Source organism: Heteronotia binoei, chromosome 14 (genome assembly GCF_032191835.1).
Source record: "Heteronotia binoei isolate CCM8104 ecotype False Entrance Well chromosome 14, APGP_CSIRO_Hbin_v1, whole genome shotgun sequence".
Lineage (NCBI taxonomy): Eukaryota > Metazoa > Chordata > Lepidosauria > Squamata > Gekkonidae > Heteronotia > Heteronotia binoei.
Window position 1 is genome coordinate 50,572,224 of NC_083236.1, and position 144,179 is coordinate 50,716,402.

At 47.3% G+C, this 144,179-nt stretch overlaps 1 protein-coding gene across 1 annotated transcript; it reads right to left on the bottom strand.

Annotated features, from left to right (window-relative positions):
- Positions 1 to 29,660: 29,660 nt before the first annotated feature.
- Positions 29,661 to 89,793, bottom strand: VSTM2B (V-set and transmembrane domain containing 2B). The gene is made up of 5 exons (XM_060254482.1): positions 89,690 to 89,793; positions 88,435 to 88,619; positions 80,341 to 80,370; positions 69,879 to 70,359; positions 29,661 to 30,440 (listed from the first exon to the last, which is right to left on the bottom strand). Exons 1-5 carry the CDS (start codon positions 89,760 to 89,762, stop codon positions 30,352 to 30,354), a joined length of 858 nt encoding a protein of 285 aa, XP_060110465.1. The 5' UTR covers positions 89,763 to 89,793; the 3' UTR covers positions 29,661 to 30,351.
- Between the last annotated feature and the right edge of the window lie 54,386 nt (positions 89,794 to 144,179).

Genomic DNA, 144,179 nt, shown 5'->3' on the forward strand with positions numbered 1-144,179 from the left:
CAGCCTAATTTTGATATTTCTTTTCTAAATAGTTCACATGCTTTCCCATTGAGAAAGAATGGAGGGCATGAGTACAGTGAAAAAGAGGAGGGGAACCCAGTTACACCCATAACAAGCCCAACAAAACTCTCTCTCTCTCTCTCTCTGTAGCAAGGCAAAAAGCTCATACCTTCACTAAAACATTGCTAGTCTTAAAAGCACTCTTTGTAGCTCTTCTGATGGTGGGGACTGGCGAAAGAAGCTCTGGCTCTTTCTTTCCTTCCCTGGGGCACGAGGAGGGGGAGGAGCCTCAGCTATTCATTAGAAGGAAAAGAGGATTGTCTCAGTAGCGCTGCAGGGTGATCACTCAGCAGAGCTATAGAGCCAAGTTCCCTAATTGGCTGAGGCTGCGCCTCCCTCCTCCTCCTTTTGGGAAAAGGGAGGGGAGAGAGGGAAAGACTGCTTTGCTGCTCTGGCTTATCCAGGGAGAAACACAAAATGGCGACAGAAAAAAGCAGGCAAGGGAAAATGAAGCAGACGACAGCCAGTTGCTGGAGGGCCTGATTGGAGCCCTCTGCGGGCCTGATCCAGCCCACGGGCTGTATGTTTGACACTCCTGTTCTTAGAGGATTGGCTCCATCAGGGTGTGTGGCCTAATATGCAAAGGAGCTGCTGCTAGAATTCTACTCGTGGTGGTTACATTAAGAGGGTTCTCAACTAGGCATTTTACTCATCTGACCAGTAAAATTGTGTCCTGTTAGGTAACCAGCACGGAAGTCTAAGAAAGCAGTAAACTTTAGTTCCATCAATGGCCTTTTCTGCATTTTCTGAAGAACCTGGTCAGAGGCTTTACTCAGGAGGCGACCACTTTAAAATTTCTCCCCGGTCACATTCCTTTCGTCCCTCTGTAACACTCCCAGAAATCCTGTCAGAACTATTAATAATTGGCACCAGACAGTTTTAAAGTTAAAACCAGAAAATATTTACTAGGTAACAAAAAGCAAGGAAGAGGGATGAAATAATATTGATTATAACTGTTCAATAGCACAGAATCAGTTAGCAGGCAGATGGATGGCAGAATAAATCAATTACAGAGAGTAGATACTAATCAGGCTGAGGTAAACTATCACACTACTTTGGCAGAATATCTTTAAAATAGACAATAAACCAGGCAGGTTTCGAAGTCGCACTAGATTCTACTTCACACAGGCTGCCTGTGCCTTCTGGGCACTCAGAACACTGTTTCTTCAGATGTTTCCCCTAACTTTGGCAGTGCCAAATCATAAAAATAACAAACCTCAATCACTCTTCCACACACACATAGAGAACTCCTGACTGGTGTCAGTATTCTCCTTCACAGACGCTCTCACACTAGCTATCTTCCAGGACTCGCACCCCTCAATACCGATGCGTCTCAGCCCCCACAGCTAGTCCTCTGGTCTGAGTCTTGGGTAACCCTGCTGACCACCTGACTTTAGTTCTCCCCTCCATGTGTATTTGTGTGATCTAGTTTGTACTTGGAGAATTGCCTGAGGTGTTGGCAAAATCTCCCTCAGAGAGTTTCAAACTGCTTGAAAACTCCCTCTTCCAGACAAAGTCCACTCAGCTGTGTCTCCCACAAGGAGCCCAGCCACTCTGGCTGCTCTCAGCCCTTCGTCCAGTTGATTTTACAACTGCCCAGCCTAAGCTCACTGTCTTCACTTTAAACTGGTGTACTGAAGACTTCTCTCGAAGACTCCCTGGCTCAGACTAAAATCCTGAGGTGATTTTCTGCTGAGCAAACCTCAAAAGGATACTTTTCTGTTGCTTGGGCAATGTGCCAGCCTGTTTCTCAGCTACTCATTCTGTTTCTCCACTACTCAGGCTAAGTGCCTGAGTCTGTCACACACCCCACTTGTAAGTTCCCATTTCCTCATTTCCCCCCTTGTTCTGTACAAGTTATGCATCCCCTACAGCGGATTTGATATCACACTGGGTAATGTCCAGCACGAAAACCTGCAGTTGAAATCTGCAGGGAGATATGCCCGACATAATCTGAGGTAATATCAAATTGACCACTAGAGGGAGCAAAACATACAAGGAACAGATCCTGCCCCCCCCCCCCCCCAAGCAGGAACATGCATGTTAGGAAAATGTCAGGCTGCACTTGTCTTTCTAGATGCCATTGTTTTCACTCCCTACTCCATAATTTTCCCAGTTCTTATCCCACTCCACCTCTGATCTTACTAGATTTGACCTCAGTTCTTCCCAGACCTGCTCCATCCTTATTACTATACTGATTCAAAAAATGCAGAAATTAGCAATTGTACTCTTTGGTGTAAAAGCTGAAGAACTTCTGTTTGGATTATCTGGTTATACACGGATCTGGAAAGATAAACTTAAGACATCTCATTTTTGGAGCTTTTGTTCAGACTACAATGACAATAGTATAGCAGAGAACGTGCTACACGGAAGGCCTTGTATTATAAAACAGGTAGATACTTTTTCTCTCTGTCTGTTTTTTAAACACTCTCAAGAGTAATGGTATTCAGGCAGCTGAGCAATTTCCCCTTCATCTTGGCTTCTTTATTTTTTCTCCCCCCCCCCTTCGAGGAAGAATATTCACTTGTCTTTCAACTTGATTACAGCCCATTTGCTAACACTTCTTTCAGAATGTCTGACCTAGATTTGCTACAGACGGAGCAAGAAGCAGTTCTTCTCCCTCCTCCTCATTCCATTCTTCTTTCTCTCATTTTCTCATGCCTGGTGGCTGAAGCAATCGTTCTTTCTTTCTTTCCTTTTTAAAAAAAGGTGGAAATTTATTTAATAAAACAATCAGTTCCAGTCGAATTCTTCTGGCGGAATTATGGTCCCATCTAAAACCAAAATGGGATCCTTGTGGTTGAAGGTCAAGAGAGAAGAATGTAATGTTGACTTCAAAGAGTTTCTAACAAAATGTTTTAAAATGTTAATGTTTCTATCAGGACACTTTCTTCTCTCTCTCTTGTCGATACATTTTCTCCGTCATGTTGCACAATGGAACAAGTGTTTGGGTCTGCAGTGAATAGACATTTTAAGTCTGTTCCAAAGAATCCTTCCAGTCTCAAATGAGGGGGAAAAGATGGGAGGTCAGTTCATACGTGCCAAAGTTTGGTTTAATTAAACTGACTATAATTGTCAAAATGTCACCTGTTCTGCTACGGAGTATTTGGGCTTGGGGTATATCAAACCAGGGTTTGAAGCCATGGTTTGAAGCTGGTTTTATTCACCACGGTTAAATGTGACTTACGAATATGGGCATCTTTGCTTTACAATGCCTTCCTCCTAGATGCAAGGGGGCATGCTATGGACCCCTATCCCAGATCTGTGGTGTATTTTTAGTGGGAAACAATCTGTGAACAGTCTTAAATTACGGTATTCAGATCATATGAATGGATGATAGTGGTATGCGGAGGGGGGTTGTAGAAAAAGGTCCAGCAGGAACTCATTTGCATATTAGGCCAAACCCCCTGACGTCACCATTGTTTTGTAGAGAAAGCCCAGCAGGAACTCATTTGCATATTAGGCCACACCCCTGCGTTCCTGTGTGTTTCTGCTAAAAAAAGGCCCTGTATGTATCTAATGAAAAGCAAACAGTTAATCTCCAGTTTTCAGTATTCCAAAAACACAAGGGCTGTTGCTTATGCATTAGCACTGGACATATCTCGTGCAGTTGTGAGCACCTACCATTTCCCACTTGGAAGTGCTATTCTTTAGCTATGCTACATTATTAATTTTTTTAAATGTAGGCCAACGTTCTAATCCTAGCACGATGCCTTGTGGAAGCAGAAATGGCTCTTTGGATACAATGGAGGGGATTCCCCCCCCCACAAGATCACACCACAGCTTTTTTAAAAAAAGGCACTTCTGTTAATATAATGACCAGTTCCTCACTAGCCTTTGTCCCGATTCTGTGCTTTTCTCCACAACTCTTCTGCCCGATTCTGCACACGCTGCCGCAGGACTGCGACTTACTCCACCTCTTCCCCAAGCTTCTTCCGTGGCTTTGGGGTTCTCTGAAAACCAGGATCCAGAAATGGCGGAGGGAATTTGGGAAAGAGGCGGGGCAAGTTGTGGCCCTGCAGCAGCGTGTGAAAAACTGGACAGAAGAGCTGCTGGAAAAAGGTGCATGAAACCAGACAAAGGCTAGTGAGGAATCAGTCAATGGCTTTAATGCTAGCAGAAGTGGAGTGTAGGATATATGCCATTCCCCAGTACAGGGTCTCCAGTATAGTACCCACCGGGAATGGAATTCTAGCAGGAGCTCCTTTGCATATTAGGCCACACCCCCTGATGTAGCCAATCCTCCAAGAGCTTACAAAAAAGAGCCTTGTAAGCTCTTGGAGGATTGGCTACATCAGAGGTGTGTGGCCTAATATGCAAAGGAGCTCCTGCTAGAATACCACCCCTGGTGCCCACTGACACCTTTCTTGGTGCCCACCAAATATGATTAGAAAGTGGGCAGAGCCAGGTGGAGCTTAGGCCTGCAAGGCTTCTGATTGGCTACTGAAGATTCGCTTGGCTGTACAGATTTTTAAAACATTGTGGAAAAACCTTCATGGTGTAACTGAAGAGAAGCTGAGGCAGCCATTTTGTGGCTGGCTCCACCTCCTGTGGCAGCCATTTTCTGGCAGCTGTTTTGTGACTTGTACTCTAACCCCCGTCCCCAGTTGGTTTTCCTTGGTGGAATATGAATGTGTGAGTAGACATAAGGGAATCCTCACTTTGAACACTCCTCAGAGAACCTTGGGAACTATAATTCCATGAAGGAAATACAGGATGCCTCATACTAGTAGGGTTGCCAGGTCCAGTTCAAGAAATATCTGGAGACTTTGGGGGTGGAGCCAGGAGACATTAGGGGTGGAGCTAGAAGCAAGGTTGTGACACGCTTCATTGACCTCCAAAGGGATTTCTAGCCATCAAAGTTAAAGGGACCACATACCTTTTAAATGTCTTCCCTCCATTAGAAATAATGGATAGTGGCACCTTCTTTTGGGGCTCATAGATTTTGACCGCCTGGTCCAATCTTTTTGAAACTTTTTTTTAAGGAGAGGCACCAGATGCTGTGCTGAAAATGTGGTGCCTCTACCTAAAAAAACAACAGCCCCCCGAACCCCAGATACCCACAGATCAATTCTCCATTATACCCTATGGGAATTGGTCTCCACATAGAGGATAATGGAGTGCCCAGCAGACATTTCCCTCCCCCCTCACTTTCTGATGACCCTGAAGTGGGGGGAGGGCCTCCAAACTGGGGAATCCCCTGCCCCCAACTGGGGATTGGCAATCCTACCTCATAGAGAATATTCAGCCTGTTCACCAAACTATGATTCCCAGGCTATTTGGGGGAAGACAAGGAAATTCAACTGGTATATAGCCAAAGTAAAGGTGGTGAGTCTACATGCTCTCTTTAACTGCATTGTGCAAAATATTTGTGGCAATAACCAGATTTTTAGCTGACGGCAAAGACTTATTTTGTTTTTTGCTTTTAATTTGTGCCAACAATAGAAACTTCATAGTACCAATATCACCAATGTCACCAACCATAATGCACCACAACATTTTGTTTTGCGTCTTCTCTTCCCGTTGCGGCATTTGTTTCCCCTGCTGTTCCTAAGTTATTGCAAATTGCTCATGACTTGGGTTGTCGGTTTGGCTTCGGTTCCGTGACGGCAGGCGAGTTCGAGAGCCGCTGAGCCTCTTCTCTTGCAAGATGATTGACTTAATCCCCTAAGTCATTGGGTTGACCTTATGAATCATTCTAATTATTCCAGCTAAATAGACTGCAGAAAGAGATCAGCTGGCATTACAGCATTTACAGCGCGATCGTAAACAGAGCTGCACCCTTCTAAATCCATGGACTTCAGTGGATTTAGAAGGGAGTAACCCTGTTTAGGATTGCAACGTTAGTCTCACAATACCGGACATTCATTACCAAACAGAATTATATTAACTCCAATGCTAATTGCAGCGGAAGAGGGTAGCAATTTAGTGGAATGTTTCTGGAGAGGAATTGCCCTTTGACATAATGTAGACAGTGGCTTCCATTGCACAGTTTTAGTCAAGAGAATGCGGAGGTCTTTGACCCTCTAGAAAAGTAGAGAAGATATTCAAGCTGAACTCTGTCAGCAGTCAATATGTTTCATGTAGAAGTTCTGTTCTCAAAGGTGCAAGAAATAATGTCTTATTAATCTAAAAAACAAAAACAAGCCACATCGATATAATGCTACTAGTTGATGACTCTTTGAAATGATCTTAGATTTTGTAAACCAGGGGTGGCCAAACTGGCTTAATGTAAGAGCCACATAGAATAAGTGTCAAAAGTTTGAGAGCTGGAAGAGAGGAAGGATGGGTGGTAAGAAAGGTGGAAAGAAAGTAAATAGGTGGGAGAGGGAGAGAGAGGTGGAAAGAAAGCAACTTTACATCCATTCTCCAAGACAGCAGCTAGCTTGGCTTGGATAAATGATTTAAAAGACAAATGCCTTCTCCAAGCCGGCTGATGGGGCAGTGGTGGCTTCAAAAGCCACACAATATGTGTGAAAGAGCCACATGTGGCTCCTGAGCCACAGTTTGGCCACTCCTGTTGTAAACACACATTCACTCAGGGCCGGCCCTAGACTGTCTGACACCCTAGGGAAGGCTGACTTCTGGTAGCTGCCTGCACTGATGATGTCACTAAGTCACATGGGGAGGCACCCAATTTGGTGTCCCAGAAGGTCGGTGCCCTAGGCAATTGCCTAGTTTGCTTAGTGGCAGGGCCGGCCCTGATTCACTAATTGTGTCTGTAAAGTTCTATCAAGTCATTTCCGACTTATGGCAACCCTGTGAATGAACGTTTCCCAAAAAACCCTACTGTTAACAACCTTGCTCAGGTCTTGCAAAGTGAAGGCGAGACAGCCAGTTTGGTATAGTGGTTAAGTGTGCAGACTCTTATCTGGGAGAACTGGGTTTGATTCCCCACTCCTCCACGTGCAACTGCTGGAGAGACCTTGGGTCAGCCATAACTCTCTTAGAGCTGTTCTGCTCAAGAGCAGTTCTTGGAGAGCTCTCTCAGCCCCACTTACCTCATCGTGTGTCTGTTGTGGAAAGGGGAAGGGAAAAGAGATTGTAAGCCACTCTGAGTGATGGGTGGGGTATAAATTCAATCTCTCCTCCTCCTCCTCCTCCTCTTCGTCTTTTCTCAAGCCAACTCATGTTGGGCCTTTGTCTTTTCTTTCTGTCTTCAACTTTTCCTAGCATTATTGTCTGTTCCAGCACTGCCCCCCCTCCAAATTCTAGCTACAGGACTGGCTACTGGTGGAAACTGGGCCATTGTTGAACTAGTTATCAAGACGCAGCTACAGCCACACATCTGATGGAGTGAGCTTTGACTCTCGAAAGCTTATCTCCTGGAACTCTCATTGGTCTCTAAGGCGCTACAGGACTTGAATCTTGCTGATCACATGTTGTAATCTTTAGCATCATATGTAGGAAAATACAATATTGCCAAAGTCAGGTTGTGGGCAGGATGCTTGGACATGACACCTGGGCTGAAGTTGGGCTGGATTGTTGTACATTTCCAATAAGGCTCACATTCACATTTCAAATGGCAGTATCCAGTGAGTTAGAAACAATAGAGCAGAAATAACAACAACAAAAGCAACAATAATCATATGGCAGTCTTTGTAGCATAGCCCAGAGATCCTAAGATTGTCTGGCAGCCATAAGTTCTAGCTCTTTTAGTGTTCTACACCGCTAGGAGGTGAGCTAGACAGGTTTTAAAGGCAAGTGGTGTTTCAGAGGTGGTTTGCCAATGCCTGCCTCTGTGTCACAACCAATGGTCATTTTGTAGAAAAATAGGTGGTGGAGCTCATCCAGGGATTGTTATGCAGCTGCACCTACTATTCAATGAACAAGGAGGTGGAACTCTCAGAAGGAGGAGGAGGAACTCTCAGAAAGGTTCAGGAGCTGTGCTCCTGTGAGCTCCCACTGAATCTGGGGCCTGATCACAACCTTGGTGTTTATTGGAAGTCGCCAAGGCCAACTCTGCTTAGCTTTTGAGATCTGATGAGATTGGGATAGCCTGGACTATCCAGGTCAGAGCAATACAGCAGAATAGCAAAATGCAAGTCTGAGATTTCATCAGTGAAGGAAGACACACATGAAGCTGCCTTCCACTAAATCAGACCCTTGGGCCATCCAAGTCAGTATTGTCTACTCAGACTGCCAGCAGCTCTCTAGGGTCTCTCAAGCAAAGGTCTTTCTCATCATCTACTGCCTGGATTTTTTTTTTTTTTACTGGAGATGCCAGGGATTGAACCTGAAAACTTCTGCATGCCAAGTAGGTGCTCTGCCATTGAGCTACGGCCCCTACTCAAGGGAGAAGATATTCCATAAGAAGATGTAACTTGGGCTTCTTTTGGGGAGGAGGAACCAATTTCGATTGTGGCAGGAAGACTGAGGGAAAGGGTCAATGAACCTGAGAGTCCTGAGCTCACTGGGTATATGTGTGAGTAATAAAAATGTACTGCGTGGATGGAGAAGTACACAGCAGGACAGGTAGGCATGAATGCAGTTCTGTCTCTATGTCGACTTGTGATTTATTTAGGTGTGCCACAAGGCCAGCCTATGGCATCTGTGGCACTCATGCCACAAGATGGCCACCCGTGGTCTATCCATCACAGGAGCATTTCCCACCGGTTCTCCCCCCCTTCCCTATTTTGCAAGGGTAGTTAAATCTGTCTCCGTTCTCTGCAGCGTTTGAATTACCCACTTCATTGAACCCCAATTAGGTGGGAATGAACAGTGTAAACGATTACCGTTGGGAATCGTTCACGGAAGTACCACATTTTATGTGGGGTTGAATGCCTCTCAAGAACAACCTAAACATTGCTTACATCCATGGCTGAATCGAGCTCTTTCAAGACGAGCAGAAAGCATCCCTTTCAAAACCATTATCTGGCATTTGGGTCTTCACAATACAAGGCACTTTTCAGAAGGGGGTGCGAGAGGATCATTTGAACTCTTTCCAGCTGCGCCTATTAGTATTAAGGGGGTTTGTCTGCAATCGGTTTGCAGATCCATTGTATTTTGTATGGCTGCAATCCTGTTTGCAATCATAAGGAGAAAGGGAAAGTGAGGGGAGGATAAGTTGAGCAGCTCTCTCCTCTTGGGGTCTCAGTTTTTGGAAAGGTGTAAGGGCTTCCAGAATGCAAAGGTGCAGTCCCCAGATGCAAAGGAGGATTCGGCTCTTACGCTTTTCATAGGAACATAGCCAGGTGCAGGGCATTGTTCTAGTCTGAATCTGTCCAATGACACAGAATAGCCTTTTATCTCAGTGCCTCCCCAGCTCCCCTGAGTCCCTCCTATTGCAGCAAAATCACCGTTTTCAGTGACATCCAAATGGTTTTCTGGGAGAGAGGCAGGGGTGGAATTCTAGCAGGAGCTCTTTTGCATATTAGGTCATACCCCTTGATGTAGTCAATCCTCCAAGAGCTTACAAAAAAGAGCCTTGAAAGCTCTTGGAGGATTGGCTACATCAGGGTGTGTGTGGCCTAATATGCAAAGGAGCTCCTGCTAGAATTCCACCCTTGGAGAGAGGAAAAGATGGAGGGAATTGTGGGAGGAAGGGACGGGGCTGTGGAGAGCCATGCCGGGCCCATGGACAAAGATGCTTTCTGAGTGTATCGTTCATTAATGTAAAGTAAACTGGTATGGGTCATGACAGAGTGTGTGTATGTAAAGTGCTGCAAGTGACAGCAGATTTATGGTGACCCCATAGGGTTTTCAAGGCAAGTGATTAAGGCAGAGGTGGTTGGCCATTACCTTCTTCTGCAAAGTTATTCTTGGTGGTCTCCCATCTAAGTGTTAACCAGGCTTAGCTTCCAACACCTGACAAGTTTGAGCTACACCAGGGCTGGTGAACTTGCTTAACACAAGAGCTGCGTAGAATAACTGTCCGATGTTTGAGAACCACAAAACATGAGTGTCAGATGTTTGAGAACTGCAAGACAGGAAGGAAGGAAGGAAGGAAGGAAGGAAGGAAGGAAGGAAGGAAGGAAGGAAGGAAGGAAGGAAGGAAGGAAGGAAGGAAGGAAGGAAATAGATGGGGAGGGAAGATGGAAGGAAAGGTGGAAATAAAGCAACTTTAATTTTAAATGTATTCTCCAAGCTGCCAGCTGGCTTGGCTTGAAGAAGTGAATTAAAGAGAAAAATTCCTTCTCTGAGCCAGCCGACAGGGTGAGGTGAGCCTTCAAGAGCTATACAATATGTGTGAAAGAGCCACAGTTTGGCCACCTCTCTGAGCTACAATATCTAGTATACCACCTCCCCAAGAAGTGGAGAAAGGGTGGGGCAGGCTTCTCCAGGGTTTAATGAGGGCTGCTGGGGTTGTGGCAAAGCTGCTGGTGGCTGCCCACTCTCCTAATCATGGCCGGATCTAGGGGGGAGCAGAGGGGGGTGTTTGCCCCGAATGCTGACCGAGGGGGTGTGTGCCAAATTGGGTATAGAGTCCATTGTATTCTATGGGACCATAAGACAGAATGACCCATAAGGGGGAGTAATTCTTTAATTTTGCCCCCCCTCAAAAAACATGTAGATCCAGTCCTGCTCCTAATCCAGGGATTGTTATGCAGCTGCAACTACTATTCAATGGACAAGGTAGGTGGGGAGGAGGAGGAGGGGGGCGTCAGATTCAGAAGCTGCGCTCCTGTGAGCTTCAGCTGAATTCAAGGGCCGCTAAGAACATAAGAACTTAAGAGAAGCCATGTTGGATCAGGCCAATGGCCCATCTAGTCAAACTCTCTTTCTCACAGTGGCCAAAGAAACCAGATGCTATACAGAGGTCCTCCAGTGGGGCCAAGACACTAGAAGCCCTCCCACTGTTGCTCTCCCCAAGCACCAAGAATACAGAGCATCGCTGCCCCAGACAGAGGGTTCCATCTGGACCTTGTGGCTAATAGCCACTGATGGACCGCTGCTCCATATGTTTAATGCAAAACCATAGTTTCGTAGTAGGCATGTGCCAGATGAGATCTTGTACTGCTAAACCACAGTTTGGTAGTATATACGTGCCAGACCAGAGAGCCAATACAGTGTAGCAGTTAAGAGTGGTGGATTCTAATCTGGAGAGCCAGGTTTGATTCCCTGCTCTTCCACATGAAGCCTGCTGGGTGACCTTGGGGCCAGTCACAGTTCTCTCAGAACTCTCTCAGCCTTGCCTACCTCACAAGATGCCTGTTGAGGGGAGAGGAAGGCAAGGTGAACGTAAGCTGCTTTGAGCCTCGTTAAGGTACAGAAAAGTGGGATACAAAAACCTACTTTTCTTGTGACGGACTAATCCGTTGTTTTTTCCCCAAGCTGATGCTTCACCACGAAGCGGTTTGCAAAAGATGTACCCTCCACAGGCCTATTTAAGGGAATGAACTAATTTCAAAGACCAGGTTTTATTGTCTCCTCTCTTCCCATCCGCAGCTGTCCAGCGCTGCAGCGTCCAGGTAAATGACTCCTGTGCTCCGAGTTCTCTCCTATTAATTGGCTTTTCCATTGCAAGCAACAAACCGGGCGGCTGTTTTCCTCTGCAGCCTGCAGACGCCGGCAGCAGATGATCGCCGAATGGAGCGAAACCTGCAGCGTGAAATGCGTGGCCCTTTCCATGGCAGAGAGCCTGGGCCGAGCTCTTCCTGGCACCACATTGTGGTGGCGAGGTTTAAATTATCCCTGGCTAATGATCCCGAAACTTGCTTGAATCGCCCATGCGCTTTTACGGCTGTGTTGACAAATCCATTCTGCACGAGTGTGGGGGGGGGGGGGGGCGAGAGAAACTTCTGGACGTTTTCTTTGTAAAAGTTTCCTTCTGTGATGGATGTGACTCAGACGTCTCATACGATTAAAAAAAAAAGTCATACCCAAAGGTGGTGAAGTTATGAGAAGTTAGGACTTGCAGTTAGGGCTCCCCTACCGGTAACAGGCAGGGCAAGGGGGAACTTACCGGGAGCAGCAGGAAGCCCATCCAACGTACAGCAACTTGTCTATGTAGCTGCCCACATGACCCGGAAGTGACGTCATCACATCCAGGATCAGCTAGAATGACTGATTCTTACATCGTTACAGAGCTGTGATCTTGGGAGAGTTCTGATTCCGAATTCATCTCAGCCAGAATCTCAGGAGGCAGGCTGAAGACAAGCCACGTTCTGCCTCAATCTGTAAAGCAAGAATGACAACAGTGGCCCACTTTGCAACACTTCTGAAAGGATTGCCGTATAATCTATATCAGGGGTCCTCAACGTGGTGCCCGCGGGCACTTTGTTGCCCACCAGCTCCTTTTTTCTGGCACCTGCCAAGTGTTTTTAGAAAGTGGGTAGGATCAGGTGGGATTTATGCCCTGCAAGGCAAACTGAAACAGCCACTTGGTGGCTGGCTCTGACTTCTGCAGCGGCTATTTTGTGGCAGCCATTTTATGGCTGTGTTAGGGTTCTCAGCATGCTGGGAGCAAGGGTCCCCCTAGTTTGGGAACCTCCAACCCACTGGCACAGAGCTGGCTGGTGGAGGGATCCCCACCCTCCCAAATGCTCCATCAGCACTCTAGCATTTGGGTAAAAATTCGATGGCACCATAGAGGGTTTTTTTTTTTTACCAAAATGCTAGAGCATCCCACATGCAATGTGCCTGGCATGATGACGTCACTTCCGGGTGACATCATCACGCTGGCAAGAGGCTTCCCCCACCAGCAGCAGGAAAGACCTGGCAACCTTAGGCTGTGTTCATCACACAATGTCAAAATCCCATAGGAGCCTGCAGCCTCAAAAAGGTTCGGGGCACCATATGAAGTACTTTGAGCTCTATCAAACAAGTTCTCTTGATTTCAGGGAGGCTATTCATGACACCATTAAACTATATGATCATCTGTTGTTGTTTTTTGGTTGGCAGTATTAAAGAAAAAGCCCATCAAACCTGCATTTCCAAGACAGCTCCAAAACCCAGCTAGCGAGAAGGAATACATTTGGTGAATGCAATCGAGTTTACCTTAATCTGAGATCAAGTTTTGTCCTTTGCGGTGTTCGTTTTACTGGCACTTTCCCAGAATCCTCTGTCACTCACCCCTCCGGAGCGCTTACAGGTTCCTGTCGTTCCAACAGGGTGATCAATACTCACAACAGGCGTCGCTTGTTCTGGATCGTTGCCCAGCGTAGTTATTACTCTGTCTGACTACAGATTGAGACAAACGCACCCAGGGCAGAGTCTAATAAGCACCATTCTTTTGCAATCCTCTTTAAACTGAATTGAGATGTCATAGCAAGAGAAGAAGGGAGTAGCAGCAGGCCAGCAGCCCTTGTGTGAGACTGGAGACCGCCAAACTGAGTAGAAGTGGAACTAGAAACCTTTCAGGGAGATAGTCGGATGCTGTGGAACTCATGGGGGCATTCACCATAGCAAGATAACAGAGATGCCAGTGCAAACTTAGATGGTTTGGAAGAGATGAGCAAACTCATGGCAGTGGCACATGAATCGCATTATACCCAGGGGTAGAATTCTAGCAGGAGCTCATTTGCATATTAGGCCACACACCCCTGATTTAGCCAATCCTCCAAGAGCTTACAAAAAAGAGCCTTGTAAGCTCTTGGAGGATTGGCTACATCAGTGGGGTGTGGCCTAATATGCAAAGGAGCTTCTGCCAGAATTCCACCCCTGCTTATACCAAATCAGACCACTGGTCCATCAAGGTCAACACTGTCTTCTTGGACAGGCAGCGATTCTCCAGTCATGAGTTAAGGTCTTTCACATTTTATTTATTTATTTAATTCCATTTGTATCCCGCCCTCCTCGCCTACTACTACCTGATTCTTTTAACTGGAGATGCCAGGGTTGGGATTTCCCACATGCCAAGCAGATACTTTGTCAACTAGGGTTGCCAGTCTCCAGGCATGACAACTCATCTCCAAGCTACAGAGGACAGTTTTCTTGTAGAAAATGACTGCTTTGGAAGGTGGACTCTATGGCATTATATCCTGCTAGGGGAGGATATTATTATTATTATTATTACATTGCCTCATCCCGGCCAATACTGGGATCTAGGCGATGTACAACAAAAAAAAGGTAAAGGTAGTCTCCTGTGCAAGCACTAGTCATTTTCGACTCTGGGGTGACGTTGCTTTTACAACGTTTTCACGGCAGACTTTTTACGCGGTGGTTTGCCATTGCATTCCCCAGTCGTCTACACTTTCCCCCCCCCCAGCAAGCTGGGCACTCATTTTACTGACCTCGGAAGGATGGAAGGCTGAGTCAACCTGGACCCAGCTACCTGAACCAGCTTCCACTGGGATCAAACTCAGGTTGTGAGCTGAGGGTTCCAACTGCAGTACTGCAGCTTTACTACTCTGCGCCACGGGGCTGGTACACATAAAATCAATAAAACCAGTTGTGTCCCAATGAACATTATAGTGTGCTATAATTCTGCTTTCCAGGCATTGGGAGCAGTTCCCTTTTTAAGTAGAGGGGGTGGGAGAGGGGGGTGCCAGCCCGGCAGCCATCGCTGTCCTCAGACAAAAGCCTGGCGGAACATCTCTGCTTTTCAGGCCCTGGGGAATTGTAAAAGATTCCGCAGGGCCCTGATGTCTTCTGGCAGAGAGTTCCACCAGGTCGGGGCCAGGACAGAAATAGTCCTGGCCCTTGTTGAGGACAGCTGGACCCCTTTAGGGCCGGGGATCATCAGTGGATTTTGACCAGTAGAGTGTAGTGCTCTTCCAGGGACATAGTGGAGGAGGCAGTCCTGTAGATACGTCGGTCCCAGACCGCTCAAGGCTTTAAAGGACATAACCAGAACCTTCGATCTAACTCGGTACTCAATCGGAAGCCCGTGTAGCTGACGCAGCACCGGTAGAATGTGTGCTGTCCGTGGCATACCTGTCAGCTTTCATGAGTCATTGCTCACTGCCATATCTGAAAAAGTGAGTGCTGGCCCTGCCACTAGGCGAACTAGGTGATTACCTAGGGTGCCGGCCTTCTGGGGGTGAAGAATTGGGCAACCCCCCATGGGGCTCGATGGCGTTTTCAGTGCAGGGGGAGGCACCAGAAGTAAGCCTTTCCTAGGGTGCCAGGCAATCTAGAGCCGGCCTTGCAGATGAAATACTCAGTTGAAGGAGCTACAGGAGACATTTTTGCCGCTACAGTATCTTTCTGATATGGTGAGAAAGTTGATTTGAAAAGCCAGAATGATGCCCTGGAACAGCTTGCTACAAGACAAAATCCAAAGAAAATGACCATGGAACACCTGTGGTGGGCACATTCAGCTCACAACTCAAGCCAATTCAACAGATTATTTATGATCTACAACCCGTGCTGGACGGTGAGATTTCCCTCACACGGGCCTGACTTTTTCTTGCTTACAGACAGCCTGCTGACCTAAAACAACTTCTCACCTGCAATGATAAACTACTTAACAGTGACATGGACTCTGGAACCAAGGCCCGCAACAAACTGAGATGCCAGCTTGGCCCTCATATAGACTTTAGCAACACCATCGCTGTAACCAGCAACATCAGCCATACCATCTCAGGTTCATACCCCTGCTCATCCTTTATCCCTATGACAAAGAGTCAATGGATATAAGTCTGACATTAGAATCCACAACACTCAAAAACAAGTGGGGGAACATTTTAACCTTCCAAGACATTCAGCTGCTGACCTTAGAGAAGCAGTCCACTTACAAAGGAATTTCAAAGATGCTCTCAAGCCCCATCAGCTGACTTGGAGAAGACATTTCTCTCTTTAAATCACTTCTCCAAGTCAAGCCATTCAGCAGCTTGGAGAATGCATTTGAAGTTAAAGTTGCTTTTTTCCACCTCTCCTCCCCTCTCCCATTTGCCTCCCTCCCTCCTTAATTCACAGCTCCCAAACATCTGATGAACATTTAAAGAGAGAAATGTCTTCTCCAAGTCAGCTGATGGGGCTGTGGGGGCTTCAAGAGCCACACAATATGTGTGAAAGAGTCACATGTGGCTCCCGAGCCACAGTTTGGCCACCCCTGCTCAAGACAGTGCATCCTCCTGGAATGAATCGAGACGTAGGTTTCCTGTCTCGTTACCAATGCTGATTTCGCCTACTCCTCCTCTGCATATCATACCTAAATCAGAATGCACCTGCTATCGCTATTTGCATACTATTGTCATTTGGCATCTTAAATTACTCCAGTCTCCAAGATACAAGGACAGATGGACTCACATGCCAGCTGTATCTGAAGAACTGAACTGAGACTCATGAAAGTTCCTGCCCTGCTACAAATTTTGTTAGTCTTTGACCCTTGCTCTTTGCTGCTGCTTCAGACAGAGCAACACAGCTATCCGTCGTGATCTAATATTCTCAGTTATTCTCCACCAATCTGTCTTGGCTAAGAGCATTAATTAAGACATTAACATTTTTGATCCCATCATTTTTTTCCCCGTTCCTTTTTTTAATTAATAAAAAATACTAAGGGACTTACCATCACAACCGTGTGGATTTCTGGGATAATGAAAAATGAACTTTGCCACCCTCAGACTCAGCCTGAAATGTATTCGGTAGTTAAGATGCTGTGGATACAGTATTTATATCTCTGTCTCCGTTTGACTTATACATTTCCTGCAGAGAGGTCTTCCCTGTTTACCAGTTTTGCATGCAATCAAATGCTGATTTTTTTTTATCTTAAAAAGGAGTGGGAAGAACAGGGAAATGTGTGATTCTTTTCCCTACCCTTTCAAATATGCAAACGTCTACTTAGACTTTTGTTGCTTATCATTGTGGGCGAAGGAAAAAGTATCAATTAAATAAAATACTGACTATTCTTTTTTTTTTAATCGAAACTTTTATTGAACCAAAAAATAAGGGGATTACATCACTTATGTCCATAGAATTAGCAAAATCCATAGAACGCAGAAGGGTTACAGAATATATGAAATTTACGAAATATGTATATATACTATAGATGACAAAGTTTATAAAATATGTGTAAAATATAAAAAAATATATGTTGGCACACAAAGTTAATATAGTAATCTCACATAAATCTTGATTACTAAGTTAAAAAAAATAGTTCTTTATAAAAGGCATATTTTGGGATAATGTCTTGTTCGCTTAAATAACCCACAACAGGGAACCAGATTGCCTGAAAAAAAGTAGGATTCTGTCTTGGAGTTGATACATTGTTTGCAATTTTACCTATTAAAAAGTATTCCCACATTTTGTTCTGCCATGTCTGGAGAAAAGGAGGGTTTTTGTCCGTCCATTTGGATGCTATAACTATTCTTGCTATTGCAAGTAAAATGGAAATTAAAATATAAGGTTTTTTATTACAGATGCAATCAGGCCATGAAAATAAAAGAGCATTTCTTGATGGGCTGGGACTGATACACCATAACAGGTGTATCTGGTGTAAGAAAGGTAAGAAAGGTAAAGGTAAAGCACCAGTTGTTTCTGACTCTGGGGTGACTTTGCTTTCACAACGTTTTCACGGCAGACTTTTTACGGGGTGGTTTGCCATTGCCTTCCCCAGTCATCTACACTTCCCCCCCAGCAAGCTGGGTGCTCATTTTACCGACCTCGGAAGGATGGAAGGCTGAGTCAACCTGGAGCTGGCTACCTGAACCAGCTTCCGCTGGAATCGAATTCAGGTTGTGAGCAGAGGGCTCCGATTGCAGTACTGCAGCTTTACCACTCTGCGCCACGGGGCTCTTATGGTGTAATACTTGTTGCCAAAAATGAGAGATCTGTGGGAAATATTGACCATTCTTCATGGGGGTAATATTTTTATATCTATCTAGGGACTGGGATTTTCACAGCACTTCTAGGAGGATCTGGTACAAGATCCCGAGAGACCTCAGGATGCATTTAGACATGCAGTCTGATGTGGGACAGCCTTGATGGATCTGTACCAAGGCTTGGCACCAGGGGGTGTGGTCTAATATGCAAATGAGTTCCCGTTGGTTTTTTCCTACAAAAAAGCCCTGTGTGAAACAATGGTGATGGGGGTGTGGCCTAATATGCAAATGAATTCCTGCTGAGCTTTTTCTACAAAAAAAAGCCCTGTGGGAAACGATGGTGACATCAGAGAGTGTGGCCTAATATGCAACGGAGTTCCTGCTGGGCTTTTTCTACCAAAAAAGCCCTGAATTCTGTACTATATTATTATTCTGAATGTGGAGTCTAATACAAGAAGGGGGATGTAGCTCACTGGTAGAGGTTCTGCTTGGCATGCAGAAGGTCCCAGGTTCAATCCTTGGCACCTCCAGTAGGATAGTGAAGTTTAAAGGATAGGGTAGTATGAAGGACCTCCTCTGCCTGAGACCCTGGAGAGCTGCTGCCAGTCAGAGTAGACAATACTGATCTTAATGGACTGATGGTCTGATTCATAGAAGGCAGCCTTATGTGGGAGATTAAAGTTCAAAAGAAACTTGAGCAAAGGAGTCGTTGGGCTAATGATCTTCGATCTTGGACAAAGACAGTTTGGTGAAAGAAATATGAATATTGAAGCACTTGGTGTAGCTTCAAAGCTTTGGCAGATATCTATCCCTGATCTTACCCCTGATGCTGGGAATGTTTGTGGCTGAGAAAACATTAGAACTGGGAGGTTTCTGGGTTAATAGAACCAGGACTTTTTTGTAGCAGGAACTCCCTTGCATATTAGGCCACCCACCCCTAATGTAGCCTATCCTCCTGGAGCTTACAGTAGGCCCTGTACTAAGAGCCCTGTAAGCTCCAGGAGGATTGGCTACATCAGGGGTGTGTGGCCTAATACGCATAGGAGTTCCTACTACAAAAAAAAACCCTGCATAGGATCTATTGAAGGCTTCTTTCCCACATCGAGAAGAGATGCATTTGACTCTGAGATGGCCCCCTATTGGGATCCTGGGAGTTGATTTTGTAACCTGAGAAATCAATAAATGATACCTAAGATGGCATGACAGGGTATAATTTCACACCGCTTGGTTTGTTATCTTCAGTTCTGCCAGTCCATGATGTCCTTGAAGAAAGTGGGAAATTGTAGAACTCTGTAAATAGAGAAAGAAAAACAACCTTGATGACTTAATCCAACTGGAGGAAATGTGTGTACAGAAACTGCGCCTCCATCTTTGGCTGTACTGCTGAGACCATCTATCCGTCTGCTTCAATCAGACTGCCATCCGCAGCACCAGTCATCTGTCAGGCTGAGCAGAAAAGGTAGACGAAGGTTGATATTCTAGAAGTCTTAAAACAGGAAAATAGAGAGGCTCGTCCAAGGGTGGAATTCTAGCAGGAGCTACTTTGCATATTAGGCCACACACCCCTGATGTAGCCAATCCTCCAAGAGTTCACAAAAAACAGCCTTGTAAGCTCTTGGATGATTGACTGGCTTGGCATCAGGGGGTGTGGCCTAATATGCAAATGAGTTCCTGCTGGGATTTTTCTACAACCCCCATGGGTGAAACAATGGTGATGTCAAGGGGTGTGGCCTAATATGCAAATGAGTTCTTGCTGGGCTTTTTCCTACCCCAAAAGCCCTGATGTTAATTTATTTGGCTGAAAGTGGGCTCAGTGGAACATACAAATTATTTCTGTGTCCAGATGAGTGGCAAAGGCATTGAGTGGATAGCAATGCAGAGTATAACTTCTTGGCTGGTTCCATCATAGGGTTGCCAAGTCCCCAGCTTTCCACAGCGGGGAACTCTCTCTCATGTGCGGAGTGTGCACGCGACACGATTAAGTCACCCGGAAGTGACGTCATAAAATGGTGGCACCCATATGGGGCCACTCTAGGCGTTTCTGGGAAAACTCGATGTTTTTCCCGAACGCTCTAGCCATTTGGGAGGTAAAAACTCTATGGTGCATATGCACTATAGAATTTTTACCTCCCAAATAGCTAGAGCGTCCTGGAAAACCATAGAGTTTTCCTGGAAACGCCTAGAGCAGCCCCGCATGGGCGCTGCCATTTTTATGACATCACTTCCAGGTGACGTCATTGCGCCAGCGACGTTGGGGGAGGTTCCCAAGTGGGAGAACCTCCGCCCGGACCTGAGGCTTGGCAGCCCTATTCCATCATAATTACAGAGACAAAGCCTTTTGAAATAAGATTAATCCTAACTGTTTGTAGAATATCTAGGAATTCTTGTTTAAGTGATGGTGCATCAGTCATACGTTCTCTAAATCTTTTACCCCAAAGTTTATTTACTGACAGGTTAATTGTAATATATGTGTAGTCCACGGGTGGCCAAACTCACTTAATGCAAGAGCCACATAGAAAAACGTCAGATGTTTGAGAACTGCAGGACAAGGAAGGAAGGAAGGAAGGAAGGAAGGAAGGAAGGAAGGAAGGAAGGAAGGAAGGCAAATAGATGGGACAGGGAGAGGTAGAAAGAAAGCAATTTTAACTTTAAATGCATACTCCAGTTACTGGCTGGCTTGGCTTGGAGGAGGAGGAGTGATTTAAATAGAGAAATGCCTTCTCTAAGCCAGCCAATGGGAGTGGTGAGGGCTTCAAGATCCACATAACGTGTGAAAGAGCCACATGTGGCTCCCAATCTGCAGTTTGGCCACCCCTGGTATAGTCTTTGGGGACTTTTTATATTTATTTACATTGAAATCTCTATTCTATATTTACTGACAAACTGCTATTTCTTTGTATTTGTACTGATTTTTGTGTAGTGATTATCCTTGTTATATTTTTGATACTTTTATAAACTCAATTAAAAAAAAATCACAGATAACATTTCAGTCCTGGAATCCTCATGCGAATTCTGTCCCTTGATTTCCTTTAGGTTTGACTTTTGGATTCGGACATTTCTCTCCAAATGGTTGTACCCAGTTTCCAGTCTCAGCTTCTTTCTAGTTTATCTTCTGACAGGGATAGAATCCTAGCAGGAACTCCTTTGCATATTAGGCCACACCCCCTGATGTAGCCAATCTTCCAAGAGCTTACAAGGCTGTTTTTTTGTAAGCTCTTAGAGGATTGGCTACATCAGGCATGTGTGACCTAATATGCAAAGGAGCTCCTGCTAAAAAAGTCCACCCCTGCCTTCTGATGCCTAAAAGAAAGTGCATTGTTTTCAGCACCAAATTCTAACTTTGTTGTTGTTGCTAGACTTCGGATTCTTTCTGCTTCCCCTTAGAAGATGCCGCAGAGGGAGGGGAAAACAACCCCCCCCTTCCCTTGATTATTACAAATGATTTCCCAGCACACACAATGCCTTTAATTGATGTCAAACCCTTGTGCTGATAATTGATTCTGTGACTAAAATATAGAAAGTTCAAATGTAGAGAGGGAAGCGGGCATCAAGGACAATGTATTCAACACAGGATCACGTGGCTCAATCAGCAGATGTGGGCTGAATTAGTGTTTATCCAGAGTTTGTAATTTGGGAGGACAGGATTAGATTAAGAAGGCCAGGGGTCTTGGGAGGCAGAGACTCTCCGCTTCAAAACAATCTTCGGAGAGCTCAAGGGCATCCTGGAAACGCGTCTCCTCTCACTTCCCTCGCAGAAGAGTGGAGGGTGCCTAGTCATACGGAATGAGGGAGAGCTAACCTTCTTTTTGAAAACCCAGAAGCGAGAGACTCAGAGATGCTGTATGCTTTACATGACAATTGTGTGAGCCATGATTGCACCACTGTTTGGAGCAGTACTCGTAGGTTCTTGATCTATACTCCATTTTTCTTCACAAAGCGGCTTGTAACAGGAGGCTTATGACACTCGCTGAAACCTTCCCTGGCACCCCTCGAGTATTTTTAGAAAGCGGGCAGGGCCAGGTCTGGCTTCTATTCAGGAAGGCTTCTGACTGACAATGTCAGATTTAATTGGATGTACAGATTTTTTTTTTTTTAAATGTTGCTTTTGGAGCAGCTGCCACCACAACACAAGGGCATTCCCTGTGAAAATGAACATATGAATATATGAAGCTGCCTTATACTGAATCAGACCCTTGGTCCATCAAAGTCAGTATTGTCTCCTCAGACTGGCAGATAAACTGTGGCAGCCATTTTGTGGCTGGCTTCATCTTAGGGTTGCTTGCTAGGTCTGTGTTGGAAAATTCCTGCAGACTTTGGGGGTGGATCCGGAAGAGGGTGGGGTTTGAAGAAGAAGATATTGGATGTGTATCCTACCCTTCACTCTGAATCTCAGAGTGGCTCATAATCTCCTTCACTTCCACCTCCACAACAAACACCCTGTGAGGTAGGTGGGGCTGAGAGAGCTCTCACAACAGCTGCCCTTTCAAGGACAGCTCTGCAAGAGCTATGGTTGACCCAAGGCCATTCCAGCAGTTGTAAGTGGAGGAGTGGGGAATCAAACCCTGTTCTCCCAGATAAGAGTCCACGCACTTAACTACTACACCAAATTGGAAGCAGAGGAGCCTCAGCATGGTATAATGCCGTAGACTCCACCATTCAAAGCAGCCATTTTCTCCAGGGTAGCTGATCTCCAGGGGAGTTGATCTCTGCCAACGGGAGATCAGCTGTAAAAGCAGGAGATCTCCAGGCCCCACCTGGAGGCTGGCAACTCTAGTTTACCTCCTTCGGCAGCCATTTTCTGACTGTGCCCACCATGCTATGTCAGAATTCCAAAGGTGCCCAGAGACTCAAAAAGGTTGAGGATCTCTGGTTTATAACACTGTTCTCCCCTCCTCCATTTCATCTTCACAAGTCTTAGCCATAGGGAATCTAGGGCTGCTCTGGGATGAGAAAGCCCCCATCCACCCACAGGCCCACCGCTCTCCTGACAGAGGATGTGATATGCAAATACATTCCTGCTGGGCTTTTTCTACTAAAAGAACCTCACTGTTCCACAGCCAGGAACAGCCAGCTGGCTTTGTGGTATCTGTGTTTGCCTCTTCCAGATTTGGGCAGTACCTTGCTGGCTCTGGACGTCTACCCCCAGGCCCCATGTTGTGCGGGGCAAGGGCTGTCCTGTATGGAGCCTGGAGAAGCTTGAGCTGGCATGGGCCCCAGGGTATTATTGACAGTAGGACTGCCAGGTTCGGTTGTCCTGGCAGTGTAGGATGGGAGGGAGATGTCTGGGAATTATGACTGACTTCCAGGCTAAGTTCCACTGGAGGTTATGGTAGCTTTAGAAGGCCGACTCTATGGCCTATTGCAGAATCTAGGAGGTCCTAGAGTGGCATCATATCCCTATTGAGAGCCAGTTTGGTGTAGTGGTTAAGTGTGCGGACTCTTATCTGGGAGAACCGGGTTTGATTCCCCACTCCTCCACTTGCACCTGCTAGCATGGCCTTGGGTCAGCCATAGCTCTGACAGAGGTTGTCCTTGAAAGGGCAGCTGCTGTGAGAGCCCTCTCCAGCCCCACCCACCTCACAGGGTGTCTGTTGTGGGGGAGGAAGGTAAAGGAGATTGTGAGCCGCTCTGAGACTCTTCGGAGTGGAGGGCGGGATATAAATCCAATATCATCATCTTCTTCTTCTTCTTCTTCTTCTTCTTCTTCTTCTTCTTCTTCTTCTTCTTCTTCTTCTTCTTCTTCTTCTTCTTCTTCTTCTTCTTCTTCTTCTTCTTCTTCTTCTTCTTCTTCTTCTTCTTCTTCTTCTTCTTCTTCTTCTTCTTCTTCTTCTTCTTCTTCTTTAGAGCTCCCTTTCCTCCCCAAACTCTGCCGTTCCCCAGGCTTTGCTCCCAAATCTTCAGGAATTTTTCATGCTAGAGTATAAATGCAGGAAGGAAGAGATACAATAGAAGACCCTATCACAGATAGGCCTAGGGCTTTTTTTTTTTTTAGCAGGAATGCAGTTCTGGCTGGCTTGGCATCAGAATGCAAATGCATTCCTGCAGGGCTTTTGCTTCCAAAAGAAGTCCTGGTGAGGCCAAATCCTGCCTTGTATTCTTGGCCCAAGCACACACTCTCAAGGGTCTGAAGACAGTGTGCCATTGTACCTCCGAGGTATCTTTATCCTATGCAGAACCTCACTGATTATATTTTACTGGTAAATAAATAAGACCACCACAAATTGCGGTCTCCATTTTCAATGGAAATACAACCCAAATGGTGAGGATGACCAATGAAGGAACGAACATCACACATCCTGCTCTTTTTAAGAAACTTCTGGAAGTTTCTTCCTGGGATGCTCTTTCAGGGGAGCATGCTGAGCTGAGTCTGAGCAGCTCCATCATTCCTTTGTATTTTTCTTGGAGAAAGCTTAACGCGCAGACCAGGGGTGGAATTCTAGCAGGAGCTCCTTTGCATATCAGGCCACGCACCCCTGATGTAGCCAATCCTCCAAGAGCTTACAAAACAAAAAAAGCCTTGTAAACTCTTGGAGGATTAGCTACATCGGGGTGTGTGGCCTTATATGCAAAGGAGCTCCTGCTAGAATTCCACCCCTGCCGCAGACCAAATCTATTGATGCTTTGATGGTGAGATGCCAACTGTCTTTTATAGGAGTCGGTCCCCGTCTTCATCAGATCACTTTGCAGAAACAGGTCCCCACTGTGTGGCAGCGACTAGAATGACTACTCAATTAAGAGCTTTGTCAGGGAATATTCTAGAAAGGGGTACTTTGGCAGATGACTTCCCATCCATTTTGAATGTGAGCTTTTTTCATGGCACATTGAGGAACGGCGAGTCTATGAATGCTTGATCCTCCCAGACACACTCAACAAAGGTACCAAAATCATGGACCCTGATATTCAAGTGTACTGTACCAGCGGGGCAGGAACTGTTCTTTCCATTTCATTAACACAGTGATCAAAGGCTGCTGAGGCAGGTTCCCTCTAGGAGGGCTGAAACTGCTGCCTTGACATTGAAACAAGCAGAGAGAGTCCAAGATAATTCGGAGCTGGAGGGTGAAGATAAAAAAAAAAAAAAGGAACCTCTCTAAATAGGGTTGCCAGGTCCAATTCAAGAAATATTTGGGGATGCAGCCAGGAGACTTTGGGGGTGGAACCAGGAGACATTGGGGGGGGGGGTGGAGTCAGGAACAAGGCATAATTGAACTTCAAAGGGAGTTCTGGCCATCACGTTTAAAGAGACAGCACACCTTTTAAATGTCTTCTCTTCACTGAAAATAATTAAGGATAGGGGCACCTTCTTTGGGGGCTCATAGAATTGGACCCCCTGGTTCAATCTTTTTGAAACCTGGAGAGTGTTTTGAGGAGAGGCACCAGATGCTATGCTGAAAATTTGGTGTCTCTAACCAAAATAACAGCCTCCTTCAAAGAAAACTATATTCATCCATCCAAAGATGCTACTTAAAGTAACAGTCCCAATAATGTTCTTGTGTGCGTTCTTTTCGCTCAACCAATGCAGACATTCCGCTGGAAATAAATATTTCTCAGTAGCGAACATGGCTGGCTTTACTTCATGCCCTTGCGAACTTTTCCATATTTGTTACTTTAAGTAGTGTCCTCGGACGGATGGGTATGGTTTCTTTGAAAATTGTTATATTCATTTATCTTCTGACTATTGAATGTTGATGTAAGCAATTGTCTATGTTAGTTTGATATAACTGAAGTAAATGTAAATCTGTGAAGTAATTATGTGCAGCTTTTTGTAAGTGTGTAGTAACCCACCTGGGGATTGCCAAGCCTATCTCTAAAAGCAGTAAAATCTATATTACACTAACAATTGATCGTCTGATGCCTTCATACCAGGGCTGAACTTCCCTAGTGTGGGAAAGCAAGGTAAGAGTACTTGGTCAGGGTGTTTATCTGATAAAAGCAGATTCCTAAAAGAATACCATCCTTTTTTTTTCTTTCTGTCAATTCACAGCTGGCTTGTGGTGACCCTGTGGGGTTTTCAAGGCAGGAGAGGTTCCGAGGTAGTTTGCCATTTCCTGCCTCTGAATAGCGACCCTGGACTTCCTTGGTGGTCTCCCATCCAAGTACTAACCAAATACTCCTATCTAAGTACTAATCTACTGAGCTTCCAAGATTCTACAAGACTGGGCTTGCCTAGGCCATTCAGATCAAGGCAAGAGATGAACAGAGGTGGGTTTGCCATTGCCTGCCTCTGCATAGCAACCTTGGGCTTCCTTGGTGGTCTCCTATCCAAGTACTAAGCAGGGCTGACCCTGCTTGGCAGCTGAGAGCTGATGAAATCGGGCTAGCCTGGGCTACTCAGGTTAGGCTACCAATATTCAGGAGTCAGAGAGTGATGACAACTGGAAGTCAATAGATTGGGCTTACTTGCAGCCCCTCCCCTTTTGGGACTACCCTATCAGGTGACCAACTTCAAGATGGGGGCTGAAGGACTCCTGGAATTAGAACTGGTCTCCAAACTTCAGAGGCCAGTTTCCCTGGATGAAAGTGGTTGCTTTAGAGGGCGGACTCCACAGCGGTCTCTCCCCTCCCTAGACCTCACCCTTCCCAGGTTCCCTCTGACCAGGGGTGGAATTCTAGCAGGAGTTCCTTTGCATATTAGGCCACACACCCCTGATGTAGCCAATCCCCCAAGAGCTTACAAAGCTCTTTTTTGTAAGCTCTTGGAGGATTGGCTACATCAGGGGTGTGTGGCCTAATATGCAAAGGAGCTCCTTCTAGAATTCCGCCCCTGCCTCTGACAACATAACCATCTGACCCTCCAGCTTCTCAGCAAGGTGGATTCACTAGAAGTCCTTCCAGCAGGGTGATGTCTGGGCAGTTCTAATGGATACAGAATACATGAACTCGAGACTGCTGTCGAACCCTCTAGGGTTGTCAATTGCCAGGTGGGGCCTGGAGGTCTCCCAGAATTAGGACTGATCTCCAGATTACAACGATCCATTCCCTTGGATAAAATGGGTGTGGAAGGAGGAGGAGGATTCAAATATCTCTGAATCAGAGAAAAAGACAATTTTATATCTTCCTAAACTAGGGAGGAGGAGATTGGATTTATACCCTTCTCTTTACTACCCGAAGGAGTCTCAGAGCAGCTGAAAATCTTATTTCCTTCCGTAGGTGGAGCTGAGAGAGCTTTGAAAGAAACTGCTCTTGAGCGGAACAGCACTGCGTGAGCTTGTGACTGACTTAAGGTCACATCAGCACATGCATGTGAAGGAATGCAGAATCAAACCTGGTTCTCCCAGATAGGAGTCCGTGCACTTAACCGCTACACCAAACTGGCTCTCTTGAGGGGTGGGCTCTTTGGCATTCTATCTTACTGAGGTTCCTCCCTATCCAAACCCTGATCCCTCAGGCTCCACTCCCTAATCTCCAGGAATTCCCCAACCTGAAGCTGTCAATCCTACTCCTACAAAGACGGCGTATGACCAGCATGTTCACTGATCAAAGGCAGTTGGCCACTGTTCTCTGGACTCTGAGCTCTCCTTTCAGAATCACTTAATTAGCAAAAGTGGCAAGTATTTTTGGCTAGAGATTGTGGTTTAGTTTAGTTTATTTGATTTATATCCCACCGAAGCAGACTCAGGGCGGCTCACAATCCATAATAGAGTAACAATAAAAACAGTTAAATTAAACATTAAATTAAAACAATTTGGTGCTAATTTCCATATAGTTTAAGAATGGCATTCAGTGTTCTTGGACATCCAATTAGATCTAATATCTCAGCAGTGGTTGTCATTCAGTTAAAAGCTAACTGAAATACTATCATCTTGCAGATCTTGCGGAACTCCTCAGGTAGTCGGTTCAACATGGAAAACTGTTGATAACAAAGCAAAAAATTGTGTGCCCCAGTCCCATAATCCCTTGCAAACACAGGGTTTTATTATTCAAAGTGAAAGCCCCTTGCCTGAAAATGGCCCATGCATTTCTTTTGAATGAACCACTCTGTGGACAGAGCCTAAGGCATGCCTAGGGCTGGGGAAGCTGATGACAATGGGGTGGGAAAGAATGCAAATGCACAAACGCTGCTTTAGAATGCAGGGATGTGCTGCTGTAGACTCCATTTTTCCGCAGCTGCCGTTTTCTCCAGGTGAACCGATCTCTGTAGTCTGGGAATTAATTGTAGTTCTAGGACAACATCAACCCTCCCCCCCCCCCCGGAGATTATGTACAAAATAACTCAAAAGGTTATAGTGACCAAAGATATAGTTCATCAAAACTGCAAAAAATATATACAGTGACAAAATAGAGGGCGCTAAAGCCCAATAGAATTCCAGCAAGGAGTCCCGACGTACAGGAAGTAGATTTGGAAGTTCTTGCTTTGATTCCTCTTCCAGCATAGGGTGCTCCATTGATAGCACGATTATAAAAAAAGACATCAACATTCAGAATTATTTTACAGCACTATTTCTATTGTGTCCCACGACTGCCAAAAACCTTCCAGTTAACGGTAAGGGCTCAAACAGTCTCCAATGCAATTTTTAAACCGGCACTATGCTCAAGAAGGCTGAAGGCGACTCCCTGTACGTTGGGACTCCTTGTTGGAATTCTATTGTGCCCTCTATTTTGTCACTGTATATATATTTTGCAATTTTGATGAATTCTATCTCAGCAATTTGGTCACTATAACCCTTTGGGTTGTTTTGTACATATACTCTAGAAGTGACCTCTCGTTCCCCCACTTACCCCCTACTTCCTGGACATCTTTCCGATGTAGCAAAACCAACAATGGAGGAAGTGAGAACCATTGGGGTGTGGCAGTAAGATTACGGGACTGCAGGGTTGTCTGCTTCCTGGTGGAACCGGGAGTTCTGCTGGAATTACTAGTCACCAGAATACAGAGATTGGTTCCCCTTCAGGTTGCCAGGTCCTTATCTGGTGTTGGCGAGAGGTAAGAGGGAGCTCTCTGGGAGTCAGTGGGGTGATGTCACTGTGTGCAACATCCCTGACATGATGATGTCACACGGAAGTGACATCACACTGGGGATGTTGTGTGACTACAGTTTGGTATTTTGGGCAAAACTTTGGCATTTGAGGCAAAAGCTGCACAATGTCCCTGGCATGATATCAGTTCCACGTGGTGTCATCATGTTGGGGACATTCCTCAGGCTCATGGGTTCCCCCCAATGGCCAGCTGGCAGATGGCAGGCAGGCAGCTTTTGAAATTGGGGGATCCCCTGTGAGCTCCTTGAAAGAAAGGTGGGATAAAAATTTAATCAACAGTGCCACAGCTAGGCTTGCCAACCTTCAGGTGGGGCCTGGAGTTCTCTGGAGAGCCAGTTTGGCGTAGTGGTTAAATGTGCAGACTCTTATCTGGGAGAACCGGGTTTGATTCCCCACTCCTCCACTTGAAGCTGCTGGAATGGCCTTGGGTCAACTGTAGCTCTGGCAGAGGTTGTCCTTGAAAGGGCAGCTGCCGTGAGAGCCCTCTCAGCCTCGCCCACCTCACAGGGTGTCTGTTGTGGGGGGAGATTGTGACTGCTCTAAGACTCTGAGATTCAGAGTATAGGGTGGGATATAAATCCAATATCATCATCACCACCACCACCACCACCACCACCACCACCACCACCACCACCACCACCTTCTTCTTCTTCTTCTTCTTCTTCTTCTTCTTCTTCTTCTTCTTCTTCTTCTTCTTCTTCTTCTTCTTCTTCTTCTTCTTCTTCTTCTTCTTCTTCTTCTTCTTCTTCTTCTTCTTCGAATTACAACTGATCCCCAGATGACAGAGTTCTGTTCCCCTGGAGGAAATGGTAGTTTTGGAAAGTCGACTCTATGGCATCACATCTCTTGAGATTCTTCCTCTAACAAAGCCCCGCCTTCTACCGGATCTGCCCCCACATATCTGGGAATTGCCCAAGTTGAAGTTGGCAACAAAACAGTCACAACAATATAAAATGAAGTTCACAACCGGGTGCAGAAACGTTATTTCAAAATCTCTTTTTTAATTCAACTGTTATTCAGCAATATACAATACAGTTTATAAACAAATGTCTTACCTTGTTTCCAATCTTTTTTTTTTATTTAAAAATAAATATTATCGACAGTGAATATCCATTATGGTAAGATGTGCCTTTTTTTCCCTTTAAATCAATGTTTTCAAAAGAAATAATTTAATTAAAAAGGAGGAGAGAGGGAAAACAGGAAGATTTAAAAAAAAGTCTAACCACAATAATCTACTAAAAATAGTGTCCTTTTGACCCCCCCCGAGCCCCCTACATTTTTACATATTGTCATAAAAGCTGCTGTCGAACAGTCCGTGCAAAAATAATCATTGGTGGAAAGGTTTAGAAGAAAAAAGACACCAGAAAACAAAACAAAACAAAAAAAACAGGGAGGAAAAATAATAGATACCATTGTGTGGAACCAGGTTGCTTAATACCATAGAATCTGGAATCTAGATGCTTTATTTTAGGTGACTTTCGTGTGACGTCCCCAAAAATATGCTTTAACCCCTCCCTCCCCATCGAGCGTGTCATGCTTTTTTTTTCCCAGTCTCTCTCTGTCCATCTTTAAGATTCTAGTTCTCATTGAGGGTTCCTTCCCCCCCTCAATTATTTTTTAAATAGGTTCCTTCTCGGTCAGGTGGGTGAGGAGTATTGGATAAAGTGGTCCATCAGAGGCTCAGTAGTAAGTGTACGAGCTTATGCAGCATTAGCAGGAATGTACAGAGGAATGGGTCTGTGGCGTAAATGGGGTCTGTACCTAGAAAGGAAGAGAGAAAGGAGGGAAACGGGGAAGAGGGAGACAAAAGAAAGAAGTTTAATTATTTGGCATGCATGTACATTCAAGTGAAGAATCAGAGGTCCAGGATAGTAATTAAAGCGCTGGTTAATTGCTAAAATGGGAGAAATTTGAATTTTAAACCTTCCTGCAAATCACTCCCTCCAACATAAAAAAGTATCCCCTACTCTCATGGAGGACATTGAAGCAGAGAGAAATAAACAAGAATAATAGAATCATAGAGTTGGAAGGGACCTCCAGGGTCATTTAGTCCAACTCCCTGTACAGTGCAGGAAATCCACAAATACCCCCCCTCACCCTAATGACACCTGCTCCACGCCCAGAAGTTGTCTCCCCCCAGCCTCCTCCCCTCAGATCTGGAGAAAAATTGCTGCCTTGTACCAAAGTGGCAAACAGCGTTTCCATGGATTTGTAAAAAGGGGCATGAGAACTAAGCACTGATGCAACTAGGGTTGCCAATCCCCAGATGGGGGCAGGGGATCCCCCAGTTTGGAGGCCCTCTTCCCACTTCAGGGTCATCAGAAAGTGGGGGAGAGAGAGGGAAATGTCTACTGGGCACTCCATCATTCCCTAAGGAGACCAATTCCCATAGGGTATAATGGAGAATTGATATGCTGGTATCTGGGGCTGTTTTTTTTTTTTTTAGGTAAAGGCACCAAATTTGTAGCATAGCATCTGATACCTCTCCTCAAAAGACCCTCCACGTTTCAAAAAGATTGGACCAAGAGGTCCAACTCTATGAGCCCCAGAAGAAGGTGCCCCTATCCTTCATTAGCTCCAATGGAGGGAAGGCATGTAAAAGGCATGCGGTCCCTTTAAATGTGATGGCCAGAACTCCCTTTGGAGTTCAATCATGCTTGCCACAACCCTACTCCTGGCTCCACCCCCAAAGTCTCCACACGCCCCCCCCCCCAGGGTCCCCAGATATTTCTTGACTTGAACCTGGCAATCCATGCAACTCTTCCTGCTCTCCTTCTCATGATCTGCCTAAGTTCACACAATCAGCATTGCTGTCATATGGCAAATAGTCTGGGGAGACAAGGTGTGAAGACTGAACTGCAAATGCAGATGGTCAGGATGGGGTTACTGGACTCATCACCAGCTTCCCCTTGCCCTGTTTCTTCCAGGGCAATCCAGACAAAAAACCAGTTTGCACATTTCCCCTTTTTTCTCCCCAACAGAAAGGAATAGGATTTTTTAAAAAACAACAACAACAAAGGGGTAGAATTTTTAAAAATGAAAACCAGAGATTCAGGCAAGGAGCAAGAGATCTGAAGAGCAGGTGAGAGTCAGTTAAGGGGGAAATAAAGGGAAGAAGAAGAAGAGACAATAGATTTATACCCTGCTTTTCTCTCTGAATCAGAGTCTCAGAGTGTTTTACAATCTCCTTTACCCCCCCCCCCCCACAACAGACACCCTGTGAGCAATGTTTCCTCTAAGCTGCAGAGTCTTACGAGCAATAATTCTACTTTGTGAGCTACTGGCATGAAAGTTGTGAGCTACTGCATAAATTATTGTGCTCTGGGGTCATCCTCCTTAAGACAACAATGTGAGCTGGAGGCTAAAAATCTGTGAGCTAGCTCACCCTAACTCAGTTTATAGGGAACACTGCCTGTGAGATAGGTGGAGCTGAGAGAGTTCTCACAGAAGCTGCCCTTTCAAAGACAGCTCTGCAAGAGCTATAGCTGACCCAAGGCCATTCCAGCAGCTGCAGGTGGAAGAGTGGGGAATCAAACCCAGTTCTCCCAGACAAGAGTCCGTGCACTTAATCATTACACCAAGCTGGCTCTCTTGAGGGGTGGGCTCTATGGCATTATATCCCACTGCGTTTATCCTGTTCAGACCCCTTCAAGATTACAAAATTCTAGAGGGGATGATATTTGGAGGTGGGAGATTTCTAGCTTGCTTTCTCCCTCCAGCAATTCTCTAGTCCCTCAGTTTTTGTGCGTGTGCGCGCGTATACACTTTAATCTTGCATATGGTTTTCTGACAAATGATGGATATCATTCCCCCATTACTCTAAAGGCAATTGAAAGATGCAGTGGCTTCAATCCAGCATTCCTTGATCGATAGGATTTGAACCAATTTTGCTTTTTTGGCCACCGGCTGCGGGATTCACCTTGACATTTTCATTGCTAACGATGGACGCAGAAATATATTACATTTCCCATATGAAATATACAAAGTGCAAGGTTATAGAAAAATGAGATCATACGTGGAAAAGATCTCCAGGAGCTGGGCCCCTTCAGAAATGTTCACATTATGCAGTTTGGTGGACCCAAACCACCAAGCGCCAGTACTTCATTTCCCTTAACCAGATATTTATTCTTCTGCCTCTGTCTTAGTCTTAGAGTTGCCAAGTCCCCTGCGGCTTCCGGTGGGGGACTTTTTTCTCGTGCACAACCTATCATACCATAGAGTTTTCCCTCCCAAATTGCTACAGCATCAAGGAAAAACAAAGTTTTCCCGGAAACGTCTAGAGTGGCCAGCGCACAGCATCGCCGGTGTGATGACATTACTTCCTGGTGATGTCATTGCACTGGCAATGTTGAGGGAGGTTCCCCCCGCTGGCTTAATGTGGGTCGGTAGCTTGGGAACCTCCAGGGTGGGAGAATCCCCGCCCGGCCTGGGGGCTTGGCAACCCTGTCTCCATCATCTGCTTCTTCTCCTTCATTAGGCCCTACTGCCTACCTTGCCCCCCATGACATCAGGGCAGTTCAGCCAATCACTTCATCCCTGCTTCTAGCATCACCAAACCTTTTAATATATCTCAGTAGACATCAGCTTGATCCCTGGATCTAGATGACATGCACCCTTGCAAAGTAGCCATTTTTCCTACAGGGGAACAGATTTCGCCTGGATATCAGTTGTAATCCCAGGAGATCTCCAGCTGCCATCTGGAGTTGGCTGCCCTACCTGGATGACCCAAGGTTAGCCTGATTCCATCAGATCTCAGAAGCTAAGCAGGGCCAGGCCGTGCGAATACTTGGATGGGAGACCACTATGGAAGTCCAGGGTCACTACGCAGAGGCAGGCAATGGCAAACCACCTCTGAACATCTCTTGCCCTAAAACTAGGGTTGCCAAGTCCAATTTAAGACTTTGGGGGTGGCGCCAGGAGACATTGGGGTGGAGCCAAGATCAAGGCTGTGACAAGCATAATTGAACTCCAAAGGGAGTTTTGGCCCTCACATTTAAAGGGATGGCACACCTTTTCAATGCCTTCCTTCCATAGGAAGTAATGAAGGATAGGGGCACCTTCTTTTGGGGCTCATAGAATTGGACCCCCTAGTCCAATCGTTTTGAAACATGAGAGATATTTTGGGGGCGAGGCATTAGATGCTGTACTGAAAATTTGGTGCCACTACCTCAAAAAACAGCCCCCCCCCAGAGCCCCAGATACCCGTGGATCAATTCTCCATTATTTTCTATGGGAATAAATCTCCATAGGGAATAATAGAGTTCCCAGCAGACATTTCCCTCCCCTCCCCCTGCTTTCTGATGACCCTGAAGCGGGGGGAGGGCCTCCAAACCAGGGGATCCCCTGCCCCCACCTGGGGATTGGCAACCCTACCTAAAACCCTGTCACCATATATGAGCTGTGACTTGACAGCCTTCTCTGCCACCACCATCTCTATCTCATTTTCAACCTACTCTTCCTCTGAGAAATATAGGTTTCCCCTCCTCCTCCATTTATTATCCTATTTCCCCTTTTAGATTCAATCAATACCCCGATTTGGGTGATGTGATTATGTGGCTGCTACCTTCTCGTCTTTATTCTGTCATAAGGTTGCCTGCCAGCTCTATGTTGAGAAATACCTGGAGGTTTGGGGGGTGGAGCATGAGGAGGGTGGGGTATGGGGAGGGGAGGGGCCTCAGCCGGGTACAATGCCACAGAGTCCACCCCTCAAAGCAGCCCTTTTCTCCAAGGGAGCTGATCTATGTCACCTGGAAATCAGTTGTAAGAGTAGTAGATCTCCAGCCACCACCTGGAGATTGACAATTCTGCTCTTTCACAGGGGTGGCATGCATGGTTTTCTCTATTGTTAAAAACAGGGGTGGAATTCTAGCAGGAGTGCCTTTGCATATTAGGCCACACCCCCTGATGTAGCCAATCCTCCAAGAGCTTACAAGGCTCTTTTTTGTGAGCTCTTGGAGGATTGGCTACATCAGGGGTATGTGCCCTAATATGCAAAGGAGCTTTTGCTAGAATTCCACCCCTGGTTAAAAAAGATCCCTTTCTCTGCCTGAGCCCCTGAGAGCTGCTGCCAGTCATAGAAGGGTTTTTTTTAAAGAAAAAGCCGAGCAGGAACTTATTTGCATATTAGACCACACCCCCTGATGTCACCATTGTTTCACACAGGGCTTTTGTGTAGAAAAGGAAGTACTTCTTCAGCCAAAGGCTGATTAGCATGTGGAATTCACTGCCACAGGAGGTGGTGGCGGGTGCAAGCACAGACAGCTTCAAGAGGGGATTGGATCAACATATGGAGCAGAGGTCCATCAGTGGCTACTAGTCACAGCGTATTGTTGGAACTCTTTGTCTGGGGCAGTGATGCTCTGTATTCTTGGTGCTTGGGGGGCACAGAGGGAGGGCTTCTAGCCCCACTGGTGGACCTCCTGATGGCACTTGGTATTTTTGGGCACTGTGTGACACAGAGTGTTGGACTGGATGGGCCATTGGCCTGATCCAACATAGCTCCTCTTGTGTTCTTAAAAAGCCCACCAGGGGCTCATTTGCATATTAGGCCACACCCCCTGATGCCAAGCCAGCCGGACCTGCATTCCTGTGCGTTCCTGCTTCTAAAAAATTAATAACAATTTTAAAAAGCCCTGCATAAAAGACAAGTCTGAGCTGCACAAACCAACGGTCTGATATGATACAAAGCAATGTCATATAACACACACTTGTGGAGAGGCCGTAGTTTAGTGGCAGATCACCTGCTTTGCGTTCAGAAGGTCCCAAGTTCAATCCCTGGCATTTCCTGGTGAAGGGTCTTTGATAGAAAACATTGGGAAAGATTTTTATTTGCCTGAGACCCTGCAGCGGGAGAAAAGGTGTTCTCTCTCTTAAGAAAAAAATTATTTTTAAACAGCACTCTATCAATCGATAACACTCCGTTCCAAGTCTGCAGTCCTTTTATTAGATTGCAGTACAATCCAATTTGCAGATCCCAAAGAAGCCACCTTGCAAGAACAGGGTTTACCTCCTCCTCAGGCATTTTAATTAAAAGCTTTGCATTGATGTTTGTAGAGGTTTGCTCCACTCTGACCTGGCTTTGCATTAGAATCATAGAGTTGGAGGGGACCTCCAGGGTCATCTAGTCCAACCCTCTGCACAATGCCAGAAATTCACAAATACTTCCCCTAAGTTCATAGAATGAGCAGGCCTGGCACTAGGGTTTCTAGCGCCCCAGACCAAACGCTGCATCCTCGCCCCTTTCGAGCATTACTTTGAGAACGCGCGGCTTCGCCTGGCCCTCTCTGACTTTAGAGGGACCCGGAAATGAGGCTGCCTCCCTCTTTCTTCACAAGAAAGAAGGACTCAGCCTCTTCCTGGCTTCCTTTGAAGCAGGAGAGGGGCAGGTAAGGGGCAGGGGTGTGCCGAGCCGCGCATTCTCAAAGAAAGAACATGCATCCCGTGCCCACCCCTTGCTTGGCCCTCCCCCGCTTCAAAGGAAGCCGGGAAGAGGCCACATCCTTTCTTGCCTCTTCTGAGCTCCCTCTGAAGCTGGAGAGGGCCAGGCAAGGGATGGCATGAGCAGGGATAGAGGGGACAGGGCGCCTGCACCCGCCCCTTCCCCTGCGGCGAAGTGGCGCCATAGGCGGCTACCTGCTTCACCAACTCTCACGCACCAGGCCTGAGAATCAGCATTGCTGTTAGATATCCATCTAGTCCAAGGGTGGCCAAATTATGGCTTGGGAGCCACATGGGGCTCTTTCACACATATTGTGTGGCTCTTGAAGCACCCACCGCCCCATTGGCCAGCTTGGAGAAGGCATTACTCTCTTTAAATCAGTTCTTCAAGCTAAGCCAGCTGGTGGCTTGAAGAATGCATCTAAAGTTTAAGTTGGTTTTTTTCAATTTCTTCCTCCCCCCCCATCTATTTGCTTTCCTTCCTTCATTCCTTGCAGCTCTCAAAAATCTGACGTTCATGTCGTGCGGCTCTAAAAAAATCTGATGTTTATTTATTCTGTGTGGCTCTTAGCTCACCCAAGTTTGGCCACCCCTGGTCTAGCCTCTGTTGAAAACCTTGAAAGAAGGAGAGTTAAACGAAATGTGTGTATGGGTGTGCTTTGTGCACACACACACACACACACACGTGAGAACTCTTGTAAAATATATATTCTAATTAATGGAATGTTGGATTCGTGTGTCCTTAGAGTTGGCAGGTCCCTCTTGGCAATCAGTGGAGGATGGGAGGACTTACTGGTAGAAGCAGGGAGGCCCATCCAACATACAGTCAGGAGTGGCATTCTAGCAAGAGCTCCTTTGCATATTAGGCCACACACCCCTGATGTAGTCAATCCTCCAAGTGCTTACAAGGCTCTTTTTTGTAAGCTCTTGGAGGACTGGCTACATCAGGGGTGTGTGGCCTAATATGCAAAGGAGCTCCTGCTAGAATTCCACCCTTGCATACAGTGGTGTGTCCTTCAAGCATATCTAGGCTGCAGTACCTGTGCTGGCCACCTGACCTAGAAGTGACATCGTCAAATTCAGGATGTTAGGGCGATGCTCTGGTATTTGGGCAAAAACTCAATGGTAAATTTGGCTTCTACCATAGGGTTTTTTGCCCAAATACCAGAGCATCACCTCGACATACTAGATGTAGTAACGTCCCTTTTGGGTCACATGGACAGTGATGTGGACACATCACTGCATGTCAGATGGGTCTCCCTCTGGGGGGGGGGTATGTTTCCCTTGATCGCCCAGCTTATTGACAGCAGGGAGGTGCACCTGGCAGCAGGGGATCCCACCTTCGCTGGGGGGTCTGGTGACCCTACATGTACTCTCATCAAAGTGAAAGGTGTTGCTACTTGGGGGATGGGGTGCCGGCAGCTCCTGCCAGTTTGGTGTAGTGGTTAAGTGCATGCGGACTCTTATCAGGGAGAAGCTAGTTTGATTCTCCACTCCTCCATGTGCACCTGCTGGAGTGACCTTGGGTCAGTCCTAATGCTCTCAGAGCTGTTCTGCTTAAGTGCAGTTCTCTCAGCCCCACCTACCTTGAAGGGCGTCTGTTGTGGGGAGGGGAAGGGAAAAGAGATTGTAAGCTGCTCTGAGACTCTGAGTGAAGTGTGGGGTATAAATCCAACTCTCTTCCTCCTCCTCTTCACCTGCTCCTTCTCCACTTCCTTTTAGAGAAGTGCAGGGCTTTTCTTGAGCAGGAATGCACAGGAACTCAGTTCCAGCTGGCTTGGTGCCAGGGGATGTGACCTAATATGCAAATGAGTTCCTGCTGGGCTTTTTCTATTAAAAAAGCCCTGGACTGAAGTGCAAGTTACAGGAAAGAGTGAGTCAGCCCCTTCAAGCATATCTAGGCTGCAGTGCCTTTGCTGGCTGTTTGTGTGAGAAAGCTGTATTGCTGCTTCATCATTTCCTAACAGAGATTTACAGAAGGATAAATTCTGTGGCCAATATATAGAGTGCCCATGTCAGAATGTATAAAAGCATGTTGGTCAGACTAAAGTCCATTTAGACCAGCATTCAGTTTCCAGAATTGGCCAACTGAAAGCTTTAACATGCTTGCAATCAGGCTATGGAGGTTACAAACATAGACCTGGAATGAGCCTCAAGGGTCATCTAGTCTAACCTCCTGCACAATGCAGGGAATTCACAATTACCTCCCCACCCCCACTCCCCAAGTGACTCCTGCTCTAGAAGAAGATGATATTGGATTTCTATCCCACCCTGTACTCTGAATCACAGAGTTTCAGAGCAGTCTACAATCTCCTTTACCTTCCTCCCCCACAACAGACACCCTGTGAGGTGGATGGGGCTGAGAGGGCTCTCACAAAAGCTGCCCTTTCAAGGACAACCACTGTGACAACTATGGCTGATCCAAGGCCATTCCAGCAGCTGCAAGTGGAGGAGTGGGGAATCAAACCTGGTTCTCCCAGATGAGAGTCCGCACACTTAACCACTACACCAAACTGGTTCTATTCCCTCCTCTGGCAAAAAAAACCCCTCCAGGATTCCTGGCCTGGGGAAGAATTCCTTCCTGACCCCAAAGTTGCAATCAGCATTACCCTGGGCGTATAAGAAAGGGCCACAAGAATCAAACACTGGCTCACCCCTTTGTGTCCTCCCTCTCACGATCTGTCTCAATTCACATAATCAGCGTTGCTGTCAGATGACCATCTAGCCTGTGCTTAAATATCTCCAACGAAGAGCTTACTACCTCCCAGGGCTTCCCCCCCTTCCTTCCATCCCCCAACATCTCTGTGTTGTGCAGATAAAAGCTAGGCTTGAAGACTGACACAGGCTGCAAAGTCTGAGCTCCGTTTTCATTGGAGACCTCTATAGAAGAAAGAGACAGGCTTTCCTGTCTCCACCCCCCAAAGTCTCCTGGTTCGACCCCCAAATTTTAGTGGGTCACAAAGAAGTGTAAAAATAACTGGGCCACAGGGGGGGGGGAGTTTGGGAAACCCTGCCCTATGCAAAACAATGGTGATGTCAGGGGGTGTGGCCTAATATGCAAATGAGTTCCTGCTGGGCTTTTTCTACAAAAAAGCCTGCTACCTCCAGAGGAAGCCTGTTCCACTGAAGAGCAGCTCTCCTTGTCAGGAAGCTGCTGGCTGTTCTCGAGGTGTGTTTTTTTTTGAAGCAGCAGGAGGTATTCAGAGCGAATCTTTGTGCAGAATAGTGTTTTTCCCCTAACCTTCTTTAAGGTATGTACACATCTCAGCTCTCGCCCATCTACAGATTCACTCCATTTCTCCTTGCACATCATAAATTAAAGCACTGGAAAAATATTGGCTCAGAACAGATGGCGTGCGGAGGCCCTGGTGGTGTTACCTCCTCCTTTCAGAACAATCCGCTAATTGCCTTTTGGAGAGCAAAGGTGAAGAGCTCGATAATTCATCGTTTGATGGGCCGGGGCCCTGACCCTAGGAAATGTTTAAGCCGTTCCAAGATATCCCATCACAGTTTAATAGCAGAACAAATGTTGAGTCTAGCGGCACCTTTTAACAGTTTAGTTGTTTGGGGAGAACAGAGAACTGGGGTAAGGTTGCCAGCAGGGCTGGCCCTAGACTCTCTGGCACCCCAGGCAAGGCTAATTTATGACTAGGGTTGCCAATCTGCAGGTGGGGGCAGGGGATCCCCCGGATTGGAGGCGCTCCCCCCCTGCTTCAGAAAGCGGGGCGGGGGGGGGAGGGAAATGTCTGCTCGTAACTCTATTATGCCCTATGGAGACTTATTCCCATAGGAAATAATGGAGAATTGATCCATTGGTATCTGGGGCTCTTTGGGGGCTGTTTTTTGAGGTAGAGGCACCATATGTTTAGCATAGCATCCAGTGTCTCTCCCCAAAATACCCCCCGAGTTTCAAAAAGATTAGACCAGGGGGTCCAATTTTATGAGCCCAAAAATAAGGTCCTTCATTATTGGGGAGGGACGGTGGCTCAGTGGTCGAGCATCTGCTTGGGAAGCAGAAGGTCCCAGGTTCAATCCCTGGCATCTCCAAAAAAAGGGTCCAGGCAAATAGGTGTGAAAAACCTCAGCTTGAGACCCTGGAGAGCCGCTGCCAGTCTGAGAAGACAATACTGACTTTGATGGACCAACGGTCTGATTCAGTATAAGGCAGCTTCATATGTTCATATGTTCCTATGGAAGGAAGGCATTTAAAAGGTGTGCAGTCCTTTTTATATGTGATGGCCAGAACTCCCTTCGGAGTTCAGTTATGCTTGTCACACCCTTGCTCCTGGCTCCACCCCCAGTGTCTCCTGGCTCCACCCCCAAAGTCCCCAGATATTTCTTGAATTGGACTTCGTAACCCTACTTATGGCGCCCCCCCCGAATGGATAACATCACAATTCACATGGATGGGGGCGGGGTGCCCAATTTGGCGTCCCCAGAAGGCTGGCGCCCTAGGCAATTGCCTAACGACAGGGTTGGCCTTGGTTTCTAGGTCCCCCTTGACCACTGTTAGTAGGGAATGGAGGAGGGTAGGGTTGTCAGGAACAGGCTGGGAATTTCCTGGAGACTTGGGGATGGTGCTTGGGAAAGGCAGGGACCACAGTGGGGCACAATGCCATGGAGTCCACTCTCCAAAACAACCATTTTCTCCTGGGAAACTGATCACTATAGTTTGGAGATGAGCCGTAATTCCGAGGGACCCCCAGGCAAGAGTGGCCCTGCCACTAGGTAAACAAGGCAATTGCCTAGGGTGCTGGCCTTCTGGGGGTGCCAAATTGGGCACCCCATGTGACTTGGTGATGTTATCAGTGCGGGGTGGTGGTGTTGCCAGAAGTTAGCCTGGTCTAGAGCGCCAGGCCGGCCCCGGCCCCTGTTGCCATCTGAAGTCCGGCATCCCTGTCTAGGGTACAAGTGTGAAGCTTGCCTTTTGAAGCTTATGTGACTCCTTTGTTCAAATGAATACCCACCAGGTATATCCAGGTATCGTGCTACTTAGGTAAGAAGCATATGCCTTGGTTGGCCATGGGAGTGGATGGAGGCAATTATTAATGGAGAGCCACAATCCACTGAAAAACAACACTGGCTTAAGACGGCTACGAAGCCATGCCTGAGGAATCCAACCAAGTTCATCATTCATGTACCAATTTTATGAACATATGAAGCTGCCTCATAGTGAATCAGACCCTCGGTCCATCAAAGTCAGTCTTGTCTACTCAGACTGGCAGCGGCTCTCCAGGGTCTCAAGCTGAGGTTTTTCACACCTATTTGCCTGGACCCTTTTTAGTTGGAGATGCCAGGGATTGAACCTGGGACCTTCTGCTTCCCAAGCAGATGCTCTACCACTGAGCCACCGTCCCTCCCCAGATTTACTGCGCAAAAACCTTTACAACCTTTATCGCATTCGTGTATATATAACAGGTGTATACTTAGGGCAGTGCAGCATACAAGGTGCTGTTCCATTTTACATTCACAACTAGGGTTGCCGACCTTCAGCTGGGGTAGAGTAAACAGAGAAAGGTCACTTCAGAGATATAAATAGCCAAAAGGCCTTGAGCCTTTTTTGAGTGTAGTGCCGGTTTGAGATCACACTGGAGACTTTTTCGTCCCATCTCTCTATCGGATGTTTTTGGCAGTTGCTGAACGCAGTAAAGACAGTGTTGCAAATTTACCCAGAGCGTTTTAGCCTTTTGTCTAAACATGTGACTAATGGAACACCCTATGCTTAAACAGTGTTTGAAGCAGGAGTATTCAAGTCGACTTCCTGTCGGTCAGGACTCCGTTGGAATTGTACTCATTGGGAATTGTACCTTTACGTTTCCGGTGCTGAAATGAATATTTTGATATTCGATATATGAACCTTTGATATTTGAATTATATCTTTGTGTTTTAACAATTTATTAATAACATATGGTTACAATAATTAATTGTCTCTTTTCTATACTAACCCATATGATATTTCAACCCCCCCTCCCTCCAATATTTGACTTCCCTGAAGTTATAAATTTAAATTCAATTATAAAGGTACCGCTAACCAATCAAAGTTCAATATTTTTCTTCTCTCATTAATACTAAAAAATTGTCCAATGTCTTTTTACATTCCATTCTTTCTCCATATATCCTTTAAATTTCTTCCACTCCTTTTTGAATATATCTAAATCATAGTCTCTTAAAGTTTTAGTTAATTTGTCCATCTCACTCCACGATAAAACTTTCACAATCCAGTCCCATTTCTCTGGTATTTTTCCCTGTTTCCACAGCTGCGCATACAATGTCCTAGCAGCTGAGAGCAAGTACCAAATTAAAGTGATATTTGAATTATATCTTAGTAATTTGATTACTATAATTTTTTGGTTGTTTTGTATTTAAACCTTGAGCTGGAGACTGGAGATCTCCCTGGATTACAACTGATCTCCGGATGACAAAATCTGTTCCCCTGGAGAAAGTGGCTGTTTTGGAAGGTGGACTCTATTGGCATTATATCCCACAAAGACGAACAGACAAGAACCAGCAGCATAGTATAGGGCTGCCCTCTAAGACTGAGGAACTGGGCCACCGGGGCCAACTTATATACACTTCAAAGTTCCCGTGCTAGAACGCCATTGGGTCATTCAAACTGGCCATGGGCTCGTGATTGGAGAAGGGCAACAGGTATTTGGATCCTGAAGTCCATTGTTCCTGAGTCCCCAAGCTCAGTCCTTATGGCTCCAATGAGCCAGGCAGGAACACACACAATAGTCTTCGCTTTGGTCCTCATACACAACATTTTTGAACAGAAGCTAGATGGCCATCTGTGAACTTAGGCAGATCATGAGAGGGAGGGCAGGAAGGGCTGCATCAGTGCTTAGTTCTCGCGGTCCTTTCTTACACGCCCAGGGAAATGCTGTTCACTGCTTTAGGGTCAGGCAGCAATTTTCTCCAGGCCAGTTTGGCTAGGGAACCTGGAGGGGTTTTTTGCCATCTTCTGGGCATGGAGCAGGGCTCACTAGGTTTGCCAAGTCTTACCCGGCTTTGGGTGGGGGATTTTATATGGCACCATAGAATTTTCTACTGGATTGCTAGAGAGTTGTATGTGACGTGTCCTGCTAAAAACAACAAGAACCCTGTTAGTATGTTAGGCACAGAGTAGCCCAAAGTCAATCACTAAGCTTTCACAGCAGCATAAAGAGGATTTGAACCTAGGTTTCCAAGATCCTAATCTGACATTCTAATAGGGATAGGCATAAATCGGCCGATGAACTAAAGTTCGTCACAAATTTCGGAGGGTTTGTGCTTCATGAAGCAATGTTTGAAAACTGAAGAACTGCCATGACCTTTCATGAATTTTAATGCAGTCTGTGATGATGAGCAGAAAGCAGTTTGGTTTAAATGCCTCCCTGTTTTCCGGTGGACCTCCTGATGGCACCTTTTTTTTGGCCACTGTGTGACAGATGTTGGACTGGATGGGCCATTGGCCCGATCTTATGTTCTTACCCACTACAGGCAGGCAAATGTCAAGCTAGGATTGTCAAGTGGACTTACCCTGCCAGTGGGGGCTGGGAGGCAGCTTTCTGGGAGTGGGGTGAGTGGGGTGAGTGGGGTGAAGTCACTGTGTGCAATATGTGCAAAAGTGACATTATCACACCAGTAAAGGCTCTAGCATTTTGGGCAAAATCCTGTGGTAACCATAGAGTTTTTACCATAAATGCTAGAGCATCACTGCATGACATCCCCAGTGAGATAATCAACACTCCTTCTAAGCTGTGGAGTTTTGTCAGCAAAAATTCTACTTTATGAGCTACTGGCATTAAAGTTGTGAGCTACTGCATAAATTAGTTTGCTCTGGAGCCATTTTCCCTGAGCTGAGACAGGAATGCGTGAGCTAGCTCCCATTAACTCAGAAGAAGAAGATATTGGATTTATATCCTTCCCTCCACTCTGAATCTCAGAGTCTCACAGTGGCTCACAATCTCCTTTACCTTCCTCCTCACAACAGACACCCTATGAAGTGGGTGGGGCTGAGAGGGCTCTCCCAGAAGCTGCTTTTTCAAGGACAACTCCTGTGATAGCTGTGGCTGACCCAAGGCCATTCCAGCAGCTGCAAGTGGAGGAGTGGGGAATCAAACCTGGTTCTCCCAGATAAGAGTCCACACACTTAACCACTACACCAAACTGGCTCTTAGAGGGAACACTGCTATGACATCATTTCTGCTGCATGAGGAAGCTTTTTGGGGATAGGGCTGGCAGTGGGTTGAAGCCCTGAACATTGGGGAAAACCCTGCCCAGACTGGGGATCTGGCAACCCTCTGGCCAGCTGACCGACATCTTCAGAAACTAGGGTTGCCAATCCCCAGGTGGGAGCAGGGAGGCCCTTCCCCACTTCAGGGTCATCAGAAAGCAGGGGGAGCGAGAGGGAAATGTCTGTTGGGCTCTCCATTATTCCCTATGGAAACCGATTCCCATAGGTTACAATGGAAAATTGATCCGCAGGTATTGACTCTTGGGGAGCTGTGTTTTGAGGTAGATGCACCAAATTTTCAGCATAGCATCTGGTGCCTCTCCTGAAAACACCCTCCAAGTTTCAAAAGGATTGGACCAGGGGGTCCAATTCTATGAGCACCAAAATAGGTACCCCTATCCTTCATTTTTTCCAATGGAGGGAAGGCATTTAAAAGGTGTGCAGTTCCTTTAGATGTGATGGCCAGAACACCCTTTGGAGTTCAATTATGCTTGTCATAACCTTTCTCCTGGCTCCACCCCCAGTGTCTCCTGGTTCCACCCCCAAAGCCCCCATATATTTCTTGAATTGGACTTGGCAACCCTATCAGAAACTTAGATGCTGTTTCGCCACAGTGTGCCGCTTCCCCGAGAAGAACAATTACCTCCCACTTGGTAGCCTTCCAGCATTGTGAACTAACAATTGCTAATGGCTGTTGTGACAATGCCATTTTGCTGACAATCCCGGATTTCTCCAGCACAAACCTCTCCCGGAGTAGTTTAATACTGACACACACAATTGCTTTGTCATTGCGGAAGTGCAACGGTACACGCTTGTTCTGAACTTGCCACAGAATTTGCTACTTAAATTAAAAACCTAGAATCAATTCATCTTCTTCCAAATACAGCGCTGTCAGAGATGGCCGCAAGTGAAAAACAAATCATGGCCTTGAAGAGACTACTACTGAAAAGTACATCCCCCTCCCCACAGATGCCCACCGTACCGGCTTCAAGAGTCACAAGAACAAAAATTCATTCACTGACCCGGTTTCTTAAAGTTTAGCTCTGCTTCACCTTCCTCACCCCCAGCAAATTGTCTTTGGTTTCCAGTTCTGGCTTGAGAAATATCTGGAGATTTGGGAAGGTGGAGTCTGAGGAGAAAAGGGTTTGGGAAGGGGAAGGACCTAGGGTTGCCAATCCCCAGTTGGGGGCAGGGGATCTCCCCAGTTTGGAGGCCCTCCCCCTGCTTCAAGATCATCAGAAAGCAGGAGGGGGGGGGAGGGAAATATCTGCTGGGCACTCTCTTATTCCCTATAGAGACTGATTCCCATAGGGTATAATGGAGAATTATCTGTGGGTATCCAGGGTTCTAGGGTGTGTGTATCTGTTTTTTGAGGTAGAGGCAACAAATTTTCAGCATAGCATCCAGTGTCTCTCCTCCCCCCAAGTTTCAAACAGATTGGACCAAGGAGTCCAATTCTGTGAGCCCCTAAAGAAAGTGCCCCTATCATTCATTATTTCCAAAGGGAGGGAAAGCATTTAAAAAGTGTGTGGTCCCTTTAAACATGCTGGCCAGAACTCCCTTCAGAGTTCAATTGTGCTTGTCACACCCTTGTTCTTGGCTCCACCCCCAAAGTCTCCTGGCTCTACCCCCAAAGTCCCCAGATATTTCTTGAATTAGACCTGGCAACCCTAGAAGGATCTTAGTGAGGTATAAATGCCATACAGTCTACCCTCCAAAGCAGCTGTTTTTGCAAGGGGACAGATTTCGATCATCTGGAGCTCAGTTGTAGTTCCGGGTGATCTCCAGACTCTACCTGCAGGGTTACCAGTTCGGGGGGGGGGGGATATCTGATTATTTGAGGGGTGGGGCCCAGGGAGGGCAGCATTTGGGGAGGGGGGGGGACCTCAGTGTGGTACAATGTCATCAAGTCCACCCTCCAAAGCAGTGGTTTTCTTGCCCAAAAAATGTAAGATTAGGCCCTTGGCAAGCCCCTATAGTAGAGCTCCATGGTGCAGTGTGGAAAAGCTGCAGTACTGCAGTCCGAACTCTCTGCTCATGACCTGAGTTCGATCCCGGCAGAAGCTGGGTTCAGGTAGCTGGCTACAGGTTGGCTCAGCCTTCATCCTTCCAAGGTTGGTAAAATGAGTACCCAGCTTGCTGTGGGGGAAAGTGTAGATGACAGGGGAAGGCAATGGCAAACCACCCCATAAAAAAGTCTGCAGTGAAAACGTCGTGATGTGACGTCACCCCAGAGTCGAAAACGACTGGTGCTTGCACAGGGGACTACCTTTACCTTTAAGCCCCCTATAATGGGAGGGTGCTTTCCAAAGGCATGATGCCACCACCAAAAAGGCCCTGTCTCTGATTGCGATCTATCTCACCTCCAAAGGCGAAGGCACAGATAGCAAGGTCTTGGAAAAGGACTGTAACTAGCAAGCTGGAGAATATCAATGGAGATGGGCCTTCAAGGATTGCTTTGTGTCAACCTCATCCTTCAATAGAATTTTTTTTAAAGGTAAAGGTTGTCCCCTGTGCAAGCACCAGTCATTTTTGACTCTGGGGTGACGTTGCTTTCAAGTTTTCATGGCAGACTTTTAATGGGGTGGTTTGCCATTGCCTTCCCCAGTCATCTACACTTTCCCCCCAGCAAGCTGGGCACTCATTTTACTGACCTCAGAAGGATGGAAGGCTGAGTCAACCTGGAGTCAGCTACCTGAACCAGTTTCCACTGGAATTGAACTCAGGTTGTGAGCAGAGGGCTCCGACTGCAGTACTGCAGCTTTACCACTCTGTGCCACGGGGCTCTTGTAAATAGAGTTACACCATTCTAAGTCCATTTACCAGGGCTTTTTTTTTTTTTTTAGCAGGAACGCACAGGAACACAATTCTAGTTGGCTTGGTGTCAGGGGATGTGGCCTAATATGCAAATGAGTTCCTGCTGGGCTTTTTCTACCAAAAAAAGCCCTGCCATTTACTATACTTGTTGCAGAAGGGCATAATTCTATTAGGATAACAGTTTCCTAGTTACCTTTGGTGAGTTAGACTCACCTGCAGGAGACTAGACAAGGAAAATTTTGTAAGCTACAAGACACCTGCTTTTTTTTTTAAATCAAGTCCCAAAGGAACCTATAAAAAGGGTGGTAGGCTGTTTTTGCTAGTAACTTTTGTGGATTTCTCTGCACGCCCGTCTCAGTGACAGCAGCACAGTTACAGAACAGCAATAGCTTTTACGTGCTGTCCATCAATAGAGGAAAAGCTAGTCCTACTTAATTTCTTCTGTTTCTGTAAAGATTTTCTTTAGAAGTTCATTTCTTTCAAATGATTTCAATAACAATTAGCCCAAAGGAGTAGAAGGCTGCACAAAAAACCACCGTGGATCATAATTGGCATGTTGAGCACGTTTCAAGTTCTCTAAGACAGGGGTGGCCAACGGTAGCTCTCCGGATGTCTTTTGCCTACAACTCCCATCAGCCCCAGCCATTGGTCATGCTGGCTGGGGCTGATGGGAGTTGTAGGCAAAAAAAAAACATCCGGAGAGCTACCATTGACCACCCCTGCTCTAAGAGCCTGTCAGGGGAGGGAGGGATATAAATCTGATAAATAGAAATAGAAATTCTGATAGGATTTCCAACCTCCAGGTGGGGACTGGAGATCTCCTGGAATGTCACTGGATCCCCAGACTACAGGGATCAGCTCCCCTGGAGAAAACGGCAGCTTCGAAGGGTGGCTGTCATGGCATTATACCTTGCTGAGATCCATCCCCAAACCCTCTCCCCGCCCCCCGCAGGCCGTACCCGAAAATCTCCAGGAATTTCCCAACCTGGACTTGGCTGGTGACCCCAAGATGAGAGGGCCAAAGGGGTGTGAACAAAGCAGGAGTCAAGTAGCACCTTTAAGACCAACCAAGTTTTATTCAGAACGTAAGCTTTCGTGTGCTCTCTAAGCACACTTCATCAGACGAGGGGATCATTGTCTGATGAAGTGTGCTTAGAGAACATATGAAAGCTTACGTTCCAAATAAAACTTGGTTGGTCTTAAAGGTGCCACTTGACTCCTGCTTTGTTCAACGGCTTCAGACCGACACGGCTGCCCACTTGGATCTATCCAAAGGGGTGTTTCTGCGAAGAATCTTTGGAGAACAGCTGTAACATAGACATGGAGAGCCTAGTGTGTTTCCAGCAATCCAACATGAATAGTAGTGTGTTTGTGTCAATTATTTCTTCCTGTTGCTGCATATGGAGCTTCTGTGGCATGGTGGAAATATTTTGATCTGACAACAAGAAGCAAATCTACCCTCACATTGTTGTCTTATCATTGCTCCAAAGGACCCAGAGTAGTGTACACTGTTCTCCCCCTCAATTTGTCCTCTCAACACCCTTGGGAGGTAGGCTAGGCTGGACAAAAAGGTGACCAGCTAAAGTTCACCCACTGTGTTTAGTATCTGAGTGGGGATTTGAACCCAGGTCCTGGTCTGGCACACTGGCCAATGCACCCTGCTGGTCCCCCAGTGTCTTGTACTGAAGAGCCACGCAATCTGATTTACTTTTCTGAATTGTAGTCTTCCAATGATGCTCTTCAGACATAGCTCTCAACGGGTTAACTGGATCTTTTCCCTTCTTTATTTCCTTCTCTGTTTCTGCCCCTTCTGATTTGGTGTAGTGGTTAAGTGTGCAGACTCTTATCTGTGAGAACCGGGTTTGATTCTTCACTCTTCCACTTGCACCTGCTGGAATGGCCTTGGGTCAGCCATAGCTCTGGTAGAGGTTGTCCTTGAAAGGGCAGCTTCTGTGAGAGCTCTCTCAGCCCACCCACCTCACAGGCTGTCTGTTGTGAGGGAGGAAGGTAAAGGAGATTGTAAACTGCTCTGAGACTCTGAGATTCAAAGTGAAGGGTGGGGTATAAATCCATCCTCCTCCTCTTCTTCTTCTTCGTCTTCTCCTTCTTTGCATCTTTCTACTCTTTCTGCATGGGGGAAGAGGTGGGAATAGGGTTGCCAGCCCCCCCCCGCCCACCGTGTCCACCAGTGGGGGGTGGGTTGGGGTAGGTTGCCAGTTTCAGATTGAAAAACATCTGGAGATTTGGGATGGAGCTCAGGGAGGGCAGGGACCACAGTAGGGCACAAGGCCACACAGTCCACCCTCCAAAACGTCTATGCTCCAAGGGGACTGATCTCTGTAATCTGGAGACGATCTACAATTCCAAGGGATCCCCAGGTCTCATCTGGAGGCTGGCATCCCTAGGCAGGAATGAGGGAATATTGTTGGGAGGGATAATACTGTTAACTATTTAAACCAGGGGTGTCAATCATGCAGCCCGGAGGCCAAATCAGGCCCCCAAGCAACTGGCTCTTTTCTGCTTCCCTCTCCTTTGCTTCCTTCTGCATCCCAGTTTGCTTTGCAAGGCTTGCCCAATCGCACAGGAGCTACAGAGTAAAACCTATATTTTCTACATAAGCTGAGGCTCCTCCCCCTCCTGGTCCCCTGTGCAAGGATGGAAAGAGCTAGAGCTTCCTTTGACCAGTTCCCTGGATCCCATGGGAAAAATACGAAGAAGGCACCTTTAAGACCAAAAAATGCTAACATTTTAACCATGTTTTATTTTAAGGTGTTTTTTTTTTTTTTTTTTAAAACCTTTAGTCGTGCTTGTCTGTGTCGTTTAAAAAGTTTGTGTCTCTGCTACCTCATCTTAAATAGGTACACACCTGGCCCGGCCCGACACAGCCCAGCCTCCCCCAACAAGGTCTCATTTATGTCAGATCCGGCCCTCATAACAAATGAGTTCGACAACCCTGATTTAAACGACTGACTGTCAAAACCCTGTAGAAAACACCCATAAAAACCAAACAGGGAGGCCTCTCTCCCACACTGCTGTATTGTTCTAACACAGCCCTCGCACATCTGGATGAGAACAAATAGCTTCCCCATCTGGGAATATAACGTACCAGGCACGCTTGAACCGGGGACCAATCAAGCCTGCGATTATTCAGCATTGCTAAATAAGCCCTTGACCATCATTGTCTTCCCTAATCAAGAAGTCCTTGCGGCGATCTGTTTTCTCCAGTTTAGACTGAAATGACATTTTTTTTTATACTCTCCAGTCTAGGAATTAATCAACATCCCATTAAAAAAAATGCTCCATTCCCTCACTTGACCTTACAGAGACCCAAGGGAGTCCTTTAATAGGCCTGGCTTTTAAAACGCTAGCGATGCGTGTTTAATAAGAACTTCTTTTTTGCATGTTTATTACCTAGTGACATTTAAGATCCCTGTTCTGATTTCATTTTATGCTGAGTGTCCTTTTCTGCTATTTTTTTTTTCATATGTAAGTGGAACGCGGCCTTGGCATTGTGCAAAAAGAGAGGAGCCCCCCGTAGTGTTTAAAGGGGCAAGTCAATGCATTGGCATTGGAAGGAGAAGAGCTTCTTTGAGCAGGAATGCATGGGAATGCAGTTCTGGCTGGCTTGGTGTTAGGGATGTGGCCTAATATGCAAATGAGTTCCTGCTGGGCTTTTTCTACAAAAAAAGCTTGGGGAAGGAGGGTGATATAAACTCTCTCTCTCTCTCTCTCTGCACTTAGCCAAATAGCAACCTAGATACAATCTCTTTTCCCCAAAACAAAACACAGACACACAGTCTTCATGACAAATTCAATCAAAGGTTAAGGTTACCAACCTCCAGGGCTTTTTTTTATAGCAGGAACTTCTTTGCATATTAGGCCACACCCAACTGATGTAGCCAATCCTCCATGAGCTTACAGTAGGCCCTGTACTAAGAGTCCTGTAAGCTCTTGGAGGATTGGCTATATCAAGGGTGTGTGGCTTAATAGGCTAAGGAGTTCCTGCTACAAAAAAAGCCCTGCCAACCTCCATGTCATGTCTAGAGATCTCTTGGAACTGCAACTGCCACAGCCAACAATTCCTGGTAGAAAATGAAGGCAAGAGTCTGGTGCACTGACGTCACTTCTGGTAAAACCTGGAAGTGATGTCATTAGATGATCTAGAATCTACAAGAACTCTATCATTTTACCATAGAGGGATTTTTTTTGTAAATTCTAGAGCATCCACTATGTCATTTTACCAGAAGTGAAGTCAGTGTGCTGCTGACACCAGCATGTCCTCTATCCCCCCCACCATTCCCTCCCAACGGTGCCTGGGGCACCAATGGGCAAAGCACTCAGGATGCTAGGAGTTCTCCCACTATAGCAGGATGCTATAATTTACAAAGGAACCTGTTCTAAAGCTTAGCTGCACAATATCCAGGGCTGCCAAGCTCCTGGGCTGGGCAGGGGTTCTCCTGCTTTGGAGGTCCCCAACCCACCAGCCCACAGTGGGCCAGCAGGCGAATCCCCTCCCGACCACAGTGGGCCGGCAGGGGGGATCCCTTCACAAGTGATGTCATTGTGCTGGCGATGTCGTGCACGAGCCTCTCTAAGAGTTGTTGTGCCATAGAGTTTTCCTCCCAAATTGCTAGAACTTCCAGGAAAACTATAGAGTTTCCTGGAAGCTCTTAGAGTGGCTGGCGCACGACGTCACTGGCATGATGACATGCAAAAAATTCCCCCGCCAAAGTAGGGTTGCCAAGTCCAATTTAAGAAATATCTGGGGACTTTGGGGGTGGAGCCAGGAGACTTTGGGGGTGGAGCCACGAGACATTGGGAGGTGGAGTCAAGAGCAAGGTTGTGACAAGCATAATTGAACTCCAAAGGGAGTTCTGACCATCACATTTAAAGGCACACCTTTTCAATGCCTTCCTTCCATAGGAAATAATGAAGGATAGGGTCACCTTTTGGGGCTCATAGAATTGGACCCCCTGGCCCAAACATTTTGAAACTTGAGATATATTTTGGGGAGAGGCACTAGATGCTGTACTGAAAATGTGGTGCCTTTACCTCAAAAAACAGCCCCCCCCCCAGAGCCCCAGATACCCGCGGATCAATTCTCCATGCTTTTCTATGGGAATAAATATCCATAGGGAATAACAGAGCTCCCAGCAGACATTTCCCTCCCCTCCCCCGCTTTCTGATGACCCTGAAGCGGGGGGAGGGTCTCCAAACCAGGGGATCCCCTACCCCCACCTGGGGATTGGCAACCCTACGCCAAAAGCCACAGGGGACTACATTTAGGGTTGCCAAGTTCCCAGGCTGGGCGGGGGTTCTCCCACCCAGGAGGTTCCCAACCTGCCAGTCCAGTGATGTCATGTCACCAGCGATATCACACGCTGGCCACTCTAGGAGCTTCCAGGAAAACTCTATGGTTTCTTGGATGCTTTAGCAATTTGGGAGAGAAAACTCTATGGTACCTATTATACCCCGCCGGAGGCTGTGGGGGACTTGGCAACCCTACCTAAATTGGGTTATAATACTGTAGAGTCTATCTTCCAAAGTAGCCATTTTCTCCAGACAACTGACCTCTGTTGTCTTGAGGAATCAGTTGTAATTCCAGATCTCTAGGCCCTAACTTGTGGTTTGCAAGTAAGCTTACCAGACCTTTCCCCCTGCACCAACCAGCAGGTCAGTAAGGGGGACTTACCAGCAGCAAAAGAGGGCCTAGGCTTGCTTTGCTGGCAATGCAGTGATCTCACTTTTGGGACACACAGAAAGTGATGTCATCATGTCACTGGCAATGTAGGTATGCTCTGATATTTGGGCAAAAATCTATGGTAAAAGTGACGTCTACCATAGACACTTTGCTCAAATGCGAGAGCATTCCCTTGTTGCCGGCAATATGATGATGTCCCTTCTGATGTGAACAGTGAAGTGATGTCATCACATGGCCAGTAACACTGGACTAGGCATCTGTTTGCTCCTGGTAAGTCCCCCTACCTCCTCCTAGTTGAGGGGGTAACTGGCACCCTGTTGGCACCGTAGACTAGGCCTTGCTTATCCTCTAAAACTGCCACCCTGATCTCCTTGGGGGAAGGATGTTCAGGGCATTTTTTTGTAGCTGGAACTTCTTTGCATATTAGCCCCCCCCCCTCCCGATGTAGCCAATCCTCCTGGAGTCTACAGTAGGCCCTGTATGAAGAGCCCTGTAAGCTCTTGGAGAATTGGCTACATTAGGGGTGTGTGACCTAACATGCAAAGGAGTTCCTGCTACAAAAGTGCCCTGGATACCATGTTGATTAGGTTTGTTGAGCCCCCAGGCCGGGTAGGGGCTCTCCCACTTTGGAGGTTCCTCCCCTGATGTTGCTGGCACAATAACGTCACCCGGAAGTGATGGCATCGCGCCAGTAACGCCGTACGTTGGCTGCTCTAGGCGTTTCTGGGAAAACTCTATGGTTTTCCTGGATGCTCTTGCAATTTGGGAGGAGAAAACTCTATGGTACCTATGATATCTGCCAGAGGCCGCAGGGGACTTGGCAACCCTAATGTTGATTGATCGAAGAAATAAGTGGGTTTTAGCCTTGTCCTCAGTGAGAAGAGACAGATGATTTGATTTGATAGAAACTCCCTTAGAGAAAATGCACACAATCATGCTCCTCAGTCACTGACTGCAACATGGAGCAGCCATCGCAGATCAAGTGCTGCCGGCCAGGCTCAACGCCCCATAATGCAGAGTTAATCTGAAACCCTCCGAGTGTCGTAAAACATGCTCCGTCATGTGCGCAATTTCAAACCAGCGCGTTTGTGTGTTTAATGAATCACATTCGGAGCAAATAATACTTGTTGCACAACAGCCTTGCGAATGCATTATTCAGAGAGCACCTGCTAAGAACCTTGCCAACGTTTTGCAAATCCCAGGATGAGCAAAAGACAGATGCTTAATCAGACAAATAAAAATGCTGCTCGAAGCGCACTGAGATATAGAACACACAGCGAGTTCTGCCAGACAGCTCCCTTCCCCAAGCTGCAGAAGGTTGTTGTTGGGAGGGGGTGGGGGAGGTAATGATTTTGCATTTGTTATAGGGTTGCCAAACTACTGTAAAAGAAAGAGTGGTACAGTGGACCTCTAGTGGCAATTTATCACATTCCATATTTAAAGTCATGGAAGAGAAGAAGACCATTATTGGATATATCATCCTCGTTGGAAATTGGGGCTGTACAAGCTCTCTTGCTTTGGGATTGCACAAGCACTCTACTCTATTAAAGAGGAAGAAGACGAAGAACAGAAGCGGATGGGTTATGCATATGTGAATGGATAGTTGCTGAATGAACTGCAGAAAAATAGTGGTACGGTGAACCTATACTTGAGCGGACATTATTTATATAGATCGAATGTATTTTTGGAAAAGGCTACTGCAGGGTGCTTTTGTTTTGTAGCAGGAACTCCTTTGCTTATTAGGCCACACACCCCTCATGTCGCCAATCCTCCTGGAGCTTACAGTAGGCCCTGTACTAAGAGCCCTGTAAGCTCCAGGAGGATTGGCTACATCAGGCGTGTCTAGCCTAATATGCAAAGGAGTTCCTGCTACAAAAAAAAGCTCCAGGCTATTGTATGTATGAGTAGTAGTATTGGATTGTATGGAAATAGAATTTATTGGAGAGGGAATGCCTTTAGTTATTTTTCACAGTTTTCTTTGTACTGAAACTATGGGGTGGGGTGGGTGTGGCTGGCATACTCCTGGAATTACAACTGCTCTCCAGACTACAGAAATCAGTTCCCCTGGAGGAAATGGCAGTTTCGGATGGTGTGTGTGGGGGGTAGGGTTACCAATTCTCAGGGGGGGGGGCAAGGGATCCCCCAGTTTGGACGTCCTCCCCCTACTTCAGGGTCATCAGAAAGAGAGTTCTGGCTGTCACATTTAAATGCCTTCCCTCCACTGGAAATAATGAAGGATAGGGGCACCTTTTTGGGGAGGCTCACAGAACTGGACCCCCTGGTCCAATCCTTTTGAAACTTGGAGGGTGTTTTGAGGAGAGGCATCAGATGCTGTGCTGAAAATATGGTGCCTCTACCTCAAAAAACAGCCCCCCGAGCCCCAGATAGCTGCAGATCAATTCTCCATTGTACTCTATGGGAATCGGTCTCCATAGGGAATAATGCCCAGCAGACATTTCCCTCCCCCCTCCCGCTTTATGATGACCCTGAAGCGGGGGGGGGGACCTCCAAACTGGGGGATCCCCTGCTCCCAACTGGGGATTGGCATATTAGCTAATATGCAAAGGAGTTCCTGCTTCAAAAAAAGCCCTGAGATCGGTTGTAATCCCAGGAGATCACCAGCAACCAGCTGGAGGTTGGCAACCCTGGGTCACTTCAGCTAATACTACAGAGTCCAGCCTCCAAAGCAGGCATTTCCTCCAGGGGAACTGATCCCTGTTGCTTGGTGATCAGTTGTAATTTTGGGAGCTCTCAAGGCCCCTCCTGGAGATTGGCAAACCTAGTTGCAGATTAGCATTTGTGTGTTAACAACTGAGGATGGAAAACAGGAAGTGAAGCTCACCCCCATTTCCTCTCCTCCTCCAGGCACTCTCAGTCACCAACTGTTAATGAGTCACCGCAGAAGGGTTCCTCTCAACAAACCAAGCAAATATCGCCCAAGGGGAAGCAAGCGGGAAGCTGCTAACAGACAATTGGTGGTGATTGATGCTAACAGCTTGGCTGTGTGAATTCACTCCCATTCAAAGGAAGGGGAAAGTATCCAGGATTCTTGCAAAGGCAGGCCAATGGGGAGAAGCAATTATAGAGGTCTCTCTGTCCCATCCATTGACATGACCCTTTAGGTTGGCCTTTGAAACTCACGGCCTGTTTCACCTTCCCCAAGATCTTGCATTGATTTAGACTGCTTCTGCATTTATCATGGTGCCGCTGTTGGTCCCCGGCCTGTTCTCGATCAGAACCAGGGCCTTCTCTGCCCTGGCCCCAACCTGGTGGATAGAGTTGCCAAGTCCAATTCATGAAATATCTGGGGACTTTGGGGGTGGAGCCGGGAGACTTTGAGGGTGGAGCCAGAAGCAAGGGTGTGACAAGCATAATTGAACTCCAAAGTGAGTTCTGGCCATCACATTTAAAGTGACTGCACACCTTTTAAATGCCTTCCCGCCATTGGAAATAATGGATAAGGGCACCTTCTTTTGGGGCTCATAGAATTGAACTCCTTTGTCCAATCTTTTTGAAAATTCGAAGGTGCTTTGCGGAGAGGTACTGGATGCTATGCTGCAAATTTGGTGCCTCTACCTCAAAAAAAACAGCTCACCCAGAGCCCCAGATACCCATGGATCCATTCTCTATTATATTGTTCTCCATAGGGAATAATGGAATGCCCAGCAGACATTTCCCTCCCCCCTCCTGCTTTCTGATGACCCTGAAGTGGGGGGAGGGCCTCCAAACTAGGGGATCCCCTGCCCCCACCTGGGGATTGGCAACCCTCCTGGTGGAACTCTCTGCCAAACTCCATCTAGGCCCTGCAGGAATTATTTCCATTTCACAGGGCCCTGAAGGCAGAGATATTCTGCCAGGCATTTGGGTGAAGACAGAAACACGAGAAGGGTGGTCAAAAATCTAAGCAAATATAAATTATTGACAGCAATAGCAGTGGTATTGTGATAGTTTTTAAATTTGGTTTGTTTAGCCTTTATCCTTGTATCATATTGATTTTAAAAAGATATATTTTCCTTTCTCATTCTCAGACACTTGGGGCATTCTCAGATCAAAAGGTGGGAGATGAGTTGCCTCAGTAAATAAACTGCACCAGAACAAGGAAAAGGGCAAGAGAAGCATTTTATCTTCACAAGCAGGTTCTGTGTTGGAAAATACCTGGAGACTTTGGGGGTGGATCCAGGAGAGGGCGGGGTTTGCAGAGGGGAGGGGCCTCAGCATGGTCCAATGCCATAGAGGCCACCCTTCAAAGCAGCCATTTTCTTCAGGGGAGCTGATCTCTGCCAGCGGGAGATCAGTTGTAAAAGCGGGAGATCTCCAGGCCCCACCTGGAGGCTGGCAACCCTAGGTTCAGGGTAGAGAGAGAGGGACCGCAACTATCCCAGAAGTATCCAGCAGGCTTCCCTTCTGAATGGGGAATTGCATTTCCAAGCTCCGTAGAGATAGATATGGACTCAGTGAAGGAAGACATGATAGAGGTTTACAAGATCATGCATGGGATAATGGTAGGGAAAGAAATACTTTTCTCCCAATACAAGAACTTGTGGGCATTCAATGAAATTGCTGAGCAGTCGGGTATTGTAGGAACTCTCTGTCTGGGGCAGTGATGCTCTGTATTTTTGGTGCTTGGGGGGGGGGCAGCAGTGGGAGGACTTCTAGTGTCCTGGCCCCACTGATGGACCACCTGATGGCACCTGGGATTTTTTTTTTTGGCCACTGTGTGACACAGAGTGTTGGACTGGATGGGCCATTGGCCTGATCCAATATGCTTCTCTTAGGTTCTTATACGACAGGCTCTCAGTTTATTGCTTATGACCTGAGCAAAGCTATTAATGATACGACATTCTGAAGGTCCTTAATTCATGGGTTCACCATAAATCAGAAGCAACTTGATGGCATGTAAGACTCATATATGTGTGTTTATTTATTATACTTGTATGCAATCTCCACCCCCCACCCACAAACTCCAAAGAATTAAGGGTGAATGGATGGTCCCCCTTCCCCTTTCTATTTATTGATTTAGAAAATTTCGGACTCGTTTTCCAGCAAATGACGCTCTCCCATCCAGGCACACAGCACGGCTAAATTGCAGTGCAACAAGAAAATCAATTTACCTAAACAACTAAATGGAGAAAATAAACAATTACGCGACGGCCAGCAGTCACAGGTACCCTAATTACCAAAAAGCCTGTGTAAATATAGGATCATTCAAGGATTTCTGAAAACCCCCTCCCCCCCACCAAGATTCTTGGTTGCAAAGGACCACAGAAGGATGCTGGCTTCCTCGCTGAGACAACTCATTGGCAATGGCCACCAGGTGGGACAAGAAAGAGATTATTAGCGGTAGATTGTTTCTATGTGTGTAGTATAGCTGGGGGATCCTACAAGTATCTGGCAGCCAGAAGTTCTAGCTCAGGGGTGGCCAAACTTGCTTAACATAAGAGACACATAGAATAAATGTCAGATGTTTGAGAGCCACAAGACATGAATGTCAGATGTTCGAGAGAGGAAGGGATGGAGGGGGGAGAGAGGAAGGAAGGAAGGAAGGAAGGAAGGAAGGAAGGAAGGAAGGAAGGAAGGAAGGAAGGAAGGAAGGAAGGAAGGAAGGAAGGAAGGAAGGAGGCAAATAAATGGCAGAGGTAGAGGTGGAAAGAAAGCAACTTTAACTTTAAATGCATTTTCCAAGCAGCCAGATGGCTTGGCTTGGGGAAGTGATTTATAGAGAGAAATGCCTTCTCCAAGCTGGCCAATGGGGTGGTGGGAGCTTCAAGAGCTGCACAATATTTGTGGAAGAGCCACATGTGGTGCCTGAGCTGCATTTTGGCCACCCCTGTTCTAGCTCTTTAGCGTTATCCAGGGTGCACCCCGAGGAGGTGAGTGGTCTGGAGGCATGGTGTGCTGCACAAGTTCTCCCCTGCAGAACATTATTTTGACTCCTAAATAACATGCCAAGCAATAGAACTTACTAAATAATTGTGGGTCAGTCCAGGTGGGCAGCCCTGAAGCAATAGGACAAAGTGGGAGTCCAGTGGCACCTTTAAGATCATTCAAAGTGTGTGCTTTTGTAGTCTGCATGCACGCGAAAGCTCACACTTCGAATGAAACTTTGCTGGTCTTGAAGGTGTCATTGAACTCCCACTTTGTTCTGTGGTTAAGTCAATCAGCAAGCAGAAGAAACTGAATAACCGTCTGCTCCAGGACTTGGTCCTCGCTCCAGTTCTTTTCAATCTGTACAGATCTGACATTCCCACAACAATATCCAGGAAGTTTGCTTATGCCAATGACATTTTGATTTCAGTAAGGCACAAATCAAGGGGAAGGACTGAGGAAATGCTGACCAGAGACCTCAACATTTTGACTGACTACTATGGTAAATGGTACGGTTGCCAAGTCCAATTCAAGAAATATCTGGGAACTTTGGAGGTGGAGCCAGGACACACTGGGGGTGGAGCCAGGAGCAAGGTTGTGACAAGCAAAATTGAACTCCAAAGACAGTTCTGGCCATCACATTTAAATGCCTTCTCTCCATTGGGAATAATAAAGGATAGGGGTACCTTCCTTGGGGACTCATAGAATTGGACCCCCTGGTCCAATCTTTTTGAACCTTGGAGGATGCTTTGAGGAGAGGCACCAGATGCTATACTGAAAATTTGGTGCATCTACCTCAAAAAACAGCCCCCCAGAGTCCTAGATGCCCGCAGGTCAATTCTCCATTATACCCAATGGAAATCCATCTCCATAGGGAATAATGGAGTGCTCAGCAGCCATTTCCTCCCCCGCCCACTTTCTGATGACCCTGAAATGGGGGGAGGGCCTCCAAACCGGGGGATCCCCTGCCTCCACCTGGGGATTGGCAACCCTAGGTAAATGCTGACTTATCCCAAGTCCAGGAAAACACAAAATGCTCCTATTTCCATCTCAATAACCATCTTGCCAACTGTGAACCACCTCTCTACTTCGATGGCACTCCATTTACATGCAACATACACCGAAGTATGTTGGCATTACCCCAGACAGGACCTTGAGCTTACCACTGTAGTAGTGAAAATGTACACATGAAACAACATTCTCCAAAAATTTTGTGGTACAACTTTGGGTGCTTCTGCTGCAACACTTAGATGCTCAGCTTTGGGGCTGGTGTATACGACTGCTGAATATGGCACTTCAGTGTGGCCCAACAGCCCCTGCATCTACAAACTTCATGTCCAACTCAGTACTACAATGAGAACCATCAGCAGATGTATTAAACCCACTTGGACCTATTGGCTACCCATGTTATGCCATATCGCTCCCTCGCATCTCCAAAGACAACATGCTCTTCTTCTTGAATATAGAAAGAACACTGGGAAGAGAGAGTTGCCCATCCACATGGCCTTTTTTGTAGCAGGAACTCCTTTGCATCTTAAGGCACTCCCAACTGATGTAGCCAATCCTCCAAGAGCTTACAGTAGGCCCTGTAAGAAGAGCCCTGTAAGCTCTTCGAGGATTGGCTGCATCAGAGGTGTGTGGCCTAATATGCAAAGGAGTTCCGGCTACAAAAAAGCCATGCCCATCCACAAAGAAACAGCTGATGTGGGCCCACCCACACTAAGATCCCAACACTCGGCAATAAGATCTGCGCGAATCCTGCAATCAGAAAATTTTGATCAAGGGAACGAATGGTTGTGAACATGAATATAATCAGTTCCTCCTGACATCTATAACCTGATAAACGCCAATAAATCTGCAGGATTTGACTTGCCACGTAAAGTATGGCAGACTTTGGCAATAGTACAGACCTGTTGTTTAGAGGAAGAAGAAGGAGAAGGAGAGACTGGATTTATACCCTGCCCTTCACTTGGAGTCTCAGAGTGGCATACAACCTCCTTCCCTCCCCGCAACAGACACCCTGTGAGGTAGGTGGGTCTGAGAGAGCTCTGAGAGAACTGTTCTTCAGAGAGGACAGCTCTGAGAGAACCGTGACTGACTCAAGGTCACCCAGCAGCTGCGTGTGGAGGAGTGGGGAATCAAACCTGGTTCGTCTAGATAGAGTCCACACTCATAACTGCTTCACCAAACTGGATACCTTTAAATGGGGCAAAAGACCAGGACCTGAATATGATTGTGGTGCCAAACTATTTTCCATCTGTCACAGGAATGTGAGCATCATGCTTTCTAGGAAGACGTGATGGAGCTCTCTGAACTCTCCCCAGCTGTGACTGAGTGGACTGAAAATCTAGATATTAGTATTGAGGGAGATTGCCCAATCAGTCTTCTGCATACCCCATTGTACCAACATGGTTACATATTTTGTATTATTATATGCTTCTTGTATGTAACTCTGCCATACAATAAATAAATAATCAGAGGCAGACCTGGTTGGAAAAAGCATTGTAAACCCCATAGCCCTGTATCTGGCATGTGCAACCTGCATCCAATACCCTTGCAAGGTTCAGCTAGGGGCAGGGGATGGTCTGCCCTGGGTCCCATCCCCTGGGACCTGTTTGCTGGCTGGCAGGGGACTTACTGGCAGCAAAAGACGACCGAGGCCTGTGTCTCTGGCAATGTCGCAACATCATTTCCAGCACACACTGGAAGTGACATCATCACATTGCTGGCAACACAGGAATGCCCTGGTATTTGGGCAAAAACTCTAGGGTTAATTTTTTTTTTTTAAATTTTGCCATAGAGTTTTTGCCCAAATGCCAGATTATCCTCATGTTTCCAGCAACACAATAACATCACTTTCGGTGAATGTTGGGAGTTACATCACCATGTCGCCAATGATGGCTTAGGCCTCTCCTGGCTCTTGGGAAGTCCCAACCCCCACAACCCCTGCCATTTACCAGGGAGTACCTGTGAACCCTAATATACAGTGTACACCTGATTTTTCTTTGCACACATATTGAACAATCCATATACTATGTTTAGCAGGAGTATGGCTGAATATGAGATTAGAAGCCCACATTTACCCCGGCAACAGCTCTGGGTTTGATTTTTTAAAAGGGAATGCAGTTCTTTTCATACACTACAAGCACATGTAGTGGGAGGAGAAGAAGAAGAAGAAGAGGAGGAGGAGGAAATTGGATTTATACCCTGCCCTTTGCTAGCCAAAGGAGTCTCAGAGCGGCTAACAAATCTCCTTTCCCTTCCTCTCCCCACAACAGACACCCGGTGAGCTAGGTGGGGCTGAGGGAGCTCTGACAGAAACTGCTCTTGAGCAGAACAGCCTTGAGAGAACTTGTGGCTGACCTAAAGTCACAGCAGCATGTGGAGGAGTGGGGAATCAAGCCCGCTTCTCTCAGATAAGAAGAAGAAGATATTGGATTTATATCCCGCCCTCCACTCAAGAGTCTCAGAGCGGCTCACAATCTCCTTTACCTTCCTCCCCCACAACAGACACCCTGTGAGGTGGGTGGGGCTGGAGAGGGCTCTCACAGCAGCTGCCCTTTCAAGGAGAACCTCTGCCAGGGCTATGGCTGACCCAAGGCCATGCTAGCAGGTGCAAGTGGAGGAGTGGGGAATCAAGCCCGGTTCTCCCAGATAAGAGTCCGCACACTTAACCACTACACCAAACTGGCTCTCCATCAAGGGGATCATGCGCTGGTCCACAGGGCATCCAATACGTGTGCCTGCCATGTTGTGTGAAAAAGACAGCATGTGGATTACCTGCACGTGTACAGCTTCATTATGCACATGAAACATGCTGTGTAGCAGAAAATGCACTCCTTATTCAGAAAAAAAAGAATCAAGCATGTGGATGCATTGCAGGTAGTGTGATCTTCTGGTACATGTTAAAGACTGAAAAGAGACAATGATAGCCATAAAACAGTGACCAGCTCTCAAAGCATCCTCCAGTGAGCATAATAGGTGAACAGGGATTGGAACTCAGCTCCAGCATATCTCTACCCATAAGACCTCCCTCTGTCCATTGATTTTTATTCCATCCAATCTGCCTCTTCCTGTATCTGACTATTCTGTTTTCTTCCAATAATCAATCCAGGCACGGAAAGATTGGTTAACAAGGTGCCCCTTCTTCGCGGACTTGTAAAGCCATCAAAGATGTTGGATGGTTCAATGGGGAGATTAGATTAAGACTCGATTATCTGGGCAGGGGACGTCGCCATACTGGATATTATCTGGCATCCCCCTTTACTAGCAGACATCAGTGCCCATCTGTTGACGTGGCACTCTGCCCACTACAGTTTGATTGGGGCTGTTTCCTTATGGCATGCGTGCTGGGTAATGCTCAGGCAGCCTGCAGAAGGCAAAACAAATCGGCCATCCAGGAAGGTGGGATTTTTCTCTCCTAGTCCACGGATCAAGTCAGATTAGCCCATGTTCACAAGGAGCCAAAAAAACCACACACGCAAAGTGTTCCAGTCCACATAAAAAAGGATAAGATGGCACCAGTCTAGGACACCCTCTGGACAGGGCTACAGCCAGGGTGGGGCCCGTGGGTGCATTTTCTCACCTTTAGCACCTCTTTACCCCCCTGGGAGCAAGATTGTAATCGAATATGTGGCAGTTCCCATTTAAAGAATGGGAGCTTGTTTTCAGGTGAGAAATATCCAATGTGGTGCAGTGAGTAGAATCTTGAACTAGGATCTGGGAGGTCTGGATTTGAATGCCCACTGTGCCATGGAAGTAAGCTTGCCAACCAGTTTGGTGCAGTGGTTAATGTATGGACTCTTATCTGGGAGAACCAGGTTTGATTCCTTACTCCTCCACTTGCGGCTGCTGGAATGGCCTTGGGTCAGCCAGAGTTCTCACAAAGTTGTCCTTGAAAGGGCAGCTTCTGGGAGAGCTCTCTCAGCCACACCCACCTCACAGGGTGTCTGTTGTGGGGGAGAAAGGAAAAGGAGATTGTGAGCTGCTTTGAGACTCTGAGATTCAGAGTGAAGGGCGGGATATAAATCCAATATAATCTTCAACCTCCAGTTGGGTGCTGGAGATCTCCCGCTACTACGAATGATCTCCAGACAATAGAGCTCAGTTCCCCTGGAGAAAATGGCAGCTCCGGAGGATGGACTCTATGGCATTGTACCCTGCTGAGATCCCTCTCCTCTCCAAACCATGCCCTTCCCAGGCTCCATCCCTCAGATCTCCAGGAATTTCCTAGCCCAGAGCTGGCAACCCAACGAGGAAGCTTACCCAGTGACCAGGGCTATTTTTGTGGCAGGAACTCCTTTGCATATTAGGCCACACACCCCTGATGTAGCCAATCCTCCAAGAGCTTACAAGGCTCTTAGTACAGGGCCTACTGTAAGCTGCAGGAGGATTGGCTACATCAAGGGGGTGTGGCCTAATATGCAAAGGAATTCCTGCTACAAAGATAGCCCTGCCAGTGACCCTGGGCCAGCCACCCACTCTCAGCCTCATCAGATGAAATGGAGAAGAGAACAAGATAAGCTGCTTGGGATCCCCACAGGGAGAGATGCAGCATATCGATGGAGGAAAGAAAGAATGAAACCCACCCCACTTTGAGAACAAATTTTGAGCAGTGGCACCTTTCAGTGGCACTGCCAGTCCCCCTTGGCCATCAGCAGGGGAGGGGGGAGGTGTACGTTTTCTAGATTTAGATTGGGAAACTCCTGGAAGTTTGGGAATGGAGCCTGGCGAGGACAAGGACCTCAGTGGGGTACAAAAGAATAGAATCCACACTCCAGAGCAGGGGTGGCCAAACTGCGGCTTGGGAATCATATGTGACTCTTTCACACTTATTGTATGGATCTTGAAGCCCCCATTGGCTGGCTTGGAGAAAGCATTTCTCTCTTTAAATGACTTCTCCAAGCCAAGAATGCATTTAAAGTTAAAGTTGTTTTCTTTCCAGCTTTCCCTCTCCTCCTCCCTGCCCTTCATCTATTTCCTTCCTTCCTGCCTGCCTCAGGCATCTGATGTTCATGTCTTGTGGCTCTCAAACATCTGACATTTATTCTATGTGGCTCTAATGTTAAGCAAGTTTGGCCACCCCAATCTAGTATCATAGGGCATACACAATAGATGGCATTGGAGAAATAAAGTGTGTGGGCTTAACTCTGTACTAGGTTCTTCTCCCTGGCCAGGTATTCCTGCAGGTGTATTCCTATCCCCACCTCCAACTTTCTGCATTCTGTCATTGTTTGCTCTCCAGTGCTTAACATACAATACAGGTTTCCACCTGCAACAGTGCTTCCAGGTGGAGGGTCCTTATAAGCAGCTCTTTTTTGTAAGATCTTGGAGGATTGGCTATATCAGGGGTGTGGCCTAATATGCAAAGGAGCTCCTGCTAGAATTCCACCCCTGCTTCTAAGTGTCATGAACACAGATGAAGCTGCCTTCTACTGAATCAGACTGTCAGTCCATCAAGGTCAGTGTTGCCTACTCAGACTGGCAGCTGCTCTCCAGGGTCTCAGGCAGAGGTCTTTCACATCACCTATTACCAGATTGAACCTGGGACCTTCTGCATGCCAAGGAGATGCTCTGCCGCTGAGCCACCGCCCCTCCCTGTGACCCATATTTTTAACCCATTCTTCCTCCCAGCAGGTCAGTGAAGACGGGTCCCTTTTCTCCATTGACCCTCACCTTTCCTGGAGGTGGCTGCATCCGAATGTGATTGGCCCAGGGTTACTCCAGGGCAAGATGGGGATTTGAAGTTGAATTCTCCCTGTTCTGACCCTCTAAACCAGGGGTCCCCAACCCCCAGTCCGTAGACCGGTACTGGTCCATGGCCTGTTAGCAACCGGGCCACAGAGTAAGGCAGAGACCTTCACCTACTCCTCATTTAAAGACCCCCGTGGGGGGCAGGGAGGGAGTGTGGGTGTGGGGGCAGCAAAAACCATAGCACTCCCACCAGTCCGTGGAAAAATTGTCTTCCACAAAACTGGTCCCTGGTGCCAACAAGCTTGGGGGCCACTGCTCTAAACCATGCCAGCTCCTGGCTGAATCAATGCGCTTGGCCTCTGATAGTCAGCCATGGAGTCCCACAGGGTCATCCTGGTTGGCAGAGTCCAAAACAGAAGCAAGAGTTCAAGACCACTGCATTAGTTGTTCTGTCTTCTTGGCTTCCTTCCTGAGGAAGCGTTTCGTGATGTCAAAATGTCTTTCCCCTCCTTAGGGCAAGGGACATGTTCCTTGTCCATCTGTCCATCTCTGGAAGGAAGCAAACTAGGATACAGTGTGGCCCCAGATGTTCAGAAATGGAAGCCAAGAAAGATGAATGTTCCCCTAAGGAGGCGAAGGGCAGTGTCTTATCACGAGTGACTTCAGTGTTTCCTCTGGAGTCTTGTTGGCTGTCAGAAGAAACAAGGAGCCATCAGGCTTTGATGCAGACAGACGTGCCCTCTTGGTTGCAATCTGTTTCTTAGGAGTCATGAATTAAAGATGGGCTAGAATATCGTGGTGACAGTTTATGATACTCAACGGCCACAGCCCTCTCAACGCTGCATGTCAAATCCGGCTTCCTTAAGCACTTCCTGACGGTCAATCACAAACCAGGACTGGACCATTCGATAGATGTCAAACTCCTTGTTCCCTCTAAGCGGACTTAGTGTGAGCTAGCTCACAGATTTAGCCTCCAGCTCACACACTTTTGTCTTAGCTCAGGGAAAATGGCCCCAGAGCAAACTAATGTACGCAGTAGCTCACAACTTTAATATCTGTAGCTCACAAAGTAGAATTTTTGCTCACGAGATTCTGCAGCTCAGAGGGAACATTAGTCACACTCCCTGTCGTAGGGGACTCAGTATTTGTTCAGAAGGTAAACTGAAGGTAGAAGGATGCCCTTTTTTTGGACCAACCTCATCTTTGTTAGAGCTTCCTGCGTGGATGTATGCATGTATTCAGGACATTTATAGCCCACTTTCCCATGTGGTGGAAAGTGCCATCAAGTCAGAGCTGATTTATGGTGACCCTGTAGGGTTTTGAGGGCCAGAGATATTTAGAGGAGGTTTGCCATTTCCTGCGTCTGCGTCATGGCCCTGATATTCCTTGGAGGTCATCCATCGAAATACTAGCCATGACTGACCCTGCTTAGCTTCCAAGATCTGACGAGATCCAGCTAGCCTGAGCTTTTCTCAAAGTAAGGCACCTTAATGAAGAATAATTTAAAAATATGATAGAAACCAGGGCTTTTTTTTTGGCAGGAACACACAGGATTGCAGTTCTGGCTGGCTTGGCATCCGGGGGTGTGGCCTAATATGCAAATGATTCTTGCTGGGCTTTTTCTACAAAAATCCTTGTGTGACATCAGGGGGTGTGGCCTGATGTGTGAATGAGTTCTTGCTGGGCTTTTGCTACAAAAAATAAAAGTCCTGATAGAAATGAAGTGGCTCGTATCTTAAACTTTGCTCTCTGCCATCAAAGTAATTTCTCTTTCTTGTCATCGCTGATGGCTCTCAAGGCATCAGTTTCCTGTTTGCTCCTGGATACAGTGTCGTTTCCTTGTCCTTATGGAAAGTGGCTGATGCCCCGAAGAGCCATCTGTTGTCTTCCTCTCTCTCTATCTGATCATCAAGGTGTCCTGCCTTCACTCTTTCTCCCCCGCGGCCCCTTTTTCACACACATATGAACAGGGCTTTTTTTGTTGTTGTAGCAGGAACTCCTTTGCATGTTAGGCCACCCACCCCTGATGTAGCCAATCCTTCTGGAGCTTACAGTAGGCCCTGCACGAAGAGCCCTGGAAGAGCTCTTGGAGGATTGGCTACATCAGGGGTGTGTGGCCTAATATACAAAAGAGTTCCTGCTACAAAAAAAGCCCTGAAACTTCCTTAATCTGAATTAGCCCAGGTCAGTATTTTCTCCTTAGACCGGCAGTGACTCACCAGGTCTCAGGTAGAGTTTTTCCTATCACCTGCTGCTTGATCTTTTCAACCGGAGATGCTGGGGATTGAACCTGAGACCTTCTTCATGCCAAGCAAAAGCTCTTCCACTGAGCCACAGGAAGGACTGCCTGACAACACAGAAAGTTCACCTGAATCTGTCTTCTACTGAATCAGACCCTTGGTCCATCAAGGTCAGTCTTGTCTCCTCAGACTGGCAGTGGCCCTCCAGGGTCTCAAGCAGGGGTCTTTCTCAGTACCTATCTCTTGAGTTTTTTAACTGGAGATTGAATGTGGGACCTTCTGCATGCCAAACGGAGGCTCTGCCACTGAGCCAGGGTCACTCCCCACAAGGCCCTGGAGCCTTCTCCTGTAACAGCTACCTGATGCCACCTTAGATACCCACAATGGCTGCTGAGCACTCTGGAGTGTCAAACTCATGAGGACCGAATCTCACATAAATGAGACTTTGTCAGGCTGGGCCATGTTGGACCGGACCATGTGTGTACCTATTTAAGATTAGGTCGCAAAGATATAAACTTTATAAAGGACACAAACACAATCAAAGATTTTTTAAAACTTAAAATAAAACATGCTTAAAACATTAGCCCTCATTTGTCTTAAACACACTTTCTTTGTATTTCTCCCATGGGATCTAGGGAACTGGGGAAAGAAAGCTCTGGCTTTTTCCTTCCTTTCCCAGAGGACCAGGAGGGGGAGGACCCTCAGCCAATATCAGGAAGAGGCTTGGCTCAGTAGCTCTGCTGTGCGATTGAGAGAGCCTGCCAAAGCAAGCTCTGCCTCCCCCCCTGCCTCTCGAAGGGAGGAGCCTCAGTTAATGGAGAAAATAGAGGCTTTGCTCTGTAGCTCCTGTGCGATTGAGCAAGCCTTGCAGAAGGAAGCAAGAGAGAGGGAGAAGGAAGCAAACAATAGCCAGTTGCTCAGGGGCCTGATAAGAGCCACATATTTGACACCCCTGCTCTACACAGTGCTGAAAGTGCTTCATGTGACCCATATCAATAACCATTACAACAGCTTTTGCAAGAGATCATCATCATTATTATTATTATCGAATACTGAAGGCTGAATTCTCAGAAACCAAGAGATGCTACAGCAGATAAGATGGCTGGCGACTTTTTTCTAACATTAAAAAAATTCTGCAGGTGGATGTTTGTTGGAATATCCAGTTAGGACTTAGCCATCTCAAAGGATTGTGGGGAACAAACTTTGAAGCAAAAATGCCATCAGTCTCTGCGCAAAACAAGTTTTGGTAGGAAACGTGGTGAAGCCAGGATGCATCCTGAAAATGACTCAACTAACACTTCAAGGTGCGAGGTGTGTGTGTGTGCAAAGTGCCATCAAGTCACAGCTGACCTATGGTCACCCCAGCAAGGGACTTTCAAGGCAAGCGAGAAGCAGAGGGTGGCTTGCCATGGCTTTCCTCTGCAGAGCCTTCCTTGGTGGTCTCTCATTCAAGAACTGAGCCCAGCAAGGGGCTTTCAAGGTAAGTGAGAAACAGAGAGGGTTGACCATTGCCTTCCTCTGCAGAATCTTCCTTGGAGGTCCCCAACCAAGTATTCATCATCCAAGATGTCATAAGATCAGGTTACAGCATGCCACCTTCCCTCCATATTCTGCCCCTCCTCTCACATATTCCACAGTGGGAGTAAAAGCCACTCTGGGGTGGCTCTTCCATTGGAAAAAAATGGGATGGAGGAAACAGTTAAAGATCCCCCCACCACCAAAAAAAAAATTGTTCTCCTCCTTGATAAAACCATCCCAACAACTGTATTTGCAACAGGAAAACAAAGTCGTTTAGCTGCCTTAATCTGCTTCAACAAAAACAAACAAGAGTCTGCTGGTATTTTAAAGACTACGGGCATTTTATTCTGCGGTTCCCACAAGAACAGACCTTCATCCCTCCTCTTCCTACTGTTGCAAGAGGCTGGCTCTTGAGTCGGATAAAGGCGATGGTAGAATAGAAGAGGATGATATTGGATTTATCTTTAGATTTTAAAGGGCGCCACAAACAAGACTCCTGTTTTATTCTCTTCTAACACGTCACCAACTCCTCTCCACCCCGGAGAGAAAGAGGCGAAGAAAGGCCTGCAAGGACCCAAGTCCGCCTCTAGAGGTCGCTTTGCAGCCGGGCCCCGCTTAGAAATCCGCTCCCTGCCTCGGCCGCCACCAGCACCACGGCCAGCTCCCCGCGCTTCGCCCCGCGCCCGCCGGGTGTCGCTGCGCCTCCACCTTACCTGATCCGTGCTGCTGGCGGAGGATGGTCGCTTTGCCCGGACGGGGCGAGGCCGAGGAGGCTGCGGCGGCGGCTGCCGCGAGGGTCGTGGTGGCGGACGGGGAGGAGGAGGTGGAAGAGACCGACGACGACGAGGAGGAGGCGGCGGCGACGGGAGAAGAGGCTGCCGAGGCCGACGAGGCTGCCGTTTCGCCCTGCGCCGGCAGGAGGCGCTTGTCCCCCAGGCCGGGCTCGGCGGTGGCGCGTCCCGAAGGGCTGCTCCGGCGGGGGCCGCTCCTCTGGATGTGCGAGACGGCCTCGGCTGCCTGCACGTCGGGCGGCGAGAAGCGGGCCAGGACGCGCAGCAGCGCCTGGGCTTTGTGCTCCTGCGTGTCCTCGTCGCTGTAGTCCGACACCCGGCACTCGTACACGCCCTCGTCCTGCCGCCGCACCCCCGACAGCCGCAGCCGGTGCGAGATGTCGTTGCCCTGGACCCGCACCGTCTGCAAGACAAAAGAGCCCCGTGAGACCCGGCCGGCAGTGGGGGGGGGGGGGGTGGAGAGGGGAGGGGGGACTCGCAGCTCCAGGAACCCAGACCCCGGGGCACAAAAGCGGGAGGGGGCGTCGGGGGCCTCAAAATCATTATTGAGTTCCTTCCTTCCTTCCTTCCTTCCTTCCTTCCTTCCTTCCTTCCTTCCTTCCTTCCTTCCTTCCTTCCTTCCTTCCTTCCTTCCTTCCTTCCTTCCTTCCTTCCTTCCTTCCTTCCTTCCTTCCTTCCTTCCTTCCTTCCTCCCCCCCTCCCTTCCTCCCCTCCCCTCCCTCATCTGACACTCAGGTCTTGCGGCTCTCCAAATTTGATGTTTATTCTCTGTATTTCTTACCTTAAGCAAGTTTGGCCACCCCTGTGTTAGACCTTCAAATGCAGGCACATCCCCCCGAAAGAAGCACATAAATTGCTGTCCCCCAGGGTGAGCGGGTGGGGCTTCAAATATAAAGAGCGACAGACTCTCCCCATCCCAAATGGGCCCTGCTTTAGATTTCCCTCGCCCAGGGGTGCTAAACTGGCACACTTCTTTCCAATCTCTCCCCCCTCGGCACACACACACACCTCCCATGGCTGGCACAGAGAACACCTCCAGTGCAGGCCTGAAGATTCTGTAGCCTGCAAACGCATGCCTGGTTTCTTCTTTCCAAAAGGGGAGCCCTGCGCGCACCCCCTCGAGACCCCTTAACTCCTGGACTCCTTTCCCTCTGCTCGCCGCCGATCTCTAATTAACAGATCATCTATAATACATGGGCACAACAAGCACCAGATTTCCAATGGCGAACAGGCAGCCTTGCTTCCAAACGACCGCGGCGCTCCCGAGCGCAGCTTATTTAACGCTGAATCAGTGGGCATCAAGAAAATGCACTCCAGACTTTCAGTCACATCGCCTGATTCTGCAGATGTTTTTTGCCTGCGCTCTTCCCAGACCCCTGCAGCCCCTGAAAGCCGCTTGGCAGCATTCTTGCGTTGTGCTGCTCTGAAAGGGCGTTAGCTTCAAACTTGCATGCAGATTGCGGCATCTGAGAGCTCTCTCTCTCTCTCTCTGTTCAAAGTGCTGTCTAGTCGCTGTTGATTTATGGCAGCCCTGTAGGGTTTTCAAGGCAAGAGACTAACAGAGGTGGTTTGATGTTGCCTCCCTTTGCATAGCCGCCCTGGTATTCTTTGGTGGTCTCCCATCCAAATGCTAACCAGGGCCGATCCTGCTTAGCTTCCAAAATCTGATGAGATCAGGCTAGCCTTGGGGCTATTTAGGTAAGGGTGTAACTGTACATGCATGATGTTGCCTTGTACAGAATCAGACTCTTGGTCCATCAAAATCTGTTTCGTCTACTCAGACTGGACACGGCTCTCCACGATCTCAGGTAGAGAAGGTCTTTCACATCACCCGCTCCCTGGTCCTTTCAACTAGAGATGCTGGGGACTGAACCAGGGATCTTCTGCAGTGCGTGTGTATGATATTGGTGTGCTCATGCAGTGGGAAGCTGCAGTTGCCTTGATGTGCCACCAGAAACACCAGGGGAAGCTCTTCAGATATGATGATCCCCATGATATATGGAGCAGACTAGAATGTGCCTACGCAAACACAACGGTCCATATGTACATAGCATCAAAAAAGGCAAAGGTGTGCAAGCACCAGTCGTTTCCGACTCTGGGGTGACATCGCATCAGGATGTTTTCACGGCAGACTTTTTAATGGGGTGGTTTGCCATTGTCTTCCCCAGTCATCTCCACTTTCCCCCCAGCAAGCTGGGTACTCATTTTACCGACCTCAGAAGGATGGAAGGCTGAGTCAACCTTGAGTTGGCTACCTGAACCCAGCTTCTGCTGGGAACGAACTCAGGTCGTGAGCAGAGCTTAGGACTGCGGTACTGCAGCTTTACCACTCTGTGGGTGTTTTCGCACTCACCTTCAGCCGGCGCCGCGACCCTCTTGACGACGGAGGATCTGTGCTGATTTCCCACACGAAGCGCTGGAGCAACCAGAAGAGCCGCCAATTTCCGGCGCGAAGCCCGCTCAAACGCAAATCGCCAGGAAGCAGGAAAACGCTTGAGCGGGCTTCGCGCCGGAAATTGGCGGCTCTTCTGGTTGCTCCAGCGCTTCGTGTGGGAAATCAGCACAGATCCTCCGTCGTCAAGAGGGTCGCGGCGCCGGCTGAAGGTGAGTGCGAAAACACCCTGTGCCACGGGGCTGCATAGCATCAAAACATGCCCATAATTTCCGACTTACAGCTGTGATCAGCAGACCACCGACCACTTTCCATACTTCTAAATGTTCAGCCTGTATGCATAAGAGATTCCAAACCACTGCACACCATCCCTGAGGGTACCAATACCCCTTGGCTTCAAATTGAAGAATGTGCATGCATAAAATATGCAGATTCTTCCATTTGCTCTCTAACATACCTGCATTAGACCAGGGGTGGCCAAAAAGTGGCTCGGGAGCCACATGTGGCTCTCACACATATTATATGGCTCTTGAAGCCCCCTCTGCCCCATCAGCTGGCTTGGAAAAGGCATTTGTCTCTTTAAATCACTTCTCCAAGCCAAGCCAGCCAGTGGCTTGGAGAATGCATTTAAAATTAAAGTTGCTTTTTTTCCACCTCTCTTTTCCATCTATTTCCTTCCTTCCTTCCTTCCTTCCTTCCTTCCTTCCTTCCTTCCTTCCTTCCTTCCTTCCTTCCTTCCTTCCTTCCTTCCTTCCTTCCTTCCTTCCTTCCTTCCTTCCACATTCATGTCTTGTGGCTCTCAGACATCTGATGTTTATTCTATGTGTTTCTTCCATTAAGCGAGTTTGGCCACCCCAGCATTGGACCTTCAGTTATGTGCACATCCCACCCCCACCAGAGAAGCACGTAAATGCACAGAGTAGCCTGACATTATGCTACTGAACTTCTTGCCTCAGAGCTGCATTTGCTATTATCCAGCAGATCACATGGACACATGAAACTGCCTTATACTGAGTCAGACCATTGCCCTATCAAGGGCAGTTCTATGTACTCAGACTGGCTGTGGCTCTCCAGGGTCTCCGGCAGAGGTCTTTCAATCCCCTCCTCAGGGCTACCCCTGCCACTAGGGAAACCAGGTGATTGAAGAAGATGAAGAAGAAGATATTGGATTTATATCCCGCCCTCCACTCCGAAGAGTCTCAGAGCGGCTCACAATCTCCTTTACCTTCCTCCCCCACAACAGACACCCTGTGAGGTGGGTGGGGCTGGAGAGGGCTCTCACAGCAGCTGCCCTTTCAAGGACAACCTCTGCCAGAGCTATGGCTGACCCAAGGCCATTCTAGCAGGTGCAAGTGGAGGAGTGGGGAATCAAACCCGGTTCTCCCAGATAAGAGTCCGCACACTTAACCACTACACACTTAACCACTACACCAAACTGGCTTGCCTAGGGTGCCAGCCTTCTGGGTGTGACAAATTGGGCACCCTCCATGTGGCTTGGTGACATTATCAGTGCGGGGGGGGGGGTACCAGACGTTAGCCTTGCCTAGGGTGACAGACAGTCTAGGGCTGTCCCTCCTACATGGTCCTTTCAATTGGAGATGCCGGGGATTGAACCTGGGACCTTCTTCATGCCAAGCAGATGCTCTACCGCTGAGCCAGGGCCCTTCCCCATGACTGCTGGTTATTTACTCTGTCCAGACACAAAGCATAAGGCCCTTCTGTTTTGCACAGCAAAAACCATTCCAAGCATGCAGAGCTGAGTCACGGCGACACGTATTTCCAAGCAGCTAAGCCTTGGTGCATTCCTGCCAGACTGCCAAACATTCAGTCTCTATACCAGCCCTTCTCAAATGAGCCCTCCTGAGGGCAAGGTGGGTATTCAGCAGCAACAGGGTCTCACCTGTAGTGATGCTCCCTTTCTCTAGTTCTCTGGATCTCACCTTGATGAGCTTTAGGGGCCCAATGAAAACACTGGTGCTTTCTGGGTACTGAGCGGCACACGTTGAATTTTGCTGTGCTTTTTGTTAACTGGCTTCAGTTAACAAAAACTCAGTTGCATTCTGCCAGGTTTTTAATATTGATTGTCCTCTTTTAGAATAGCTTTGTTGACACCAGCCTTGAGAACTTTGGTTGAAAGGCAAAGGGGAGACATCCTTTGAATACAGGACTTTTTTGTAGCAGGAACTCCTTTGCATATTAGGCCACACACCCCGATGTAGCCAATCCTCCAAGACCTTACAGTAGGCCCTTTAATAAGAACCCTGTAAGCTCTTGGAGGATTGGCTACATCATAGGGGTGTGGCCTAATATGCAAAGGAGTTCTTGCTACAAAAAAGCCTTGAATAAATATGGTACAAATGACCAATCATGGGACTCTTCTTTAACAAATACAGTAAAAGGAAGGGACGGTAGCTCAATGGTAGAGCATCTGCTTGGTATGCAGAAGGTCCCAGGTTCAATCCCTCAAACCTCTGCCTGGAGTCCCTGGAGAGCAGCTGCCAGTCTGAGAAGATCAGACTGACCTTGATGGACCAAAGGCCTGATTCTGTATAAGGCAGATTTATGTGTCCTGTGTATACTATATAATAGTCAGTGATCTCCAGGGGTGGAATTCTAGCAGGAGCTCCTTTGCATATTAGGCCACACCCCAGGGCTGGTATGTTTGGCAGTCTGGCTTTTTTTTTGTAAGCTCTTGGAGGATTGGCTACATCAGGGGTGTGTGGACTAATATGCAAAGGAGCTCCTGCTAGAATTCTACCCCTGGTGATGTCCAACATGACACCCATGGTTGTGTTTCCCGCTGGTGTCTACTTCATTTCCACCCAAACTGCCCTTTCCATAAAAGGCCAACCTTGGCTTTCCTCTGTCTTATAGGAACAGAGTGCACCTCAGAAGATGATGGGAGGCATCATCTTTGGGTCAGCAGGGAGCACACATTCAGAAAGAAGAGCATCACATGGGATTCACTGCCACAGGAGGTGGTGGCAGCTACAAGCATAGATGGCTTCAAGAGGGGATTGGATAAACATATGAAGCAGAGGTCCATCAGTGGTTATTACTCAGAGGGTATAGATGGGACTGTCTGGGGTAGTGATGCTCTGTATTCTTGGTGCTTGGGGGGAAACAGTGGGAGGGCTTCTAGTGTCCTGGCCCCATTGGTGGACCTCCTGCCCCTACCAGGTGGAATCAGCTCCCGGTGGAGGTTCGGGCCCTCCAGGATTAGTTACCATTCCGGAGGGCCTGTAAGACAGAGCTGTTCCATCGGACTTATGGCTGACGCAGACGGGCGTCCTATCATCTAAATGGGCCCCCCTGCACCGACTGCATTGTACGGATTTTTTGAAACCAAGATAGCCGGGATTTGAACAGCTAGGTTGGGACAAGCAAGCCGAATTGATCTGTTAATACCATCTTTGCCACCCTTCTTAATTGTGAGTTATGACATAATTGTTTTAATTTTAAACTGTTTTAACTGCTTTGATTGTTTTAAATTGATTTGATTGTTTTAACATGTTGGAAGCTGCCCTGAGCCCACTATGGGAAAGGGTGGCCTATAAAGCTACGGAAATAAATAAATAAATAAATAAATAAATAGATTTTTGGCCACTGTGTGACACAGAGTGTTGGACTGGATGGGCCACTGGCCTGATCCAACATGGCTTCTCTTATGTTCTTCTGTGACACAGAGTGTTGGACTGGATGGGCCACTGGCCTGATCCAACATGGCTTCTCTTATGTTCTTATGAAGATGCAAAGCTTAGAATCTGCCACAGTGTTGTAATCCCCCCCTCCGTTGATGGTCCAAACCTCCATGGCAGCCATTTTGTGGTGATGCCCGCTTCTCATTCCCAAGCTTCCAAATATTTCACAGGCTGAGCATGCACATGAAAGTTTGTTGGTCTTAAAGGTGCCACTGGGCTTCCACTTTGTTCTTCCTTCAGACCAACATGGCTGCCCACCTGGATCTTCCTGAATGTAAAATTTTGGAAACAGTAGCCAAGGTATTATGGGTGTGTTAAGTGTTGTCAAAGGAAGCGAAGGCAGCACGGTACAGTTCAGTCTCATCAGTTCTTGGAAACTAAGCAGGGTCAACTCTGGTTAATCACTTGGATGGGAGACCACCAAGGAAGTCCAGGGTCACTAAGCAGAGGCAGGGAAGGGCAAACCACCTCTGCTGCTCACTTGCTGGGTTTGCCATAAGTTGGCTGTGACTTGACTGTACTTACACCCACACCCACATCCACCCATACCCCACAGTGCCGTCAAATGGTTGTGACTTACGGCAACCCTATGAATTAATTATGTCCAAAACATCCAGGGCTTTTTTTGAGCTGGAACACAGTTCCAGCTGGCTTGGCATCAGGGGATGTGGCCTAATATGCAAATGAGTTCCTGCTGGGCTTTTTCCTACAAATAAAAGCCCTGAAAACATCCTATTGTTAACAGCCTTGCCCAGTTTTGCAAACAGAAGGGTGTGGTTTCCTTTCCTGAGCCAATCCATCTTACGTTGGGTCTTCTTTTCCTGTTGCCTTCAACTTTTCCTTGCCTTATTGTCTTTTTCAGTGAGTCTCTTCTTCTCCTAATGTGACCATAGACTCCGTTTAGTAATTTTAGCATCTAGGGAGAGATCAGGCTGGATTTCATTGAGAAATCCAGGATATCAAAGTTGTCAATAATGCACTTTAAGGACGATAGGGGAGGAAGTGATCTCGAAGGCAACCAGACTGCTCGCCAGAGGTGACCCTGTTGATTAAATTAGAGCTTAAGGAGAGCCCAGACTCTTTCCTGGAATCTATACTCCATGCCAGTGATCAAGACAATGAGAGGGTCTCTGAGCATGTCCATATCTTTCACACCCAGGATTTATAGGCAATCCTTGTATACGAGAGACTAAAGCTCTGGATTTCCAAGGGAGAAGACGTGGCTCTTCCCTTTGTGGAAATCTTCAGCCATGTTCATATGTCTGATATAATCTCTGGTTAGTGAAATTATTCCTTGGGGGGGGGGGGAATCAATTCTTCCCTGGACTGCATGCCTCAAACGCTTTGGAAGCACTCTTTTGCTCTCCCTCCAAAACATCATCCATCTTCCCCTCCAAAAACCAAATACCCTAGTACCTACTTACTCATCGCTCCCATCCATTTTTATTCCCCAAGGACTTTTTTTTGTATCAGGAACTCCTTTGCATATTAGGCCACACACCCCTGATGTAGCCAATCCTCCAAGAGCTTACAGGGCTCTTCTTACAGGGCTTACTGTAAGCTCCAGGAGGATTGGCTGCATTAGGGGTGTGTGGCCTAATATGCAAAGGAGTTCCTGCTACAAAAAAAGACTCTGCCCCAAACAAATCCTTTCCAAGCACACGCCGTTTTCTCCTTTCCTTAATCAAATGCATTTCTTCACCACAGTCAACAAGCAGCTCAGATCCAAGCCCTCGTCTCCTACCAGCAACGGTGTCTTCAAAAATGCAACGTCTGTCCGAAACCACCAGTCTCCCCCCCTCCTCAGTGCTGGCTCCCTAATCCTACCCTTGTCCTCTTGCAGAAAGAGATGCATTCAAAGGCCCAGACGCTCACGCTTTGCCTCTCCTTCCCCTTAACAAATGCAGCCCTCTGCCCTCCTCGCCCAACCCAAAGCCCAGCTCCAGCACTTAATCCTCTGCAAAGCGCGCCACATTCCAGGCGGTGAACGTCACACCTCCTTGGGAGAAAACAAAATCATCCATTACATGAACCACCACCACCCTCCAGTTAACACAACCTTGTTGCCATGAACGATCCCTATTTCTTCCCACAGTAGATACATCGATTAATATATTTGTGCATTTCCCCCTCTCGGCCCTCCTGATTCAAATGATGCTCCCAATATCACCGGCAACAATGCTTTCCATTCATAGGTCCTGCATTCTGTCTCTGTTCTCTTTTCTTTCATTCCAGGTCTATCCCTATTGTTCCGCTCACACACAATACGATTCCCACTTGCTTTCTTTTCCAGCATTCTTCTTTTTGACTCACTAGAAATTAAACTGTAAACGGCACAAGGATCACCAGCGGCTCTCCTTCTAAGGGAGACTTCGCCTCCGAGATGTTGCCCCTTATCAAAATAGCGCTCCGTTCCCAAGAACATCGAGTGCCTCAGCAAATAACATCTCACAGCCCCCTGAAGGTCTCGCTCCGCAGAACCGTTTAGGGAGCATCCCTCATGTTTCCACAAGAAAACAAGCAGCAGTTCCATATCTGCAGCAACGATCCTGCTAGGTTACCTTTGGAAAGAACTCAACACAGGTGGGGAAAGATGGATTTGGACTCAAAGCCTAAGAGGCCCTCAACCAAGATTGAAAAGCTGGTGGAAAGGAGAAAGATCTCCCTCCGTGTGCTAGCAGTGAAACCAGTTTTTCTAAATACATCCTAAACAGTGATCCTAAACAGTTGTCAAGCCACATTTGATTCAACGAGGTTTCCTTCTGGGAAAGTGCTCTTAGGATTGCAGCCAGAGTGGGCTTACACACAAGAAACAAGGTATAAAACCAGTGCAAGTATAACCATGTCAATGCACCCCCCACTCCCAATAATTGGAATTATGGGTATTTAATTACAAGAGAACCCAATCCTGCAAATTAGAGTTCTATGGAATGGGACTGATTATTAAACTCGTTGAAATCTGGCAGCAGTGTGGATAGGTCATGTGGCTTAGGATTAGTTTACAATTCAGAGATGTCAAACATGCAGTTTGGGGGCTGAATCAGGCCCCTGGAGGGCTCCTTTAGGAGAAGAAGAAGAGTTGTTTTTTATACCCTGTTTTTCTCTACACAAAGGAATCATAGAATCATAGAGTTGGAAGGGACCTCCAGGGTCATCTAGTCCAACCCCCTGCACAATGTAGGAAATTCACAAATACTTCCCCCGCACACACTCTCAGTGATCCCTGCTCCATGCCCAGAACATGCCCCCCCAAACCAACAACCCTCCGGCAGTGTTCCCTCTAAGCTGAGTTAGTTTGAGTTAGCTCACAGTGTTTTAGCCTCTGGCTCACAAATTTTTGTCTTAGCTCAGGAAAAAATGGCCCCAGAGCAAGCTAATGTATACAGTAGCTCACAACTTTAATGCCAGCAGCTCACAAAGCAGAATTTTTGCTCACAAGACTCCATGGCTTAGAGTGAATATTGTCCTCCAGGATCCCTGGCCAAACTGTCCTGGAGAAAATTGCTTCCTGACCCCCAAATGGCAACCAGTATTTCCCTGGGAGTATAAAAGCCTCAAAGCTGCTTAAAATTGCCTTCAGTACCTCTGCCTACCCTTTGTGAGGTGGGTGGGGCTGAGAGAGTTCTGAGAGAACTGGGACTGGCCCAAGGTCACCCTGCAGGCTTCAGGTGGAGGAGGAACAGGGAATCAAACTTGGGTTTCCCAGACTGGAGGCCGCCACTCCAAATCACTACACCATGCAGCCTTTACAGGCGGTGAGTGAAAAATTAACACAGAGCGCCACTCTGTGATGTGTAACATGAAAAACACTCCTGCCAAGACCTGAAGTTACAAAAGGGTGCCTAGATCGCCACCATATGATATAACAGAAAACTGCAAAGAGACATGAAAGAGAAATTCCTCTTTGGAAAGAGGTTAAGAGGAACCAGTGACTACAAATACTCTCCCTAAACTGTGAAGTCTTGTGCACAAAAATTATTCTTTGTGAGCTACGGGCATTAAAGTTGTGAGCTACTGCATCAATTAGCTTGCTCGGGGGCCATTTTTTCCTGAGCTAAGACAAAACTGTTTGAACCAGAGGCTAAAAAAATTGTGAGCTAGCTCACATTAACTCAGTTTAGAGGGAACACTGGTGGCTCCATCTCAAGAAGTGAATTTCAGAAAAAGAAATCCCATAGCCTATTACAATACTAATGACCTACTTTCAATGTATCACTTCTACCCGTCCTTTGGTCAACACACACACACACACACACACACAAAAGCAGAATATAGTTTGAGAGACACTTACGCTGATTTTAGTTGCATCCTTGTTCGTTACCTGAAAAAGCAAAGGAGGGGAAAGAATCAAACAGGAGCAGAGGAACGATGTGCCGCACACACATCAGTGGGTAGATCTTCTCCTTGGGACTGCGGTCATGCCATAGATTGAACTGTGCTAATGTCAGACACCTTGCCATGGACTGGGGATGTTCTCAATTGGCTCTTAACTCAGTGGATTGGCTGTTTGGGGGGAATTACGGTCAGCCTCAGTAGGTGGTTGCGATAAAGTTATTGCGTTTGCTCCCCGCTAATGGCAGTCAAGGGCAAGAATGGCTGTGAGGCAGTTAATGGATGACATAGCAAACCATTTCAATTCCAAAGGGATCCCTTGAAATGGGAAACTGCAATGGCAGGGAATGGCAGAGACGGGGAGGCTTGGCGAACTGGCCTAGATACTCCATTTGGCTACATCGCCTTTTGTGAGATCTTGGGAAAAATCTTCCAGGGCAAGTCTTGCTCCCAGGGCTTTTTTTAAGAGCAGGCACGCCTTTGCATATTAGGCCATACACCCCTGATATAGCCAGTCCTCTTGGAGCTTAGAGTAGGCCCTGTAAGGAGAGCCTGTAAGCTCTTGGAGGATTGGCTACATGAGGGGTGTGTGGCCTAAAACAATACATGAGGGGTGTGTGGCCTGAACTAATATGCAAAGGAGTTCCAGCTACAAAATGCCCTGCTTGCTCCATCTCAATATTGTTTCCCCTACCCCACCCCAGGAATTGCAGAGCAATGGGGAGAGAGGACACAATCACTTAGATGAGAAGCACATTGACATAGGAGTGGCCAAACTGTGGCTCAGGAGCCACATGTGGCTCTTTCACACACACTGTGTGGCTCTTCAAGCCCCCACTGCCCAGTCAGCCGGGTTGGAGAAGGCATTTGTTTCTTTAAATCACTTCTCCAAGCCAAGCCAGCTGGTGGCTTGGAGAATGCATTTAAAGTTAAAGTTGTTTTCTTTCCACATCTCTCTCTCCCCCTCCCCTCATCTATTTGCCTCCTTCCCTCCCTCCCTCCCTCCCTCCCTTCCTTCCTTCCTTCCTTCCTTCCTTCCTTCCCTTGCGGCTGTCAAACTTCTGACATTCATGTCTTGCGACATCTGATGTTGATTCAATGTGGCTCTTACATCAAGCAAGTTTGGCCACCCTGACATAGAATCTGCATCTTATTTGCTTATTGTTATTGACTTTATTTATGTCCCACTAGCGGGGAACCCGAGGTGCCTCACATTATTGTCTCTTCTGTTCTGTCCTCACAACAACCCTGTGAGGTAGGGGAGCTTGAGAGAGCACGACTGGTCCCAGGTCACCCAGTGAGCTTCCACAGCAGAGGGAGGGATTCGAACCTGGGTTTCCCAGACCCTAGACCGACACTTTAGCCACCATGCTGCCACACTGCGTTCTCCAGTGCAGTTCTCAAATGGCATGACTGAATGAAAATTTATATGCCATGCCTGGGGTTTTCTGGCATGTGTGGATCCCATCTATCAGAGGTGCAGCAGGCACACGATACTCTGCTGTTTATGTCTAAGGATTCATTTCTTACATTTGTAAACCGCTTTAACTGCAAGGAGCTTAGCGCGGATTATGTTTGAGCCTCCCAGCGGCTTTGAAATGCAAGCAGAGTTATTAGTCCACTCTGAGGCGCTGGATTTTCTCTCTTGCTTCAGCCCACTGAAATCTTGTTTTTCGGGGCAGGAAGACCTTCAGAAACAGCAGAGAGGATGGGGAGAGCCAGTGTGGTGGAGCTGGACAGAGTGGCAGACGAGGACCCCGAGTAACCCCTGGTATGAATCCCCACTTCTGTCACAGAAGCTCGTCGGGTGACCTTGGGTCTGTCCAAACATTCAGCCTGACCTGCCTCACCTGGTCATGAGGAGGAGAGGACAATGTTGTCAAAGCTGCTTTGAGTCCCAGCTGGAGAGAAAAGCGAGATATAAATCAAAGGTAAAGGTAGTCCCCTGTGCAAGCACCGAGTCATTACTGACCCATGGGGGGGAATCGACTGTGAGGCTGAACAACATTTGATCTACTGTTTAATAACAGTCACCTCTGCTACTGCTGTGAGCTTTTAAAGAAACTCTGGATTTTGGAAAAGATGAGCAAAAAAAATAAATCTAAATCATGTATTGTTCTTTCCAACTGCAGTCCCATTCCTCTGCTAAATAGCAACAGAATGGCTGGATTTCTGCAGATGTCCTTCTGTTCTGCTGCAGAGAGGTAGCAAAGAGATGCAGCGGTGATGTTAAAGATTCCATGGAATTGCCTTTGCAGGTATGGTTTCAGAAGATTATCAGCTTGGCATTCTGGAGAAGACCTTCTTACATCCTCAGCTCCAACCAGCTCCTGGCACTATATCTTTAAGAGCCAGCAAGCCTCATTTCATCACTTGCTTAGATCAGCCAGCAAAGAGAATCCAAGATGGGGCGATGCAGACAGGAGCAGGTGTCGTTCTCAATGGCTCCCCTTTAAGTTCTATGGGAGAAAGGAAAGAGGTTGCAGCCCTAGAGCCTGCTGACCACAAAGGATGCCTGTTTGGTCGCTGGACATCGGTTGAATCCCTTCCCCAGTGTTGCTTCTGAGCAGGGGTGGGATTCTAGCAGGAGCTCCTTTGCATATTAGGCCACACACCCCTGACGTAGCCAATCCTCCAAGAGCTTACAAGGCTCTTTTTCATAAACTCTTGGGGGATTGGCTACATCAGGGGTGTGTGGCCTAATATGCAAAGGAGCTCCTGCTAGAATTCCATCCCTGCTTCTGAGTGTATCCCTTTACTTTCTTCAGGACGAATAACGGCCCTCTCTTCCCACTGGGAGAAGGAACACTGTGTATTTGCTGTGGTCACATGAACACATTGGGCTGCCTTTATACTGAATCAGACCAGTGGCCCAGCAAAGTCAGAATTGTCTACTCAGACTGGCAACAGCTCTCCAGGGTCTCAGGAAGAGGTCTTTCCCCTCACCTACTGCTTGGTTCTTTTAACCAAAGATGCTGGGGATTGAACCTGGCACTTTCTGCATGCCAAGCAGAAGCTCTTCCGCTGAGCCGCAGGCCCTCCCAAAAGAAGAAGAGTTAGATTTATACCCCGCCCTTCACTCGGAGTCTCAGTGCAGCTTCCAATCTCCTTTCCTTCTTCTCCCCACAACAGACACCCTGTGAGGTAGGTGGGGCTGAGAGAGCTCTGAGAAGACAGCTCTGAGAGAACTGGGACTGACCCAAGGTCACCCGGCTGGCTGCATGTGGAGGAATGGGGACTCAAACCCAATTCTCCAGATTAGAGTCTGCCGCTCTTAACTATTACACCAACCTGGCTCTTGAAAGGAAGGGCTGCCTGACAATAGAGAAAGAAGAAGAAGATTGGATTTGTACTCTGCTCTCCACTCTGAATCTCAGAGTGGCTCACAACTCCTTTATCTCCCTCCCCCACAACAGACACCCTGTGAGGTGGGTGGGGCTGAGAGGGCTCTCAAAGCAGCTGCCCTTTCAAGGACAACCTCTGCCAAAGCTATGGCTGACCCAAGGCCATCCCAGCAGGTGCGAGTGGAGGAGTGTGGAATCAAACCTGGCTCTCCCAGATAAGAGCCCATGCGCTTAACTACTACACCAAACTGGCTTGAAGCTGCCTTCCATTGGACCAAGCCTGCCGTCATTATAATTATTGCCCATATCTTGAGAACTGCTATTTGCTGCCAGAAGTTGCTTTGGCAGACGTCATTTAACTGCAGTTCACAGTGGAATCTTATCTTCCAGCCACTGGGCTTTGTCTGGCTTCAGAAAGGACCCGTAAGGCTTAACCTGTTCCCTCCTCCCCCTTGACTACATTTTAATTATCACATGCCAGAGTGAAGATAAATCATCCCACAGCAGAGTTCTCCTGCTGCATCTCCAGGGGGTGGATGTGTGTACCGGTTCTGTCTTTCAAGAACGGGATAAAAAACCAACAAAGCTTGCAACTACGATGAATCATCAGCACTGGGAAGTTCAGTACTGCCAGCAACCCACACCCTTGGTTTGTTTATCTGGTTCTTGAGACAGGAACGGGATGCTCATTTTGATGGCAAGGAAGGCAGGAAGCGACTTCCAGTTTGAATTGGAGCATGGGTCCACCGAGTTCAGTACTGGACTCTGATTGGTGGTGTCCCTCGGCAGAGAAAGGTATTCCCCAACACTTGCTACCTGAGATCTTCTACTGGAGCTCCCAAGGGTTCAACCTCCTGGCCTTCTTCATACAAAACACGGGCTCTGCCACTGAGCCATGACTCCACCCCTAGTCTTCAATCCCACCAATTCTTTCCTGTGATCACCTATGAAGCAGCTTTCAACCAAGTTGAAGTACTTGAAGGGCTGTCATATAAAGGATGGTGTGGAATTGTTTTCTGTGGCCCCAGAAGGTAGGACCAGAACCAATGGGTTGAAATTAAATCAAAAGAGTTTCCAGCTCAATATTAGGCAGAACTTCCTGACCGTTAGAACGGTTCCACAGTGGAACAAGCTTCCTCAGGAGGTGGTGGGCTGTCCTTCCTTGGAGGTTTTTAAACCGAGGCTAGAGGGTCATCTGACAGCAATGAAGATCCTGTGAATTTAGGGGGAGGTATTTGTGAGTTTCCTTCATTGTGCAGGGGGTTGGACTAGATGACCCTGGAGGTCCCTTCCAACTCTAGGATTCTATGATTCTAAGTCATGCTACTGATCCTGTCTACTCTTATTGGCAGTGGATCTTCTCAGGCAGAGAAAGGTCTAGTTGCTGTCTACTGGGGAAGAGGAGGATTAACCGGGGTCCTTCTGCATGTAAAACATGAGAGTCTTTCAAAATCCTGCTACTTGGATAGACTTAAGAGGAGATGCCAAGGACAGAACCCAGATCTTTCTGTGTGTAAAGCATGGAAGTCATCCAAAATCTTGCTATTTAGATAGCATTAAGTGGAAATGCCAAGGGTTGAACCTGAGAATTCCTGCAAGTCAAACGTGCTCTTTCACTGAGCTATAAGCCAGTTTGATGTAGTGGCAAAGTGTGCGGACTCTTATCTGGGAGAACTGGGTTTGATTCCCCACTCCTCCACTTGCACCTGCTGGAATGGCCTTGGGTCAGCCATAGCTCTCGTAGGAGTTGTCCTTGAAAGGGCAGCTGCTGTAAGCGCTCTCTCAGCCTCACCTACCTCACAGGGTGTCTGTTGGGGTGGGGGAAGGTAAAGGAGATTGTGACTGCTCTGAAACTCTGAGATTCAGAGTATAGGGTGGGATATAAATCCAATATCTTCTTCTTCATTATCTCAGTAGTCCGGAATCCCATCAGTATCTTCCCATCGCCACTCATGGATTTGTTTTATACCAGGCCAAGTCATCCATCGCTCAAGCCCAGTACTCTGAGAGGTAGTAGCTCTCCTGGTTCTCAAGCAAAGAAAGGTCTAGTTGCTAGAAAGTCCACTGGAGATGCCCGCAGGCCACAGGGGACTGAATCCAGGACCTCCGGCACATGAAGCAAATGTCCTTCTACAAGGCCTTCCAAGATTTATGAAGATATTCACATGTCATCTTCCTTAAATCGGAGAAGAGAATAAGAGCCTTCTCAGAGATTAGAAGGAATTAAACTCAAGGGCTCCACCAGGTGACCATTTGCACAGCCGTCCCTGCCACTAGGCAATTGCCCAGGGCGCTGGCTTTCTGTGGGTGATGAATTGGGTATCCCCATGTGCCTTGGTGATGTTATCAGTGCGGGAGGGGGGCACCAGAAGTTAGCCTTGCCTACAGTGCCAGCCAGTCTTGGGCTGGCCCTGACCATTTGGCAGCTGCAGCCAATCCTCCTTGAAACGTGTCTTTGCATGGCCATATTCACGTGTGAAATTTTTAGACATGCCTCTTAAAACACGGTATGTTAAAAGGTTGAGATGACATTTCCTTCACAATATTTTCATAACCTCTCGTAGGCTGGTATTTGTCCAATTCTGTTATCCACTTTCTCCATCAATGGGGGTACCAGAGTCTGGATTGAGTAATGGCAAGCAATGTGCTCTCTAAGCTGCAGTGACTTGTGAGCAAAAATTCTAATTTTTTCCACCAGGTGACTGTTCGCAGGGCCAGCCCTGCCTAAACTAGGCACTTGCCGAAGGCATTAAAGGTGTGCGCTACTTCATCCATTCGTTTGCTCTGGGGCCATCCTTCATGAGTTGAGACAAAAACATGTGAGCTGAAGGCTAAAAACTGTGAGCTAGCTCACACTAACTCAGCTTAGAGGGAACTCTGAGGGCAAGCACATTCCAGTGGGGGAGTGAGCATGGAAGAATCAGATGACCTGGAATTAGCATGCCTCCCATGGTCCCTCTTCTTGCTAGTAAGAATGCCCGAAGGAATGATTACATTGTTAATCTGGCCAGGAATTCACAAGGGCTTATTGGTTGCATTTCTCTATATATTTCATTTATACACCACTTTTCTCCTCTGTGGGGACCCAAAACAACTTACATCTGTCCAACATTTTTTTTGGTAGCAGGAACTCCTTTGCATATTGGGCCACATACCCCCCTGATGGAACCAATCCTCCTGGAGCTTACAGTAGGCCCCGTACGAAGAGCCCTGTAAGCTCTTGGAGGATTGGCTACATCAGGGGTGTGTGGGCCAGTAGGCAAAGGAGTTCCTGCTAAAAAAAAAAAAGCACTGCGTCTGTCTCCTCTCCTCCAGTTTACACTCACAACAGCCCTGTGAGGTAGGCTAGGCTGAAAGCATGTTTCCACTGCACAGTGGATATTCCAACCTTGGTCTTCTAGATTCTAGCCCATCCACTGTACAAAACTGACTCTCTATGTTGGCAGGTTGGACTGAGGAATGGCTCCAAGTCACCTTGTGAGTTCCGTGGCTGAGTACGGTTCTGAACCCAACTCTCCCCAATCCAAGTCTAACGATGCTTCCCTCACAACACACTGGCTCACTGCTGCATAGCACCCACAGGAGAAAACCATTCTGCAGTTTCAGAAGCTCATGGAGATCCTACTTCCGAATGGGCAAAAACGAGAGTCCTATAGTGCTGGAACAACAGCCGGGCCCTATTTCAAAATCCTGTTGCCTGCAGCTATCTCCAAGTGAAACGAAGCCCACCTTCTTACCATTCACACATCACCTACATTACCCATATCCTTCAGTTATCACCAAGGGCAAATTGACCATTGGGGGTTGGGACCACCCCACATATCTGCTCTTGGGGGTTGGGACCACCCCACATATCTGCTGGTACCTATAGATGCATGGAGGGGAAGTTCTATCTTCTGAATTTACCTGTATCCTACACATACCCTTCAATTATAATAATTCCATTGCCTATAAGGTGAACCTTTCAACTTGTTCATGAAACAGGGCAAGCCTATGGGCCAAAAGCAGAAGGCTTCGAGTCACTCTGCATGGATTTGCAATGAAAATCTGCCCATTTTGGAGCGGTCCAGAGGAGCCACTGGACTCTGGGTTGGTTGTGTCGCCGAGCCATTCTTTTCTGCCACAGGTGGATTCAGACCATTGGGCGAGAAGACGATTTCATCCACATGGGTGATTCTGTTCAAGGGTCGACTCTGTGCTCAGAGACTTTGGGACATGGTCGTTTACCACCTTCAGGAGATCCACGGAAATACAGAACCAGCCCGCAGGTGGTGATCTGCCAACGTCCTGTTTTTAAGGCCAGTTCACACATGACTTCATCCCTCCGAGGAGAATGCAGATGTGGTGCATCGACACGATGTGCGGGCCGTCAGCAGAGGCGCATTGGTGCATACAAAAAACCCCCCTCTGATGCTGCAGCCCTCAATAAAGACCATGCACGTGTGAACCCAACACACCCTGTTGCAGAGCTTTCATGAAAATGCCACCCCCCCGTGCCAAAGATGGCACCCTCTGGTGGTCCCACTTGTGTGTCCGAATCCACCCTTTGGGTGAGGACAGGACTGGCTTGCAAAGGAACCACTTCTCTGTACCTATTTCTGGACTCCCAGCCAAGATTCACATCGCTCTTTCTACCAAACCCTGCAACCTGGATCGAATCGCGTCCCTTCGCAGAGGGGAATAGGCATGTGGGGCTTGATGTTTATTACCTTGCTTCTGCTGCCGGGGTTGCTGATGGCTAATTCGTGGGCAAGCTCTCGGGCTGGTTCTTTAAGGTACCACCATTGGATCTCCAAGGAGTAAGAGGTGGATCCGCTGGCCCGGAAAGCGCAAGGCATCTCAATATCATCTCCCTCCCTTACTGTCACATCTTTTGGAACTTCCGTAAATGTCGCTGAAGACACACACACACAAAACAGGACAAAATGATGGGAAGGCAGTGAACAGATTCCCCCCCCCCCCCAAAAAAGGCACTGTCTGTGAGTCAAATGTCTCAGGCAGAGGGAGTGTTTTTCCAGTGGCTTGAACTACCCAGCACGGCTGTCGCCGCAGATTCTGCACACCCTAAGTAGAATTGCAGAAATCCAGGGGTGGGAAGGGGGACCCGAAGGCCATCTAGTCTAGCCCCTCTGGATCCAACACATCCGTCGCAGATCCAGGCAAAATTCCAGACGCCAGAGGGTCTCAAGCGTCAACAAAGAAGGAGCCTGAACCATGAAGCATTTCTCCCTGGAAATGAGGGATTGAAATTGTCCCCCCCCCCACCTCCAGGTACCCCCATTTAATCACTGCAGCCTGGGCACGCATCCCTAGGTGGCAAGTGGCAAAGAAGTTTGCAATAGAGAGATGCTTTTGACACTCCCTGCCAGGAGACAGACCTCTCCCATTCCTGGGGGGTGAGCCCCCATCACAAAGGCGAGTGGTCCAAGAGATGTGGCCCCCCCTCCCCTCCCCCCCCGCATCCCCCGTGCCTTGAGATTCTCCATCTCTGCAGCAAGAGTGCGGGCTTCCCTCAAGCCTGCAGCCCCGGCTAGCACCCTGTGTGTGCACCCTCTAGCTTCAGCAACCCGTCCCCCCCCCCCCTTCCCCGTGGACATTTGCGCCAGAGTAAGCTGGTTTGCCTGCCACAAGCATTTCCTAACAGAGGCCACCCCCACAGTAGAGCATCTGAAGAGTGTGTGTGTGTGGGGGGGGGGGAGTGGGGTGCATGCATACCGTGCATTTTAAAAAACAAACAAACCACCCTGGGTTTTTAGGGACTAGATCTGTCACTCTATTCCCTAGATTTCGGAAAGGGAGGAAGAAGGCGCCTTCCCCAGTCTTAAGGGACATGCGGATGTGCCCGAGGGCTGTCTCTGGCTCCTCTCTACTAGCTTTTGACGGGGGAGGGGGGGGTGTAAAACGAGCCCCAGGCCAAGGGGACAGGAAGTTGGGGCGGGGGCGGGTGGGGAGAAGAGAACTTACCCTGCACCACGAAGAGCAAAGGGGCATGGAGCATCAGGTAACAAAGGGCGCCGAACAGCCCTCGATTTCCCATCTCATATAGGTCGGCTTTTCCGAGCGAAGGACAGGGGCGGGGGGGAGGAAAAGAAAAGGGCTGGTCGCGACGCCCCAGCTAAGAGCTCTTCAACCCCATGGCAAGGAGGCGGCAAAACGAAGACGACATCGACGGATGCTGGAAAGCGCCGGTCCAGGATTCAGGGAGAAGTCCATGCGACCCAGGAAGACCACCCCTCCCCCCCCCAAAAGCCACCAAAGCTGGATTTCTTCCTCGGTTGGGGAAACCCGGCTTAAAATCCACAGCTTGGCCGGGTTACTCCCCAAGAGATCGCCCGGAGGACTTCGCGCTCTCTCCAGCGCCGGATTGTAAAGCTGCCCGGTCTGGATCCTTCCGAATTTTCACCGTCACCACCACCTCCTCCTTCTCCTCCTCCTCCTCCTCCGAGCCTCACACCCACCCTCTCTCCTCTCGCAACTCTGCAGCAAGCGCGGGTTTTTAACTTCCTCGAGCGGAATGGGATTGCCTGGAGTCCAAAAGCCAAGCGGAGGGGCCGGCTCGCCTTCCCAGACCCATCTGGACTCGGCTTCGGAGAGGCGAAGGCGGAAAGGCGGCCAGATCGCAAAGGGATATTTCCAGGGATGGTGCGCTGCGCCCGGTGCGGATCGCCTGGGTCTCCAGTCGCTCTGGCACCGTCCGGTCCTTCCGAGCGTCCTCCTCTTGCGGTGCTGCTTGCGCGCTCCGAATCGTCTCCGGCAAGCCAAGGACCGGCTGCTCGCTCGCTCGCTCCCCCCCCCCACTCCGCCCTTCCAACCCGCTCTCTCCAACCAACACACCGCTCAACCTATAAGAGGAAATTTCACCAGCTGACGTTCCAGCGTTTCAGGCCAGTCCGGAAAGCGCAGGGGGGAAAAAAGGGGGAAAGAGAGAGGCGAGAGAGAGAGAGAGAAAATGAAGTTTTGCATGTCCCTAAAATGAGACGGCTGGCATTTCCTCCCCCGCCCCGTTTTAAAAAAAACAAGCCACACACGCCAGAGCCTGAAACACACAGATGCTGTTTGCGGTTTTGCCAAGCGAGTCGTCGTCGTCAATAGAGGAGACGATTCGCCCAGCTCTTTGCCTTTCCTTTCCCTTCCTTTCCCTTCCCTTGGAAGGCCTTCTGTCTGCCTTGCTCCGGCTGCCCGCCTGAAATTGACTCACGAAATCGACTCGCTTGTGAAATTGACCAGCACGGAGAAAAAAAAGGGAGAGGGAGGGAGAAGTGGGCTAAGACCAGAGAATTGGGCGGGGGGGGGGGGAGCTCCGGATCCCAAGGACTTTCGCCTTGGCTTTCATTTCACCGCATCCCTAAACGAAATCACATATCCTACCCCTGGGGGAAAAAAAAAAAAAGCTGGAGGGAAACGGATCCCCATTTCCCTCGCCTCGCCTTCCCGTCTGAGAATCCGGCATAGCTCTCCCCATTCAAGTTTCCAGAAAGCGGTAGTCTGTGTAAGGGGGTAAGGGAGGGGGAGATACCCGGAGTCCAGACCTTAATTCGAATCCCCCCCTCCCCGTTCACACGATCTCCGTGGCCCTTCCAGCCTCCCCCCCCCCCCCACCTCGCGGCACTGCACAACCGAGTCGAAAAGAAGCGCGCGGAGAATCTCTCCCCCCACCCCAATTGCAGAGCCTCACTTTAACCCCCCCCCCCCCCCTTTACCTTGTTTTCAAGCCATCTCTGGCGAAGGAAGCTTCAAAGCGAACACAACCCAAGCCTATTCCGAGGAAGGGCACACACACACACACACAAGATAATAATAAAGGGAGCCGGGGAGAGATGTCTATTTAAAAGTCTAAAAAATATATTCGAAGCGCTCGACTGCCAGCGAGAGTCCTTTGGGGCTGCAGCCAGCGAGAGGCGTCCCTTCCCGGGAGCAGCAGCAGCAGCAGCAGCTAGACAGCGGAGCCAGCGGCGAAGGGTTTCCCAGCGAGCTCCCCCCTGGCCAGAAGTCCGCAATGGAAAACATCAAGAGCGAGAGGAGCAGGTGCCTCGCATGGATGCGGGGAAGACGGGGTGGGGAGCGAGGAGGAGGGGGAGGAGGAGGACGAGGGGAGGGAGCTGCAGACAGACTAGTTGATTCAGAGCAAGATCGATTTCCGGTTGGGGATAATAAGGGGGTGCCTGAGGGTGGTTGTCCTGGGCTCCCTCTGGGCAAGGGGGAGGGAAGGTGAAGGCTGGAGAGAAATCCAGGCCCGAGGAGGAAGTTTTTACTTATTTATTCTCAACCCCTCCCCTCCACAAGCCTGGGGAAAGCTTCCTTCTTTCATTTGATTGCTGCCCCCCCCCCTTTGCCTTTTGCATTTCATGGGTTTTTTTAAAAAAAAACAACCTCTGTTGTTTGCAGTTTCTCCCTTTATAACTCTGTGTGCCTTTGTGTGTGTGTGAGAGACTTATGATCTCAGTTAGCCAGGCATGTGTGGGTATAGGCCATTTATTTATATAACACCTGCCTGTAATTTCTTTCCAACTTACAGTAGAACATATTTATAGAATGAATTTATTTATTTGAAAAAAGACTTTAATAGCTTGTAAGGTAGCTTCCGGGCAGAATAAATAAGAATGAATTTAGGTTAGGTAAGTATAAAAATAGGATAAAGATGAAGAGAGTAGCTACATGGAATGTTTCCAGTGCCCACCTAATCCTAGTTTTGAAACCCTCCAGCCGTGAAAAGCAGCTATAGTAAATATTCAGGACTTATTTTTTTGGAGCAGAAACTCCTTTGCATATTAGGCCACACCCCACCGATGTAGCCAATCCTCAAAGAGCTTACAGTAGGCCCTATAAGAAGAGTCCTGTGAGCTCCTGGAGGATTGGCTGCATTGGGGCGGGGGGCGGGGTGTAGCCTACTGTGCAAAGGAGTTCCTGTTAAAAAAAAAAAAGCCCTGGTATGTATAATTTTAATTATATAAAATTATATAATTATGAAAGAGCCCTGTGGTGCAGAGTGGTAAAGCTGCAGTACTGCAGTCTGAGCTCTCTGCTCATGACCTGAGTTCGATCCCAGCAGAAGCCAGGTTCAGGTACTCAGCTCCAGGTTGACTCAGCCTTCCATCCCTCCAAGGTTGGTAAAATGAGTACCCAGCTTGCTGTGGGTAAAGTGTAGATGACTGGGGAAGGGAATGGTGAACTACCCCCTAAAAAGTCTGCTGTGAAAATGTCATGATGCGACATCACCCCAGAGTCGGAAACAACTGGTGCTTGCACAGGGGGACTACCTTTACCTTTATATAATTATGGACATCACATGACTAAAAGTATTATCTCTGTTGTCTATTTGTGTGTGTGTTATATATATATATATGTGTGTGTGTGTTATATGTGTATGTATGTATATTATATATAATTTTTATATATGTATGCATTATATATGTATGTATCCACAACATACATACACACACAAAAATACATACATATATACATATATATATATATATATATATATATATATATATATATATATATATATATATATATATATATATATATATATATATATACACACACACATATATATATATATTTTGTGTGTGTGTATGTATGTTGTGGGCCCTGTCCTGGATATCCCAGGCTAGCCCTATTTTGTCAGATCTCAGAAGCTGAGCAGGATTGCCCCTGGCTAGTATTCAAATGGGAGACCTTCAAGGAATACCAGGGCCAGGATGCAGAGGCAGGCAATGACAAACCATCTCTGAATGTCTTGGTCTTGAAAACCTTACGGGGTCACCATCAGTCAGATGTGATTTGATGGCACTTTCCACCATATGTGTGTGTTTGCATGCACACTAAAATGATGATCTCCGTTGTGCATGTATGCATACTGACTAAGGCCATAGTCACGCAACCAGTGAAATGGGCTCAAGTTGATTAAAGCTTGTGTTGCAAGCAGGGGCAGCTCTAGGGCAAATAGCGCCATATGCAGCCAGCACCCCCGGCACCCTCCCAGTGCGATGCTCTGCCCGCCCCCCTGGCGCTCCACTCGCCTGCCTGTGTCCCTCTGGTGCTTTGCTCACCTGTCCTGCGGTGTTCCGCTCGCCTGCCCACTGCTGCTGCAGCAGCAGCGCTCTGCTCACTCCCTTCCCCCTGCTTGCCGCAGCTAAAAGTAAGCTCTGCCGGCTTCACAGCCCATGCCTATGCGTTTTGTTAAGAGACAAAACGCACAGGCGTGGGCTTTGAAGCCAGCAGAGCTTACTTTTAGCTGCGGCGAGCAGGGGGAAGGGAGTAAACAGAGCGCTGCTGCTGCTGCAGTGCTGGCGGGCAGGCGAGTGGAGTGGTGGGGGGGCGGGGTGGCGGGCCAGAGGAGGTTAGCGGCAGCTGTGGCAGCGGCAGGGAGGGGGGAGGGAGGCAAACTAAGCCCTTGCCTGGGATGCCGGAGGGGGGGAGAGCTCAATTTGCTGCCCTCGGCCTCTTGGCGCCTTAGGCGACTGCCTAGTTTGCCTAGCAAGCGAGCCAGCCCTGGTTGCAAGAACTGTTACTTTCAAAGGTACCATAATGCTCTCTGCGTGGACACATTGACTGATTTCCCACTAGTCTTATGCTGCTCTCACTCTCTTCTCCACAGGGTTTCAGTCGGATTTCACACTATCTACCCTGGGGCTGCCACTCACTTTGCCTCTTTCACACAGCAAAGAAGATCCTCTAAAAACCAGTTTCTGTTTGCCACCCAAAAAAGGTGAAGCAAGTTGCAGCCCTGGGGCAGATAGTCTGAAATCTGATGGAAGCCCCATGGAGAAGAGGAGCGCGAGAGAGCCATAGGGCTAGTGGGAAATCGGTCATTGTTTAGTTTCCCTATTTCTCATGGAGGGTTGGGTTTTTCTTGTTTTTTGTTTTAAAAAAACAGCATTCTTGCCAGCTCTCCCCAACAACAAAATGGTTGAACCATCAGTAAACCCAGTGTAACTCATCACTCACCTCATTTATTTAAATATTTACATCTTGGTGTTCTCTGAAGACAGCTTCAAGGGTAGATTGGCCATTAAGGCTACCAGGAAAAGACCTGGGGGCCTGAAGACCTGAGGGGCTGCCCCCCACTAGACCACCACAGCTTTAAGGGTGGGCCAGCCCTAGCCACACTTGGGGTGGGGAAGGAGGCACTCAGGCAAGTTGTGTGCGGTGCTGGCTGTGCATACACTTCCTCTCTTGCTCCATCCTGGGGGGGCGGAGCTATTACTGGGCTCTCCCCCCCCCCAGTCCACATCAAAACCTAACACACACTCCGTCTGAATTAATAGTGCTGCACAAGCGCTGAAGCAGGAAATCAGCCTCCACGAACTCCGCATAATGCTCAGTGAGCTGCCAGACCTCCGTGGGTGTCGACAATTAAAAACTGTCAAAGGCTCATTCAAACAGTTGTGCTTTTCAGAATTCCCTGAGCTGCACTAAATTAGAAAAAAAAAATCCCCTTGCTCTCTCTGGCAAACTACTCCAAAGTGCCAGAGCCATGACATCAAAGTCCTGAGCCCAGGTCAAAGCAACTGGTACCACATTACAGGAAGGCACTGCTGAGAAAACTTCGGGAGATGGTACACATGGGGAAAGGCAGTTTCTAAAGCAGGAATGGCTGAGCTTGCTTAACGTAAGAGCCACATAGAATAAACGTCAGATGTTTGAGAGCTGAAAGACGTGAACATCAGATGTTTGAGAGCCTCAAGAGGGAGAGAGGGAGGGAGATGGACCGGATCTACATGGTTTTTGAGGCGGAGCGAAATTTAAAAATGATGCTCCTTTATGGACCATTCTATCTTATGGTCCCATAGAATACAATGGACTCCATATCCAATTTGACGTCCCCCCTCTGTCGGCACCCGGGGCAAGCACTCCCCTTTGCCCCCCCTAGATCCAACCCTGGGAAGGAGGGTGGGAGGGAGGGAGGAAGGAAGGAAGGAAAGCAAATAAGAGGGTAAGGAGGAGAGGTGAAAAGAAAGCATCTTTAAATGCATTCTCCAAGCTGTGGCTGGCTTGACTTGGATAAGTGATTTAAAGAGACAGATGCCTTCTGTAAGCCTGCTGATTGAGTGGTGGGGGCCTCAAGAGCCACAATTTGGCCACCCTTGCTCTAAAGCATGACGGCCCTGGGTTGTTAAAAGCAACAACTCGAATCAAACCCAAACACAAAGGGGCAACCAATATAAAGATTTAAGGATTGGGGGAAAGGGTCACATGCACATATCGCCCTGCCTCTGTTTGCAGTTGCGCTGCTATATTTTGAACCAGTTGTCGCTTCTGGGTTGTCTTCAAGGATAGCCCCATATAGACTGTTCGGTGGTAGTCTAGCCTGGAGGTTGCCATAGTGTGTATGGATTTCCATGGCTGGGTCTAGGAATGTAGCTGAAGAAGGTCCTCTTTGCCACTTGTTTTTCCAATAAACGCATCTGTCCAAGGTGGATCTACTCCATCCAGACCAGGCAAAGCTACTAATGCTTGAATATCTAGTGGTTTGGCTTGTGTTCTACTCACCACCAGTCATCATGAGTCAATTTTTTGTTGATCTCTTTGGCTGTTTGTGAGCAGTTCAGACCTGTGCATCGGGGTCATGTTTTGTACTTCCAAACAGTATAGTACGGTATGCCATGCAATTAGCAGTATTTCCTATATATGTGTTCTTACGCAGCCCAGCCTGGTTTCCCCCTCCTCCTCATGCCTGTAATCACTGCATGCTGCTGGCTGTTAATTGTATAAATCAAGGATAAGCAAATGCATCAGTCATCCAGTGTGTTTTTAAAGAAGTATGTTTAAGTCCATAGCAGTAGAAAAGAGTATGAATGGAGCAGTACCTTAAGACTAACAATTTATGGTAGGGCATGAGCTTTCATGAGGCACTGCTTATCTGAAGAGGCAAGCAGTGACTCAAAAAAGCTCATCCCCTACCACAAATTTTAAGGTGCTACTAGGAGCCCCATGCCGCAGGGTGGTAAGTCGCAGTTCTGCAGTCCAAGCTCTGCTCATGACCTGAGTTCGATCTCTGCGGAAGCTGGGTTCAGGTAGCTGGCCCAAGATTCACTCAGCCTTCCATCCTTCTGAGGTCAGTAAAATGAGTATCCAGCTTGCTGGGGGTAAAGTGTAGATGGCCGGGGAAGGCAATGGCAAACCACTCCGTAAAAAGTCTGCCAAGAAAACGTCGTGATGTGACGTCACCCCATGGGTTGGTAACGACCTGGTGCTTGCACAGGGGACTACCTTTATCTTTTTAAGGTGCTACTGGTCTCTTTTCTGCTGCTACAGACAAACTAACACAACTACCCATCTTCAGTCTATGTTTTTGAGGTTACTTTGTGCATGCATGTTTCCACACAGCCTTATGGGAGCTGGAGTTCTAGCTTCTCATCATTTAGTTACCTGACCTGACTGACCTAGATCCCAGGGGAGAATCGATCTCACGTATGGCACAGATGAAAAAGCCGCGAGGCAGACAGGAATGAAACTCCACCGCTGCTAATGGGCAGCTGCAAATGTTTATTAAGACATCTTTTCAGTCAAGGTGGCTTGACGACATATTGAAAACCAGATTACTCTTAGGGATGGGAACGAACCAGGGAAATGCACTTTGGTTCATGGTTCGTGGTGTGCCTGGTTTGTGAGCCATGAACCATTGCAAACTTGAAGGCATCAAATGAACTGGTTCGGTTCATAAGGTTCGGCGTGCAGTAGAATGCCCCCCAGTGTGCTAGAGACACCAAACTCACTTGGAATCTCTGGATGGCTCTTCTCTACCTCCCCTCCAAAGTTGGTCAGGATTGGATTTATGGAGTCTGAGTTACAGCCCCCTAAAGAAGGTGCCCCCAGGAAAGCTCTTGGGAAATGACAGGCAAAGGTCCAGGAGGTTCAGGAGTGTATAGAATGGACACTGTGCAATCTTGAGACATCAAACTCGGGTGTGGGGGGGACCTCCTTCTGGTGCTCCTTTACATGCAATACAAGTTATGCACAGATTAGACTTAGGGGGTCCAATTTATGGCCCTCCAAAGAAGATGCCCCCAGGAAAGCGCTTTTGAGGGGAGTGTCAGGTGCAGGTTCAAGAGTGGAAGCCACACACTCCAAAGGTACAGGAAACCTCATCTCGCTACCTGTTCCTCTACGGTCTCTCCCCTGTTGCTTTGGTAAACATATTTTGTGATTAAGTTTTTTATTTTCTCAAGAAAGAGTGCGATGCAAAAGGGAAAAGGGGGTAGGGAAAATATGAATTTATCAAAAATTATCAAATATTATGGATAGTTACATGCAACTAGGGTTGCCAACTGTATGCTGAGACATTTCTGAAGATTTGGGGGCAGAGCCTAGGGAAAGTGGGGTTTGGGGAGGGGAGGGACCTCGTCAGGGTACAATGTCACAGAGGTCACTTGGCAAAGCAGTCATTTTTTCCAAGGAAACTGGTCTCTGTGGTCTGGAAATCAGTTGTAATTCCAGCAAATTTTCAGACCCCACCTGGAGGCTGGCAACCCTCGAGACAACAGGTAAAATCAACTGTTAGTAAAAATACACATTTTAGATATAGAGGCAGATAATAAAACAGCATTATTACTGTATTCAGGAATGAGTTCCCTCTTTAGAAGAATAGACTATAAGTTTCCTAATTTTGACAATAGTTTATTAACAACAAAAAGGTTACATGTTTAATAATTAAACAGATTTCTGTGCTAAGTGCTGAAACATTTTGATAGAGCAGAGACTATCTGTCTGGAAATGTATGCATTCATGAACTGCCACGAACAGCTTGAAAGTTCACAGAAAATTCATGCCGGTTGGCCTGCTATGAACTTCAGTTCGCTAACCATGAACTAGCCATGATTCATCAAGCACTTTAGAGCTGGTTCATGCCCATACCTAATTACTCTCCCCTTGTGATCTCATTCTTCTAAGCCAGGTGGCTAGCCACCAAAATAACAGCTGGGTCCAAGATTCTGGGAAACTACCATTTTTGATTTTTCAAGTAGGGGTTAATTATAATATCTATTTTAATGAGTAGATTTTTCCCCCAGTTCAAGAACCTTATTAGATAATATCTAAATGCAAGTTCCTACAAATTACTCTTGACCAGGATGACCCTGGTGTGACGAACAGCAGCAATGCACCAGCTAAGGACTGGTGAGTGACAGCTGAAAGAATTCACTGTCATTGGTGGACTGCTTGGAACTGTCAAAGCAGAATGGCAGTTAGGCAGTTGGAAAAGTCAGTTATGGAGCTGAAGAGAGTTGAAGACTGACTAGAGAAGGGATTAGAGATCTTTTGGAGATGCTCTTGAGAGTGTGACCAAAAAGTCACAAGGAAGAGTCTAATGCAGAGCCCATGACTAGCCCAGTCTTGCTAAAGCTTGGAAGCTAAGTAGGGTCCTGGTTAGCACTTAGATGGGAGGCCATTGAAGAGGTCCAGGGTTGATCCACAAAGGCAGGCAATGGCAAACTATCTCTGATGTCTCCTCCTGGAAATCATACAGGGTCACCATTAGTTGGGTGCAACTTGATGGTACTCATCATCACCACCACCACCACCACCACCACCACCACCACCACCACCACCACCACCACCACCACCACCACCACCAATCCTTTCTATGCCCTAACCTGGATGATCCAGGATAGTCTAATCTTGTAGATTTCAGAAGCTAAGCAGGGTCAGCCCTCGTTAGTACTTGGATGGGAGACTACCAAGGAAGTCCAGTTTTACTGTGCAGAGATGTAAGAAATGACAAGCCACCTCTGAACTTCTCTTGCCCAGCTCTCACCAGATCTCAAAACTAAGCAAAGTCATCCCTGGTTTAGTACTTGGATGGGAGACCACCCAAAAAGTCTAGGGCTGCTATGCAGAGGTGGGCAATGGCAAACCACCACTGAATATCTTTTGCCTTGGAAACTGTACAGAGTCACCAGAAGTCAGCTATGATTTGACGGCACTTTCCACCACCACCAGCTATTGATACTAAGTTTCAGGTAACACATGAGCACCCAACATGTGAGTTGACCCTCTTCTGCCATGTTGCAGTCTTGTAATCCATGGAAGGGAACTGCAATCATACTGCGTCTCTGTTCCACCACTCACATATGTAGAAGAAGAAGAAGGTGAAGAAGAAGATATTGGATTTATATCCCGCCTTTCACTTTGAATCTCAGAGTGGCTTCCAGTCTCCTTTACCTTCTTCCCCCACAACAGACACCTTGTGAGGTAGGTGGGGCTGAGAGAACTCTCACAGAAGATGCCCTTTCAAGGACAGCTTTACGAGAGCTATGGCTGACCCAAGACCATTCCAGCAGCTGCAAATGGAGGAGTGGGGAATTAAACCCGGTTCTCCCAGATAAGAATCCACACACTTAACCACTACACCAAACTGTAGACTCCTGCTGGAATTGAGCTGATGATGACTGGATCTCAGGAACTGCCTCCGAGCACCTCGGGATTCCAAGAAGAAATAGCCACAGTGATGCAACAGCCAGATCTGTGTGGGAGTTTTCATTAACTCCAGGAATGGATGGCTGCTGCTGTGCATGGAGAAAACACATCGTTGATAGCTTTTCCTCCACCAGATCTCTTATGGCCCATTAGGTTATCTCCGGCATCGAAGTCAGTGGTACCTCCAAGCACTGTGATGTACACAGCCTTTATGTCACTGGCTTTTGGACCAGGCCAATTTAAGGGGAGAGTTATTGGGTGAGTGGGCGGGTGGGTGTTATTGTTTATTTGGCCCTTGGTGCTCGTTATAAAGTGCCCTGGACCTACTGCAATTGACTGGGACTTAGTTATTTCCACCGGTACCTGAGGTAGACTGGAGAGAATGTGTTTGAAAGAAAGGAGATAGCCAATGTATTACATGGCAAACGCTTCCAGCTGGGGACTTCCTTCTTTCTTTTGAAAAACTAGACTCTGAAGATCATGCAGTAGAGAGTTACTTTCCCATGTTGTTTCTGCAGCTATGGTGCTCTTCTAGAAAGGGCCCAGCCACCCCAATTTCCACATCAGAAGCTGGCAATTTCAGTCCCAAATTATGAATGAATCAAAGAATGCCAGGAGCTCTGGGTCCAGCCCCCTCCTGCACCAAATTTGGTGCCAGAGGATGTAGTGTCTCTGTATAAATAATAATTTAAAAAAAGAGGTAAAGGTAGTCTCCTGTGTAAGCACCAGTTGTTTCCGATTCTGGGGTGACGATGCATCACAACGTTTTCACGGCAGACTTTTTATGGGATGGTTTGCCATTGCCTTCCCCAGTCATCTACACTTTACCCCCAGCAGCTGGGTACTCATTTTACCGACCTTGGAAGGATGGAAGACTGAGTCAACCTCGAGCCGGCTACCTGAACCCAGCTTCCACCAGGATTGAACTCAGGTCATGAGCAGAGTTTAGGACTGCAGTACTGCAGCTTTACCACTCTGCGCCACGGGGCTCAAATAATAATCAAGCACCATCAAGTTGGCGAACGCTCATGGGGTTTTCTTGGTTTAGTACGCACGCTGCATACACCATGATCCTGATATTTTGTGTATGACTTCCAGGCACACACACACACACAGAGGCACACGGGCACACACACATGCACACCAAATGCAAATAAATCAAATGCAAAAAAGGGGAGATGCAGCTCTAGGTGCAATAGGCAGAGGCTTGGCTGCTTCCTCTTCTTCAAGAATGGTCGTCCTGAAGTGGGAGGAGGGGACACCCAACTGGCATTGCATCCAGGCATGATGGAAGGATGTCTGCCTGCTCCCTCTCCTCCCTGTAGCCTCAACGATGGGGGTCAAGAAGCAGGCAGAGGGGGACCCTCAGCCTGACTTGCAGCCAGGCACGAGGGAAGAATCCCTCCCCGCTTTCTCTTTCTCCTCTGGCTGTGTTTATTTCTTTAAAATGTTTTCACCACCAACCCCTTCTTCGAGCGCAAGAAGCTGGCTTACAAAAAGCAATGCAATTAATTCCAGCCAATATACGCTGTTGCGTATGTGACTCTGTGTTTGATGTGGGTTGTGAGTTCCCGCCCGGCTCATTGGAGCCTTTAGGACTGAGCTTGGAGACATGGGAACAATGGGAAGCAGGATCCAAATCTTTGCTTCCCAGGACCAATCGCAAGCTCGCTGCTGGTTCAAATGACCCAATGATCAAGTATGAGTGTATATAGTTGGCCCTATTGGCTTAGTTTGGTGTAGTGGTTAAGTGTGGGGACTCTTATCTGGGAGAACCAAGTTTGATTCCCCACTCCTCCTCTTGAAGCTGCTGGAATGGCCTTGGGGTTAGCCATAGCTCTGACAGAGGTTGTCCTTGAAAAAAGCAGTTTGGTGTAATGGTTAAGTGTGCGGACTCTTATCTGGGAGAACTGGGTTTGATTCCCCACTCCTCCACTTGCACCTGCTGGAATGGCCTTGGGTCAGCCATAGCTCTGGCAGAGGTTCTCCTTGAAAGGGCAGTTGCTGTGAGAGCCCTCTCCAGCCCCACCCACCTCACAGGGTGTCTGTTGTGGGGGAGGAAGGTAAATGATATTGTGAGTCGCTCTGAGACTCTTCGGAGTGGAGGGCAGGATATAAATCCAATATCATCATCTTCTTCTTCACTCACCTCACAGGGTGTCTGTTGTGGGGGGAGAAGATATAGGAGATTGTAAACTGCTCAGAGTCTCTGATTCAGAGAGAAGGGTGGGGTATAAATCTGCAGTCTTCTTTTTTTAGCAGTCTTAATTTAACCGTTGCCAGGGGTCATTTTGTAGAAAAATAGGTGGTGGAGCTCATCCAGTGGATTGTTATGCAGTTGCATCTACTATTCAAAGGTAGGTAAGTGGGGAGGAGGAGGAGAAACACTCCAAAAGGTTCAGGAGCTGCACTCCTTTGAGCTCCTGCTGAATTCAAGGCTTGACCATTGCCATGCTGTAATTGCAATAAAGGGTTTTGATCTGCAATCAGGTCTCCTCATGCATAGAAACCCACTATTTAACATACACCCTCTCCTTAGAAGCTGAAAGGACTAAACTGAGGCTATCCCATTTTGGTCACATGACAAGAAGTCAAGAGTCACTGGACAAGACAAGAACGGGAAAAGTTGAGGGCAGCAGAAAAAGAGGAAGATTGAAGATAGGATCGACACAGTCAAGGAAGCCACGCCCCACAGCTGGTAAAACCTGAGCAAGGCTCTGAAAAGATAGGATGTTTCGGTTGAGGTTAAATGGATGTCCTTCGGGGTGAGGAGGAGGTCCTACAACTGAAAGATGAATTAAAAACTAATAAGTCACCAGGTCCAGATGGCATACATCCAAGTGTTCTGAAAGAAATCAAAGGTGAATTTGTGGATCTCCTGACAGAAATATGTAATCTTTCATTGAAATCTGCCTCCGTTCCTGAGGACTGGAAGGTAGCAAATGTCACCCCCATCTTTAAAAAGGGTTCCAGAGGAGATCCGGGAAATTACAGGCCAGTCAGTCTGACTTCAATACCGGGAAAATTGGTGGAAATCATTATCAAAGAGAGAATGAGTAGGCACACTGATGAACACAAATTTTTGAGGAAGACTCAGCATGGGTTCTGTAAGGAAAGGTCTTGCCTCACTAACCTGTTACAGTTCTTTGAGGGGTGAACAAACATGTGGACAAAGGGGACCCAATAGATGTTGTTTACCTTGACTTCCAGAAAGCTTTTGATAAAGTTCCTCATCAAAGGCTCCTTAGTAAGCTCAAGAGTCATGGAGTAAAAGGAAAAGTCCACTTGTGGATCAAAAACTGGCTAATTAATAACAGTGAGTATAAATGGGCAATCTTCGCAGTGGAAGACGGTAAGCAGTGGGGTGCCGCAGGGCTCAGTACTGGGTCCCATGCTCTTTAACTTGTTCATTAATGATTTGGAGTTGAGAGTAAGCAGTGAAGTGGCCAAGTTTGCAGACAACACTAAATTGTTCAGGGTGGTGAGAACCAGAGAGGATTGTGAGGCACTCCAAAGGGATCTGTTGAGGCTGGGTGAGTGGGTGTCAACGTGGCAGATGAGGTTCAATGTGACCAAGTGCAAAGTAATGCACATTGAGGCCAAAAATCCCAGCTACAAATACAAGTTGATGGGGTGTGAACTGGCAGAGACTGACCAAGAGAGAGATCTTGGGGTCATTGTAGATAACTCACTGAAAATGTCAAGACAGTGTGCAATTGCAAAAAAAAAAAAAAGGCCAACACCATGCTGGGAATTATTAGGAAGGGAATTGAAAACAAATCAGCCAGTATCATAATGCCCCTATATAAATCGATGGTGCGGTCTCATTTGGAATACTGTGTACAATTCTGGTCATCACACCTCAAAAAGGATATTATAGCATTGGAAAAAGTTCAGAAAAGGGCAACTAAAATTATTAGAGGTTTGGAACATTTTCCCTGTGAAGAAAGGTTAAAACGCTTGGGACTCTTTAGCTTGGAGAAACGTCGACTGCGGAGTGACATGATAGAGGTTTACAAGATTATGCACGGGATGGAGAAAGTAGAGAAAGAAGTACTTTTCTTCCTTTTCTCACAATACAAGAACTCGTGGGCATTCAATGAAATTGCTGAGCAGTAGGGTTAAAACGGATAAAAGGAAGTATTTCTTCATCCAAAGGGTGATTAACATGTGGAATTCACTGCCACAGTACATGGTGGCGGCTACAAGCATACTAGCTTCAAGAGGGGTTTGGATAAAAATATGGAGCACAGGTCCATCAGTGGCTATTAGCCACAGCATATTATTGGAACTGTCTGAGGCAGTGATGCTCTGTATTATTGGTGCTTGGGGGGGGGGGCAAAGAAGAAGAAGAAGAAGAAGAAGATATTGGATTTATATCCCACCCTCCACTCCGAAGAGTCTCAGAGCGGCTCACAATCTCCTTTACCTTCCTCCCCCACAACAGACACCCTGTGAGGTGGGTGGGGCTGGAGAGGGCTCTCACAGCAGCTGCCCTTTCAAGGAGAACCTCTGCCAGAGCTATGGCTGACCTAAGGCCATTCCAGCAGGTGCAAGTGGAGGAGTGGGGAATCAAACCCGGTTCTCCCAGATAAGAGTCCGCACACTTAACCACTGCACCAAACTGGCTTCTAGCCCCACTTGTGAAGCTCCTTGTTTTTTTGGCCACTGTGTGACACAGAGTGTTGGACTGGTTGGGCCATTGGCCTGATCCAACATGGCTTCTCTTATGTTCTTACAGCATTTATTCATAACTAAATGTTATGTTTCCCTGACTTGGGTGGCCCAGGCTAGCCTGATCTAATTCAGATCTCAGAATCTAAGCAGAGTTGCCCCTAGTTAGTACTTCAATGGGACACAATCAAGGAAGTCCAGGGTTGCCACCAATGCGCCCTCTAAGCTGCGGAGTCTTGTGAGCAACAATTCTCCATTGTGAGCTACTGGTCTTAAAGTTGTGAGCTGCTGCATACACTAGTTTGCTCTGGGGCCATCCTTCCTGAGCTAAGCCAAAAGTGGGCGAGCTGGAGGCTAAAAAACTGTGAGCTAGCTCACACTTAACTCAACTTAGAAAGAACATTAGAAGGAACACATAAGGAGGCAATGGCCAACCACCTCTGAACATCTCGTGCCTTGAAAACCCTGCAGGGTTTCCCCCACCGAAATGCTATATTTATGCCTGGTTTATATGTGCATTTAAGTAATTTCCCACTAGCCCACAGCAGGGGAAGAGCAAGGGTGGGAGAGTAGAACTCATCTGGGCTCTGGGAGAGGGTGCTTGCACTGGTTGAGCTGAACTGCATGGTTAGGAAGGGAAAGAGTGAAGCAATCTACTGAACAGCCTGGAACTGGTCAGTGAACAGTCCGCTGAAAAATTAGCTCTCTGTTCACGGCTGGTGAACAGGATGCCGGGCTGGCCCAAGACTTTATGGCACCCTATGCAAAGCTAACATCTGCCACCCCTGCTCCCAATAATATCACCGAGTTACATTTTCTTTTTAAAAAAGGTAGTCCCCTGTGCAAGTACCAGTCATTTCTGACCCTGGGGTGATGCATTACAACATTTTCACGGCAGACTTTTTACGGGGTGGTTTGCCATTGCCTTCCCCAGTCATCAACACTTCCCCCCCAGCAAGCTGGGTACTCATATTACCGACCTTGGAAGGATGGAAGGCTGAGTCAACCTTGAGCCGGCTACCTGAACCCAGCTTCCGCCGGGATCGAACTCAGGTCGTGAACAGAGTTTAGGACTGCAGTACTGCAGCTTTACCACTCTGCGCCACGGGGCTCATACCTAGTCACATAGGGGCACCCAATTCGGCGTACCCAGAAGTCCGGCGCCCTAGGCAATCACCAAGTTTGCCTAGTGGCAGTGTTGACCCTGACAGGATGTGAGCTGAACCGTGGGGGCATTCGAACCGCTCGAGTTGGTTCTTGCATCAATCAGTCAATCATTAAAGCAGACAGTGATGCAGAGCAGGGAAATGTGACGTGCATATGTATGAGTTCCAAGTCCTTCTGATGCAAATCCTAAGCCAATTTTTCTATACCAAGTCACTCTGATCAGTACCAATACCAAGTCAATACCAAGTCACTCTGCTCAGCATCCCATTGAGGTCATCCTTCTCTGCTTTCTGAGATTTAATTAGAATTGGGGATCGGATCTTTGCATGCTGGAAATCCTTTTTGTTCACCACAGTGGCGAAGAAATAAACTTTTGGCCAGAGGCGATTCCCCCCCCCCCCCCCACCGCACCAAAGACACCATCATTACCCAAGTTGTTATAGGAACTGGCCTGCAGTTATTTGCTGCTTAATACTTACAATATCACCGAAGGGAAACAGAGCAGTTCACAGCTATGCAAAAACATCCCTTCAAGCGTGCAGCGACAGAAACACAAGCTACTTAAAGATCATCTTCATAAATATCAGAGCCTGGCTGTCAGGTGGGAACACTCCGAGATTCAGGTTTACAGCCAGAGATCAAGCAAGAGTCTGATCAAACCAGGCTACCAGATTAAGGCATACCCTGGTTTAGGGAATCCAGACAGCCATCTTTTTCTTGTCCAAGGTTCTCATATTGCATAAAGCAGAATATGCAAACTGGAGTGATCTTTTTAATCTATTTGTCACATTTATATCCTGCCAGTTTGGTGTAGTGGTTAAGTGGGCAGACTCTTATCTGGGAGAACCAGGTTTGATTCTCCACTCCTCTACTTGCACCTGCTGGAATGGCCTTGGGTCAGCCATAGCTCTGGCAGAGGTTGTCCTTGAAAGGGCAGCTGCTGTAAGAGCCCTCTCCAGCCCCACCCACCTCACAGGTTATCTGTTGTGGGGGGCAGAAGATATAGGAGATTGTAAGCTGCTCTGAGTCTCTAATTCAGAGAGAAGGGCGGGGTATAAATCTGCAGTCTTCTTATTCTCCTCCTCCTCACAACAGCCCTATGAGGTACACTACACTGAGCTATGCATGAGGTCACCCACTGTGCAATCCTAAACAAATACACCCTCCTACGCAATTTGAAGCGAATGGGTTTAGAACTGTGTGTCTCTGTATAAATAATAATTAAGCGCCATTAAGTTGGCTAACCCTCATGGGATTTTCAAGCAAGACAGGAGCAGAGGTGGTTTGCCATTGTCTTCCTGAGAGCCAATTTGGTGTATAAGAGTGGTAGACTATAATTTGGAGAACCAGGTTTGATTCCCCACTCCTTCACATGCAGCTGTCGGGTGAGTGTGGGTGAGTCATGATTCTCTCAGAGCTGTTCTCTCAAGAACAGTTCTCAAAAGAACTCTCTCAGCCTTGCCTACCTCACAGGGTGTCTGTTGTGGAGAAAGGAAGGGAAGAGAAGATGATTGTAAGCCACTCTGAGACTCCTCCTCCTCCTCTTCTTCCTCTTCTTTGGCTTTGGAAAATGGCATGATGGGAAGAGGAACCTTTTCTCCAGGGCTGGCCTTGCCCTAGGCAAACTAGGTGGTTGCCTAGGGTGCCAGCCTTCTAGGGGTACCAAATTGGGCATCCCCATGTGATGTTATAATTGCAGGGATGGAGTGCCAGAAGTTAGCCTTGTCTAGGGTGCCAGACAGTCTAGGCCAGCCCTGTTTTCCCTTCGCAGCATGTTGTCATTGTGGTTGTTAACCATTCAGCCTTGTCTGATTCTTGGCGATTGTACGGGTCAGCTCTCTCCACATTTTCCTATCTTGTACTGTTTCTTTAAGTTGTTTTGTGCTCAGGTCAGTGTTGACTTTTCAGGTGTCTAGCCACTGTGTTCTTTGGCGGCCTGGTTGCCGCTAACCAATCCAAGCACAATTGCTTTTTTTCTACTGAGTTCTTCCGCATTACGTGTATGCCAAAACAATCACGAGGAAGTTAGAGCTGGAAGAGTCAAAAGTTGGGGTAAAGATTGGAGGAAGGGAGATCAACGATCTTCGATACGCTGATGACACCACCCCGGCGGCAGGATCCTGATCCAATCAGGGCCTCCCAGCCCTTGGAAATTGGGTTCACAACTGCAATAGGGCTATGAATCCCCGTGGTGGATTTGCGTGTGTCGTAACCCGTAATTGGACCATAGCCAGCTGTGCTTAACTTCTGAGTTTCAGAGAGATCTGCTGAGGATGTCTCAATTACTTCACAGAGGCCACTGCCCTACGACACACCACCCGCAACTTCTGATTTTTGAACAAACCTTATCGCAGCTGCAGCCCAAGGCTGCAGCATTCACAATAATCGTTATGAAAAATGGTGGGGGGCAACCCTCCCGAATCCCAAATAGGTTGTCAACTCTTGCTAAAATGTTCCCGTCTTCTCCTCTGGCCCGGTGACCTTCACTGTGGAGTTTCTGCTTGAATGTTACTCCAGAAAATAGAGTGGCAAGTGCCAGTTTAGTTCATTTTAAAATGTCAGTGGTTTAACATGAAATTGGGAGGTTTTATTGCATTGCCCCTCTACCCACACTTCTTTTCGGGGATGTCAATCCCAAGCAAGCTGGGACGAAAGTGACAGGATGCTTGACTATTCCCATAAGAATTTCGCAAAAGGTCAAGAATGCAGTAAGTTCAATAGGTTTGCATTGTTCCGATTGCATATCCCCCCTCCCAGTCCCTGCAGTCCCTCATTTGTAAGCAATGGATGGTTTTCTCTCGGGTGGGACTGAAAACAAAGAAGTGAATCTGAGATCTACCAGCCCCAGGTGGGGGCTGGAGATCTCCTGGAATTACAATTGATCTCCAGCCTACATACATTTCTTATTTATTTACATAAAACGTTTATTTTATTTCTCATGGAGAAAATGGCTGTTTTGGAAGGAGATGATGATGCTATTGGGTTTATATCGTGCCCTCCACTCCGAATCTTAGAGTGGCTCACAATCTCCTTTATCCCCCACGACAGACACCCTGTGAGGTAGGTGGGGCTGAGAGAGCTCTCACAAAAACTGCCCTTTCAAGGACAACTCTACGAGAGCTATGGCTGACCTAAGGCCATTCCAGCAGCTGCAGGTGGAGGAGTGGGGAATCAAACGCAGCTCTCCCAGTTAAGAGTCTGCACACTTAACCACTACACCAGACTGGCTTTCCAGGTGAACTGCATGCTGGGAATGCAGCCTCCAGATGGGACTTGGGGATCCCCCAGAATTACAGCTCATCTCCAGACTACAGAGATCAGTCGCTCTGGAGAAAATGGATGCTTTGGAGGGTGGACTCTATGGTACTCTACCCCACTGAGGTCCCTGCCCTCCCCAGGCTCCATCCCCAAATCCCCAGGAGTTTCCCAACTTGGATCTGGCAACTATCTCTCCCCCTCCTCTGTCTCCCACCAGTGAGAGCCAGTTTGGTGTAGTAGTTGAAAGCAACAAACTCAAATCTAGAGAATCAGACTTGATTCCCCACTCCCCTACATGCAGCAGCTGGTGGACCTTGGGTCAGTGACAGTTCTCTCAAGAGCAGTTTGTGTCAGAGCTCTTTCAGCCCCACCTACTTCACAGGGTGTCTGTTGTGGGAAGAGGAAGGGAAGGAGATTGTAAACTGCTCTGAGACTCTGAGTGAAGGGTGGGGTATAAATCCTCTTCCTCCTCCTCTTCTTCTTCTTCAGAACTAGCATTTCCAGACATAATATTCTATTCATACATTGTGGCTAATAGCCACTGATGGACCTCAGCTCCACAGGATAAAATAATGTTTACTGAGTTATAGTTGGCTATAAAATAGGTATCCTCCATGAATTCATGGAAGATATCAATATCAAATGCAGTTACCCTTGATAGTCAGCTAGAGACTATCAGGCAAAGGTGGGTTGGCCCTTGACCCCAAACAAGGGGTAGGCACAGTCCAGAACAGTCTGGTGGATCCTGCCCCACAAGATGCAGGGAAGCAGGCATATGGCCCAGCCCTCACTTGCATTGTATGGGACCAGCCCTGGGAAGCTGGCAAGGGGCCAGGCTGGTTAGTTCTCTTTTCCTGTTTGTGAGAAACCTGACACTTAGGCAAAGATATTCTAATATTAATTATATTGTGAAATAATTGAGTCCAACTCAGAGGTCTTATAGCCCAGTTTCAAACGAAGGTCCTAGGTATTTTTTTTTACTCCGTTTCAATTTTTTCTTCCACAGTAGTTAGGGTTCTAAAGTATGATGCATAATTCCACATTAATCACATGTAAAGTAAAATTAATTACATAATTAATATCATGTATAATTATTCATAGAGGAGAAATGGCTGCTTTGGAGGGTAGACTCTATGACATTACACTCCATTGAAGCCCCTCCCCAAACTCCGCCCTCCTCAGGCTCCACCCCGCCAAATCTCCAAGTGTTCCCAACCTGGAGCTGGCAACTTGAGGCACGGCAGGCCAGGCAAAGTGGGATACACCCTTTTCCAGGGTTCATTTTTGATTTCCAGTCCACCCTGTCTCCACATTTGGGGACCACGGATTGCCAAATGCCAGGTGCCGGGGGGGAGGGAATCATTGCTTATAGACCCCCCCAGTGGCATATGGATAGCGGTTGTTGGAAACAGGACGTCCAGCTAGACAGACCCTTCATTCCATCTATCAAAGATCTCCTTATGCTTTTAATGTATTTTTACAGGCCATCATCCATATTTTAGTCGTTTTCTCATCTGGGGCGTTCATCTATATTTTACAGGTTTTCTCATCTTTATATCTTATTTCGTTTGAGTTACTTAAAGCAAGATTTGGGGCTGTGGTACTAAAATGTAGTTCTATATAAAGGACGTAACAGAATAAAAGAGCAGATGTATGCATTTCAGAAGCCGGTCGTAATATTTTACAGCCCATTCTATATGGCTACAAAACAGCTCCCTCTCAGCAAAGATAGCAATCTGTCCATTCATTTGTCATTCAGGAAAGCGAGTTGTCTCAAGGATCTAAGTTTGGAGAAGCTGAGATGTTCACTCTTACCTGTTTTCTGTAGGTAGTTTCTTGGTAGGGCACCCCCTAGTGGTAATGTACAATATTGATCAAATTTAGCCATCCATGAATGGGATTCCATGACTGAAGATGGTTATGCTCTACTCCAGGGCTCCCCAGCCCGTGGACCAGTACCGGTCCATGGCCTGTTACCAACTGGGCCATGAGTTGTATAATTATTTCATTATATATTACAATGTAATAATAATAATAAGAAAACATTGGATTTATATCCTGCCTTCCACTTTGAATTTCAGAGTCTCAGAGCAGCTCACAATCTCCTTTACTGTCCTCTCCCACAGCAGACACCCCTGTGAGGTGGACAGGGCTGAGAGAGCTCTCCCCAGAAGCTGCCCTTTCAAGGACAGCTCTGCAAGAGCTATGGCTGACCCAAGGCCAGTCCAGCGACTTCAAGTGAAGGAGTGGGGAATCAAACCCGGTTCTCCCAGATAAGAGACCGCACATTTAACCACCACACCAGACGAAAAGAAATCAAGCGCACAATTATATCATTCCAAACCCCTCCCCCTGTCTGTGGAAAAATTGTCTTCCACAAAACCGGTCCCTGGTGCCAAAAAGGTTGGGGACCACTGCTCTACTCCACTCAATTTGGTGTAGTGGTTAAGTGCATGGAATCTTATCTGAGAGAGCCGGGTTTGATTCCCCACTCCTCCACATTCACTTGCTGATATGACCTTGGGTCAACCACAAGTTCTCTCAAGGTTGTTCTGCTCAAGAGCAGTTTCTGTCAGAGCTCTCTCAGCCCCACCTACCTCACAGGGTGTCTGTTGTGGAAAGGAGAAAGGAAAGGAGATTGTAAGCTGCTCTGAGACTCCTTTGGGTAGCGAAGGATGGGGTATGAATCCAATCTCCTCTTCCTCTTCTTTAAGGGAAGTTTTGCAAGATGCTGAGGGCACACAGAGAGGCTGAGGGCTTGAGACAGGAGGGAGGTATCTACTACCAGACTCCAAAGAAAAGGTTTCTGGATAGTCAGGGTATTGCACCAGTGACATGGAGGTGCAGATTCAGCTCTGGCCACTTGAGGCCTCTTTGAAGATGTCTTATCTTTTTTGAGAGATCCTGCTTGAAAGCCAAGGTACCTCACCATCTCCCTCTAAGGACAGGCTGTTGTCCTGTAAAGAGGCAGCGCAATGATAATTCCTTCCATGAGGGGAAAAATTAATTCATCCTAGGGAGGCAGGCTTCCAGGTGGGACCTGGAGATGTCCTGGAATTACAGCTCCTCTCCAGACTATGGAGATCAGTCCCCCAAGAGAAAATGGGTGCTTTTGAGGATTGACTCTGTGGCATTCTACCCCACTGAGGTCCTCCCCATGCTCCATCCCTATATCTCCAGGAATTTCTCAACCTGAATTCGGCAACCCTACCCCTCCCATCCCTTGCCAATGGCCGGTGGAACCTGGCAACCCCAATTCATTCCATGAATGTATTCCCTCCTGTGACAACCCGACTTTTCAATCCCTACTTTCACAAACTCTTTTTGGTTAGAGTACTAAACTTGGTCTGAGCATGCTAACCTACCAGTATGGTGTAGTGGTTTGGTGTGCGGACTCTTATCTGGGAGAACTTGCTGAGCAGAAAGGTTAAAACGGATAAAAGGAAGTACTTCTTCACCCAAAGGGTGATTAACATGTGGAATTCACTGCCACAGGAGGTGGTGGCGGCCACAAGCATAGCCACCTTCAAGAGGAGGTTAGATAAAAATATGGAGCAGAGGTCCATCAGTGGCTATTAGCCACAGTGTGTGTGTGTGTGTGTGTATATATTTGGCCGCTGTGTGACACAGAATGGGCCATTGGCCTGATCTAACATGGCTTCTCTTATGTTCTTATGTTCTTAACTGGGTTTGATTCCCCACTCTTCCACTTGCAGTTGCTGGAATGGCCTTGGGTCAGCCATAGCTCTCGCAGAGTTGTCCTCGAAAGGGCAGCTTTTGGGAGAGGTTTCTCAGTCCCACCCATCACACAAGGTGTCTGTTGTGGGGGAAGAAGATAAAGGAGATTGTAGGTCACTCTGATTCAGAGAGAAGGGCGGGGTATAAATCTATGGTCTTCTTCTACCTCACAGGTTTGTTGTGAACAGAAAACTGGGGTGCTCCATATGTACAGAGGAATGGCAAGTTAGAACCATGAGAAGCAAGGGACTATAGTCCAGTTACCCTCTTTTTCAGTTGCGCGTCTCACATTTCCCAGCCGGTGATGTCTCAGGGTCATGGTTCTCTTGCCCCTCACTCGTGGCAGGGATGTTTTCTGTCACCTTTGGATACCTTTAGCTAATGAATATGGCATCTGCAACAAGGACGAGAGACGTTAGGGACAAAATGCAAAATACATGGGGATTATTGCTTCGGCTGTCTATTTTTGGGACTTGGAGTACACAGGAAAGCTTGTGGCTGAGGCATTAGCATTGCGACGTCTTAATTAATGCCAGCGCTCATCCCTGGAGAGGGGGAGAGAGAGCAGGCGAAGGAAGGAGCAACTCAGAGATGAGGCTTGCTGCTCGGGATGCAGCCCAGGTGAGCCGCGAGGCTGGGAACGGGGCAATCAGAGAGGATGCGCCAGCCCCTCTTCTCCACCGCGGCTGTTAATTGCTGATTGACGGTAACATGAAATGAAGGCTTATTATCAATCGCACTCGGAAGCGGCTCTTCGTTTGGGAAGCTTCGAACAACTTTTTGGTGCAGCTGCCTCCTGCGTGGCCTGGGGGGTGCTGGGATGTTCAGCCCAGAGCAGGTGAACCAAGTGGCCCCTTTAGTATTGGTGCACTCAATTATGTCTTTCTTTAACTCATGGGCACCCAGCCTTTTGAGAGCCAGTTTAGTGTAGTGGTTAAATGCAAGGACTTTTATCTGGGAGAACTGGGTTTGATTTCCCACTCCTCCACTTGCACCTGCTGGAATGGCCTTGGGTCAGCCATAGCTCTGGCAGAGGTTGTCCTTGAAAGGACAGCTGCTGTGAGAGCCCTCTCAGCCCCACCCACCTCACAGGGTGTCTGTTGTGAGGGCGGAAGGTAAAGGAGATTGTGAGCCGCTCTGAGACTCTGAGATTCAGAGTATAGGACGGGATATAAATCCAATATCATCATCATCATCATCATCATCATCACCACCACCACCTCCTTCTCCTCCTCCCTTCATTCTCCTCTCTTCTGTTTTCTCCTCGCAAAGGATCTGTGAGGTAGGTTAGGTGGAGAAAGGGTGACTGGCCCAAGATCAGCCAGTCAGCTTCCACAGCACAAGGGGGGATTGAAACCTGGGTCTTCAAGACCTTTGTCCAACACTCTTAACCACCACACTGCACTAGCTGTCTTGCAGGGGCTATTGACTTAGTTGGCTCCTGGTTCCCGTTGGCTTGCCAGGTCAGCAGTCCACCAAACACTCTCCAGGCAACCTAAAAGCCTCCCCTTCCACCATCATTTTGAGCAGTGGACGGGTTGGGGGCTTTTGTTGGGAGGTTTCTCTCTATACTGGAAGACCAGGCAGTCCTACCTGTTGCATTCCAAAATGGACCCAAGATGTTTTGTTCTTGTAATCTCCCCCTGCCCGTTTCATATTTAAATTTTCTTTCTTTTCTTGTACTGGATTGTACTAATGAAACATGCTCACTATGAGACTGGGCAGTTAATTATTTATAAATAATCTTCAAAATATCCAGGACAACCACCTTTTTTTCTCTACCTATCTCTCGGTTTATTTGTGTGTGAGTGTGTGCAGGAAGCTTAACAGGTCTGACTTGACAAAAGGGTAAGCGTTTCACCTTTTGAGCCACTGCCATGTAGACATTATCCTGACGCTGCCGGTTGCGGATCCTGCAGGGACTGTGGTTTAGTCTTTAGGGGTCAATATGAAGAGGAAGCCACAAGGTGGCTGATGAAGGCAGTGATAGCCGAGGGATCTGGAATTAACCCAGTGGTGGCGGTATTATTCAGCAGGTAAACGCAACATGCTGAAATCGAAAGAGGTGAGTTATCAAAGATTTCTGGCTGTGCAAAATGAATGTCTGTGTAATGGCCATAGAGTGCTCCATTTTGCCTGGTTTTTTCCTCCTTTTTTTAACCTTACCAGAGATGTTTTACTTTCATCAGTTTGCGAAGAAACCTGATCCAGAAGGCCTATATTGAATATTCCTACTCGAGTCCCCTTTGCTTGAGAATCCAGCAAAGCCAGGGAATTGTTCAAGAAAGCGAATGTTGCCTTGATTAGAGGTTTCTGAGAGCTGCCATGGGAAACTCTATGGTTTCTTGGACACCTCTTAGATGTCCCTTAATGATTCACAAAACAAATGTGTTAATTAGGGTTTCCAGCCTCCAGGTGCTGTCAGGTCCCTTATTTGCTGTCTATGTCTGATGTATGTATCTGAAGGAATGTGTGGGTAGAATAGAAAGCGAAGCTGCTGTGTCTTCTAGGAGTGGGAAGCGACCCCCCAAGGTCATGCCTCCTACCTGAGAATGTTCTTATCTATTGCTTGGGCTTTGTAGTAATGGTGAGTTTGAGACATGATTTGTAACCCATGGAGTTTGAATTGTTTGTGTCATGTACTGGGTTCCGAGATGATCAGCAGTCAACATTCTTTATCAACATCACAAAGACAACATGGAGGATCCTGGTCTCCGCTTATATACTATCACCCGGAACACCCACTTCCCTGGCAGGTACAATCCCGCCCAGTTAAAATTCCTGCCACAAATCTTAATTGGCGGTCACCCTCAGTCCTTACAGTCAGGTGTCCAGCGGTTTCCCTTGGCTCACCTCAGCGCACGTGGTCACGCTGTGTTGGAAATTCAGGGACTGAAATGCAAGACACAACAGTTCTACTTGTAGTTATAGCTCCGGGTTGAAAAACACCTGGAGATTGGGGTGGGGTGGGGTGGAACCTGAGGAGGGTGGGGTTTGGGGAGGGAAATCAATGGGGTCTAATGCCATAGAGCCCACCTTCCAACAGTGGTCATTTTCTCCAGGGGAACTGATCCCTCTCACCTAGAGATCAGTTGTAATAGTGGGAGATCTCCAGCCACTCTCTTCTTTTTGCTAACCCCATCTGCATTTCTCATGTGGCTGGAGGTTGGCAAACAGGGCTTCTTTTGTAGTAGGAACTCCTTTGCATATTAGGCCACACACTCCTGATGTAGCCAAGATCTTACAGTAAGCTCTTTACTAAGAGCTCTGCAGACTCTTGGAGGATTGGCTAAATGAAGGGGGTGTGACCTAATATGCTAAGAAGTTCCTGCTACAAAAAAAGCCCTGGGCAAACCTATCTACTTGGCAAAACTAGGTAGGATCTTTGATTTGTAGAATCTGGCCCTACTAGAAGACCTCCTGATGGCACCTGGTTTTTTGACCACTGTGGACAGAGTGTTGGACTGGATGGACCATTGGCCTGATCCAACATGGCTTCTCTTATGTTCTTAACCTCCATTCTGTAGCATACTTATTTAACCATTTGGCTTTTTCTGTGCAAGAAGGTCTGTTAGGATTCCAATCCACCTTCTCTGAACCTAGAAATCAAATCAAGTCTACGGAATGACCTCGGATGTCTTTCCTTAAAAGACTTAGTCAATTGTTTTTTTTGCCTCCTCTATTTAATCTTTCCTACTTTTTTGGCCTCCATCATTTCTCAGGCTTCTGACGGTATTTTCTGGCATCGGCCTTGTGGCCCAGAAACAAGAAGTTCCATCTTTTATGGGGTTTTCTTGCATTACAGTCTTGACCTTTCTTAAACAATAGCTGGTTGATTTTTTTCCCAGGCTCCCTCTTTAATAGTTGAGGTTAAACAAGGGCCAAGATGTTCATCGGATTTTGCTCGCACTGCTGAGCTTCTTACGATACAAAACCGCCCATCTCCTAATGCTGGAGCCGCTTACCAAAAATTATAAGCATATAGCTGGCTTATTATATCCTATGCTTTTGACAAATGAGAAGCACTGGGTCTGTCTCCACCATGTCCTTAAAGAGACAGACAGTTTCCTTTGCTCTTAACAGTTCATCAGTTGCAAAACGTGACAGGTTTTTGGAAATGAATAATTAGCAATAATAGCCTTGGCAAATGCATCCTTATTTATAAAACTGGAAATGAATGACTGCCTACTTCAATCCTACAGCGAAGTCTAATTCGTTTCCCTCCTTCTTTGTGAGCTAAACATTGTAACAGAGAGTTTTTAAAAAGTATATTACCAATAATATACCAAAGTGCATTATGCTGAGTGAATGTTTTGAGAAGTAATGAGTCCAGTGTTAATTATACAAAGGCCCTTCTCGCAAATCTAGGATACCATCTGTCCTCGAGCCATCGTTCCGATGCCTCTCTGCTCTGCCTCTCTCTTTCACTCAAGAAACCAAGTAAAGGGCGAAGGGTTGCATCGTCTGTTAAGGAAGAAATGAGGAATTAACTAAAGGCTGCCCGAACAGATGACACAACATCAGATTTCTACAGCAAGCCAGAAAGGTAACGTTTCTCTACATCGGCGAGGCAGCTTTGCTCAGATTACACATTGTATTATGCTTACACATTGCATTAGTCTATTATGCATTTCAAAGGGTGCCTGAATTGTCCAGTTTGCTAGGAGAAATCTGCAGAATACTCAACTCGAGCAAACAGAAATCCTGCCTTTTTGAATGCCAGATGGCAATAATTCAAGTTAAGGACAGTTTTTAGCTGATGGATTGTCATAGTCAGGGGGGTTTTTTTAGTAGAAAAAGCCCAGCAGGAACTCATTTGCATATTAGAGCACACTGCTGTTGTCACTATTGTTTTGCACGTGGCTATTCTGTAGAAAAAGCCCAGCAGGAACTCATTTGCATACTAGGCCACACCTTCTGGCACCAAACCAGCCAGATCTGTATGGTTTTCCTGGACACTCTAGCAGCGCCGTAGCTCTCAAGGGGCTGGAGGGGAAGGTGCCTTCTTGCATTTTTTTGGACCCCCTCATACAGCCTCTTCAGTACATATGAACATATGAAGCTGCCTTATACTGAATCAGACCCTTTGTCCATCAAAGTCAGTATTGTCTACTCAGACTGGCAGCGGCTCTCCAGGGTCTCAAGCTGAGGTTTTTCACACCTATTTGCCTGGACCCTTTTTTGGAGATGCCGGGGATTGAACCTGGGACCTTCTGCTTCCCAAGCAGATGCTCTACCACTGAGCCACTGTCCCTCCCCCTATTTTCCTTTGTGTTTCCAGTAATTTTCCTTTGTGTTTTTAATGCAGACTAATGTCAGGCATTGTTTTAACTCTGGTGATTCCCAAATCCAGCTGCAGATCAGGTCTCTCTGAAACTAGCATTGTTGACACCTTCAGAACCATAAAAGTAACCATTTGCCAGCTCAATTGCTTCTTTTGTTCTCAGGCCTCTGTTGTGGGAGAGTAAGATAAAGGAGATTGTGAGCGGCTCTGAGTATAGGGCAGGATATGTAATATCTTCTTCTTCTACTGAATCAGACAGGAAATGTTGGCACTTAACAGCATATACAGTGTTGAAAATGAACAGGTGAGCAAGAATATCTTACGTCCAGTGATTGATTTGTCTTGGTTTTAAGAATCTGAGGTTTCAACTTCAAGCTTGTCTGTTCAGACAGAATTTGAATGGAAATCTTTGTTACTGTATATCCATATAAAAGGGTACAAGGACTATTTAAACGAATTAAGTCAGGATGCAAAGTTGCAATGTGCTTTCAAAGTGCTTGTGAATGAATTCAAATTCAGGAAACTTAGTTTGGTATAAGGAACTGAAGCATTTCTGAAATGTGTTAATCCTCATTTAGCAATGAAATGTAATATCTGAAGAAATCTGTTTTTATGTATGCGAAGAAGTGTATACATGCTGAGAGTCTGTTATCACAGGTACCCTGGGATGACTTTCGTTTGGTTTGGGGGTTCTGCAGGAATGACCCTGGTTTCATTCTCACATCCCTGTTACCGGTTGCATTTATGTGCTAATTTGCTGCCATTCATTGATCTTACAGGCCTATTTCAGCACAATGCATCTTGGCTCTGCATGGTTGTTCTATAACAGCTGCCCCCCCCCCCGCCTCTCTTTTCCAAGCAGGACTTGAGGATATTTTATTTGATTGTTTGTATCTGAGGAAGTATGTTTGCACACAAAAGTTTCTACTTTAAATAATACTTAGTTGGTCTTAAAGGTGCCAGAGCATAGTGATGTTCTGTTTCTGCCTGTGTGATTGTCCTGGGGGCACTTGGTTTTTGAGCAACAGGCACAAGAACTGCTCTTTGAAGAAAGACCCAGCACACGTTCCTTAGGAGAGAATCCCTTGAATGTAGGGGCATATGATATATCAGCAATAGCCAATGTAAGAGCCACATGCAATAAATGTCATGTGTTTGAGAGCCACAAGACATGAAAGATATTTGAGAGCTGCAGGGAGTGAGGGAGAGAAAGGAGGAAGGAAGGAAGGCAAATAGATTGGGGGAGGGAAGGGTGGAAAGAAAACAACTTTAAATGCATTCTCCAAGCTGCCAGCTTTGTTGACTTGGGGAAGTGTTTTAAAGAGACAAATGCCTTCTCCAAGTTGGCCAATGGGGCAGTTGGGGCTTTGAGAGCTACACAATATGTGTGAAAGAGCCATATGTGGCTCCCGAGCCACACTTTGGCCATCCCTGTGATATATGGTGGTCCAGACCTTACTTTGGAGTTGACTACTACTGTAATAAATTATAACAAATCTGAAATATTAGTGTGCAATAGACCACTTTTATTCGTAACAATAACAACCCTGAAACATTTTTATACAATAACCCACTGATATTTATTATTTATTTATTGGTTAAGTATAAGCATGGTGTGACAGCTCCACATAGTCATCTAATAGCAGGCCCCACTTGGGCCCCCTGAGCAAAAAGTTGCTAGCTACGGGGCTGTGCTCTAGCCATTTGGGAGGGAAAACTCTATGGTATGCCCTCCCAAATGGCTAGAGCATCCAGGGAAAACCATAGAGTTTCCTCAGAAATGCCTAGAGCGGCCAGCGTGATGATGTCACTTCTGGGTGATGCCAGCATGCCGGCGACATAGGGGGAGGTTCCCCCTGCTGGCCCAATGTGGACCAGGTCTAAGGGGACTTGGCAACCTTAAGGTCATAAGACCAATATTAATAGACAAAAGATAAAAATACAAGTACATCATAAATAAAAACTTATAAAACAATTAGGTAAAACTATGATAGGTGCTATTGATCTCACTTTAAAATATATTGATGTTTTGTTGATGGCGGATACTACCAACTCTATCGATGTTAAAATTTTGTTATTTAAGTATTTCTGCTGGATGTCCTATAAGAAAAAGATCCCCAGTCAGAATATGATGTTCGAGGTGGGCCAAATGGATTAATTTCTGCTTTCCTGTTGTTGTCAATTTTAATTAAAAAATGCCTGGTGGAAGAGCACCGTTTTACAGGCCCTGCGGAACTGTGGAAGCTCCCACAGGGCCCTAACCTCCTCCGGCAGCTCATTCCTCCGGCATCTCATAAAGGGCACTTTCGACTCAGTCACCAGAGATCTGCTATGGGAAAAACTTATAACTCTGGGGATGGAACCACACCTACTTTTCTTAATCAAGAAACTACAGGTTTTCTCAGGTGTTATTAAAGTATCCCCTGATGGTCAACTCTCTTCCAGTTTCCCAATTACTAAGAGGGCTGTGTTCTTGCCTCTTATCTCTTTAATCTGTTTCTGAATGATTTGAACCAACATATGTCCATTGTGAATGGCCACCCCCCTAGCCTTTGCTGCTGTATGCTGACGACACTGTTATTCTTTCACGTACCAGAATTGGCCTCCAAAAATACTTGAAAGCCTTTCATCAATACTGTAGATTAAACCGACTGGTAATTAATTATGAAAAATCAAAAATCCTGTTTTTTTCAAAGAGCTGGCATCTATGTAAATGGTGCACTGGTACAGAAGAAATTGAACAAGGAAAGGCTTACAAGTATTTGGGAATTACCTCTAACTACAACCTTAGATGGCCAACGCATCATAATAGAGCTGTAAGTTTAATAAGATGTTCTCTGGCGCAAATTAAAAAGTCCTATTTCTTAGGAGGTAACCAGTTCATTCCAACAACTCTGAAAATTTACAATGCTAAAATCCTCCCTCAGTTGCTTTATGGAATACCTTTGCAGATTGGAGTCCCTATGTGGAGAATGTGCAATCATCATTCTGCCGTCAGATTTTAGGTGCTCCCAAATGTGTCCCCTACTCATCCATTTGTGCAGAGCTAGGTTTACACCTTCTAGAAACCAGAGCCTGGATTATGGCTTTTAAATTCTGGTTAAAAATTTCAGAACGGATTCAGGAAGTTTATTATACTACCTGATGAAAGACGGGCATAGCATTACTTGACTCTCTACATTTACCCACAAACTACAAAAACTTGGTATTGAGGTGGGACACTCTTTTCTTATGTGACAAATTATATATCTTAAGAACAATCCAACTAAGACTTATGGATCACGAATACCAAAAAGTGTTCCCCTCACATTCTCCTGTTTGCTCTGCAGCCAATCTAGGTATACCCCCAAAACATGGGAAGATACCCCATTATTTTTTTACTTTAGACTCCCCATTCCATCGTCAGACTTTTACTTTGGCGTGTTTAAATGCCTTCCCATCAACAGTTCTCTATGGTAGGTTTAGACAGATACCTCTCCAAAATAGATTATGCCCGTGTGAATTAGGAGTCCTTGATTCTATATCCCCTATTATTTTAGAATGTCTTCTCCAGGCCTCACAATGTAGACAATTTTTAGCTGAATATCTCCAACACAATGAATTTACTAAAAGGAAAATTCTATCCTACCTTTTAGAAGATGTTAATCCCTATATTACTACATGTGTTGCGAACTTCTTAGTAGAAGCCTATAAAATTAAGTCCAGGCATACTACTGTATTTTAATTGCTGGGTGTCTACTTTTGATTAGTATTATTGGCTGCTATTTTAATTGATTGTTTATGTATTGTCCTTACTATATTTCAGGCCTCTGTACCTACTTTTGATTGTGAATCATTATTGCTCTTATGCCAAAAAGGGTCTGAACAGCTCATTCCACCAGGCAGGAGCCGCAACAGAAAAGGCAACATTAACCAAAACCAAATTAAATAAGGAGTAAAACCATTGCAGTTCCCTAAAACCAAAATGATGTCAACTCCTGATGGTGCCGCTATCTCGTGGGGGAGGAGGGGAGTGAAAGTGGAAGTAAGACTGTCAGGTGAAAACTGTAGCTGTCCTTAACCAAATACCTGGTGGAACATCACTGCCTTACAGGCCTGCTAATGAGGTGACCTGGGAACCTTTCCTCCAGGAGAACTGATCTCTGTAGCCTTGGAGCTTCAGCTGTAAGTCCCAAAGAATTGCAGGCAGGCCTCATGTTATCTTATATCCCAGTGCTAGGACAAAATACCCTTGGACCACAAATGGGACATGGGAAGGGATTATATGTTTCTCTTGCTTCCTTCTTCTGTGGAACAGACATAAAGTCAGATACATGAAGGGCCAAAGGGAGTGGTTCTGTGGCAGAGTGCATACTTTTAAGTGCAGAAAGTCCATTGGTCGCAGACAGTGCCAGATTAAACCCTGTGGAGGCCCCTAGGCAGTTGAAATCTTGGGGGGAGGGGCCCTCAGTGGCTTCGGTGGCTACGCACAAGAGCAGAGGTGGCCGGTTGGCACTGACCAGGGGCTCAGAGCTGGAGCACCCGCCCCACCGCCCACGGCCGCTGATGCAGCCTGCAGGCATCTTCTCAAAAGGCCTTTGGACAAAGCTGCAGGGGGGAGGCAGAGAGAGGCAAGCTTGGTGATACCAGCAGCTGCTGCACCAAGCAACCTGGGCAAAGAGCGGCTCAGTTGTTGCCTGTGCATGCAGGCTGAGAGGGCTGCAAGAAGGGGGGAAACAGGGGGGAAAGGTGGGGGCCAGTGCCTACAAGGCCTATTTGTTAATCTGGCCCTGCTTGCAGACCCAGTGTCTCCAGAATTGTACATGTGAGAAAGGCCTAGGGCTGCCAGGCTGAGCCTACTAACCAATGGGAGGGATTGGGGGGGGGGGGCGGATGTGACTTCAGTGATATCACTTCTGAGTACAACCTGAAAGTGACAATGGGTAGCTCTAGGAATCGTTGGAAACTCTACGGCAGGGGTGGCCAAACACAGAATAAATGTTAGATGTCTGAGAACCACAAGACATTAATGTCAGATGTTTGAGAGCTGCAAGATGGAAGGAAGGAAGGAAGGAAGGAAATAGATGGGGAAGTAGAAAGAAAGCAGCTTTAAATGCATTTCCCAAGCTGCCAGGTGGCTCCGCTTGAAGAAGTGATTTAAAGAGACAGATGCCTTCTCCAAGCCAGGCTTCAAAAGCCACACAATATGTATGAAAGAGCCACATGTGGCTTCTGAGCCACAGTTTGGCCACCCCTGCTCTACAGTAAAACCACAGAGTTTCCAGCAACTCCTAGAGCTACTCATTGTCAATTCCAACTTGCATCCAGAAATGACATACTGGCACACAGGCCTGGCCACCCACTCAGAGCTAGATGGACTGAAGTTCTGACTCCGTAGAAGACAGCTACATATGCTCAAATGAAAGAAAAGTTTAAGTCCCTCCTTCAGTGTCTAGCTTTGATGTTCCCTCGGGGCAGGTTTTTGGCTCTTCTGCCTGTTGCTGACAACTGATGTCCCTCCCCCCTCCACATACTTGACACATTACAAGTGTAAATTTAAAGCTGTTTTCTCTCAAGTTGCATATTTTGCAACTTTACCAAGTGGGAAGAAAATCCCCAGCTTTAAAGCAGCATGAAAAGTAATGAATCTATTGTTTACACAGCTGGTCGTTAACTGTGATTCATCCTTTAGACACCAAATGGTTACTTGGCAATTTTTAGCACATCTTGAAAAGGATGCTAAGATGCAATGCTAAAAAAATTAATTTCTCTTCGTTTTGTTCTCCGTTATCTGACAACCTATGAGACCTAGAGTGCAGCAACCCCGTCCGCCTCCTCCTTTCACTCATCCCTCCCTGTACGAACCCCACAGCTTTTCTGCCTGCCTTGCTCCAAAATCTCTTTTGGCAATGATTTTTCATTTTTTAAAAAAGTGTTAGGCCAGCTGGACATGTGTAAAGCCAACAGTTCAGACAGGCCACGGGTGCCTGGTTCTATATTCAGTCTAAGTTTGATGTAGCGGTTAAGTGTGCAGACTCTTATCTGGGAGAATCAGATTTGATTCCTCACTCCTCCACTTGCAGCTGCTGGAATGGCCTTGGGGTCGGCCATATGAACATAGGAACATATGAAGCTGCCTTCTACTGAATCAGACCCTTGGTCCATCAAAGTCAGTATTGTCTTCTCAGACTGGCAGTGGCTCTCCAGGGTCTCAAGCTGAGGTTTTTCTCACCTATTTGCCTGAACCCTTTTAGTTGGAGATGCCGGGGATTGAACCTGGGACCTCCTGCTTACCAGATGCTCTACCACTGAGCCACCGTCCCTCCCTGTAGCTCTCACCAGGGCTTTTTTTGAGCAGGAACACACAGGAACGCAGTTCCGGCTGGCCAGGCATCAGAGGGTGTGGCCTAACATGCAAATGAACTCCTGCTGGGCTTTTTCCTACAAAAAAGCCCTATGCGAAACAGTGGTGACATCATGGGGTGTGGCCTAAGATGCAAATGAGTTCCTGCTGGGATTTTTCCATCAAAAAAGCCCTGACTCTCACAGAGCTGTCCTTGGAAGGGCAGCTTTTGGGAGAGCTCTCTGAGCCCCACCCACCTCACAAGGTGTTTGTTGTGGGGGAGGAAGGTAAAGGAGATTGTAAGCCACTCTGAGATTTGGTGTGGGGGGCAGGATACAAATCCATCATCAATCATCATCTTCATCATCATCATTTTGCCAATCATCTGGTGGTAGCTGGAGATCTCCTGAGATTACAACTGATCTCCAAGTGAAAGATGTCAGTTCACCTATAGAAAATGGCCTCTTTGGAAGGTGGACTCTATGATATTCTACCCAGTTGAAGTCCCGCCCCTCCCCAAACCCCACCCTCCTCAAGCTCTACCCCTCAAAACATCCAGGTATTTCTCAACCTGGAGATGGCAACTCTATTCCAGCCCTTTTTATTCTGAGAGCAGAGGAAATGGTGGCAAAATTCATCCACCTCTGCATTTGTTACTAGACTTAGCATATCCTCCTCCTCCTCCCTTTTTTCCTCCCTTCCATTAGAGCAGGGGTGGCCAAACTGTGGTTTGGGAGCCACATGTGGTTCTTTCATACATATCATGTGGCTCTTAAAACCCGCATCACCCTGTTGGCTGACTTGAAGAAAGCATTTCTCTCTTTAAATCACTTTTCCAAGCCAGCCAGCAGCTTGGAAAATGCATTTAAAGTTAAAAATTGCTTTCTTTCCACCTCTTCTTCCTTCCTTCCTTCCTTCCTTCCTTCCTTCCTTCCTTCCTTCCTTCCTTCCTTCCTTCCTTCCTTCCTTCCTTCCTTCCTTCCTGTCTTGTGGCTCTGAAACTTCTGAAATTTATTCTATGCGGCTCTTACATTAAGCAAGTTTGGCCACCCCTGCTTTAGAGTATCGCTTTGTTCATTGAGCCTCAAGGCGGCTTACACTCCGTTAAACAATGTCTTCAAATAGCATGAGACATCTACTAACCGATGCAATAGGATTACAAAAATTCAAACAAAGCAAAAAAGAATTAGACATGCTATGCCAAACAATGCAAGAAATGGAATTACAAATGTAGGAAATGATACAGTAGGAGCAGGATAATAACGACTGATAGATAATACATGCCATACAGTGGCACAGACTACAGCCCTGCTTTCCTGAACCATTCCGTATGGCACTTACAAAAATGCCCTCTTGAACAAATCTGTTTTATACAGACTGTGGAACGACAGAAGCAAGGGAGCCTTCCTTCCTTGCTTCCTCCCTTTTCAGCTGGGGTTCCCATTTGCCAGCTTATGGCAAAAGACCTTTTTGCCATTTGGAGCACTTTCCTGTCAATGCACAACTGATCAGAGGATGGAAAATGGGGCACCAACATTTTGGGCAGAAATATTAATAGGAAAAATCAGGCTATGTCTACTTACAGGAAGTTCTGACCTCAGAGTTCTTGTTGATTCCTAGACCTACCTGAAAGTGGAGAGGGTAGCTCTAGCATCTGCCAGAAACTCTATGGCCAAAACTTCTGGAAAGTAATCAAGGCCTTATTTTTCTTTTAGAAACTTTTCTCCTGGGGCACTGACCTCCCCCTCAACCCTCCCAGTGATTGCCAGGCACTGCTTGGCAACTGTATTGCCAGGCGGGCCATTCCTCAGGGTGGGTGAGGGTGCAACAGAGAATGGCTGTGTAGTGGCAGCTATCAATCTTAGCCATCTGCAAATCATTCAGCCCCATCCAGAGGCCATCTCACTAGGGTTCCCAGGTTCAACTCAGGAATATCTGGGGACTTTGGGAATGGAGCCAGGACCAAGGTTGTGGCAAGCATGACTGATCTTCAAAGGGAGTTCTGGCTATCACATTTAAGGGGTCTGCGCTCCTTTTAAATGCCTTCCCTTCATTGGAAATAATGAAGGATAGGGGCACCTTCATTTGGGGGTTATAGAATTGGAATCCCTGGTCCAATCTTTTTGAAACTTGGGGGAATTTTTGAGGAGAGGCTTCAGATGCTATGCTCAACATCTGGTGCCTCTACCTCAAAAAACAGCCCCCCCAGAGACCCACAGATCAATTCTCCATTATACCCTATGGGGACAAGTCTCCATAAGGTATAATGGAATGCCCTGCGGGCATTCAAGCCCCTCCCCACTTTCTCATAACCCTGAAGTGGGGGGAGTGCCTCCAAACCAGGGGATCCCCTGCCCCCAACTGGGTGCTCACCACCCTATGTCTCACTCTGCGAGAAAAGACAGAATTAGGAGGCTTGCGAGAAAAGACAGAATTCAAAGTACTTGAAGGGTTGTCATATAGAGGGTGGTGTGGAATAAAGTAGGACCAGAACCAATGGGTTGAAATTAGATCAAAAGAGTTTCCAGCTCAACATTAGGAAGAACTTCCTGACCATTAGAGCGATTTCTCAGTGGAACTGGCTTCCTTGGGAGGTGGTAGGCTCTCCTTCCTTGGAGGTTTTTAAACAGAGGCTAGATGGCCATCCGACAGCAATAAAGATCCTGTGAATTTAGGGGGAGGTATTGTGAGTTTCCTGCATTGTGCAGGGGGTTGGACCAGATGACCCTGGAGGTCCCTTCCAACTCTATGATTCTATGACAGAAGGGATGGAGTTGCTGAGAAAATCCCTGGTAGGCCTCTGTCCCAGAGGGCTGATAGCAGCCAAGAGTGAGCCAAACTGAGCCCAAAAAGAGACACTGGGGGCCAGAAGAATGGTGCCAATGCTGCCTCAACCTGAATAGCCCAGAAAAGCCTGATTTTGTTGGATCTCGAAAGCTAAGCAGGGCGGACTCTGGCAAGTAGGGAGGGAGACCTCCAAAGGAATACCAGGACCAGGGGCAGGCAACAGCAAGCCATCTCTCTGAAAAATGTCCAGGCTCCTGTAGGGGTTGCCGGAAGTCACCATGACTTCCAGGCACGCAAGCACATTCTCTCTCTCTCTCACTCACACACACACACATCCCCACACACACAACTTAAAAAGAAAGAAAGCTAGGAGCACTGCAGGGGCTCCTTGGATGAAACCTGGGCTGTGGGCATACAGGGGTGGAATTCTAGCAGGAGCTCCTTTGCATAATAGGCCACACACCCCTGATGTAGCCAATCCTCCAAGAATTTACAAAAAAGAGCCTTGAAAGCTCTTGGAGGATTGACTACATCAGGGGTGTGTGGCCTAATATGCAAAGGAGCTCCTGCTAGAATTCCACGCCTGAGTTTATACCTAAAGGAGTGGATCCAGCAAGCCAAGTCTGAAGTGTTTTTCCAGCTTCAAGAGGCTTCTCCAACTTTAAGTTGCAGGAAGAGTCACTTCAGCTGGAGAAAGGCTCCTTGGAGGATAAGCTGATGGTGGGTCTTCCCTATTGTTGCCATGGCAGCTTGGATCTGTGGCGAGCAGCCCTTGTGAAGATTCCCTGCATCTTAAAGGCCAAGGTTTGCCTGCAGTCCCTGTGAGTGGAGGCAGGAGAAACATTTTTAAAAGCCATTGTCATCTGTGCCATGAAGTCACTTCCAGAGATTCCTAGAGCTCCCTTACATCACTTACCAAGTAAAACCTGAAGTGATGTAGGGGAACTCTCGGAATCTCTGGAAATGCTATAATTTTACCAGAGTTTCTGGTGGCTCTTAAGCTATCCTAAGTTTCCCCCAGAAGTGATATAACATAAAAACATAGAAACACAGAGCTGGAAGGTCATTTAGCCCCATGACCAATGCAGGGATTGTACAACTATCTCCCTTCTCCACTTCCCCAGTGACCTCTGCTCCATGCCCAGAGGAAGGCAGAAAATCTCCAGAATCTTCAGGCCAATCTGCCATGGAGTAAAATTTTTTGTTGACTCCAAAGTGGCAATCAGTATTGCCCTGGGCATGTAAGAAAGGGCCACAGAACAAAGCATTGGCTTATCCCTTCCCACCTTCTCATAGACTGATTTCGCAGTAGGCTTGTTCCGGGTGAAGAGCCCTTTTGCTACCAGGGCTTCTCTCCGTTTTTGCACAAGTTGCTCCGAAGCTGTGAGTTGTTGCGCGCTATTCCGCAGCAAGCGAGATCCTCTGACAAGTGGTTTCTGCATGCTGCGGAAAAGTGGCGTGACAACTCGCAGCTCTGCGGCAGTTTATGTGAAAATGGAGAGAAGCCCTGGGGGCAAAAGGGCTCTCTACCCGGAACAAGCCCTACTGCGAAATCGGTAACGATCTGCCTAAATTCACAGAATCTGCATTACTGGTCATCTAGGCCTGTTTTGACTTGCAGAACCTGCGCTGCCCACTTCTCCTTGGTATTGCTAGTACCTGGAGGAGTTTACCACTTCCTTCCACTAGGGTATTCACTGCCTCCACCTGCTCGTTTTAGGGATTTCCCACCGGGAGGAACAGGATTCCTAGTTCCCCTTTTTAGTTCTGAGGCCTGGTGTTTCCCGCTACCCAGTGACTGGTTACCATGGGTACCAAATACAACTTTGGGGCTCTCCTGGAGAAATAGCCTTGGGCACACTGACTGCTTTCCTCCCAACCTCGGGGGCTCCTTTTGCAGTAGCACAGGGGTGTCCAAACTGTGGCTTGAAAGCCACATGTGGCTCTTTCACACATATTGGGTGGCTCTTGTAGCCCCCACCCACCCCACTGGCTGGCTTGGAGAAGGCATTTCTCTCTTTAAATCACTTCTCCAAGTGAAGCCAGCCAGCAGCTTGGAAAATGCATTTAAAGTTAAAGTTGCTTTCTTTCCCCTCCCCCCTTTCTTCCTTCTCTCAAACATCTGACATTCATGTCTTGTGGCTCTCAAACAACTGATGTTTATTCTATGTGTCTCTTAACATCAAGCAAGTTTGGCCACCCCTGTGCTAGTGTGTTCAAGACAATGGGGGAGTCTAGGTGGTACAGAGACTGGAACCAATCTCCAAAGTAAAAAAAGAAGAAGATATATTGAACAAAAAATATTACAAGCATCCTTAAGCATGGCACTAGATTGGCACATGGATTGCAAAAGATAACCAGTCATAAACGCTATCCGCTTTCCCTTTCTAGATATACCCTAACCAATGTTAAAATAGGGAAGGCACTAATGATCTTTAAAAGTTACCAAGTTCCTTTCTACGTCCCATTAGCTGGGAGACCACGTGGTCAGCAAAAGATGGCCACGATGACTGCCCCTTGCTCAGAAGTCTGTTCCTTTTGAAGAATCAGCCCCGAGAGACCTTTCCTCCTCAGAGCAAGGGCTTTTATCAAACCTGCGTCTCCACCCCCTTTACATCATTCCTCCATCCTCCTTCCCTTGAAGCCCTCCTGGAAGGCATTCTGGGAAATCTCCAGGAATCGTCTGGAGACTTCCTAGCACCCAATTCCTTAGGTGGATTTCCTACCAGAGCTATTAGCATATGTATAGATGTCATCTAGCAAGCAAGTGGCTCCCTGCCACTTCCAGAAAGTAGGGGGAAAACCCCACGCTTTAAAAACTCAGAGTGGGAAGGGAAATTTCTCCACAAGGCCTGTTACACAGTAACTGCAGGGGGTAGTTGTTTTCTCAGTGTTTGCGTCCCGCTTTGTTAGTACATAGGCTGTTTCATACATTTCAAATTTTATTCTGCTCAGCACTGCCTGTGTTTAGGTGCAGGCGCCACTGAAAGGGGGTATTGGTTTGTGTTTGTGGGGGTTGTTAGCTATGTTGTGTGTTCCTTACCATTCATCAATTTGCAACTGTTGTTCTACTCTGTGCTGCCTTCGTTACGGTGCAGGTACTGCTTGGTGTGTGTGTTGTTTTTTATGATGTGTGTTTCTTTATGTTCATTAATATAGCCTTGAGAACTTAAAACTCTTGTTAAACTCATCACTGACTGGCTATGGGTGCTGGCATCGCTGAAATGTGGTGAGGGAGGCTCTTTAAAGTTAGTTTTCTGAAAAAAGTAAAACTATTCTAAAAGTCATTGCCAAATGGCATACTTAGAGAATGTCAGGCTTCCCAATCCCCCAGTCCCAGCGGGAGATCCCTCGGTTTTATAGGCTTCCCCCCTCCCCCAGCCACCATGTATCTCTAGAGCTCTGGCAGGTTTAGAAACCTGCAAACAGGTCTTATTTTATTTATTCGATTTATATTTTAAAATGTGTGTGTGTGTTTCTGTTGTTTGTGTGCCTTTAAAGTTGAGCAGGAAACAGGAAGCACTTCATGGGAAAGGGTCAGCAGCAGCTTCCATTTGTTTTGCTTTCATTTTCAGAGCAGGTAACAAGAGCCAGTAACTGTATGTGTGTGTGTGTGAGACAGACAGGGAGGGAGGGTTGCCAATCCCCAGGTGAGGGCAGGGGATCCCCCAGTTTGGAGGCCCTCCCCCCCACTTTAGAAAGCTTTAGAAAGTGTGTGTGGGGGGAGGGAAATGTCTACTGTGCACTCTTATTATTCCCAATGGAGAACGATTCCCATAGGAAATAATGGGAAATTGATCCATGGGTTCTAGGGGGGGGGGTGTTCTTTGAGGTAGAACCACCAAATTTGCAGCATAACATCTGATGCCTTTCCTCAAAACACCCTCCAAGTTTCAAAAGGATTGGACCATGGGGGCCAATTCTATGAGCCCCCAAAGAAGGTGCCCCTATCCTTCATTGTTACTAATGGAGGGAAGGCATTGAAAAGCTGTGCAGTCCCTTTCAATGTGATGGCCAGAACTCCCTTTGGAGTTCAATTGTACTTGTTCCAACCTTCATGGCTCCACCCCCAAAGTCTCCTGGCTCCAACCCCAAAGTCCCCAGATATTTCTTGAATTGGACTTCGCAACCCTACAAGAACTCCTTTGCATATTAGGCCACAAACCCTTAAGGCAGAGCTTAAGAGCCCTCCAAGAGCTTACAGGGCTCTGATGACCACTGACCTCAGGGGAGATGGTATAGGATTGGAAAGAATGAAAAATTATGTGATAGGGGAATTAAAAATGGTGGTCTTTACCAACATGATGGGTAGGTGGGTGTTAGTATTTGGCACAGGGCTTTCTTTGTAGCAGGAACTCCTTTCCATATTAGGCCACACCCCCCTGATGCAGCCAATCCTCCTGGAGCTTATAGGGCACTTAGTACGGTACCTACTGTAAGCCCCAGGAGGACTGGCTTCATCAGGGGTGGGTCAGGGACTGGAGCTACATGTTTTTTGAGGGGGGGGGGGAATTAAAAAATGACACCCCATTATGGGCAATTCTGTCTTTTGGTCCTATAGAATACAATAGACTCCATACCCAATTTGACGCCCCCCCTCTGTCAGTGCCCCGAGCAAGCACCCCCCTCTTCCTTCCCCTAGATCTGGCCCCGGTGGGTGGCCTAATATGGAAAGGAGTTCCTGCTACAAAAAAGCCCTGAGCATAAGGCATGCGCTTTGCCTTTTAGGGGTACTCTGCCTCTGCCCTCTTCCTCTGCAGATACCTAATTGTTTGTGGGTCATTTGTTCTGTTTTCTGCTTCTCTGTGGTATTGTCTTGTCCTTGGTGGGTATAAAAGGAGGGCTAGTGGGGGTCTAATGTTAATACGCAAATAGATTTTCTGATTCTTCTGTAATAAAAGTATTTATGCAAACAGATCATGTAGTCATTTAAGCACCACTGTAGCATTAATCAGCAGCCCCCCCATTGTTTGCAGTAGAGAACAGCACAAGCTATCCATGTACAAGTTGAAATATGTTTTATTGTTGGGGGGTGGGAATCAAGCATTAACAGATAAGACCAGAAACAGAGAACAACATGAATGTAACGTTTTCTGAAACTAAAGGTCCATGCAAGCAACCATGCAGTCAACACACGTGTGCTTTTTTGAAGCTGCTATCTGTGGAAGAAGAAGAAGAGGAGGAGGAGGAGGAGGAAGAGGAGATTGGATATATACCCTGCCCTTCCCTCACCACTGATGTGTTGTGTACCAGAGATGGAGAGTCTCAGAGCGGCTTACAGTCTCCTTCTCTTCCCCTCCCCCACAACAGATACCATGTAAACAATGTTCCCCCTAAGCTGTAGAGTCTTGTGAGCAAAAATTCTACTTTATATTAAAGTTGTGAGCTACTGGCATTAAGGTTGTGAGCTACAGCATAAATTATTGTGCTCTGGGGTCATCCTTCCTGAGCTAAGACAAAAATGTGGGAGCTGGAGGCTAAAAATCTGTGCGCTAGCTCAGCTTAAAGGGAACATTGCCTGTGAGGCAGGTGGGGCTGAGAGACCTCTGAGAGAGTTATGACTGACCCAAGGTCACTCCAGCAGGTGCATGTGGAGGAGTGGGGAATCAAACCCAGTTCTCCCAGATAAGAGTCCATGCACTTCACCACTACACCAAACTGGCTCCTTTATGGCAGGTGAAGTTCCCACTGCTTCATGAGCAGCATTTTTAGGCTCACCAAATTGGTTTAGTCCATGAGATGTCCCTTCCTGTTGCCCAGACAGCACCATTTCATCCATTGATTTGAAGGCATTGATTACCATAAGAATCACACCCATGTTTTTATCTGCATTGCGTCCTGCATGGCCTTCCTTTCCATGGCCTTCTATTTTCCTCTAACATCAGGTCATACCTGTGTTTCTCTTTGGCCATCAGTTCTTCATGACATCTTCTGTCCTCTGTAGGAATCTCATCATGGCATCTGCTGGCACTGGCTTCAGCACTGGCACATTCATGCAACATCCAGTGCGCTACTTTGTACAAAAGCTCAAAATGCCCAGCCATTTCATGTTTGAGTCTAAGGCTAAAAGCATTGACCATGATATTTCTGTAATGAATATCAATAAATCAGAAGTAGGCTTGCAACTTATGGACCCACACTGGAATAACACCTGAACAGCATACTCTAGGGTACTAGAACACAGACAGCGTCTCCAGATTTTGAAGCAATAATTCAGAGCAAAGAGGTGTCAGTTATCAGAAACTGTTAAATAAACAAAACATTGTGTTAATCTTTTAAGCATTTGATGTTGTTTTTCTTTTTTATGTTGTTTGTCCTTTATAAAGTTTATATCTCCATTACCTGGCATTACATTTTATGACACGCATGGCCCAGCCAGGTCTCATTTAAGTCAGATCTGGCCCTCATAACAAATGAGTTCAACACCCCTGCTCTGGGCTGATCTTGCATAGAGCAGGGGGATGGACTAGATGGCCTGCATGGCCCCTTCCAACTCTGTGATTCTAGAATTCTATGTCCCCTCTCCACCCCCACCCCCCCACACTGTCCGCTGCTCCATGTCCAGAAGAAGACAAAAACCTTCCAGGATCCCTGGCCTGGAGAAAAATTCCTTCCTGACTCCGAAGTGGCAACCAACATCATCTTGGGCATATAAGAAAAAGCCACGAGAGCCGAGCACTGATTCATCCCTTCCTGTCCCCCTCCCAGTGGCGTCACTGGGGTGGGTTGCACCCTGGGGCCAAGTCGGTTGCACCCTGGGGCCAAGTGTGCCGGACTCGGAGGGAAGAGCAGCAGTCCTCGTGCGCTGCCCAGAGGTGCTAAATCCCTCGCGTTCGAACAAAGGAAGCCTCCGCCTGGAGAAGCCGAAAGATTTGGGGACGGTAACCGTCCCGAAACTTGAGGAGAGGCGCTGCTCGTCCTGCAAACTACTTCTTCCATCAGTCCGTCCCTCCCAAGGCGCTGGCGGCGGCGCGGGCTTGTGCAAGACCAGTTGCTAGCCGAGAGCGGCGGCTGGGGGAGCTCAGCGCACCTGGCGAGAACCAGCGAGAAAGAAGCCCGCTTCGGGTCCTCGTCGCCTGCCCCCTCCTCCCCCGCCGCCAGCAGCAGCGCCTGCGGTGCGGAGTCTTCAGCACTGGCGCTCATGCGCACTGCCGGCAATGCTCCTGCGCTACCCCTCACCCGCTCCTCCTCTTGCTGCTGCGAGCGCGGCCGATGCCGCCTGTTTTCCTCCTGCGTGAGGGACTCCCTCGCTCTCTGCCTGCCTGCCCCCTTCCCTTCCCTCCTGCGCCCCGCGCGTCTAAAGCCTCCTTTCCCTCGCTGGTTGGCTCGCAACGTCCTCCCTTCCCTGGTTTGCCTGCTCGCCCTCTGATGCCTGCCTGCGGAGAGCTGCGCTTTCCTCTTCCCTCCCGGCCTTCTCTCGCTTCGCCACTGCCTTGAAAGAGCCTCCCCGCGTCTCCCACCAATAAAGACTGTGATTGCTTGCCGCCTGCTGCCTTCAAAGAGCCCTAGGGGGCCAATGAGAATGCTTTAGGGGGGGGCAATGGCCCCCTTGGCCCTGCCCTAGTGACGCCTCTGCCCCCTCCTATGATCTACCTAAATCCAGAGATTCACCATTGCTGTCAGATGGCCATTTAGCCTATGCTTAGAAACCTCCAAAGAAGAAGAGCCCACCACCTCCTGAGGAAGCTTGTTCCACTGTGGAACCACACTGTCAGGAAGTTCTTCTTGACAGCACATGGGATGTTGCAGCACCTCTGCCATTTCTATGTCCCTGAGCCTTCTGCTGGTTGTCAGGCACAGCCTGGCAACCCTACCTGAGGGGTTTCTCAATTTTGCTCCAGGGCTGTTTTAATGTTTCAGTCTGTCCCTGAAGAGATGTTGGTAGCCAAATCAGTGGCACAAATGTTGATCTTGTGTGTTTCCTTCCACTCTTGCTCTCCCTTTTTCACATGCACAGGCTGAGTATACCATCTGTTCATCTTTCACACCATAGAGACTATTGTAGAACTCAGCTCTGAGTGATCTTAAAATGTGGGAATTTTGGAAGATGAATCTGGAATTCTTAAAGCAGATGGTGATAATGAGGCTGTGAAGATACCACTGACACATGACACTTGCGGAGTATCTATATGCATTGACTTTGGTGGAATGGAGAAGGAGAGGAAATGGCAAGATGGTGGCACCCAGGGGTGGAATTCTAGCAGGATCTCCTTAGCAGATGGTGATAATGAGGCTGTGAAGATACCTCTGGCACAGAACACTTGAGGAGGATGTATATATATGGGCTTTGGTGGAATGGAGAAGGAGAGGAAATGGCAAGATGGTGGCACCCAGGGGTGGAATTCTAGCAGGAGCTCCTTTGCATATTAAGCCACACACCCCTGATGTAACCAATCCTCCGAGAGCTTACAAGGCTCTTTTTTTTGTAAGCTCTTGGAGGATTGGCTACATCAGGGTTGTGTGGCCTAATATGCAAAGGAGCTCTTGCTAGAATTACACCCCTGGTGGCACCAAAGGCCTGTCTCTCCATCTTGACAGGTAGAAGACTCGTTCTGGTTTAGAAGTCTTGGGCATTCACTGCTGATGTGTTGTGTACCATGTTGATGGAGAGCCAGGCTGGTCCTTTAACTTACCAAGATACTGTCAGAAAAACAGACTGGTGATGGCTCTTGCTCAGTTCTGCAAGACTACAAACATCATAGAACAAGCTAGCTAGCTAGGTTGATATCACTCTCCTTCTTGTCTGCTATCACTCGCCCTCTCTGATTGGTAGAATGTAATCTCAGGGAACTCCCTTCCTGTTTGTTCTTCTCCTCTTCCTTCTTCTTTCCTGCATGCATCAGGAGGAACAGCATGGTGTCTCTCCTCCTGAACTGAACTAAGCAGATGGCCTACTACAATTCATTTTTGTGTGTGTGCGTGTGGGGGAAATATTAGAAATTTGTGAAATCTTAGAGTTCAGCAAAATTCCCACAGGGATTTTGAACAATGGAGCCCAGAAGCAAGTATCTTTTTTTTTTTGTGGTGGGGTGCGTGTGAAGAAAGAAAGAGCACAATAAAATTTAGAGGTTCTGGAGCACCATTCCTGTGAACTCCTGCCCAATATGAGGCCTGGCCATATCTCTAGCTGAACAAGCAGCAACGTTGTGAGGTCTATTTATTTAATCAATTTATATCCCACTCCTTTAAAAAGAGCTTCAGGGGTGGGACAGCCAACAGATGGCTGCCTGATACAGCAGTTGTTGCACAGGGACATATTGAAAGGGTGACGAAGATGGTGAGGGGTATGGAGACTAAGTCCTATGAGGAAAGGCTGAAGGAACTGGAGATGTTTAGCCTGGAGAGGAGGCGGCTGAGAGGTGATATGATCACCATCTTCAAGTACTTGAAGGGCTGTCATCTAGAGGATGGTGTGGAATTGTTTTCTGTGGCCCCAGAAAGTAGGAGCAGAACCATTGGGTTGAAATTAAATCAAAAGAGTTACCGTCTCAACATTAGGAAGAACTTCCTGACAGAGCGATTTCTCAGTGGAACAGGCTTCCTTGGGAGGTAGTGGGCTCTCCTTCCTTGGAGGTTTTTAAACAGAGATTAGATGGCCATCTGACAGCAATGAAGATCCTGTGAATGTAGGGGGTGGTATTTGTGAGTTTCCTGCATTGTGCAGGGGGTTGGACTAGATGACCCTGGAGATCCCTTCCAACTCTATGATTCTATGATTCTCTTGTTTACCCCAGATTTACCGGAATTGAGAGTCCTGCATTTCAGCCCTGGCACAGTGTTATGATTCATAATGATGTACTAGGGACCTGATCCCATCTATATGCACCCTGCACACACTGAGCCATGGGATCAGACCTTGAGTTTCCATTCAGGGTCTTCTCCCCCCCCCCCCCCCCATACGCATGACCTTTTTGATAGAGCACTCCTTATGACTACAGGGAAGACAGGCCTCCACTGGAATATTAACGTAATATTGTTTGGAAGTGCACAGCAAACACATGCATTATGCATTGTGCTATAATCATATGCCTGTTATGTTTTGCTCTGTGGCGATCAGCTGAGCATATTTTTATTCCCCATTGAAATGCGTAAAAAAATACACTGTCTAATTTCGCCAAACTTCAAAGTAATTATCAAGTACTCCCCCCCACTCTTTAACAATTTCCCCTCTGCACGATTGTTTCAGAGTTAACTACCTCTCCCTCTGAATACATATCTGGAGTGTGCTTATTTCACAGGGCCCACAATGGAAAGCTGATTTTGAAAAGGGGCTCTTGCAGGCTTCACTGGCTCCGTGATGCCCTTTGGATTAAGATGCACTTGCAACATATTGTTTGCACAGCATTTCAGGGGAGGCAGCATGGCCATTCATCCTGTTTGCATTGCTTCAGGGTGGCTATATACAAGACAGGGTAGCAACCAGTGGTCATTTTGTAGAAAATTAGGTGGTGGAGCTCATTAGCATAGCTCATTAGCATATGCCACCCTCCCTACCAGCCAAAAGCAATCCGATGCAAGAAAAGAGCCCCGGGCAAGCAGGCCTTCCTTGCCTGGGGCTCTCCTGGGCCACCTCCCCCACAGTGAAAATGCCAGCAAGCCACCTGCCACCCAAAATCACATACGAAGTGAAGAAAGGGCGGTGTGGGCTTCTCCAGGGGGGTTAATGAGGGCTGCTGGGGGCATGGCAAAGGTCCGGTGGCTGCCTGGCTGTCCACTCTCCTAATCCAGGGATTGTTATGCAGCTGTACCTATTGTTCAATGGACAAGGTAGGTGGGGAGGAAGAGGGGGAACTGTCAGAAAGGTTCAGGAGCTCCTGCTGAATCTGAGGCCTGATAGTAACCCAAAATGGCTCTGACCTGGATGGCCCAGGCTACCCCAGTCTCTTCAGATCTTAGAAGTCTAGGCAGGGTTGGCCCTGGTTTAGGGTTGCCAATCCCTAGGTGGGGGCAGGGGATCCCCCGGTTTGGAGACCCTCCCCCCGCTTCAAGGCCGTCAGAAAGTGGTGGGAGGGGAGGGAAATGTTTGCTGGGAACTCTATTATTCCCTATGGAGATTTATTCCCATAGAAAATCATGGAGAATTGATCTGCGGGTATCCGGGGCTCGGAGGGGGGGCTGTTTTTTGGGGTAGAGGCACCAAATTTTCAATATAGCATCTAGTGCCTCTCCCCAAAATACCCCCCAAGTTTCAAAAATATTGGACCAGGGGGTCCGATTCTATGAGCCCTAAAAGAAGGTGCCCCTATCCTTCATTATTTCCTATGGAAGGAAGGAATTGAAAAGGTGTGCCGTCCCTTTAAATGTGATGGCCAGAACTCCCTTTGGAGTTCAGTGATGCTTGTCACAGCCTTGATCTTGGCTCCACCCCTAATGTCTCCTGGCTCCACCCCCAAAGTCGCCAGATATTTCTTGAATTGGACTTGGCAACCCTACCCTGGTTAGTACTTGGATGGGAGACCACTGAGGAAGCCCTAGGGTTGCTATGCAGAGGCAGGCAATGGCAGACCACCTCTGAATATCTCTTGCTTTGAAAACCTCATGGGGTTGCCAGAAGTCAGCTGCAACTTGTCAGCACCTTTCACCAACACCAATAAAGGCAGGCAGAATTTTTGTGTCCCCCTTGTCAAGACCTCGAGTCAAGGAATAACACAGTTCAATAATTCAGCAGTTTATTCCATAAGCATCATAAGGCAGTACACCATCTTTGCTAAGACTAATGTCTTAGCCCAGGGACTCTCCATTTAACCCCTCGCCCCAACAATTACCTTTTCAAGTGCAAGCGCAGCAAAAGCAGGGCGGGGACCCGGGTTTTTGGCAGGACCCCCTCCTACCCCAAGTTTAAGAGTCCAGGTGTCTAATCTCTGCTTCCCTAGCATCTGACCTTGGAGAGGCCGGTGGAAATAGCTTGACTAATGCGTTCCCAAGATAAGCATGCAGAGAGATGAGCTAAGCAGGAATGCACCCAGGCAAAATGGTCACAGTACAAAAACATGGCAAGAGGAATACAGAGGAGATGACTCTTGACACCCCCCTCTATTTTACCCAGGGCTTTTTTTGTAGCAGGAACTCCTTTGCATATTAGGCCACACTCCCTGATGTAGCCAATCCTCCTGAAACTTACAGGGCAATTAGTATGGGGCCTCCTGTAAGCTCTAGGAGGATTGGCTACATCAAGGGGTGTGGCCCAGGAGTGGAAATCCAGCTGGAGCTCCCCCTGATGTAGCCAATCCTCCAAGAGTTTACAGGGCTCTTTTTTGTAAGCTCTTGGAGGATTGCCTACATCAGGGGTGTGTGGCCTAATATGCAAAGGAATTCCTGCTATAAAAAAGCCTTGATTTTACCTCTGATTTTCTCATCCCTGTCATTTCTCTTACTTCTTTTCCCTGCAGTATCAAAATTTAAATTGCAAATTACTAGATGTGAGATTCTGTCATTATGCATGCATGGAACTAGTGTGGTATAGTGCGTAGGGTTTAGGACTAGGATCAAGAGGATACAGGTTCAGTTCTCTACTTTGCCATGGAAGCTTTCTGGGTGACCACACGTACTCAGCCTCAGGTTGGTTGAGAGGATAAAATGGAGGAGGATGCAAGCCAGTTTGGGTCCCCGCTGGGGAGAAAAGTGGATAATAAATAAAACAAACAATGAATAACTTTAAAAAAAAAAAAGTCTGATGCTATAGGCTTACAACATCCTTCCCAATGTGTGCGAGTTAAGAGTTGCCTGGTTCGTTCTGGCAACTGGCGGTGGAGGAGGGGCCTTACTGCGACCAGCAGGGAGACCCATTTGACATATGACTCAGAAGTGATGTCATCATGCTTGGAACGTTGGGGCGATGCTCTGGATTTGGGCCCAAACTCTCTGGTAAAGTTGGCTTCTACCATAGAGTTTTTTCCCAAATACCAGAGCATCACCCCAATGTCTTGGCTGTGATGACATCACTTCTGGTTCTTGTGGGCAGTGACGTAGATATGTGGCTGCACACCAGATGGATCTCCCTCTTTTTTTGGGGGGGGGGGTAATTTCCCCTCACGGGCCTGCTGACTACTGGTACAGAAGGAGGAGGGATCCTTGCTTCCACCAGCTATCCGGCAACCATAGTGTGTGTTGATAGACAGACAGATAGATGTGTGTATATCCTCATTTTGGTTTTATTGGTTGTCTGATGTATTTTCATAATGCTCTGTTTTTGATTGTTAAATACTTTGGTGACCCTCATTGGTCAGAAAGGTGAGGTACAACTTTGTAAAAAAAAAAGGCGAAAAACTGAAAACAAGGCACATTAGAGAGGAAAAGAAATGAAGGGGAAGCAAGTTAATCAGCCTGGGCAAACAGATGAATCTTAAAGGAGCACTTGAATATAAAACCAGATCAAGAGGGTCAAATGTCAAGAGAAACAGGACTGGGCGGGGGGGAGAGCAAGAGAGAGCAGTCTTAGGGTTAACTAGATTTGCTCTTTCTTAAGTGGCAAGACGTTCTGTGGACAAACTGTCTTCCTTTTGTTTCCTTTAGATAAGACATTGGTGGCAACTTATGGTGCCTTTGTTAAGTGTCTTTTAAGGCATGTGGGACCTTTATATCCCTAGCACAGGGGGTCCTCAACCTTCTATAAACCTGTGGGCACCTTTGAAATTCTGACACGGGGTCATGGGCAGAACCAGGGCTTTTTTTGTAGCAGGAACTTCTTTGCACACACCCCTGATGTAGCCAATCCTCCAAGACCCTACAGGGCTCTTCTTACAGGGCCTACTGTAAGCTCTTGAAGGATTGGCTACATCAGGGGTGCGTGCCTAATCGGCAAAGGAGCTCCTGCTACCAAAAAAAGCCCTGGGCGGAGCCACAAAATGGCTGGCACAAGAGGAGGAGCCAACCACAAAGGCTGGGTGTGAGGTTTCGCATAATAGTTATAATAGCCCTTTAACTGTTCAAGCGGAAGTTCTGCTTATCAGGATACCATTTTAAATGAACAGACTATGGGGGATTTTTGTGAAGACAGTTTAGGCCCGTGCTGATGCCTCCGAACCTAACTCGGTAGCCCTTGACTGTATCCTGTTGGTGCTCCGCTCTGCGATTCTGAGAATTCTGGGACAATTAGTTGAGTGACTCCTCTCCCCTTTCCTGGTTCAGCTCGGAGCTTAAAACCTTTCGACTTCCAGCAAATCTGCTTAGCCGTGTGCTTATTGTTCAGGTGACAATTAAAAATGAGAGGCAATATTCTGCATCTGGCACAATAACAATACGCTACTTAATTTCATTTTCTTCGCTAGCCTGGGCCAACAGTCACTTCTTGCCTTGGGATCTAAAAATATCTTCTCCCCTTTTTTGCATTTAATAATTAATTTTTTTTAAAAAATGACATCTCTTCAGAGTTATTTTTAATCGCATCCAGCATAAAAAAGGCCCAAGGTTTCAGAATACAAATCCCCTTGAACGGCTTTATTTGGGTTCATGCTCATAGTCAGACATGGCCGACGCAGATGGTGATGGTCTATGAATGGATATTCGTGCAGTGCAATCCTGAGCTGTGTTACGCTCTTCTAAGCCCATTGATGTCAAAGAAGGGTGTAAGTCTGCAATTGATGAGCCCCGTGGCGCAGAGTGGTAAAGCTGCAGTACTGCAGTCGGAGCCCTCTGCTCACAACTTGAGTTCGATCCCAGCAAAAGCTGGTTCAGGTAGCCGGCTCTAGGTTGACTCAACCTTCCATCCTTCTGAGGTTGGTAAAATGAGTCCCCAGCTTGCTGGGGGAAAGTGTAGATGATTGGGGAAGGCAATGGCAAACCACCCCGTAAAAAGTCTCCTGTGAAAAAAGCTGTGAAAGCAACGTCACTCCAGAGTCGAAAACGACTGGTGCTTGCACAGAGAACTACCTTGACCTTTGCCTTTAACTCTGGTTAGGATTGCCCTGTTTGTGTTGGAAATATCAGCTCCACAGACTCCATTTGTGGACTGAGCAGAAGGATAAAGGGATTTTTGCTCTTCCCCCTTGTGTGTGCTGTTGCCTACTGAATGCACTCATTCCCTGCTTAGGGTTGCCAACCTCCAGGTGGGGGCTGGAGTTCTGAAATGACAACAGATCTCCAGACACCAGAGATCAGTTCGTCTGGTCAAAATGCTAGCTCTGAAAGGCAGACTCTATGGTATACACCATAGAGCAGGGGTGTCAGACTCATTTGTTAGGAGGGCTGGATCTGACACAAATGAGACCTTGTTGGGCTGGGCCATGTTGGGCCGGGCCGTGTGTGTTCCTATTTAAGATTAGATAGCAGAGATAGAAACTTTATAAAGGACGCAGACAAACACAATTAATTTTTTTTAAAAAAACCTTTAAAATAAAACATGCTTAAAACATTAGCACTTGTTGGTCTTAAAGGTGCTTTCCTTGTATCTCTCCCATGGGATCCAGGGAAATGGGCAAAGGAAGCTCTGGCTCTTTCCTTCCTTTTCCAGGGGACCAGGAGAGGGAGGAGCCTCAGCTGTTAGAAGGAAGAGAGGCTTGGCTCAGTAACACTGCTGTACAATTGAGAAAGTCTGGGAAAGCAAGCTCTGCCTCCCCCTCCCTTCCTCCCCAAGGGAGGAGCCTCAGCCAATGGAGAAAATAGAGGTTTTGCTCTATAGCTCCTGTGCAATTGAGCAAGCCTGGCAAAGCAGGCTGTGATGCAGAAGGAAGCAAGAGAGAGAGAGAGAAGGAAGCAGACGAGAGCCAGTTGCTCGGGGGTCTGATAGGAGCCCTCTGGGGGCCTGATTTGGCCCTCAAGCCACATGTTTGACACCCCTGCCATAGAGTCTAGGAGAAATGGAAGTCCTCCAGGTACAATCCCAAATTTCCAGGAATGTTCCAAACCAGAGTTGGCAACCCTACTCCCTGTGCTGTTATTAGCTGTCAGGCCAGGAGTAGAGTGCCTGGGTTTTTTTTAATGCAAGAAAAACGGGTAGTCAATGGTGAACTTGTGATGGAGGAAAAGGGCTTATTTATTTATTTCAATTTTAGAATGCCCTACCTCTTCCAAGGCAGGGCTCAGGGTGGTGTACGACATAGTAAATTCATAGCATATATAATTAAAAAAAAGTTTTAAAACAATAAAAAGACACTAATGAATCCTTGTTCTCTTCTATACAGTGATAGCTATTTCTCTTTTTCAAATACTGGGTAGATTTAGCCTCACTGAAGAATGACCAGAAGTTATTTCGAATTAGATTTATAATGGCAGACAAGATGTGTTTTCTATACATACACAATTTATTTGGGGAAAGGTACAGCTATCTCTCTTGCACAAGGTAGCTTGCAACAAAAAGTTAAAAAAACCACCACAATTTAACAGTGATGAAATGATACAATAGCAATCCTGCCCCATGATAAAACCAATGGCTGAACCAATAAAATGGTGACAATAATAAAATGGTAAAGAAACAGCATAAATAAAAAAAGCAGCAGCAACAGCATAAAAGCAAACTCTGGCCAGTTCTAAAGCAATCGAGGAGGAGATTGGATATATATCCTGCCCTTCACTTGAAGTCTCAGAATGACTTACATAAGAACATAAGAGAAGCCATGTTGGATCAGGCCAATGGCCCATCCAGTCCAACATTCTGTGTCACACAGTGGCCAAATACACACACACACACACACTGTGGCTAATAGCCACTGATGGACCTCTGCTCCATATTTTTATCTAACCCCCTCTTGAAGCTGTCTATGCTTGTAGCTGCCATCACCTCCTGTGGCAGTGAATTCCACATGTTAATCACCCTTTGGGTGAAGAAGTACTTCCTTTTATCCATTTTAACCTGACTGCTCAGCAATTTC

Excerpts from the sequence above, each read along its gene's own strand:
- VSTM2B (XM_060254482.1), bottom strand. The coding sequence starts at position 89,762 with ATGGGAAATCGAGGGCTGTTCGGCGCCCTTTGTTACCTGATGCTCCAT. Across the intron at positions 88,620-89,689 it reads TTTGCTCTTCGTGGTGCAGG|CGACATTTACGGAAGTTCCA; the intron begins GTAAGTTCTCTT and ends GTGTGTCTTCAG. Across the intron at positions 30,441-69,878 it reads CCGCCAGCAGCACGGATCAG|GTACAGACCCCATTTACGCC; the intron begins GTAAGGTGGAGG and ends CTTCCTTTCTAG.